At 58.8% G+C, this 112726-nt stretch overlaps 5 protein-coding genes across 5 annotated transcripts; 3 read left to right on the forward strand and 2 right to left on the reverse strand.

The window, feature by feature from the left end:
* Positions 1-3787: 3787 nt before the first annotated feature.
* Positions 3788-37418, reverse strand: NPEPPS (aminopeptidase puromycin sensitive). The gene is given in 25 exon segments (XM_050330735.1): positions 3788-4342; positions 6263-6310; positions 6399-6554; positions 6871-6978; positions 7403-7459; positions 7852-7994; positions 8596-8815; positions 9749-9883; positions 10803-10942; positions 11087-11150; positions 11718-11827; positions 12600-12660; positions 12946-13050; positions 13710-13874; positions 15709-15823; positions 17150-17183; positions 17289-17385; positions 18274-18474; positions 19417-19524; positions 20374-20495; positions 21411-21488; positions 28587-28671; positions 37288-37313; positions 37316-37360; positions 37363-37418. Coding segments are annotated over 25 exon segments (2622 nt in total). The 5' UTR covers positions 37409-37418; the 3' UTR covers positions 3788-4189.
* A 4971-nt stretch (positions 37419-42389) lies between these two features.
* On the forward strand, positions 42390-46025 carry MRPL45 (mitochondrial ribosomal protein L45). Its single transcript, XM_050330802.1, has 8 exons — positions 42390-42490; positions 42657-42858; positions 43000-43117; positions 43278-43376; positions 43858-43906; positions 44275-44424; positions 44971-45144; positions 45613-46025. Exons 1-8 carry the CDS (start codon positions 42434-42436, stop codon positions 45670-45672), a joined length of 909 nt encoding a protein of 302 aa, XP_050186759.1. The 5' UTR covers positions 42390-42433; the 3' UTR covers positions 45673-46025.
* A 1393-nt stretch (positions 46026-47418) lies between these two features.
* Positions 47419-58221, reverse strand: GPR179 (G protein-coupled receptor 179). The gene is made up of 12 exons (XM_050330803.1): positions 57380-58221; positions 56461-56569; positions 55514-55616; positions 54912-55114; positions 54692-54745; positions 54237-54346; positions 53926-54164; positions 53663-53801; positions 53370-53475; positions 52702-52848; positions 49569-52415; positions 47419-49403 (listed from the first exon to the last, which is right to left on the reverse strand). The coding sequence occupies exons 1-12, from the start codon at positions 58219-58221 to the stop codon at positions 47583-47585; spliced, it is 6720 nt and encodes a 2239-aa protein (XP_050186760.1). The 3' UTR covers positions 47419-47582.
* A 1412-nt stretch (positions 58222-59633) lies between these two features.
* Positions 59634-75710, forward strand: SOCS7 (suppressor of cytokine signaling 7). Its single transcript, XM_050330806.1, is given in 12 exon segments — positions 59634-59850; positions 59853-59972; positions 59975-60431; positions 63744-63808; positions 65785-65889; positions 66535-66636; positions 67196-67323; positions 67969-68137; positions 68944-69072; positions 70227-70362; positions 70588-70742; positions 71141-75710. Coding segments are annotated over 11 exon segments (1749 nt in total). The 3' UTR covers positions 70709-70742; positions 71141-75710.
* Positions 75711-83938: 8228 nt separating this feature from the next.
* On the forward strand, positions 83939-110601 carry ARHGAP23 (Rho GTPase activating protein 23). Its single transcript, XM_050330770.1, is given in 25 exon segments — positions 83939-84043; positions 96197-96376; positions 98531-98555; positions 99321-99413; positions 99763-99841; positions 100085-100139; positions 100833-102270; positions 102576-102731; positions 102855-102966; positions 103068-103125; positions 103243-103380; positions 103479-103778; positions 105036-105097; positions 105426-105553; positions 105696-105814; positions 105902-106057; positions 106609-106687; positions 107063-107136; positions 107258-107347; positions 107458-107583; positions 107719-107760; positions 107868-107961; positions 109399-109430; positions 109548-110138; positions 110141-110601. Coding segments are annotated over 25 exon segments (4701 nt in total). The 5' UTR covers positions 83939-83992; the 3' UTR covers positions 110564-110601.
* The last annotated feature ends 2125 nt before the right edge of the window (positions 110602-112726 follow it).

Genomic DNA, 112726 nt, shown 5'->3' on the forward strand with positions numbered 1-112726 from the left:
AAGGGCCGGGCTGAGGGATGCCCTGGGACAGGCAGCGCTGCGGGCGCGGGAGCGCCGCGCTCAAACCCCATCAATCATCCCCGGCTCCACGGGTGTTTTGGTTTCCCGGGAAAGGGACGTGCTCCAGAAACGGGATCCGATGGAATGCGGGCATCGCTGCGGGGGGAAATGGGGCCAGGAGGGGATGATCCCTGAGAGAGGCAGGGCTAGATGGGATATTGGGAATAAATCCTTCCCTGGGAGGGCGGGGAAGTGGTTGTCCTGCTGCCATCACTGTTCTCCACAAATCCCTGACAGGATGGGGAAGCCAGGTGAGAATCGGGCTCTGCTCCCAGGGAAGGAGGGACAGGATGAGAGGAAACGGCCTCAAGCTGTGCCAGAGGGAAAAATTGGATATCAGGGAAAAATTCTTTATGGAAAGCGTTGTAAAGCACTGCAAAGGGCTGCCCAGGGCAGTGGTGGAGTCCCCATCCCTGGAAGTGTTCAAAAACTTCACAGCAGTGCTGGTGAAAGGTTGGACTTGATGACCTTGGAGGGCTTTTCCAACCTTAACAATTCCATGATCCCACGATCTTGTTCTTGCAATGTCTCATCTGCACCTGTCCCAGCAGCTCCAGCTGGAAAAACAAAGCTGGGATGTGTGGAAGGTGGCTGGGGCTGCATCCACGGAATGGAGTTGTCTTCACCCATTCCCTGGTGATTGGAGACCTCTGGGATAAGAGACTGATGGAGCACAGGATCCAGAGGCAGGGAGAGGAGGAGAGGGGGCTGCTCCTGGTAAATCCGCACTGGGAAGAGCTGGAAACAGCTCTGGGAACATCAGGGGCTCTGAAGGCCAATCCCTGCTCACAGCCTGGCACAGGGAGCAGCACGTTATCCAGCCTGAAGGGATGGAATTCTCGTGGCTGCTCTGGATCAGAGGGATTCACTGAGCAGCTTTTGGGGTGAAATCAGGTGAAATTCACTCTCCTGCAGCTTTTTCCAGAGGGGAAAAGGAGCAAAGAGGGGGGAATGGAGGAGCCTCACAGAGCTGGAGTTGCTGAACACCAGGACACAGCCCTGCAGTGCCAAGCAGGAGGGATTCCCTCAGGGAACTGCTTCCCAGGAAAAGCAGGGAGAGAGAAAAAATTAAAGAACTCAGTACAAATCTGGCCTTGGCAGCAAGGAAAGCCCCCAAACTCCAGTGTAAATGAGGACAAGGAGCCTGTGCAGTCACCTCCCCCAGGCTGGAGCTGGAAACTGGAGCTGGATGCAGCTTTTCTCCTCATTCCCATAAATGGAATACTGAGCATCCCCGTTAGAGGTTTGTATCCTCTCCTGCTTCCATAAACCGACTGCAGGAACTGGGAGAGAAGAGCTGAGGAGCTGCTGGCTGCAGACACGGGGGGATGCTGGCACGTGGCAGGGCTGGGACATGAGCTGGGTGATGAGGTTTCCCCTTCCTGAGGCTGCTCAGCTTCCTCAGAAAATCCTGCACAGATTCCAAGGTGCTGGGACTGCCTGGGATTTTGGATATATCCCGAGCTTGGGGGTCAGTGGGATCCTCTGAGTGGATCAGAGTTTAGGAATCCAAACAGAGCTCATTTACACCAACTGGAAGGACACAGGGACCAGGTGTGGCCCTTCCTCTGCAGGAATAAAACATCACAGGCTGTTTAAAGCTCAACATGCCCAGAATTATGGAATGGTTTAGGTGGGAAGGGCCCTTAAAGCCCATCCAGTGCCATCCCCTGCTATGGGCAGGGACACTTTCCACTATCCCAGGTTGCTCCAAGCCCATCCAGCCTGGCCTTGGACACTTCCAGGGATGGAGCAGCCACAGCTCCTCTCATTAACAACCACCTGAGCCCCATCCCATCCCTCACCCACAACTACTCCCACTCCTCTTCTCCTGCCCCTCTCCTGGAGCATCACTTTCTCTCCAATGGCCAAAGTAAAGAACAAACAGGAGATTTGCTGTGAGGTGGACAAAGCCCAGAGTTACTCCCACGAAGGCCTGAGCTGCTCTCAGTGCCTGCCCAGGAGCCCCAGCCCAGCCAGTCTGCTGGGCCCATTCAGTTTGCTCAGCGAGCACGAGCGAGTTGTTTGTGTGCCCTCCCTGCAGCGCTGGCCTGGCCCTGGCACTGTGTGAGTGCAAACAGGAGCAGCCCCAGCTGGCAGCCACAGGGCCCCCGGTGTCAGACACCCCAGCTCTGCAGGTTATTTTGTCAGTGTGCAGGGAGCAGAAGGGAAAGCAGCTTAGTGTGCTGAAAGGGCAGTGCTGACGGCAGGGAAACACGGGGTAGGGATGGGACTCGGGGCCAGCAGAATTCCTGGGCCGGGCCCTTTTCCCCAGGGATACCAACCAGGGTGATGCTGGGCCAGAGGCTCTGTGGCTGCTCCTGAAGTTCTGTTCCTGGGGTGTTTCCCTGCCCTGGAGCAGCAGCACTTGCAGGATGCCGTTCCCAACCTTTCAGGAGTTCAATATAAATTTGGTGGATGGTGCTGTTCCCTCTCCCCCCAGCTTTTCAGGATTTAATACAAATTTGCTCACTAACAATTAACTTGCCCTTTCCTTTACCTTCCAAACCCCGTCCTGGTCAGTTCTTTAGTGCTTTCTATTTAGATTATACAGGCTCTACTCACAGTCTGTGCTCCCCAGGACCTACCACTGATGGCCCAGGAGGACTGGGGGTTCCTTGAGGCTGTAAATGACACCTTGGCCACTGTCCCCTCCCAGCTTGGGGTCCTTGGAGGCTTTGAAGAGAACACAAGATGAGGACGTGAATTCCACATTGACATTTTTATTAACGCCAACTGTTTTTAAATCTTTTTTTTTTAATCTTTTTTTTTTTTTTAATCTCCTTTGTAACCTTTTTTTTTTTTTTTTTTCCTGGTTTTTTCTTTTTTAAACAATAGCACAAAAAATGTTTCAGGGAAGCAGTCTGACAGTTAGTCTGATGACCTTCCGAAATACAGTTAAAGCCACACCAAATACGAATTCCTGTTAAAGAAAAATAATAAAAGGGGGAGGGAAAAATACGGAACTCCAACCTTTGCACTGTTAGAGGGTGTTGTGGCTGGTTAGTACCACGCTGCCTTGGGAGGGGATGATGGCACACAGCTTGGACTTCATCATCATCATCATCACGCCAGTCAGCACTAATTTAAGGCTTCTTAATTACCATCAACATCACAGAAAGGAACGGAAAGCTACGGCCAAGGAGGAGATGGGAGCAGCTGGATCCTTTGGAAAAGCAGTGGTGGCTGGGCCAGGAGAGCCCAGCCCAGCCCCACAGCCATCTCCTCACCTGCATGCACGGGGAGGGGGCGGTTCTGAACTGAAAATCTGAATTCAGGAGCCTTTCTCTTCTCGAGTGTGGCTGGGAAAGGGCTTTGCTCCCAATCCCCTTCTCTCTGCGAAGGAACATCAGCGGGTGGAACCCGGGAGGGGGACGGAGGAGCAACAGAACAGGTTTGTTTTTGCTGAAAGGTAACACAAAGGGGAGGGAACCTACTATCCATGGGGTGGGGGGGTTTGCAGGAACATCTCCCCAAAACCCTGCCCTTGGGGTGATGCACAGACTATGTTATAGCACTACCTGCCTTCCCCAGTGACCTGTTCCACACCAGCTGAGGCTTTCACCCCTTCCTGCCCCAGCCTCTCCACTGACCTAGAAACCACTGGTTTCCTTTTCTTTATTTTTTGGGGGGTGGGGGAGGGCATAAAAAACAGAACATCTGTCAATAAGAGTGTCAGGAGGGGGGTGGGGGGTGTTAAATATTTTAACCACTGACAAGGCTTGAGGAAGTTTCACAGTTTTGTTATGCTCTATTTTATTACTATCATATTTACAGATTTCTTTCGGGTGTTTGTTTTTTGTTTTGTTTTCTCTCCTCTCTCTTTTCGCTGGATTGCTGATCATTTTAACACAGGATTATTTTTTTTTCCTTTTTTTTTTTTTTTTCCCAAATCTGGAGTGTGAGCAGGAACCGGTTAAAACTCTACATTCACGGTCCAATCCCCAGTCTGAGGGCTGAGAAAAAAAAAAAAAGAAAAGAAAAAAAAAAAAAAGAAAAAGAAAAGGTACTCCAAATTCTTGGCATTCCGGAGGGGTGGCTCGACCCTGTGCCCCCCAACCCGGGGGAGGGGGGCAGGACCGCGGTGGTGGTGGTGGTGGGTGGCACCTGGGGGGTGGGGATGGGGGGCTCACACGGTGGCCGGGGGGCCCCTGCGCTGGGCCAGGAAGTGGTGGATGTTGTCGGCGTCGCGCTTGAGCCAGGCGGCGTTGAGCAGGATGTTCTCGCAGCACTGCTGCACCGTGCGCTCCGCCGACGGCGCGGGGTGGCTCTCGAAGAACGCCTGGGGAGGGAGCACAGCGGCAGCACCCGCCGTGGGGACTGGGCTCTGGACACTCACAGAGCCACAGGATCCACCGGGCTTGGAAAACACCTCCCAGAGTGCCGAGTCCAGCCCCTGCTCCAACCCCTCCCTGGCACTGGTGCCACACCCGGGCTCCTCTTGAGCACCTCCAGGGATCGGTGACTCCACCGCCTCCCTGGGCAGCCCATTCCAAAGCCCAATCGCCCTTCCTGTGAAGAACTTCTTCCTAATGCCCACCCTAAACCTCCCCTGTGCCCACCCTAAACCACCCCTTTGCCCTCTTGTCCTACTGCCTGGGAGAAGAGCCTGACCCCCACCTGGCTCCCCCTCCTGTCAGGAGGTTACTGAAATATTAACAAGAACAATTAATAAGTGCTGGCAGTTATTTAGTGGTTTGGAGTTACTATTTACAAACTGAACTGAGCACCCAGAACTGCCCCCAGCACTCGAGGTGAGGCCGCACCGGCACCGCCTGAACAGCTGGCTGAGTTTGCAGGAGGTACAATCCCAAACAGGGCAGTGGGAACAGCAAAACCCCCCCATTCCTGCGCTGAAGGAAAGCCACAGTGGCTTTTCCATGAGCCAGCCCCCTCCTGCCCTGCCCTGTCCTTGCTGCAGGGACAGGACGTGGCTCTGAGGGGCCGGATCCAGCCCCACAGGCAGCAGGTCCGGCGGGTATTTCGGGACAAGGAGACACGGGGGAAGCCTAAGGCCACTGTGCACAAGCATTTGTGCTGGGATCAGGTTTCCCAGAGCTCCTCCCAGGCCTCTTTGCAAGCTGTGCAATGACCTCCAAAGGCCCAGCAGCACTCGGGAGTTTTGCTGGATGGTCTCACGTTTCCTCCTCCAGCACCAACACCATCGATCCCCCGCCAGCAGCTGAGGCTGGAGGAGCTTCCCCTGAGGCTGCTGTGACTTTGCATTTTCCCATCAGCCAAAGGAGAGGGAGCTGGCACAGCCAGGAGCCATCCCTGCCTCCATCCAAGCAGCTTTTCCCAGGATTTGGCAGACCACCTCACACTAACGTGGCCACAAGGTGACACGGAGGCTCAGCCACCCGAAGGGCTCTGCTCAAAGCTCGGTGTGCTGGCTCAGGGAGCTCTCCTGGAGAGGAGCTGGGATTTACTTAGGGATGACTTTTCTGGTAGATGTTTTGGAAAGTGTCTTTAAATAAAAAAAACACTGTAGTGCAAGATTTCTCTGTAAAAACACTTGAGCTATTAAATCTTTTCTCAAATTACTAGACGGTAAAAAGGGCAGAGTGAGCTCATGGCTCAGCTGATCTTTGGAATAAGGATTCCTCCTGAGCATTTTCCTACCAGGAAAGTGATAACTAAGGGCCAGGTTTTTTAGGTTTCTTCCTCCAAGAAGTCATTCTTGCAAAAGAATAAACCATCAGGCCCACACCTCTTCCCAAAACTCCACTGAGACAAGGGGGTGTAACAAAGTCCCATCACCTCGAGCCCCCAGCTCAAGACAGAGCCTGCCAAGGCACTGATCTGCCTGGGCCAAAGCCTTATCCTTGGGCACAGCACAGAAAACCTGGAGCAGAGGGTGGAACCGAGCCAATTCCTGCCAGGAATTCCCGCTGGCTGTCACCCCAGGGAGCCCCAAAGGTGCCCTGTCAGTCTGGGGAGGACTGTGCTGGATTTTACCAAAGCCCAAAAGAAGGAAAGAGAAATCACTGGAAGTGCACATGACTTGGCAAATGCTGATTGAAGGAGCTCCAGTGGTATTTTATCCAACCCAAAGCAGTGCAACTCAGGGGCAGAACCAGGCAGAGCCACAGCCCCACCACAGAATCCAGGTGGAAACTCCTGGCTCTCCCTCAGCACTCACAGGCACTCACAGGGCTTGTCACAGATTAATTAATCACTTCCCTAATTAAAAGGTTCTTACCTTCACTTCTGCAGCCATTTTATCATTTGCAAATCCATCCACTGTGAGCTGAAGGGAAAAAGAACAGCGTGAGCCACAGGGGAGCCTCCAGCACTTCCCACAGCACAGCCTGGGGCTGGCTTGGCCTCACACGTACCTTTATTAGTCTGGATATTAAGAATCCACCTTGGTATCGATTATAAAGTTCCTCCCAATTGTCCCTTACAAATTTCCAAGCAGCTTTCCTGCCCTGCTTGCTGCCTCCAGCGACTCCTCCAATCACTGACACCGTGTCCTGGGGACGTACCTCTTCCTGGGGATGGAGAAACAGGAAAGTTCCACACTGCTCCAAAAATCCAGCACGCTGCCTTTGTGCATTTCTGCACCCAGGCTGTCAATAAAAGCTTTTCTTTTTACCCCAAAGATTTAATCAGTCAATTAAAAAAACCCAAATTCCCTAAAAAAAAAATTGAAGATACAATTCAAAGACTTAATAATTAAGATTTCTCCTGTTTTAACCCATTTTAGGTAGGAGTTACACAATACCCTGAAGGAATATCCCAATATTAGGATTATTATTATAATTACTGTGATTATCCTCCTATCCAGCAGCTTTCCCAAGAACTTACTGAAAGTGCAAAGGTGAGAACTTTTTGAATCAGTTCTGGCTGAGAGATGGCTCCGAGAACACGTTCAATTCTGTTCTTCTCCTCCTGCATGTCTGCCTGCTTGTGGAGCTTCAGGGCCAAAGGGAAGGGTTGTTAAAATATAAAACAAAAAAGGCTGACTTCTCACCTAATGACCTCACTGGGTATGGCAGAGCTGCTAATTAATCCTCCAGCCCAATATGTGACAAATTGGCCTGGCTGGTGACTCACCCTGCAGTTATTCCCCCACCACAGACTCATCCCGTGTCCAGGAGCACAAATTAAATTCGTAATTAACTGATTTGCATCGCTGTTCATACAAAGGTCAACTAGTTTAGAAGGTCAAGTGTTCCTCCAGCAGGGAGGAAGAATCCCAAAAGGAGAGCTGGGACACTCCACTAGGTGGCAACTCCACAGCAGGCAGGGAGCAGGGACCGAGCCTGGGGTGGATAAACTACATCCCAGAGGAGCTTTTGGGGTGAAATGTTGCATTTCAGAGTGAGGGGGAGCCCACCTTCAGCATGGTGTCCAAAGTAGAGCTGTCTCCGTGCTTCAACACCGTCACATAGACCTGGGACAGAGCAAAACACACCAGGGAATGCCCTCAGAATTCCCAGAAACCTGACAGTTTGGGCATGTTTGGGATAGAATTCCCCAGCACTGACCCCCTGAGTGTTCTCAGACAGGACTGTAGAGATGTTTCAACTCCTTCACCTCCTCCCTCAATCCCAGTGTAATTTTGGCAGTTCCAAGCCCAGCCAAGCACTGGGATGGCAAACACAGGGACATTTCACCCTCCCCAGGACCGTTCCTTGGGAAGCTGATCCGAGCTGTGGACTGACCCAAAGCTCCCACCCCTCATCCCAGAGCAGCTGGTCCCACACCTCCCCCTGCTTCCCTCTGGTGCCCTATTTCTGGGAGTGGGGACGGTGTTTTGGGGCACCAGGGTGTGCAGGAACCTACAGGACTCCTCAGGTCAGCTGACAGGATGTGTTTTCCTTCCACGTGGTCCTTGAAGCGGCGCCGGGCCTCTTCCAACGTTGCCTTGTGCCCGGCTTTTCCCAGTTTTCCCAAGACCAGACCCCTCAGGAGGGCGTCCAGGTGACCTAAGAGTGAGGAGGAGGGAAAAAATGTAATTATTGGGAGGCACAGTTGTGCCCAGGCCTTTTCTCCCTCTCCTTGGTGGGGAATACATTGATTTTTTTTTTCCACAGCAAGAGGGTCAGGAGAAGAAAATTCCAGCCCAAACACAACTTGTGAGTCTGAAACCTGAGTTAAGTCAGGAATTTTAACCATTTTACCTACACCAGGGCTGACCAGGACATGCACATACATGGCTTTCCACCCTTGCAATCCCAGAATTTCTAGAGAATTTCTACCAGGTACAGAAAGGTTTTAACTTGTGCATAAACAGAAGACTCTTTTGAGGGGGTTCTGTGTCTGGTTTTAAGTATAAAAACACCCCTTGAGTGCCTCCTTTTCCTCCCTTCTCTCCCCTTTCCCAAATTCCTGATGGCTCGTTTATAGAGTTTTCCAAAATCATTACTGGCTTTCCCAGCAGAAATTTCCCCCAAAGTCTCGAATTATTGACACTAAATTTCCAAACCCAGCACTGGATTTCACAACAGAATTTCCCCCCAGAATCCTGACTCATGGCCACAGGAGTTTTGCAGAGCCCCCCCAGGATCCAGAGCAGAAGTTTCCTACCCTCTCCAGGTTTGGGGTCCCATCCCAGTCTCTCCCCTATGGGGGAGAAGACGTCTTTCACGAACACCTGGATCTCCTCGTGGAAGTCTGTGTGGGACAGGAGGGTGGAGAGGATGCCCAGGTTACAGCTCAGGTCACTCCACACGGTGTAATTGGGCTCGTTCACAAAAGCCTCCATGACTTTGAGAACCTCTACAGTGCTAATGATTCCAGCTCGGGCCTGGCAGGGGAGAAACACACGGAGTCATCTCATCTGCAGACAGAATGAAGGCACTGAGCAGCTCACTGCTTGATTTATTTATTGCTTGTCACTTATTTATTGTTTTATTTATTGTTTTTACACCCAGGCCAGCCCCTTTACACCCAGCAATTAAAGATCATTTTCCAAACAAACATGCAAGGAGATGAAGTGACTTCCCAGACCTGCAGCAGTGCTGGCAAGGAAAACCCAACCCCTGGAGTTATTCTGAGCCCACACCCACCAAAACCTTATTTGAACCAAAACCTGCAAAGATTTAGAGATTTAATCTCTGCTTTTTTGTTAAACTGGGAGTATGACAAAGCCGGTTTTGCCTCCCATGGATTGGTACGAGCACAGCACTGCCAGGAAAATTGGGATTAATTCCTTCCCAGCATCAGGAGATCAACAGCTCCAGGCACAGAAAAATCACACCTACAGTATATCCAACCAAATAATTCTGATTTGTCTTCATCTGGAACCAGCTCACTCTGATTTTTGTCAGTCTGGGACCAGACCAGTAATTTATGGTACTGGAAAGATCAGCAGTAACATTTCTAAGAAATAAATAGCAGCATTTATAATAAATAACCTGGTTTACAATAAATAATATCTATACTATCTAATACTATTGATGGTAATATTTATCATTATTTATTAGAAATATCACAGTTGATGATAATATTTATCACCAATAGTGATATTTCTAATAAATAATATTTCTAATAAATAAATTTTTCTAATAATAATTCTAACAAATATTTCTAATAAATAACATTTCTAACAAATAATCTTGATAATAAATATTAATAATAATCATAAATAAAAATAATCACGTGCACCAACCCCAAAGGCATTTTGCCTGTAAAAATTGCCTAAAACCCCCTCAATTTTTGCAGTTTTTATCAGACTTACCAGAGAGAAGAGATCATTCTGCAGGCCCAGCCTGTCCACAGGGGGTAGGGAGAGGTCTTTGATGGCTGGGATTAAACTCTCCAGCATGTCCGGGCTGTACTGGGTGCGGTAAAACCCCACCGTGCCCAGGTTGAGCTGCAAAGGACCAAAAACCAGCCCAAAATTACAAGGAGGGAATGAATCAGGTGATGCTTTTTCATGGTTTGGACCACTGGAAATGTCTCCAGGCTTTGCAGGTCACACAAGTGAATTGTTACCATTTAAATGAAAAATAAAAAACATGATAAGGGAAGGGAAAAAAAAAATCAAGATTCCAAAGGAGAAAAGGACTGGGAGAGAAGAGGGAGCTCCCCCAGCAGTTCCTACAAGAGGCCCAGCCACTGCTGCCTTCCAGTTTTTAAATTCTCTCTCAGGTTTTAAACACCCTCTGTTTTTAAATTCTCTCCCATTTTTAAGTTTGTCTCTCAGATTTTCAATTCTCTTCCAGTTTTTGAACTGTTTTTTTTAAGATCGGCCTTCAGTTTTTAAACTGCCCTTTTAAAATTCCCTCTGTTTCTGAATTCCTTCCCAGTTTCTAAATTCCTTCCCAGTTTTTAAATCCCCTCCCAGGTTTTAAACCCCCTCTGGCTCCAGCAGAGCTCAGCAGTGGCTTTTTCTCACTTGCACATTGGCCTGGCAGTGGCCACCAGAAATCCTTCCCACTAAGGAAAGATAAACAGGACTATTTTTGCTCAGGATGGACTTGAATTAAACTCTGGTTGCCCTGGGAGACCAAAAAAGCCACCACATCTCCACTCCAAAGCTGCCTCTAATTGCCCAGGCTTGGATTCCTAAAAAGTCCCAGTTTACATTGTCTGGAGTAGTTTTGGAAGGGAAAAGGAAGTTCCAGAGAGGAGCCAAAAATCCAACAGCAGCACAGAGAGGCCCCTCCAGAAGAAACACAAGAGTCCAAGGGGAAGGAATAAAAGAAAAAAAGGGGGGAAATGAAATGCAAGGGAACATTCCAGTGGCTCCAAACTCACCCCCAGCCGTGCTCTCCCTCCCAAGGACTCACCTTCACCCACTGGTCTGCTTTGGTGTCTTTCAAAACCACAGTGAGCTCTGGTTTGTCCATCAGGATCTGCATTTTGGCACAGGTGGGGTCATCACTTGTGCAAATACTTATGGGCACCATCCACATGGGGAAATCCTCCCCTGGAAGGAGGAAGGGTGGAAAGGAAGGAGGAAAAACACACAACAGTGAGAAACAAGCTGTTCAAAGAGGCCCCAGCTGCAGGTTCAGCACTGGCTGCTTCAGTGCAGGAGCAGCAGGGATTGCTCTGTTCCTGCTCATCTTACCAGTATATGGTCCACTGGCACAGAATTTCTTCTGGACTAACTTCAACACTCTGTCATCTTCTTGCTGAAGAGAAAAAGGGAAGAAAAAGAGAGAAAGGAATGAGTAGAATGTCTAATGTCAGCTTCTGTTAGCACTGGGTGTGCCCTCTACTTAACGGGGTAACTTGGATCCTCCTCCAGAAACAGGACCCACCTGAGGATTCACCCCAAAGCACAAATCCCTGCTCCTGTCAGAACACACATGCCCTGATTCCCACCTGAATTTGTTCCCAGTGATCCTCCCTCACCCTGCAACCTTGTGGAATAAGCATAACTGAAGTGGAATGAGAAGCAGGATGAGCTAAGGCAGAGCCTCCCTCCCTCAGCACATGTTTCACACACACAGAGCAACCTCCAACATCACCAGCTCCAGGGATCCAGGGAGTTCCTGGGACAACCCCCCATGGATTTGGAGCAGATTCCTCCAGGGAGCTGCACCTCCCTCCCTTCAGAGCCAGAACTGTCGCCACACAAAGCAAGCCCTGCCCTGATCAGAGAGGGTGTTGAGATCAGTGCATGCCCTAAATCCAACCCTAAACCACAGCCCACGGCAGAGCTGCCGCTCTGGGGTGACCCCAAAGGTTGGATTTACCTGCTCAGCTTCCACGTAAATGAGTGGGAATCCCATTTGTTTGGTCCACGTGTTCATCACAGCAGCAATGGGTTTGCCACTGGCTTTTTCCAGGCTTTCCCAGAGATCCTCTGCAGGAGAAAGGTCTGGCTCAGGACTCCCAGAGTCTGGGTGGGTCAGGATTTATTAAGGGCACAGATAGGGGAGGGCGGGCTCTTACTCCAGTTTATCTTTATGCTTTGGGTCGTGTTTGTATTGAATTGTAACACAGGAGAGGCAAGAAAAAGGAAATAGTTTAAACCACTCATGGGGGAGAGAGGGGACAAACAGCTTCTTTACTACTAAAAAATGAAGCAATCAGTACACACACCGTGAAAAAATACCTTAAAAATAACATTAACTATTCAAACAGCACCACCTTTTCCTTTAGCTTTTTTATATATTATGTCAAAATTGCTGAGCAAACACCACAGGCTGACAGAGCCTGATGTTCCACTTCCACATTTCTGCCTGATCCACAGAAAGGTTTAAGCAAAGAACGTGCTGGGGGGACGTTGGACAAGACTTTGACCTGTTTAGCCACACACACGATCAATAACTGCAGAAGGAAGCTTGCAAAAGACTCACTTGGCAGAGCACAGGCTCTGTTTCCAAATTCCATGACTGTGCAAAGGTGGTGAAGGGTAAACCAGCCCTTTCACGTCACCTCAGCCACTCAGAAGAGCCCTGGGGATGCTGAACCCTGGCCGTGCAGGGGCATGAAACTGGAAACAAGCCAGTTATTTCCTGGCATTTCAGCTATCTCAGGTGGAAAAATAGCTGTTTAAAGATTCATCCCCTCAGCACTGCAGGGCTGGATCCAGAAATCCCTTTCTTCCCCGGGCCCACAGTGACCCCAGTTACCTGTGGCAGCGTTTTTCTGCTGGAACTTGGTCAGGTACAAATTCATGCCTTTCCTGAAATCCTGGGAACACACAAGGGGACGTGTCATGGCACCTCCCTCTGTGCTGTGCTGATGCCCAGCAATCAGCCAGGGAATCCCACAGTCAGTGCTACACCTGCAGTTCCTTCCATATCCCCCCCCCTTATCTCATTTCTCGTGGGTTAATTCAAACAAACTGGGAGGATTTTTCAAAACACAGAATACCCAGATTAAAAATGTTGTTGTTATTAAAACCCAGCATTTTTAAACTGCAAAAAAAAGATCTGAAGACCCCCCAGGTGGCTCTTCCAGCCCAAGCCCCTTTACCTCGTCCCCGATGTAGTCGTGCAGCATCCGGATCACAGAGGCTCCCTTGCTGTAGGAAATGGCATCAAAGATTTCATCCACCTCGGAGGGGTGGCCCACACTGACCTGTGGGGGACAGGAGAACTCCCATGAGAGGGATTGCAGCTGCCAAAACACTGAATTCTGCTTGTTGTAGTGTCTGGGAGGTGGCTTTTCTCCCGAGGAAGGCACGTGCACATCCAGCACGGGATTGCCTCTGATCTCTGCACCCTGGTAATTAAACTGACCCAGATATGGCTGGCTTGAGAAGTTAAACACACTTTTAAGTCAGGTTTTGGTGTTTAACCTAATAGATTTGGGGTTCTTCCTCCAATCCTTTGGTTCAACACTTCCCCAAAACAACAAAACCAGTGGAAATCGTTCAGTCCAGGGACAGTGAACACAACGCAGGGTGTAAAATCACTCTAAAATGACTTGCTGCACAAAGCAAGGTCATTTCCCAACATTTACTGCATCAAACACTTCTTGTGCCACCAGAACACTTGATCTCTAGGAATTAGAAGGGAGTTTTCTTTGTGCAGTAGAAGGAGAAGGAAAGGAGAAGGGAAGGAGAGGAAACCCCCCCCTCCGGTGTAACCACAACTCCAGAGTTCCCTCTGTGGCAGGAATGACTACAAAGTTCCCTTTTTAATTACCAGGAAAGTCTTGCCCACAGAAATAAAAAAATAAAAAAGGCTAATAAAAAAGAGGGACACAAGCAGGGGGAGGGGGGAAGCAGGACTCACCTCAATGGGGTGGCTGTTGTCTAAGGCATCGAGCTCCTGGGCCCGTGTGTAGTCAGCAGACACGAACTGGGTCCAGATGTCGTACTCTGGGAAGCAGTGATCCACACACAGGTACTCAATCCACGAGGCAAAGCCCTCATTCAGCCACAGGTGGGTCCACCATTCCTGGGAGGGTGAAAGGAAGGCCAGAATTCCGTCAAGCAGCGATCAGTTCGTAGCAAGAAAATGAAGTTTGCAGGTTTAACTTGGCGAGAGGCGTCGCTTGTGAGCGCAAATTCACCTCCACAAAGAATCATCGGGGCAAGAGGAGCCACCAGCACCCAACAGCTGCCCTCCCACTGAGATTTAGGAACTCTGCATGGAGGAGAAATTCCCAGAGCCTGGACTAGAGGTCAGAGCAGAGCCATGGAACAGCCTGGAGCTGCAGGGCCAGAGGGCAGCACAGCTGAGGGGACACAGCGGGGTCTCTGCCCCAAACCGTGGCACACTCAGCTGGTTTAGGAGTGTTTGGGGGTTTTTTTCCCCTTTCATAAATTCAGAAAAACCTGGAATCCTCAGGAAATATTCTAAATCATGAAGATTCACCTGAAGGCTGGTGAACAGTTCCAAAAGTTGGTCCTGGTCAGCCAAAAGTGGGATTTGTGTTTTGTTTTGGTTTTTTTTTAGGGTAAGAATGGGACAGTGACATTTTAAAATTCTGCCTTCCACTTGAATATTAGCATTTAATATTAGTAGTTCATATCTGAGTGAAGTAGGGAAGGTAAGGAAAAGGGCTGTGGATACTGAGGAAGGAAACACCCTTTTCCACCTGGAATTCTTCTTATTTATCAGAAAAAATCTGGGATACTGTGCTGGCCAGAAGTGGCAAAGCAAAGCAGAGATGCTGCTGAGGATTTCTGCTCAGTGCCTGTCATTAGAGAGGAGGGAAAGCTGATTCTCTTGGAATGAACTAACACTGGAATGCCTTTTCCTATTTCAGAGCTGCATCACAGAAGAGAAGATGTTAATAACCAGCAGGAGAAAGCTCTTACAGAAAACTTTGGAAGAGCTAGAGGTTCAAAAGGAAAAGAAAGAGCTGATTTAATGTAAATTTTAGAGGGTTTTGGGAACTTTCTCACTCTTTTTGCCCCCAGCTCTCGACAGGTTTGTGGTCAGTAATGGAGTGTGAGCATTTGCTGGCATCCCCCAGTGTGTCACAGGATGCTGGCTCTCCCTGCTTCCAGCTGTTCAGCTACACTAAAAGCTAAAAATACACCCCCTCACTGCTGCTTTTCCCTGCAAACACTGCTGCTCTCACGTGGAAGCTGCCCCAACCAGGAATGGGCAGAGCTGCCCCCGTGGGCCTGGAGAAAAGTCTCCCAAACTCTGCTTTTTCATTAATATTAAATTTACTACTAAAATTCATATTTACACTGGGTTTTTTTCCCCCCTCCATCCACTCACAGTTTAAACAGTGAAGATTTAGGGCTCCAAACCTCGAATTTTTTTCACCCAACACTAATTTCTTACAACACAAGAGCCTGTGAAATATTTGGATTGGAGCATCTGTCTGCAGGGACTGGGGAAAAGGAATGTCAGATCCAATTCCCAGAGGGAGCTGAAGCCTTTTGTTCCCAGCAGAAGCTCTGACAGGTTTGCTTTTAGCACTAAATGGAATTTCTTTACAGATTTTCACTCTTGCTGCCTCCTCTGTGGTTTCACCCCCACTAAAATGAGGTAAATTCCAAACCATTCAGGCACTGGCTCCAAATTTATCCCAAGGAATTCCACAGGAGTTACTCCTGAGCAACTCTTCAGCTCCAGGGCTGGGAGGATTTGCAGTGAGCTGGGACTACTTGGGATAAAGCCTGACAGGTGGATCATTCCCACCCCAAAGGAAAACACTGGAACGCTGCAAAATCTTGCTGAATTCTAAGCAGGACCACACCCAAACAACCCCAGGTTCATCCACTGGAAAAGACCTGGGAATTTAGGAATAAAGTGGTAACAGAGCACATACCATGGTCACAAGGTTTCCAAACCACTGGTGAGCGAGTTCATGGCCCACAACCAGAGCCACCCACTGGCGAGATGAAGAGCAGGAGTTTTTGGGGTCAATGAGCAGAGCTGTCTCCCTGTGGTGGAGAAAGAGAGGGAACTGAGCAGGGGGTGGGACGAGCCCAGGGGGAAGAACACAGTCAAGAGTAGGTTAAATCACCTAAATAAGCTAAAAAGTGATCAGCACAACTGGAAAAAAATTTAAAAAAACATCAAAAAAACCACCCCAAAAGCTACTTCAGTGTAGACATTTGGGAAGTTCCACAGCTCTTGGAATGCTTTGGAGCAGGAATTCCTTATGGCATGCAAGAAGACAAGTGGAAAAAGCCAAGCAGGAGTAAAAGTTCATCCTTTATTTATCAGCCAGCTCACCTACATAATCTAAGAAGCTCAGCTGCAGGAGGGCTGCACAGCCCTCCCTGCCTCCTCCCTCATCCCCAAAGGAATCCTGGCTCTTCCAAGATGGCTCACACAAGGTTCTCCACTTGTGCTCCCTGAACCAGGCACAAACCTTCCCCTGGCAACCCCCTGCCACCAGCAGGGCTTGGGGGGGCTGTTAAAAACCCCTGGAATGCTGTAATTCCAGGGAAAACACCTCAGCCGGTGCCTCCCAGAGGGATGGAGCCAACCCAAACTCAGCTAAGAGGGGGGAAAATTAACAGCACCTTCAAGAAAAGCTTCCAAAAATCCCCTCATCCAGGATAAATACACGTTTTGGTTTGTTTTGTTTTTCCACAGGGAGTAAAATATCAGATTTCATCAGAAATGCAATGAGAAGACAAATGGATTTGAAACCTGGGCTCAAATTTCTGTGTGGATTTTTAAGGCCAAATCAAAAGCTGAGCAGAAGGAATTGAAACTATTTCAGGATTTCAGGTCCAAAGCTTACAGGTTGTTCCAAAATGCAGGGAAATGGTTGTGACAACGAGCACAGAAAATGGAATAATATCAAGCCAGAGCACAAAAGCTTGACCAGAAGGAGGGAAAAAAATTGAAAAAAATCCAACTGAAAAGGAAGGCAAGTTAATATTCTTGATTTGCTCCTCTCCACATAGTTACTCTGTGCTTGTTAAATTTACCAAGGTAAAATAAGAAACTCTCCCAGCTGTCTCAAGTGAGTTTTACAGGGAAAAAAAGGGGCCAGGAAAGTTTTCCTGCAGAACAGGCAGTGCTGCCAGACACTCAAAAACCTCACACCCTTGGACAGCACCTGCAAGAGCTGATTTTTGCCTTCCTAAGCTGTTCAGTGCCACCAAAATGACCCAAACTGAAGCAAGGATTGAAGGTATTTACTCTTGTCTCATTTGGGGTGACACCCAGTAATTACAGCTCCCTAAAACTAATCCAGTTATTCCAAGAATTAGTGAACAAAGAGGGGGAAAGACAGTATTTTAACAGCATACCTATAAGTAACAAGGCCCCAGTTCTCCATGGCACCTTTATAAAATAAATACAAAGGTTTATTGATATTGATACACACCTCTTCCTAAACGTTTAAAATTCAAATTAAATACAGTTCATCAATAAAGTGAGTTACTTTACCAGCAGCAAAGTCTGCAATAGCTATGAGATCAATTTTAGGAAGAGGGTAAGGAACATTGAAGTAGTCCTTATAAAAAGGCAGAGTTTTAGCAGCAACCTGTAAGAAATAAGAGGAGAAATGTCCTGTTAACTTGGAACAACTTGAGAATTTCTGAAAGCAGCACAAAGATTTCTTCCAGAAGCCCCACTCCCAGCTCCCAGAGCACAATGGTTTGGAAGACTCTCCGTGCCTGTTTTCTCCCAGGCTGTTGCCACCCTCCAGGACTTCTCATCATCTTCGGGCCCAAGTCGACATCAGAGAACCAGAACCTCATCAGAACTTCATCAGAACTTCATCAGAGAATCAGCAAGTCAGAACTAAGTCAGTTGAGTTAAACCATGTGTTTTGGTCATTAGAGGCGTTGGTTTAGTGCACAATTGAAATCCTCTTCAATAGCAAGCTCAGTGTTTTTGAGCCACCAAAGCAAATCAGAACTGAGTTAAACCTCATGTTTTGGTGACTGTAACTGTTGGCTTGTCCACAGCTGAAATTCTGGTTAACATCAAACTCCTTTCCCTTCGAGCCATTAAAGCAAATCAGAACTGAATAAAACCTATGTCCTGGTGACTACAGACAATGATTTGCCCACAGCTGAAATTCTGTTTAATATCGTCGAGTTCAAGTTTTTTGAGTCATTAAAGCAAATCACAACTGAGTTAAAACCTGTGTTGTGGTCATGACAGACATTGGTCCACAACTGAAATTCTGTTTGATATCAAGCTCAAGCTCTCAATCTCTTCAAGCCATCAAAGCAAATCAGAAGTGAGTCAAACCCCGTGTTCTGGTCGCTGCAGACACTGGTGTGCCCACAGCTGAGATCCCGTTAACACGGAGCTCAGCCTCTTCAAGCCACTAAAAACACCCACAAACCCCGGGGATTTGGCTGCCAGACCAGAGGACAGGCACGCCCAGGGATCCCTGCGGGACCCCAGAGAGCTCATTTACCTCCAGCGCAAACTTTCCTTGCTCGGCCTTGCCCACGGGCGTGTAGACCCGCACCAGGACGCCGTCCTGCGACCGCGCCTCCACGAAGTCGTACTCGCCCACCACGAAGGCCACCAGGTACGTGGACATCACGGGGGTCCTGGCGAACTTCACCTCCACCAGGTTCTCGTCGTCCGGGTAGGGCTTCCTGTCCACCACGTTCTTGGGAGATGAGGGGGGAGAGCCCGTCAGCGTTTTGGGGAAGTGCAAGCGGGGTTACACAACACGGCCCGCCCTCGTGAGCCACGCGGGGGCAGGGGGGGCAAGGGTTAAAGGGCAGGCCACGGGGTTACTGTTGTTATTATTATTATTACTATTCCACAGGTATTAAAATGCCCTGTCCAACCTGGAGATATTACATATAACTTCTGTTTATAATATATGAGTTGTATTCCGTTATTTCCAAAGCGTCTGTCCTTCAAAACCAGCACCGCTCCCATCCCAGGGAGGCTCCAGCTTTAATTGAAACACAAACCTTGGCTTGAAACAGAAACCCCATGGTCAAGGCCAGGCCAGACTTTACAGGTAACTCTCAATGTTAGGAGTAAAAACCCAAAAATAAAAGTCTGTTTTTAAACTGACTCTTCTCCAGCACACATAAAAATATGTGCAGGCAGCAAACTAAAAATGCCCATTTTGTGACAGAGGTACTTCTGCTTCCACATCTTATCCCAGTTCTGGACAGAAATCCTCCAGAGCAGAAAACTCACTGATTTATCTCAAGTGCTTCTGGGTAACACACAAAGGGCTTTTCCCCAGTCACTCTTAATCAACCAGCACGTGGCCTGACATATGCCAAGATTTATTATTTATTATATATATTATTTAGATATATTATTTTATATATTTTTTACATATATCATAAATACCTTTTTTTTTTTTTTTTTAAAACCACCAGGTTTGTCCAACCTGTTCAGGTTTTGTGCATCTGACACCAATTATCACCCTGTTTCAAAGCTCTCTGCATTTATTGCTCCCTAGCAGTAGCAAGACAGCCTGTATTCCTAACTCTGTTGCCAGGACACGTTATTAATTATCGATTAAGCAGCTGGTGCTATCACAGCTTTATTTAAAACACTGTTTATTTGCACATCAAGGACTCACCATATTTGACAAAGCTACTCTGTCTTTAGGAACCACCAAAGAAATATCAAATGTTGCCTTAATAGCAGGTTCATCCCAGCAAGGGAAAGCTCTGCGAGCATCAGTAGCCTGAAAAGAGAGCATTAAATAAATAAATCATGGGAGATTGTGGCAGCAAAACACACAAATTCAGCTTATTTTACAGCGAGAAGCGGGTGAATCACGGTGTGGTCTCCTCACTGACACTCCTGACCTCTGCATTACAGCATTTTATTCTTATTTCACCCTCGGCTTGAAAAAATAAAAGCAGCTGAAAAGGCCTCTGTGCTCTGATGGAATTGTACAGTCTGAGGAAAATTTAGCAGAGTCATGAGAGGAGCAAAGCTCAGTCATGTGAAAGCTCCGAGGGCACCCAGGCGTTCACAGGCCCTGCACACACGACCACCTATTTACGCTCCCTCCAGCCGCTCCCCAAACGCTCTGCCGTGGCAGGGAGGCACTGCCTGCTTTATGTGAGCAGCAGAGGAGCGTGCAGGGGCAATATGGGATCAAACCCTGCCATTTTGGCCAGGGTTTATGTAACAGGAGGGGCCGTGGCGGGCGTTTGGGATGGCAGGGAGAGGCCGAGATCAAGGCACAGCGTCCTGCTAAGGGAGGATTAAAGTGCCCCACAAAAGAAGGTTTGACAGAGGTAGCTGAGCACCTCTGAACCACGAGCTGCTCCTGAACGCTGCATGCACAGGATGCATCCCACACCAGCACCATCCCTGCCCGGGGAATCATCCCGAATTTCCTCACCTGGAGGCCGCAACGTGGAGGTTGATTTTTAGTGTTACCCACACCGGGAGCAAGAAGTACAACAAAATCACAGGGGTTTTTGAAATTCACCCAGAGGGGAGAGATGAAGGTAGGAAATAAACAGTGTCTTTGCCTCTCCCAAGCATAAATCCTACTGAAAAGCAGCAGTGCAGGCCGTACCTCGAACTGAGTGACAGCAGCGTAGCGGGTGTCTCCGGTGGGGGTGGTGTATTTACTCCGGTAAAAACCCTTCATTTTATCATTCAGCTCCCCTACAAAGTCTATCTTTAGTGTCCCTGTCCCTGCAACACAAACAGAGGGGGTTGTTGGTACTTGATTGTGCCAAACAGAGCACGGATTGGGTCTGGACCTCCGGGCCCCTTCAGCTCCTCTCCATCCCTCCTGTGCCTCCCACAAACCCTCCACTGACCCCAAACAAACTCCAGAAGAGCCAAGCCAGGCTCTCCATAGGTTTCTAGGATTGACCAGAGCCTGCTGAAGGGCTCATTCCCAACTTCTAAACACAAAGCACAACCAGGAGAGACCAACCTTAAGCCATTCCCAAAGTCTGATCCTCTAATCCTCACTTTAAAGTTGGCACAAATATAGGATGTAAGTAATGATGGCATCCTGTGGAATCCACTACAAAGCCAGGATGGGGCTGTGGCAGTGCTCAAGCTCATAAGTCAATTAGTCTCAGGATTTATTCTGCCCTTGATGTCTCAGTGCAAAAGGGGAAACCTGAGCCTGCCCAGAGCAGCAGCCAAGATCCCATAACACCAAACATTCCTGCTTGATCATCCCAGAATTTCCTATTTGTATTTCTCCAGATGAAATAAAACTGCTTTATTTAAACTGAAGAGCTGTTTCAGTCCAGGGGCTCCTCAGAGCAAGGAGCTGTAGCAGTTTCAGAAGAATCGACGGTGAGGAAAATCCTGCAGTAATTCCAGGAGCTCAGGAGGAATGACAGGAACAGCTCCTGCCTCCCAAGAGCAGGGAAATAATCAGAGCCACCCCAGGTGTTGGAAGCAAACATCACCATCAGTGACACGACATCTCCCAGTGCAGAGGCTCCCCCAGGGACCTGTGGTGGGCAGACCCCACACCCACCCTTGGGACCCTCAGGGAGGGCAGAGCTGTCCCATTCCAGCTTTTCCAAGTGCAAACCCCTCAAAGGCAGAGCTGAAGGCAGCAGGAAGCAGGGGAATAGCTCCTACCTTTCTGCAGGGTACTGGGAAAGGAGAGAGTAACCTTTTCATCCTCGTTTTGGTAGTTGAACCCCGTGGCGTGAACCTCTGGAACAGAAAACATTTCCTTGGTCAGAGGGAGCCCCAGAGAGGGTTTTGTACTCAGGAACATTTAGATTAGAATAATAAAACATTTAAAATTCACTGAATCAGCTGAACCCAACGTGCTGCAGCTACTGAGCAAATCAACAGAGATTCTGAATAATCCATAATTCAATGTGAGGAAGCAAAGGAACACCCTCATGCTCAGAATTCCAGGGCAGGGAAAGCTTCTGCCAAGCCCAGGAATGAAAGCTGAGCTGATAAATGATAAACCTGCAGTAAGAACAGTATCTGGACACCAGGAATGCTGGAAACAGCTGCCACAATCCTGACAAATGGTGAATTAGTGCACCAAAATTCCCCTCAATATTAAACACTTCCATCAGTGCAGCAGGACTCCTAATAATTATCCCAAACAAGATGCTTAGGATTTATTTACCCCATTTGTGGCTCTCACTTTGAAAAGCACATTAATCTCCACAGCAGGAGGTGGGGGGTTGCTTGGATTTAACCACAGAGAAAAACACAATGTTGGTTTTATTTAAAAAGTGGCTTGAGAAGCAGAGCCCACCTTGGAGCTGCTGTCCTGCTCAGCAAAGGTATCCCAAATCCCCCCCAAAATGAAGCAGTTTGGTATTTATACAGCACTGGAACTATCTGTGGATGCAAACATCCAAACTATGAGGCCAAGCTGGAGAGACAGGGGGAGGGAATCTCCACAGGAATCAGTGTCCTGAAGCTCCACAGAGCCAGGAGAGAGCACCTGGCATTGTTCCCTCCTTCCTACTTCAGGCCCCACTTTCTGCCTCCAACATGGTGTGGATCTATGATCCTTCAGCCAAAAAACCTGGAGCAGCTCCACAGGACCTCACTGTGCAAGTTCTGCTCCCTGTGTCATTCAACCACTGCAAAAACCCGGGAGAAATTGTCTGTAAGAACCTTAAATCTGCTCCAAAGCAAGTGAGAAATGTTTTCTGCAGCACCATCCTCCACTGCTGAACTCGGACACAACAACAACGCTTCTCCTCCTAAAAGGAAAACTTGCCACTCAACCAACTTCCTGAAGGACAAAGCTGCTTTGCAACAGCAATTTCAGCCACAAAAGGACTTGTTTTCCACACTCAGGTATCACTGCAAGCATCCAGGTGTTGGGTTTCAGCCTCAGCACACTCCAGGGTGTTCAGCTGAGCTGCTCCACGAGTGACAAAAGGAACTGGAAACCTGCTTTTATTGTTCTAAAATTTCAAGTGTGATTTCAGCCTGAACCCCCTGCTCACAGAGCACATCAGTGCAGGAACTGCATGAATGAATTACCCTTAAGTACAGGTTTCACAGAGCTCTGCTCAGGGTTCAATCTGACTCAACCACTGTGCTGGGCTGGGACACAGAAAGGCTCAAACCACACAGAAAGAGCTGCAAAACATACAGTGCAGAAACAAATGCAGGGGAAAACAATCCTTCCCAGGGTCAAGCAGAAGAACTTCAGCCTCCTGATCCGCGCTGAGGAGTTCCAAGATTTTGAAAATCAATTGTAGGAGGGATGAGATGGAGCACTGAAAGCAGAATCCAGGCCGAGGACACCCAACTGCCAGCAAGCAGTGGGAGAAGAGCACCACAAAGAAGGGTCTGCCTTTTCCTCTTCTCACTCTGGGGGTACTGAGGCAGCAAATAAGAGCTGGAGGAAGATTTTCAGAACAGTCCTGATGGACAGGGTGTTAATCTGAATTAACAGCAGCAGAGAGGAGCTGGCGGTTGCTGACTCCATCCTTCAGATCCCAGGAATTTTGACCCCGAGTCCACCAGACAACAAACCTGTTGTTCTGCAGCAGCATGTGGGTGCCCTGGGTCAGAGGGAAGGGCTGGCTGGGTTCCTGCTGGGAAGCTGTCAGCCTGGAGGGATCCTGCTGCTGCTGGACAAGCTGCAGGTTGTGGTCAGAGGGTGAGTGAACACCTGAGAGAGGCTGGATAAGGATCAGCTCAGGAATGCAGCAACACTTCCCCCTCCCCGTGGATTTTAAAAGGACCACAGCAAACCATAAACATTTTTTTTTTTTTATCTTTTTACAACAATCTGATACCGGAGACAAACACCAGCAGGGCTTCAGGAGCAGAGTTCCAGCCTCCTGAAACTGAGGAGAGCAGAGGAATGTGTGTTATGTGCAGCTTCTGCCAAAGGTTGACAATGGATATCAAGTTTCCCCCTCCTCCTCTCCCAAATGTGAAGTGCTCTTAAGTGTGTTTGAATTTGCAGATCTGCTGCTTTATGAGCTTTTTAACCTGTACCAGGAAGGACAGAGCTGAACATCACCAGGGTCAGAAGATGAAGACCTTCAGGGTTTTCTAACTCCAAGCAGCTCCTCACATATCAAATCCCAAAGCAACAGAACATAAATGAAAGATTCAAAGCTGCATTTTTGTTGTTGTTGTTTAAACTGACTCCTCAGTGCCAATAATTTAATCCAGAGCAAAAGAACCATGGAAAACCATCAACAATACTTTTTGTTCGAGTTTAAGAGGACTGCTTCTAACAAAGATGTGATTGCAGTGAAGGGTTGTGTGAATTCCTACCAGTGGAATACAAAAGCTCCTGAAGAGAACAACCCAGTTTTGGCAGCCTACAAGCTTTGGAGAGTTTGGCACTGCAAGGTTGCAAGTTAATCACTAGCACATTAGTACACAGTCTGGGCTGAGCTGCATGAGAAAATCAAAAGCTGTTGCTCCATGTTTGTTTTTTTTTGGGGGGGGGGGATTAAAAAAATTAAAATTAATTAAAAAAAAAAAAAAGCCTAAAAAATTGCATCCCAGAACTTGGAGCACTGCACTTCAAATTCTACACCAGCTTTTGGAATAAATGACAGGCCTGCCACAGAGCACTCCCTGCAGCTGCACAGTAACCAGGGGGACCCATGGATTAATGATCCCCATTCCTGTGCTCTGCCACTTCCACACGTGGCTCCCAGCCAAGGGCTTTAAGCAAAGTCAGATCTGGACTCTAAACCAAGACAAGAGATGGAATTTTTTCAAGTGGCCCTCGATCCACGGCATGGAGAAGTCCCAGGCAGTTAAGGTGTGGTGGCTTTAATGAACCTGCACTGCCAGGGCAGCTGCAGGGGCTGGGAGCACTCTGGCTTCTCTCTTGCAAATTAAACCATTCACTCAAACCAGCCCTGTGCTGACCCAGCATTCCCTGTCCTGCAATTCCCAGAACTCTAACGCTTCCTCGCCCTTTCCATGAGATTCAAACCGTAAAATCCTAAAACGTTCAGGAATATTCCCATGCATCAGATGTTCCCAGGCCAAGGCAGCCCAGCCCTCCTTAAAAACCTGCATTAAGTGCTCTCCAGGGAAAAAGGGATGAAGGGGAGCTTTTCCTACAACAAACAAACATTCACCACCTGGTTTAAACAACTCCAGACTGCACCAGGCAGCAACTGCAGTCGGGTTTGCCACCTGACCCCAGGTGGGAGTTCACATTCCCATTCCTTCCCTTCCACTGGAATTCACTCACAGGGAGCAGGAAGGTGATCTGCCTGGGAGCTGCCTCTTGGTGTTCCCCTCATAGGGGCAGCTTCCTGATCCACTTGGCTGCTCAGCAGGGCCAGCAGGAATGCCAGGGGAAGGGAGGGGAGCAGGGACAGGCACTGCTCAGACCCACCATTGCTCAGCTCTCCATGAGTACTAGTTTGGGGGTTTTTTTTTAAACACCAGCTCTGGTGTAACCAGCACCCTGCAGCGGGAAGGGAAAGGCCAAAATAATGAGTTCTGGTTTTAAAGCCTCTTAAAGGTTGAAGTACAACCCAAAGTTGTACTTTGGGTTATTATTCCTGCTAAACAAACATCAGCCCTGCTGCCTGGGATTTCCTACGTGGAGCTGCCAACTGCTCCCCCTCCAAGCACCTCTAAAACTGAAAAGCTGCTTTAGATCACCCCCCCACAAGAACCTAAAGAGATTCCAAGCCAAAGACAACCAAACTCAGTCCCTCCATCACAATTTCACAGCTGCCTGAAGGGAGAGATTCGCAGGAAGCTCCAACTCCTTCGCATTCAGCGAGTCTGAAACTCAATCCCTTCAAACTCAACTTGCTTGGGAATGTCTCTGCAGTTCCTCATTCAGCTGAGCCAAGCCAGCCATCTGGCCACAGGCAGTGCAGCACGTGCACACCTAAAAGCCAAAGATGCACCAGAAATGCTAAAAAACAGCTTTTGGACAAAAAAAAACCCATGAAAAACCAAGCCAATCCAAATGACTCCTTAGAATCAGTGGGAGGAGTGGCTCCAGCAACGGAAAACTCGGTGTTTGGAGCAGCTTTGTTCCATTACAGAATTCCTGGCACACTCAGAGCAAATCCACAACCCCCACTTAGCAAATCTCTGCACCAGTTTGATGATGAAACAGGATTTTTTCCTGCTCCCAAGTCCTGAGTAATCAATCCCCTCCCTGGTCTGCCACTGGCTGTCGCTCGATGGGGGATTACGCAGCAAAATTCTTTACTCTGACTTTAAAGCTGCAGATCCTCCCTCAGCTTCCCGACAAATATTGGGCAATAATCTGATTTCCCTGCAAATCTGCATTAAAATTCCAAAGGCCAAGTCCTACCCTCTGCTGTATCCATCTTTGAAGGGTGAATAGGGGGACAAGGAGCCCACTCTGGATTAGCAAGAATTACTAGGAAAGTAACCAACTGTTCTGCACAAAAATCAACTGAGCACCTCCTGAAACAAAGGACAGGGATCTTTCTCCCACAGCTGCTTTTTGGGACAGAACCACACTTGAAAGGAGATAACTGACTGATTATCTTTTATCTTTTCTCACACTGCAGACAAGGCTGAGACAAATTCTCCCCCAGTGAGACACAGAACCGAGAGGTAACAATTCTCCACTAGAGAAGAATTTTAAAGGAGATTTGAAGAAGAGCTTTAATGGAGAAAAGCCCCCTAACTTCTCCCTCCTTTTCACACACATTCTCCAGGCAGCTGGCAGCAGGCTCACCTAAGGGATCCAATCCCAAGGAAGGGGCTGATATTTCTGTGGCTTCCCTGGACTGCATTTCACCCTGGGTTTTTGAGAGCAGTTATACAATTACCATCCCAAAGCTGGGCACAATAGGAGCATTAGTGAGACTGACTCGAGCTGTATCAACAGGTGCCAGCGGACACTGAGCCAATTCCATGCAGTTTTCCTTCCCAAGCCATTGCACTGCTTGGCACCTTCCCAACCCCAGGGCCAGGTTTTAACCCCGTGAAGCCCGAGGATAATTACAGTGACCCTGCAGCAAAGCTACACCTGGAGCATTAATGGTACCACGGCTTGGGAGGGCCAGAGTGCTGCACTCAAACTCCTGGGTGTCCTGGGGGCTATCCAGAAAAAAACCACAGAATGAAGGAATTTAAGCCACACAAACTCTCAATTCCAGCACCCTTTGGTTTAAGTCTCTGTTTGGGCCTGTGCTCTGCTTTACTACTACTACTGGTTATGTCCTCGTTCCTCAGGATGAGGAACAGCTCCAGGAGTGCTTGGCAACACTCTGCTCCCAACCAGCTCCGTGTGAAAGGCACTGGAGAGCCAGGGAACAACCTGGAGCACATAGGGAACAGCTCTCCAGTCCCTCCCTGTGGGAATGGGGTGGCCCAGCTCCAGGCTCCTCAGTCACTGCCTTCCCTCTGGCTGTGGCGGCACTTCCTGCGCTGAGCTCGGCTTTTCCAAACACACCCTCCTCCAGCGCTGCTTCCTCGGGCCATTTCCTCAGCCCTGCTGCACCCAAACAGCCCTCTGGCTGCTCTGATATTACAGCAAAAATAACAGGAGAAGAACCCATCTAAATGCAAAGACTCGCTGCAGATACTCCCCTTAGAATCCCAGGGTGGTTTGGGCTGGAAGGGACCTTAAAGCCCATCCATGGGCAGGGACTCCTTCCACGGACCAGGTTGCTCCAAGCCCTGTCCAACCTGGCCACTTGCCACGTCCAAATCCATCAGCCATGGGATAACATCACTGCAACAGAACTGGAATTATCCCTACAAAATCCACCCCAGAAATCCACGTTTCTCTTCCTCTTTAAGTGCCCAAACACAGCCCTTCTCTCCAACTTGCATAAACTTTGAACCCAACCAAAGGAACACCTTCCTCCTCTCCCTCATCAAGATCATTCCACCAATCCACAGCCTTGGTAAACCACAACAAAGTGCTCCGTGACATCATTGCGGAGTTTTCCTTGTGGAAAGGGACATTTTCCCTGTGGAAAGGGAAGCTCTGCAGAGCCCTTTGTTCTCTGGAGGGCTTCAGAAACCACTGGACCAAAGAGCTACTGGGCTTGAAAAAGCAAATGCTCCAGGAAAAAAAAACAGGAAAGCTTTGATCACTGTTAGACCATCACTGTTTCATGGAGCTTATTTTGCACACCTCCTTCATTTCATGCTTCAACTGCTCAAACCCTTTTTGTCCTCAAAATATAATTGGGGAAGTCAAGGACTACAACTGAGTGTTACCAACAGGCACTGCTGCTTCCATTTCCCCAGGAACTTCCAGCCTCCCCTGGGCTGGATCCCAATCCTTGTCTCCTCCACACAACCACCTTTTCCCCTGTTGTCCTACACTCAGAACATCCTGCTAAGTGACAATTAAGTGTCTCCTGTACTTTCCAAATCCTTCCCCATGGGTATTTCCTAGTGCAGGGCGTCATCTACTGTCAATATTCCCAAATCCACAGGTACAGATTCTCACACACTTACCCAATATGAAGATAAATAATAGCGTCAAACCAGCCCAACGTCCTTTGCCCACAACCCTCAGGCACAGCGGAGCAGAACAAATGTCTCTGGCTTATTCCCCATCGTGGAACACTTTGTTTAATAAATACTGCTAAAGGTTTACACTTTCTGACAAACACAACTCCCAGTGCATCTCCCCAGCTCCTGCAGTGGTGTCTCCCATCAAGGCTTCGTGGAAGCTCGAGGGAACTTCTTTACCACCCCGCAAATGGCAGCAGGGAAAGTGAACGTGGAAGTGAGATAAGGGGTTCTGAGCTTATCAAACCTTATGTAATTAGGGAATCAGAGCTGTTGGCAGCAGCTCCCGGAACACCGGGAACGGATCCTCGTCCCTACCTTCGTCCCCTTCCGGCGCGTAGGAAGCCGTGATGATGTCGATGTCGGCGCAGTTCATCACGATTTGGTTGGTTGCATTTTTCACCTGGAAGAGAAATTCCGTGAGCAGCAGGAAGAAGAGTTCCCAGAGGAAGGCATCCCCCACTCCCACCCATCCCAGGAGCCCTCCAGGAAGCGCCTGAGGTGGGGTTTGGTGGCTGGGAGTGCTGAGGAGCACTCGGGAGGGGACACGAGCGCCCGATCCATGTTCAGCCATGCCAGGCCTACTTATCACGACGTAAATTATTGAAGGGAACGAACTGCCGGGGAAAAACGGGTCTGAGAGCCTGACAATAGAGCCCTTGTACACGCCTGGGAGTCCAAGAGCAATAAAAAATGGATGGAGAGCCCGTCAGCCTCCTCTGGAGATGATCTGTGGGAGACCAGAGCAAAACCCTGGGGCGGGAGATGAGCAGAAACACAACCTCTGTGGGTGCTCGACACTGTGAGCACTTCCGAGGTTAAAAACATCCGCCAGGAGATTCTCCTTCCCGTTTTCCTGCGAGCTTCCCTCCTGCCAGCTCTTGGCTCCACACGCTCTGCTTTATTTACCAAGTGCCAGCTCCCGGCGTAGGAATAAACTGTGGGGCTGTGCCAGCTTTCTGTTTGAATGCAGAGGAATTCAAATTAAATATGAATTAATTACAAAGGGGTAAAATATTTGGGAGTTAAAGTGGGAATTATTTAGAAACTGATGGCTGAAACCACTAGAATGATCACAGTGGATGGAGCTGGGGAGCCTGATAGCCCTGGATATGATTTCAAGCAGTTTTTTAAATAAAGGAATAAAAATTCCTGTGACAGCCAACCAGATTTAACATGGGCATGAAGAAACTGCTTCCTACCCCGGAAGGAAGCCGGCTCCTCAGAGCACAGGGACTTCAAACCTTTTCTTTTTCTTCACTGTTATAACCTTAAAATGCCCATTAACACCCAGATCCATCATTCCAGGTATCCATGCCTGAACAGGGCAGGAAACAACTGGAACTGCCCCCAGCTCTGGGGTCCCAGCACAGCAGGGACATGGAGTGAATCCAGGGGAGACAACATCCAGAGGGATGGAGCAGCTCTGCTGGGACGAAAGGCTGGGAAAATTGGGATTGTTCAGCCTGGAGAAGAGAAGCTTTGGGGAGACCTGACTGTGGCCTTGCAGGGCCTGAAGGGAACTTACAGGAAAGGGGGAGAGAAACTATTTACGAGGGTCTGGAGTGACAGGACAAGGGGGAATGGCTTCCCACTGCCAGAGGGCAGGGTTAGATGGGATATTGGGAAGAAATCCTTCCCTATGAGGGTAGGGACGCCCTGGCACAGGTTGCCCAGAGAAGCTGTGGCTGCCCCATCCCTGGAAGAGTCCAAGGCCAGGTTGGACAGGGCTTGGAGCAACCTGATCTAATGGAGGGTGTTCCTGCATGGAACTGGATGGTCCCAAAGGTCCCTTCCAGCCCAAAGCACTCCAGGATTCTCCTGGCAGTGGGAGGTGGTTCCCTGGGCCGGGAGCTGCTCTGCCCATGTGGAAATGCTCCGTGTGCCCAGCCCAGCTCACCTCACTGGCACCCCCATGGAAACAGCTCTGGGCCATGTACAGCCACAATAAAAAGCTCAGGTGGCCCAGGTGAGGCAGACACTTCTGCCCCTGCCATCAGGGCCCGGGATCTGGGCGAGGAGGAGCCGGAAGCAGATATCCCGTGCGGAGCTGCTCTGCCCAGGAACGGCCCCTTAGTCATCTGGGACATAAAAACCAGATTCCAGTCTAGTCACTGATAAGGAGGCTGAAGAAATTTAAATGTGTAACTTAACAGGTGTTCCCACATCCATCTGTGAGGCAAAGGGCTCCCACCAGCTCTTCCAGGGAGATCCAACCCCACACACCAACCTGACCAGGAGATCCTTTCTAACCTGACACCAACCTTGCTCCTGAAGGAAACCCCTCTGGCTCATTCCCAGCCACGGAATTGTTTGATTTCCTAAATAAAGGTTTAAAGGTGTAATTATTAGCGCATCATTCCAAGCCCTGCTAGTCGGGTCACGTTGCCTCTTTATGGAATTAAAGCCAAGCCAGTTTTACCCAATAAACCCAACCTGGTTCTGAACACAAAGCACAAAATGAGCAACTGCAACAGCTCAGGTGACAGGGAGTAGATCTGATTCTTCTAGCAAAGATTTATAACCTGAAATCTTATTTTTTTTTCCATCTCTGTGCCCACAAAACCGAACAACTGCAACGCTCCCTCAAGCACAGAATGGGAGCCCAACAGTTTTTATCACAACATTAGGATTTGGGGTTTTTCAAGGTCCTCTAAAACACAGAAAAATCAGAATGAGAAAAGCTTTTTATAAATGTCTAGAGACCTTCATTCAATCTATAAATCCAAATCTCTCTGGATTCGGAGTTCAAGATGCATTAAGAGCTGTCCAAATTGCAGACAATGTGGGTTTAACAATAGGCTTGATCTTTAAAAAACAGCCTCTTCCGAGGACACAACTTTCAGTGGAGCACTGTGCCTGCAAAATAAGAAAGTTTAAGTTTAAGCAGAGGCAATTCAGGGGCTCCTTGGAAAGAAAAATCACCTCTTTTTAGATTTTTTTTTTTCTAACTTCCTACCAATATCAAGCCAGTTTTACACAAGTGCAACAACCAGGAAACACCTAAAGGGACCAAAGGAACCAGCAGGCTAAAAAAACACCACTGTTTATCCTCCACCTCCCAAAAAACCACGGGTGAAATCCATGGTGCAGGCAGGAATTCTGACAGTGGGGTGCCCAGCACCTTCTGAGGCTCCCAGAATTTAGTTCAAAGGGGAAAATGAGTTCTCCTGTTGCCACACAGGCTCCAGCACGAGCCTCCTCCCTCTGATCCACTAAGGCCCTGAAGTACAGACACACCTGCGAGAACAAAAACAGGACCAGAACCCGCCCAACATACTTAACTTATGACCATCTGATGTCACAAGAACCTCCAGCTTTAAGGACTGCAGACACCAGGGACAGCCTGGAAATGAATCCGTGGGTTTTGCTGGAAGTGATACCTCAAAACTGCTTTTCTGCCCATTCCTGCCAATGGCACGTTCCAGACAGATATCCTGCCCATAGAGGGATTTTCGTGGATGAAATCGTATCAAAGGGCAAAAAAAAAGGATCTTTCTGCATTAGGAATAAGCAATTAGCCAGGTGAACCTGTGGGACTGTCACCCTGCTTCACCTTGCTCTGGAGTTATAATCAGTGTGCTCTTCAGCAAGGAGAGGTTAATCAAGGCAAAAGCAAGATCCAAATGCCCACAACGAGCAGTTCTGCACAGGGCTGAAAAATCAGATCAACCAAGGGGAATAGCTGAAATAAAGGAATATAAACCTCTGGCTTTCGATGAAACTCTAGCAAATTAATCAGAATTCCAGGACTTGTTGAGATCAGCCATACCTAGACACCACGGAGAAGGAAAATCCCACCCAACAGGAGGTAACAGCTCAAGTTCCCCCCCAAAGTTTTCCAAGGTAACACCATTTGACGGCAGAAGAGCTAAAAATGTTGATTCTTTGGCTCTGCCAAACAGGACTCGAAGAGTTTCATCCGAGTAGGAAAAGGGTTTGATGGAAAAACCTTCTTGGGACATCAGGAACAAGGACCTGAATGGCTACAGTGGAATGCCAGCCTACCTGAAACACAGGATGAGGTGCATCCAAAGAGACCTCCCACAGCCAAAACTAATTCTCCAGAGCCATAAATACGACAGATAATTCAAATCTTCTGACACAGCCCCACAGCCCTCTTCTAAAAGCAGCATTGTAACAAGCATGTGTGTTTTTAGCAATTTACTCTCTAAAAATAGACTACTAAAATTACCTCAGTTGTGTTCTAGGGTGTATCTGTTCAAGAATTCAAACCTGAGAGAAGAGATTTATTAATCTGCATCTCCAGCAAATTTCTGGGAGCCAAGGGGTAAAATTAGCAACGCCAGGACTGATTGGCCCGCTGGAGAAATTCCCCTCATTCCAAAGAGCATCCAGCCCCTGTGTGGCTCTCACACGTGGTGCAGAGGTGTCAAATTCACACAGCCAAGTCAATCCCTTTGTGCATGAGCACTGCAACCTCCCAGCCTTAGGAATTACAGGGCTGGAAGAGCCCTTCTGAGGGGGGGAGAAAGGCAAGACACCCCTAATTTTGAGCTTGTGGCACAGGGAGAGCCCTGAGGTGTTGGCTTTGAAGCACCAGGTTTGAATACTCAGTACCTTTAACTCTTAAAAGCAGGTTTCATTTCGCTTGCTGGAAGTGCAAATTCAGGTTTAATTTCCACTTGCTGGAAATGCAAATTCAGGTTTAATTTCATGTGCTTGAAATGCAAGTTACAACACAGGATAACACAACCATGTATTATTTATCCTGGACAACTTCCCCTCTCCCCAGGAGACACTGAGCACAAATACTACACCCATCAAGTTTCATTTTTCAAGGATTACACACAAAGAGTGTCACAATTAATCTTTAACTGGCATCCAGCAGGATCAGACTATACATTCCTTAGGCTGGTACACACTGCATAATTAACCTATAAAAAGCAACAGATACAGGTTAAACATTGCTAAATATACCTTAAGATATGTTAAAGGGACTGCAAGAGAGATTTTAAAGAGCTCTGTACCTCGAGTTGTAAATTCTTTACAGATAAGTTGCTCTGCAACCACGAAACACCTCAGAGTAGTTTCCAACAAGAGAAGTGAATCACCCCTCGACACTCTCCAGAGGAAGGGAGTTTATTCCCAAGGAAATACCAGGAAGTTGGAAGACAAGTGTGCACCCTTCTGGAACTCTGCCCTCCGTGCCAGGCAGGTGATTTGCTAAGAACTCGACTTTAAGAGATTAAAACCTTCGGGAGGCAGCTGTTTTGTTTCTGCTGCTGGTTACTCATGTTTGTGGTGCTGCAGAACACAAGGGCCACACATCCCCTCTTTGTTCCAGCCCTCCCAGGAGCCAAAAGCAGAGTGGAAAAAAAAAAACCCAAGAAGTCGACCTGCCCTGAGTAAGGCGAGTGCCCCGCGCTGATAACCAGGCCCCTGGAACGGCTCAATCTCACACCAACAGATGAATAAAGCAAATGAACTATTTCCACCCAGAAAAAACCTTCATTGTGCCCATTCAGAACCATCCCCACGCCCTCGACAAATCAAGTTTAAGTGCTCCAAGATGACACGACCGGCAGAACAATCACAGGAGCGTGAGCAGGCCCCAGATCCGCTACTGACTCTCCCACAGCTGGGATGGGAGACCCTTGTGAAATAGTTCATCTGAGGATTTTGGGGGGTTTTCAGCTGTGATCAATGGGAATTATGTACTGTCAGTTTATGTAGTTGTTACACAACTCTACAGGCCTCCAGAAAATATTCATATGAGCACTAATTATATTATTTAAAAATCTCGAATAACCAGACGAGATTTAATAGATGGGTCACCAGATACTTCACAAGCACAGCTCCAAAAGGCTACAGAATTAAACTGTCAAAGAGACAGACTTCAGTCTCACTCCTTTAGCCAGAAACAAGCAATCCTGGACAGAAGGCCAGTTCCTAACCTGGCCACCAGAAGCGCCACAATAAACCACAAACAGGTATCACTCCCTTTTAAGGCCTTGAAATCAACCTGGTCACTGCTGCCACTGAATCACCCCCCTCAGCCTTTGGACCATAAAAGGCTTTATCCTCTGCAGATTACCTGGAGTTGCCATAGAAGTGTAACATTTATTACTGGGGCCCAAAGACAGAATGCTTTAAGTTATTTATAGGTGCTAAAGCCACCACAAGTGTCCTGCCCCAAAGCCAAGGCTGGAGTTTGTTTAGGGCTCGAGTTGAAAGACCAAAATTCTACACAGAGGGTTGTAAATCCTATTACTGGTGTGAGTAAGAGTGATCAAGTGTTTACTTGTAATGCCTTGACTAAACATCACAGCCTGCACTAATTCCACTTTGCTCTTAAAGATGCAAAACAGCAGAGCAAACAAATGACATTTGACACGAGAAATGAGAAGTTTTCCTGTTCTGGGGGGGATTAATCTGGTGTCAAAGTGTGAGAACTCACCCCATGGGGCAGAAAGCATCTCTGGTTTAAGTCCTTGATGTGGATTATTGCTTGTCCAGCCATTATCAAAGTGGAATGGAGCTGAGGGGCTGGTCATTATTGACTGGCTACAGGAAAACAACAGCTGGATCTTCGAGAGGAAGCAGCACACGCATTTCCCTACCCAAAATCTGGAAAATTCAAAGTCTGTGGCTTGGCACAGAATCCCTTTTGCCTCAGTGAACACACAGTGATGCCAAGGTCTGCTGAAAACAGGACATCCCTGGTGAGCTCCCCTCCACCTCAGCACAAGGTGCAGGCAGAGAGGGCCAACAGGTCCCTCACTGGAGCAGTTTGACCCCCAAAGCACACAGATGTGTTTTTGTTTCCTAGACTCAAGCCCAGCTCAATTGGAACACGCTCACAGTCACTATTTTTTGTTCCCAGCACAGAAAGCATCCTGCCCATGCAGCACTGTGGCTGAGCTGGTTGTTCTTCTCCCCATTAAGGTGCAGAACGGTTGCCCTCTGGTTTTCTGGAATGGGCCTTCCCTGTGCTTCGCAGCCACAGCAAACCTCCCCAGGGAGACTTCCAGCCTGAGACAGGCAGGTGAACGCTCTGCCCTCATCCACCTTCCTGCCCTCCCTTCCAGGCAGCTGGGAGTGGCCTGGTGATTCCCTGGTTGAGGGTGTTAAAAGTTATCCAAAATAAAGATACATAGTTAAATCTGTGTTAAAAGCCTCGCCCTCTGGGTTTTTTCATCCTCCTTCCTGCGCGAACACCAGGATGGGAAAAAGGAGGTTGTGTTTTCTTTTTTTACAACCTGGAACCTGTCAGCTCCCTGTTGTTCCTCCAGACACGCCCTCGGCGTGGGGGGTGCAGGATTTCCCACTGCCAGGTGTATCCACTGCTCCAGGAATTCCCTGAGCAACCCCCCCCGTGCAGCAAACAACATTAAAAACACCTCCACAGCACCAAAACCTGCAAAGCAGCCACCAGTGCCAGAGGAAGCCTCCGAGGGCTGGCTCTCCCTGGATCCCAGCGCAGATCCCAGGGCTGCTGTTCAACACTCCTCTCCTCGGCGGCAACGCTGGCTTAAAAAGCCACACTGCTCCCCTCCCCCCGAAGTGTTATTTTTAACCTGGATGATTTCAGTGATCCCATTTACAGCCCCACAGCTGTAACAGCACTGAGGAGCAGCACCTAGGGTGCGGAGACAGGAATAGGTGGCCGGGATTAAGGCGGAAGAGATTGGGAATTTCTCGGGCTGGCGTTTTCAAACCGAGCCCCGCAAAGGCTGGAAACCAAAGCCTGGGCTAGAACCAGACCTACGAGGAGATTTACGTTTTCAGTATTTCTGTCACATGACACAAACTTACTCATCTCTGCTCGGGTTCCTCCAGGTCCCCGAAGTCACAAGATTCCCCATCATCCCCTGCCTTTCCCCCTTTCCAGGGAGAGTCACTCGCTCTCCTCTCTCTACCTGTGCTTCACATTCGGCAGGTTTACTGCCTTACTGTACTCATTGCCTCGTTTTAAAACGAGGTTTAACCACCTCCTCGGACCAGGATTTGAATCTGCTCCCATCTCAGGTTTAAAGAATCTCCCTCAAACGTTTTTAAGCTCCCTGTGCAACCCCCTCATTTTCAAGGAAAGGAGAAAACAACCCAGTTATCCCTTACAGTTCTGCACCCATTTCAAGTCACAGGGAAAGACAGGAAGGCAAATCTGGGTGGCAGAGCAGCCTTAGAATGACTGGGAGACTTCAAGGATTTCATCAAACCGATGAAACAAATTTCTGGCTTTGAAGCACGAGCACACAGGGAAGGTCTCTGCCTTTCAGAGAAGGCTGAAAGCTCAGTGTTTTAGGTCTGCAACCCCCTCCCCGGCGCTCTCCCAGCCTCTCCACCACACCGAGGCCTACCCTTACCGTGCCACACCGGGCACTTCTCCTTTCGCCGCATAAATTAGGCTTTTTCCAGCAAAATCCCGAGCCATCCGAGCGCCTGGATGGAGCTGCGGGCAGCTGGCCGGGGGCTGAGCACGGGAGCGAGGTGGGGAACAGGGGGGGCGCTCCCCATGGATCTGGGGGGGCTCTCCGACGGGTCTGGGGGGATCCCGGGCAGGCAGATCCCGGCGCTCCCAGCCGCTCCGGGGTTATCCCACATCCCGGGCTGTGCCGGGAGGAGCTGCCCGGGGGGACCTGCGGGGGCCGCAGCGGGGCTGGGCGGGGCCCCCCCCCGGGTTTGGGGGGGGCTCGGGAGGGTTTTGGGGGGTCTTCAGAGGGTTTTATCCATCCCCAGTGAATGGAAAAGGAGGGCGGGGACAGCCCCGAGGGGCCTCCCTGCACCTGCCCGCCAGGCCCCGGGGCCGAGGGAAGGGGTAGGGGGCTCGGGGGGTCCCTCGGGGACCGCGTGAGGAGGGGGCGACGGGGGCCCTGGAGTGGGGGACGGGACCCCTGAGAGCCTGGGGTCCCCTGCGGGTGCTGGGGGGGTGAAGGGACCCCTAAGGGGGGCGGGCTGAGGGATCCCTTGTGGGGATGAAGGGACCCGGGGGCGAAGGACCCCGGGGGCCGGGAGGAGGAGGATGAGGATGGGGACTGGGGAAGGGAGGCCTCACCTGCACGGCGGCCTCCAGCTTTCCTCGAAGGTGAAGTCGATGAGGTCCGGCTTGAGGCAGAGCCCATAGTTGAGGGGGACACGTCGGCGGGCAGCCGCTCGAACGGCCGCTTCTCCGGCATGGCGGGAGCGCGGGGGTGTGGGGCTGGGCCCCGGCAGGGCGGCGGCGGCGGCGGCGGCGCGGGGAGGGGACGGGGAGGAGAGGGCAGAGGAGGAGGAGGAGGGGTGGGGAGGGGGAGGAAGAACGGCGGGGCGGGAAGGGCGACGCGGCGGCACACGGAGAGAGAGCGAGCGAGCGAGAGAAGAGCGGGAAGGGAGGAGCGGCGGGAGCGGAGGAGGAGGATGATGATGATGATGATGAAGAAGAAGAGGAGGATGAGGAGGAGCGGGAGGAGGAGGAGGAGGAGGAGGAGGAGGGAGGAGGCGGGGGCGGGCGCGCGCTCCCGGCACGAGGCGGCCCCGGTGTGAGGGAAGGGGGCGGGGGAGGGGGCGGGAGGCGCGTGCGCGTGCGCGCGGCGGCGCCACGCGGCCGCGCACGTAGCGCGCGCGGCGGGGGCGGGCGGAGAGCGGCGGGGCCCGAGCGCGTTGCGTAAGAGGCGGGAGAAGGGCGGGAGTGCGCGTGCGCAGAGACGCGCCCCCGTTTGGACACGCCCACCCCGCAGTGGACACGCCTCCCCTTGAGGGCACGCCCATCCCCGTCTGGCCACGCCCCCTGCCCCCTCAGGCCCTCATGGCGATGGGGAAGGGAGAGGGGGGCGATGGGGGGTTCTGGTGCTCACCCCTTAATGGGGGTCCTGGTGCTCACCCCTTAATGGGGGTCCTGATGCTCACCCCCTTAATGGGAGTCCTGGTGCTCACCCCTTAATGGGGGTTCTGGTGCTCACCCGTTAATGGGGGTCCTGGTGCTCACCCCTTAATGAGGGTCCTGGTGCTCACCCCTTAATGGGGGTCCTGGTGCTCACCCCTTAATGAGGGTCCTGGTGCTCACCCCTTAATGGGGGTTCTGGTGCTCACCCCTTAATGGGAGTCCTGGTGCTCACCCCTTAATGGGGGTCCTGGTGCTCACCCCCTTAACTGGGAGTCCTGGTGCTCACCTCTTAATGGGGGTCCTGGTGCTCACCCCCTTAATGGGGGTCCTGGTGCTCACCTCCTTAATGGGGGTCCTGGTGCTCACCCCCTTAATGGGGGTCCTGGTGCTCACCCCCTTAATGGGGGTCCTGGTGCTCACCCCTTAATGGGGGTCCTGGTGCTCGCCCCTTAATGGGGGTCCTGGTGCTCACCCCCTTAATATGGGAGTTCTGGTGCTCACGGGTCCGGGAATGGCACAGTGCACCCTATTAACGGGCAGTCCCAGTGCTCTCCCCGTTAATGGGGGGTCCTGGTGCTCGTGGATCCAAGGGGGTGGCCCGGTGCACCTCATTAACCGGGGGTCCCCGTGTCACAGCTTTCCCCGCACCCCACTTTTCGGGGTCACAGCCCAGCCCTGCTCTGGATTTCGGATCAAGGAACTCATGCTCTGGCTCCATGTGGCATTAAACATGGATCTGATTAATCTCCCAAAAGCGAGTGTGCCATGGCTTTGGGGGTGCCACAAACTCCTGTTTGAAGGAGGAAGCGCAGCTGGCGGAGGCTGGAAATCGCTCCTTGCCTTCCACCACTGGAAACTGGGATCGATCTTTTTTTTTATTCTTCCCCCTGCACCCCCCCAAAAAAAAATAATTCCTCAAGGGAGGGAGCAGGGATTCACTGAGACCTGGAGGAGCCAGCGGCACGAACTGGGGCAGGGAGAAAGTACAGACAGCTCTCAGCACATCGTTACACAAACCGAGCGCTGCCGAGCCCGGGTTCATCTGGGGCTGCTGCGGGGCTGCATTGTGCTGCACAGCCCCGGGGAGGGAAAGGGAGACAAGGGAACAGCTGGAAACAGCTGGAGCGGCGCGGGGGGCTGGGGCAGCTGCCGCCCTCCTCCATCCCCACACCTCCCAGCGCCCCAGCAGGACACACGGACACGGGCACGGGCACACTGTGGGACGTGGGGCCTGGGAGGGGACACCGGTGCTGGCACCCGGCCAGGGGGATGTTCCATGGCTGGTTTTGGAAGTGAACCCCAGCTGGATGCTGGAGAGAAAGTCCTGTCTCCTCCCTCACTTTCCATCAGGGGTTTGCAGCCAGGATGGATGGGACGGGGCTCGGCCCGGCCGTGCCACGCTGGGGACACCCCGAGGCCACCACGAATGGCCGGAGGGACGAAGCCCAGCCGTGCCACAGTCGTGCTGAGGGATTTTGCCAGCCCCAGAACCCTCTCCATTGGCTGCTCTGGCACAGCTCTGGCCACGGGCAGAGCCACGCTGAGGTCAGGGGCAGGATAAACCTATTCCTGGAGCAGAGCTGCTTGGCACCGCGGCGGGGAAGCGCAGGGGATTGTCTCCTCTGAGCTTTAATTCCCATCCCCGGTGGCCACGGGGTCACTGGGTGCTCTCCTGGCACGTGAGGGGGCTTAGTGGCCCAGTGGCCACAGGCCTTGTGCTCAGCAAAGGGCCCCGGGCACTTTCTGTGGCTGCTGGAGGTACTGCCAGATGACAGATGCTGCTGTCAGCAAGAATCCAGAGAGAAAGAGGGAAGGAAGACTGAGGCTCCATGGAGAGAGCCAAGGAGAAGCCGCCTCCCCCTCCACCGTGTCCTGACCAAACCGGGTCCTCCTGCAGCTCCAGACCTGGCAGGGCCTGGGGACAAACAGGGTGGAAGGCAGGAGCTGTAATTACCCCACGGCCACCGACCCCTGTCAGTGCTCCCTTCCAACCAGGGCAAAAAAAGGGGAAGAAAGGAAAAAGAAAATTCCCTAGGGAGGCTTTTCTTTTCTTCTCTCTTTTGCTGGAGTGTTGGCCGTCCCTGGTCGCTGCCCGGAGCAGGAGCAGCTGGAGGGCACCGGCTAATCCTGCCACGCAGGTCTGGGCCGGAGGAGGCTTAGGGCTGGAATCTCTGGTATTTGGGAGCACGGGGACAGCAGTGCAGCAAAGTGGCTCTCTCTGGGGGCCTCTTGCTCTGTGGGACATTCCCAGGGGGTTGGGAGGTGTTTCTGCCTGGATTCTCCCTCTCCCTGCGTGGCTGTGTGTGTGTGTGAGGCTCTTCCTGTCACCTCCTGCCTCGCCAGGTACCTGGGACGAGTTGCACAAGGATGGATGGATGGAGGTAAATGTGGCCAAGGCCCTGTCTGGAGGTGGCAGGGACAGCTCAGAGTCCCGATCCCAGCCCTGATCCCGCTCTCCCAGGGGACAAATCCCTTGCAGAGTGGTGGCTGTGGGCTGGGGGCACCATCAAGTGGCATCCCTAGAGGGTGAGGTCCATCCCAAACTGCAGGCAGGGATTCTCCCAGACCGTGCTCTTCAATGGATGCGGCTCCGTGGGGGTTCCAGAGCCCTGAAACGCTGCCCACAGAGGTGGAACCGGCTGGGATGGCACCACAGGGCAGCTCTGCAGCCGGGAGAGCCGGAAGGGCTGGGAAAATCCAGCCCCACGAGTCCCGAGCCGTGGGAAAGCACCAGGGCCGTGGGGCACCAGTGACTCAGCCCCTTTTGCTGCAGGACTGGCCCCACAGCCCCGGGGCTTCATCCCTGTTATCCAGAGGGTAAACCAGGCCCAGTTTTCCCACCGTGGCCCAGCAGGGAGCATCCCCCCCCTCTCCTGTTTTTGACCCTCGCAGGAGCATCACTCCGAATTTTGGGATGCAGATGCGATCCCCGCTGCCCCCGCGGGTGCCCAGCCCCCTCCCTCACCTCCCCCCGGCCCGGCCGCTCCCGGCTCATCCCGCGGCACAGATAACAGCGTGGGCCGGGATCAACGGTCTGGGGCGCAGCGGGGCCGTCACTACACATTAACCAGCTGTCCGATGGAGCAACGCGGCCCCGGAGCCAAGATCAACAGTCCCCAAAGCAAACTGGGAGCGGGGCCAGGCGGAGCTGGAGCCTCCCGATGAGCACCCCAGGCCCCCCCCGGGCTTCACACCCCACACCCCCCGTGCTGGGGCCGCCCGTGGCTCTGCAAGGATGGGCCGTGGGCGGGTGATGAGCATCCCCAGGGTGTCCCTGCGGCTCCCAGGGATGGAATTTCGAGGGGAGAGGGTGTGGGATACGTTGGTTTGTGTTAGGGCGTGGGTGCTGTGCCCACGGGGACAATTTGGAGGGTCCCCTGCCCCCTGAGCCCCTCTCCACCAGCAGCAGCATCCTGGGAATGCTGAATCCCAGAGGTCTGGGCTGTCCTAGGGTCATTAGGACAGAGGCCTAACACGAGACCCTCTCCACCACCAGCATCCCGGGGCTGCTGCATCCCAGTGCTCTGCGCTGTCCCAGGGTCATTTGGATGGACCCCAGCCCCTGAGCCCCCCTCCACCGGCAGCATCCTGGGGGTGCTGCATGCTGGGCTGCCCCAGGGAGCTTTGGAGGGATCCTTCCCCCTGAGCATCCCCCGCCTTGCCCACAGCCCCCAGAAACGCTGCAGCCCGACATGCCCTGGGGTCATTCAGAGGGACCCCTGCCCCCGAGCCCCCCCTCCACCACCATCCCCAGGGGCTGCTGTGGCGGGAGACTCCAAAATGATCGGGTACCAACCCCTGAGCTGCTGGAGGGGGGGGCTGCAGAGTTTGGGGGGGCTCTGGGGGAACTCTGCATGTCTGGGGGGGTGTCTCTGTAGGTCTTGGGAGTGGCTCTGCGTGTCTGGGGGGGGCTCTGCGGGTCTGGGGAAGGTACTGCGGGTCCGGGGTGGGTGGTCCTACACCCGCAGCACCCCCCGCCGTGGGGCAGGGTGGGGGTCCTGGGTGGGGGATCACCCTTTTTCGGTCTCCAGCCCACCCCCGCACTGCGCCAGGCACGAGGGGGGTTCACCCCCCCCACCCCGCACGGGCGAGGGGGCGGAGCTTCCCTTGGCCCCGCCCCCCTCGGGAAGCTCCGCAGCCGATGGAATTTTCCACTCGCCCTCCCGCGCGCGCGCCCGCGTGCTCGCGCCGGCCCCTCCCCCTCCCGCGCGCGACACCCCCCCCGCATTGGCCACGCCCACAGAGCGGGCAAAGACCCCGCCCTCCCCGGCACAAACCACGCCCACCCGCATCGGGTCCGGCTCCTCCACCTTCCCGGCAGCCCCCGCGGCGGGACAAGATGGCGGCCGCCATGGCGGCGGGGCTGGGCCTGAGGGCGCCGCGGCTCCTGGGGCAGGTCGGGCTCTGGGGGAGCGCGGTGAGGGGCTGCGGGGTATTCAGGAGACCGTGGGATGAGGAATACGGGGCACTCAGGGGCGAGGGAGTGCGCGGAGGGGCGCGGGACAGGTGGTGTGTGCTCGCGCCTGGGAGGTGTCAATCGAGGTGTTGGTTCCCTCCCTTAGGCTGCGGGGTCCGTGCTGCGCCTCGCAGCGGCTCCGTCCTGCCTCGTTGTCCCGGTGAGAACGAGGAAGAAGAAGAAGAGTTATGCGGTGCCCGAGTGGGCCCAGGAGCTGACCCCCGAGGAGAAGATGAGGCGGCTCAGGTCCTCGGCGCCCATATTTCCAGACGAACACATAGAACGGACCTTCTACTTGGCTTGCACAGGTGGGGCCAAAAAGTACGAGTTGGCATGTGAATCATCCAGTTCCACGCAGGGACACCTTCCACTAGCCCAGGTTGCTCCAGGCCCCGTCCAGCCTGGCCTTGGACACTTGGTGATGATTTGATCTTTCCTCCCTCTCCCAGGTGATATCATAGATCCATACGTCCCTCCCGAGGGCGATGCCCGCCTGTCCACCCTGTCCAAGGAGGGGCTGAGGCAGAAGATGGATAAGCTGAAGCAGACAGCGGCCTCCAAGCTGGCGTGAGTGCCTCCTCGTTCACTAATTAGCTTAATTCTGGGCTGCAGGAGCTGTGCTGGGTCTGTCTCTGTGAGATGCTGGGGGGGTTGAGAGCCTGCCATCACCCAAAACACCTGGGACAGCTCCAACCTGTTCCTTTCCTTCCTTTCCCTGTCCATCCAGCCTGCGGAAGATCAAAGATCACGACCCGGATTTCAGCACTAAGACCTTCCCGGAGAAGGCTCAGGAGATATTTATCGAAGCTCACAATTCCCTGGCAAAGTAAGGCCCTCCCCTGACTCATGTGGGTGTTGTAAGGCCTGCTGAGATGCTCTGCTTTTCATGGAATCCTGGAAAGATGGAGTGGTTTAGGTTGGGAGGGACCTTAAATTCATCCAATTCCGTCCTCCTTAGGATTAGAAAGACAAGGAGGGATTCCCAGGTCCCTCTTCCCCCCTTTCAAACCATTCCATCATTCCATAAAATGACACTCCACTGGCTGGCTCTGCTTTCCAGTAGCAGATTTCAAACCTGCCTCTCTCTTGGTTCCAGCTCCAAACAATCAATAAAACATTTAGGTCAGAACTGGCTCCCCCCTTCCTGTGCCCTTTCCCTGGAGTTGTGTCAGTCCAGCCCACGTTCCTGTCCTCGTTCCAGTTCACTTCTCTGTTTTCCCAGGAGCCTGTGTGCCTCCTGGCAAGGCAGGGATTTGGGGGGAAGCCTCTTTGTGGTGCTCAGGTAACGGGCTGTGTTTCCTTTGCAGTTTCAACAAGCAGAAACTTCACTCGCTGGTGACCGAGCGCTGCTACCCCGTGAGTGTCTGCCTGCAGAACACTGTGGAATCCTGGAATATCCTCAGTGGGAAGGGACCCACAGGGATCAAAGTCCAACCCCTGGCCCTGCACAGACACCCCAACAATCCCACCCTGTCCCTCAGAGCGTTGTCCAAACCCTCCTGGAGCTCTGACAGCCTTGGGACCGTGACCAAACCCTGGGGAGCCTGTTCAGTGCCCACCACCCTCTGGGGGAAGAACCTTTCCCAAAATCCAGTCCAAACTTCCCCTAACACAGCTCCAGCCATTCCCTGGTCCTGTCACTGCTCACAGAGAGCAGAGGTCAGATGCAGCACTTTGCCTGTGTTCCGAGTCGAGCTGGTGCTGCTTGTTTCTGCCCCTTGCAGGAGATGGTCCGTGGGAACAGGTACAAGACCATCAGGTGGAGCTTTGTGGAGTCCCTGGAGCCCCCCAGGGTGGTCCACGTTCGCTGTGACAGCGTCATGAACAGGGGCAACCTGTACGGGCAGGTGACAGTGAGGATGCACACGCGGCAGGTACCGCCCCGAGCCCCCGCCCTCCTCGGAACCAGGGCGTGGGACGGGCTGGGAGGACCTTGGGGATCGTCCAGTTCCACCCAGGAACACCTTCCTCTGTCCCAGCTTGCTGCAACCTGGCCCTGGACACTTCCAGGGCTGGGGCAGCCACAGCTTCTCCAGGGGTTCCATCCCAGCCCCTCCCCACCCTCCCAGGGAAGAATCCCTTCCCAGTATCCAATATCAGTCTCCCCTTTTTAGTTTAGAGCCACTGCCCCTTGTCCTGCCTCTCCAGGCCCTTGTGAATTGTCTCTCTCCTGGGAGGCCACAGTGAGGTCACTGCAAAGCCTTCTCACCTCCAGGCCCAACAGTCCCAATTCCCTCAGCCTTTCCACGCAGGAGGTGCTCCATCCCTCTGATCACTGGATGGCCCCAGCCCAGCACAGGGAATCCCACGCTGGGTTGGCAGGACCTTAAAAGCCCACGCAGTGCCACCCACACCTTCCAGTGGCCCAGGTTGCTCCAAGCCCTGTCCAAGCCGGGTTTTTTTTGGGGCTGTTTTTGCAGATTTTGGCCATCTACGACCGCTTTGGGCGGCTCATGTACGGCGGGGAGCAGGTGCCCAAGGATGTCCTGGAGTATGTGGTGTTTGAGAGGTACCTGGTGAACCCCTACAGCTCGTGGAGGATGCACGGCAAGATCGTTCCCGAGTGGGCCCCTCCGAAGGATCCCATCGTCAAGGTAATCCCGCCAGGGAGAGGCACCAGCCTGGCTGGGAAATGCAGATTCCCGGTTAAACAGGGGTAAAGACGAGGCTGAGCCCCCTGGAAGGGGAGGGTGGAGGGTTGGTCCACGAGCAGAGCTGTTTAACTGTCACAGAGGTGTCACCTGGAGCACCTGGAACAGGAGCCTGAGGGCAGGTGGGGGGGAATTCGGGAATTGGTTCTCCCTGTGCCTGACCTGGCCAAGCGCTGCAGGGGCTCTGTCTCCCTGTGGGACTAAAAACAGCTCCTAGAGAGGAAGGAGATGAGAATTCCAGTGTGGTGCAAGGCCTGTCATCCCACCCCATCCACCCTCTGTGTTTTCCCTGTGCTCCCTCCATCCAGACCCCTCTTTCCAGAACCCTCTGCTCCCCTTCCCTCCCCTCTGCAAGGTGGAGCAGATCAGAGCTGCTCTGTCTCCTGCTGATTCTGTTCCTTGCTCCTCCAGACGGTGATGATTCCTGGCCCAGCCCTGGACCCCTCCCAGGAGTATGAAGAAGTGAAGTAGGACGTTCTGGAACGTTGGATGTGGCTGTGCCTGCCCTGGGAGCAGCCAACGAACAAAGTGGCTTCAGAAATGGCCTCCAGTCACCCCACAGTTGTCCTTAGAGGAGCGAGAGGGGCCTGGGAGAGGGATTTGAATGGGCCCTGAGAAGGGCTTTACCCTGTCCAAGGACTTTGTGTGCTGCAGCTTCACCCTCCCTGTGCTTGTCCTCAGGACCATTCTCTGTCCTGGACTTCCATTGTGAGCGCCCTTGGCTCTTGGAGAGCCCTTGGAAATGTGTCCAGACATGGGATATTTGTCACTTCCATGGGAAGTGTCACAGACCTGCTGCTCATTCATTAAAACCTCCACCAGTAGCTGTTGGCACATTGTTTTCCCGTTCCCCCTCCCTTTTCCTACCGATTCCCAACCTCCTTTAAAACAAAACAGGGAAAAGCAGCAAGAACCTTTCCCCAGGCTGGGGGTTTGGTGCCTGGGACAGAGCTCGTGGCTGCTGTGCTGGCACTGGGGGACTGGCACCATCCTGTGGACACAGAGACACTTGCATCAGGCTCTGGATTTACAGGATGGCTTGGGAAAACACATCCCCAGAGGTTGCCTTTCTCCAGGGCTGGGAATAAACCTTGTCCCTGCCCTGCTCTGCTCAGCCAGGTCCCTCACAGAGCCAACTGCTCGCTGGTCACAAAGCGTTTTCTTCTTCATCCCTGTCTTGCTTTTTAACTCAGCCATTTCCAGAGCACTTTTGTTTCATCCCTGAGAGTCCAGGGCATTTTTATTCCTGCCTTGAAAGAGATTTTGCAGAACTGTTAAAAACAAAAAAAAAAGAGCTGTGGCTCGTTCTGCTCGCAGCGTTTTTGGCCTTTTTTTTGTGAATGATGTTCTTTTGGAAGGGCAGAACATCATCCCTCTGCTGTGTCGGGAGAGGAGCCAGCAATGGAATCCCTTTCATGTCTTTTGGAAGCCAGAGGGGTGTCACAATCTGTCTGTTCCTGAAAGAACTTTCTAAATGGAGCCTCTGCCTCCGCCTCGCTCAGGAGCTGAGGAGGCACCCGGGGCTCTGGAGTGTGGGAGCTGAGCCAGCAGCAAAAATAACTCCCTGTGAGCTGCTGGCTGTGTGAGCTGGGACAGGTGGGGGTGTGACTCCTCTGCCCAGACCTGCTCAAGGGTGAGAGAGCTGGGATTGTCCAGCCTGGAAAAGGGAAACTGCAGGGTGAGCTAATTGTGACCCGAAGGAGCTCCAGGAAAGAGGGAGGGTTCAGAAGGGCCAGGACAGGGGGGATGGCATCACAACCACAGGGTTAGGTGGGATGGTGGGAAGGAATTCTTGCCTGGGAGGGTGGGGAGGGGCTGGGATGGATGTCCCAGAGAAGCTGTGGCTGCCCATCCCTGGAAGTGTCCAAGGCCAGGTTGGATGGGGCTTGGAGCAGCCTGGGATAGTGGGAGGTGTCCCTGCCCATGGCAGGGGGTGAAAGGAGATGGTCTTCAAGACCCCTTCCCACCCAAACCATTCTGGGATTCTGTGAGGTTCTCCAGCTCTGGCTCTGAATGAAAAGGGTAGTTTTTTGTGGAAAATATCTGGCTTTTTGGGGAGAGTGGCCTTTCCATGGCCTTTCCTTCCAGTCGAGCTGTGTGTGGCCCCCCAACTCCCCCTGCAGCTAAACCACTCCATGCCTGGGTTCCCTCCACAGCCCCTTCCTGGGGGATCCCCCAGCTCTTCCCCACCCTCACAAAGGAGCCTCTCAGTGCACACCCTGTAACAACACCCTTTATTTACTGTATTTACACACCCTCACATTTACACGTCCTTACACAGCACAGACCCCCAGCATGGGGGCTCTGCGGGTGGGAGCAGCCTCCAGCCCCAGCCTTTCCCTCCCTGAAAGCCACATCTGCACTGGGATCTGGGGATGGAGCTACTGCTGGTCCCAGGGGCACACGTGGGGCTGGGTTTCCCTCTCACCCCCCTCTCCATCCCAGGGGCTCCCCCTGGCTCTGCCCTGGCCGTGCTGGGTCGGGGTGGGATCCACACTCTCCTCCTCCCAGGGACACACCTGGGAGGTTTTCCTCGTGTCTGTGCTGGGCTTGGGAGGGGCTGATGGAGCCTCTTCTGCTTCCCAGGGACAAACCTCAGCCAGGCCAGTGCCAGGGCTGGAGCTGCTGCCCACCCCTGGGGGCTGGATGCCGGGCAGGAGGCGGCACAGGGGCTTGTGCTTGGCCTCCCCATCAGAGCTGCCCTTGGATTTTTGCAGCAGGACTGTTGGAGACCCAACACTGGCTCCTGCCACCGGCTTTGGCTTTCCCATCCCAGGGTGGGATGTTCTGTCAGCTCCCTGTGGATGCACACCTGCTTTGGAGCTTTCCTTCTCTGACCCCGTGGGCTCTGCTGCTTCCCAGGGGCAGATTTCAGATTTCCTGCTCTCTGTGCTGTCGGACTTCTTGGATGGCTCCTTCTCCATCCCAGTTTTCAGGGAGGGATCCTCTGTGTCCATGCTCTCCCAGGGACAGATTTCTGCTCTGTCACTGGATTTGGACTCCTGATCCTCCCAAGGATAGATCTCTGCCTTCAGGCTCTCCATGCTCTGGGATTTCTTTGCAGGCTCTGTGCTCCCAGGGCGGGATTTGGCAGGAGGTTGCTCCATGTCCATGCTCTCCCAGGGACAGATGGACTCTCGGTCTCTGCTTCCCTTCTCCACTGGTTTGGAGGTGGCCACTTCTTTTGGTGGGACTCTGCCCTTCCCTGGAGCTGCCCCTCTCTCCTTCTGAGGTTCAGCCCCTTCCCAGGGACAGATTTCAGCTTTGTCACTGGATTTGGGCTCCTGGGCCTCCCAAGGACAGATCTCTGCCTTCAGGCTCTCCGTGCTCTGGGATTTCTTTGAAGGTGATTTGGGCAGTGCTGTGCTCCCAGGGTGGGGTTTGGATGGAATGTGCTCTGTGTCTCTGCTCTCCCAGGGACAGATTTCTGCTCTGTCACTGGATTTGGACTCCTGATCCTCCCAAGGACAGATCTCTGCCTTCAGGCTCTCCTTGCTCTGGGATTTCTTTGCAGCCTCTGCGCTCCCTGCACGGGGTTTGGATGGAATCTGCTCTGTGTCCGTGCTCTCCCAGGGACAGATTTCAGCTTTGTCACTGGATTTGGGCTCCTGGGCCTCCCAAGGACAGATCTCTGCTTTCAGGCTCTCCGTGCTCTGGGATTTCTTTGAAGGCTCTGTGCTCCCAGGGTGGGGTTTGGCCGGGATCTGCTCCATGTCCATGCTCTCCCAGGGACAGATGGACTCATGGTCTCTGCTCCCCTTCTCCACTGGTTTGGAGGTGGCCACTTCTTTTGATGGGACTCTGCCCTTCCCTGGAGCTGCCCCTCTCTCCAGCTGAGGTTCAGCCCCGTCCCAGGGACAGATTTCTGCTCTGTCACTGGATTTGACCTCCCAAGGACAGATCTCTGCCTTCAGGCTCTCCGTGCTCTGGGATTTCCCTGAAGGTGACTTGGCCAGCCCTGTGCCCACAACACTGGATGTTCCCGAGGGTTCCTGTGTGCCCAGGCTCTCCCAGGGACACACAGCCTCCCTGTCACTGCTGCCCTTCCCTGGGGGTCTGTCCAGGCTGGCCAGCGCTGCCTGGCGCGTGATGCGCTTGTCCCCCCTGGAGCCCTCCTGGGAAACCTGCTTTGCCTTTGGCTGCTGGCAGGGAGGTTCAGCCCCTTCCCAGGGACAGATTTCTGCTTTGTCACTGGATTTGGGCTCCTGAGCCTCCCAAGGACAGATCTCTGCCTTCAGGCTTTCCTTGCTCTGGGATTTCTTTGCAGCCTCTGCGCTCCCTGCACGGGGTTTGGATGGAATCTGCTCCATGTCCGTGCTCTCCCAGGGACAGATTTCTGCTCTGTCACTGGATTTGGACTCCTGTGCCTCCCAAGGACAGATCTCTGCCTTCAGGCTCTCTGTGCTCTGGGATTTCTTTGCAGGTTCTGTGCTCCCAGGGTGGGGTTTGGCCGGGGTCTGCTCCATGTCCATGCTCTCCCAGGGACAGATGGACTCTCGGTCTCTGCTTCCCTTCTCCAATGGTTTGGAGGCTTCTTTTGGTGGGACTCTGTCCTTCCCTGGAGCTGCCTCATTCTCCAGCTGAGGTTCAGCCCCTTCCCAAGGACAGATTTCTGCTCTGTCACTGGATTTGGACTCCTGATCCTCCCAAGGACAGATCTCTGCCTCCAGGCTCTCCATGCTCTGGGATTTCTTTGCAGCCTCTGTGCTCCCAGGGTGGGGTTTGGCTGGGGTCTGCTCCGTGTCCAGGCTCTCCCAGGGACAGATCTCCTCCTTTATGCTCTCCATACTCCGGGATTTCTTGGACTCGGCTTTTTCCAGGCTTTTCCTGAGGAGCTCTGTGAAGATCCCGGTGTCCCTGCGCTGTGCCTGCCGCCCACCCCTCTCTGCCAGCTTTGCTTTGCTGTCTTCCACTCCTCTGGATCCTGGTTTGCCTTCCCTTTTGGAGGTGTCCTGCCTCAATGCCTCCTTCCCTGCTGGAGCTGCAGCCTCTTCCCAGGGGCAGATTTCTGTTTTAGGATGTGGCTCATCCTCCACTTCCCACGGACAGATGGTGGCCTTTTTGCTGTCCACGGACCCAGCTTGCTGGGATGAGGGTTTGGGCACAGCTGGGAGCCCCATCCCAGGCTGCTCCTCACCTTCTCCAGATTTGGGGGATCCCTGCTGCCCTCTCCCTTTGCCTGCAGCCAGAGCTGCCTCTCCCACTCCCCCTGGGGCTGCTGCCTGTGGGGAAATCCCACTTTTCCCTTGGGAGATGTCACCATCACCTGACTTAGCTGCGTTGGACGAGGCTGTTCCCCTTTCCCAAGGGCAAACTTCAGCACCCCCGTCAGCTCCCACTGCCTCCCAGGGACACACCGAGACCCGGGAGCTCCTCCAGGGCACTTCTGGAGTCCCGGAGCTCCCGGGAGCAGCTCTGGGGGGAGGTTCCCCAGTGCCAGCCCAGTCCTCCCGCGAAGCAACGGCCTCTTGGCGCAGCAGGGCTGCCCTTCCTGCTGGGATTCCAAGGGATCCCGGGGGAAAAACCTCAGCCCCCGGCTTCTCCCTGGCCTCTCTCTGCACGCTGGTGGTGGAGGGCTGGGGGCTGCTTGGGGTGGGCTTTGCAGGTGGCTGCTCCTTCTCCTGGGTGTGGTCCTGGGGCTGGATGGGCCTGCTGGTCCCCTGGAGCCCTTTGGCTGTTCCTTCCTCCAGTGTGACTGCAGGAGCATCCTTCCCTGGATCCACTGCAGGAACATCCTTTCCTGAATCCACCCCAGGAGCCCCATCCCCTTCCTGGGGCTCCACCTCTGTTTTCCCACTGGGCTGCTCGGCCACTTCGTCCCCACCTGCTGTCCCTGGAGCCAGACTGTCCCAGTGTCCTCCTGTCCCGCTGTCCCCCCAGCCCGTGGCTTCCCCGGGGGTGGCAGCGTTGTTGTTGTGCTGGCAGGGGACCGTGTGCCCACGGGTGAGGGGCTGGGGCCTCTGCCTGCCCCCCTCGGCGCTTGGGGCAGGCAGGGACACGGCCAAGGCCCCTGCCAGGATGGGCTTCTCCCTCCTGCTGCTCCCCCTCTTCCTGAAGCTCCCCTCGCTCTCCCTCTTCCCCCTGAGGCTGCCCTTGCCCCTGGAGCGGTTCAGGGCTTTGATGGCGAGGCCCAGAGTCCGGAAGGTCCTCGCAGGGCGCGGCCTGGGCTCGGGGTCGGTGGGCTCGGTGTCACCGGGGGTCCCCGAGTCTGCTGCCTCGGCGGATTTTTGTTTCCTGCTCAGGATCTCGTCCTGGATCATCTCCCAGGGACAGACCTGTGCTGAGAAGGGGGGTGGGGTCAGCAGACCCATGGGGGATGACGCGTGTCCCGGCTCCCCCGCCGGTGCCGGGGGGTCCCGTGGTGGCTCCGCCGGCTCCAGGGGGTCCCCAGCTGGCCCCGAGCGCCTCCCCAGGCTCTCGTAGCGGACGGGGGGCGCGGGGGGCGTTTTCCTCACGGCCACCCGCACCTTCCTGGGCGGGCGGGCGCCGTCGATGCTGACGCTCTTGACGGGCGCGTAGGTGACGCGTTTCTGCACCTTGGCATCGCCCGGGGGGGACGCGTCCCCCTGGGAGCAGCTCTTGGCGGGCACTTTGGCCCTCCCGGTGTCCCTGGGGGGCGCGTGGCCTGGGGGGTGCCGCGAGGCCGGGGCTGAGAGGTGCCTGCTGCTGTGCCACCCCTCCCGGGCGGCCCTGCTGGCGGCCAGCAGGGCCTCCTCCCGCGCCCCGGTGACAACGCTGTGCGACTTCTGCAGGGGGGGCGCCCGGGCCGGGAGCCTCTGCCAGTGCCCCGACAGGTTCTGGGCGCTGGCCGACTTGCACACCAGCGGGGCGGCGTCCAGCGAGTCGCTGTCGGATTGCTCCAGGGTCACCTCCGTCGCCGGCGAGGGCTCCTCGGCGGGGAGGGTGCTGGGGGTGGGCGGCCCTCGGGGGGGCCCCTCGGAGCTGCGGGACTGGCGCAGGGCGGAGGGGCGGCGCCGGGACCCCTCGTCCCGCGCCCTGGTCCTGGCGGAGGAGCCACGGCGGCCCAGGGTGCTGCCCCGGTCCCCGGCGCTGCTCCGGCGGGACGAGGCCTCGGCCAGGTCGGCCCCGCGGCGCAGGATGGAGCGGGCGAGGCTGCGGCGGGAGCTGCGCTTCCTGGGCAGGTGGGGGTTGTTGGCCGCCATTCCCCACGTCTTGTGCACCTCCAGCTGCCGGTAGAGCTTCTTCAGCTCCTCCTGCGCCGGGCGCGGCAGAGAGAGGGGAGAGAGGAGGGCACGTAAAGCGGGGGGCTGGAAAAGAACCCCCCAAAACCGCCCAGGCCACCCCCAAACTCCCCCTCCCCCCGCGCTGTCCGACCCCTCCAGCCCAGGTCACACAGAGGGTTTGCCCACCCGGGGAGGGTCCCCCTGCACCCCCTTTCTCCCCGCCCTCCCCTCTGCTTTGCATCAGGAAAAGATTGCGAAAGGCACCTCTTACTCTGTGCAACCAGCGTCAAAAGAAGGTCCTGAGTGTGCCACCCACCCGAATGTCATCGGGGTCGAGACTGTGCTCGCTCCAGGCGGACGCGATGCTGCTGTTCATGCAGGAGCCCGAGCGCCGCATGTCCAGCTCGTCCTCGTACACCTCGGCCGTGATCTCCTCCCGCAGCGGAGAGCCCGTGTGCAGGAACTGGAGGGGCAGGAGAGGGCACTCACTGAGGGGTCCCTGCGGTGCCAGGGGACCCCAGCCCCAGCCCCCAGAGTCCCCGGGCTGAGCACTGGAGTCACGGAGTTACTGAGGTTGGAAAAGCCCTCTAAAATCGAGTCCAACCGTTAACCCACGTCACGGCTAAACCGTGTCCCCCAGTGCCACATCCATGGGGTTTTGAGCGCTTCCAGGGATGGTGATTTCACCACCTTCCTGGGCAGCCCATTCCAAGGCTTTATTACCCTTTCTATTAAGAAATTTCCCCCCTAAATCCGAGCCAAACCTCCCCGTGGTGCCACTTGAGGCCATTTCCTCTTGTCCTGTCCCTGTTCCCTGGGAGCAGAGCCCGACCCCCTGCCGGCTCCCCACTCCTGTCAGGGAGTTGCAGAGCCAGAAGGTCCCCCTGAGCCTCCTTTTCTCCAGGCTGAGCGCCCCCAGCTCCCTCAGCTGCTCCTGCTGCTCCAGCCCCTTCCCAGTTCCGTTCCCTTCCCAGGACACAGTACCTTGGGGATGAAGAGCAGGGCCAGGGTCATGGTGATGGTGCCGTGGGTGTGAGCAAAGAAGAGGAGCAGAGTCCAGTCAGGATGCAGGGAAGGGATGATGAGGAACCTGGAAAGGGGCGAGAAGGGCAGCACCAGATCCCACCAAGGCACCCACAGCCCCTTCTCTTCACCCCCAGACCCCACAGCTTCCCCCGCCCAGGGATCCACAGTTCCCACCCCAGCTGGGGGCGGTTCCTGAGCATCTCCAGGGATGGGAATTGCCATTCCCAGCCCCTCCCGGCCCCGTGCCCTACCTGACCACGTGGAAGGCAGCAGAGATCATGAGCTCGTTGTGGAGGGCGATGCCCATGTAGCGGGGCTCGTGGAAGGCGGAGGGCACGGCACGGGTGGCGTAGCACAGGAAGCTGCCCCACAGCAGGAACAGCATCTCGGCTGTGGGGCAGAGCAGGGAGTGACGCTGAGCACCTGGCCCTGGCACCCTGCTGCCCTCAGCGTGTTCTGGGGGGCACCCATGGGTGCTGCCGCCCCACCAGGATCCCTCTGGGGGTGGTCTCACCGATGACCATCATGTAGTCCCAGCAGTCGTGGCCGCAGATGTAGAAGTGGAGCCCGTGGGTGGTCTGGGTGCGGATCACCAGCGGGATGTTCCTGTTGACGTTCTCCAGCATCCCGATGGTCCAGGCCGCCAGGAACCACAGCACCAGGAGCAGGATGGGCGCCAGCATCTTCAGCACCCGCCCGCTCGACACGTAGGGCGCCCGCTGGGCCGAGCGGGACAGGAACACCTTCAGCACCCTGGGGGGGGGGCACAGGGGTGAGCCCCCTGCCCTCCCTGCTGGGGGCGTCCCGAGCCCCCGCCCTGGGTACCTGTACAGCTTGAGGGTGATGGTGCCGTAGACGGTGGCGAAGCCGAGCATCCGCACCCAGCGCAGGACGATGCAGCGGAAGATGCTCGGCTTGAAGTACAGGATGAACACCTGGAGCGGCGGGAGACCGGGATCAGGGATGGGCTCGGGATGGATCTCGCCTCCAGAGCCTCGGAAATCACCTGCTTTCAATCCAGCCCCCCCCTCCCCTTGACCCTGCAGTCTCCACCTCAGCTCGTGAGGGAGGGAGAGGGGATTTGGGCAGGGATTAATTCCCGCAGCCAGCAGGAGAAAAGGGATTTGGTTTTCTGAGAAGGTTCATACCGCAGCCCCCAGGGACCATGCCAGCAAAATTAACAATTAGGTGGAGCCGTGCCCGTGCCCTGCTTGGGGCAGTTCCATCCTGTGAACTCCATCCCAGAGGTTTCCAGCTCCAGAGAACAGCTGGATACTCACGGGGAAGTAGAGGAGGAGGGATCCAAAGAGGATGGTCTCCAGCAGGATAATTCCCTGACGCCCGGATCCTCTGCAGGGACAGAGGTGTGAGGGTGCAGCCGGAGCCTCGGCTGGTGTCCAGAGGGGATGGAGCCAGGGCAGGAGGATCCCCCCTCCCCGGGACCGCAGGGTCTGGGCTGGGAGGGGAGCGGGGCAGGGGGTGACAGCCGAGGGGGAGGACTTGGGGACACCTTGCCTTGCTCCGCCTGAAGTGGTAGGAGATGAGCATGCTGAGGAAGATGGCCAGCATGCAGCAGGTCTGGCACGACAGCACGGCCGCCCGCAGCACCGGGTCCTCCTGGATCAGGCACGGCCTGTCATCCTCGCAGGTGGCACAGCCCGGGCGGCAGGGCCAGCACGCCAGGCGGGACCCCCCGTCCGACCCTGGGGACAGAGAGAGGGCAGGGTGGGATCACTGCACCCAGGGGGATCACTGCATCCAGGGGGAATCACTGCACCCAGGGGGAATCACTGCACCCAGGGGGGATCACTGCATCCAGGGGGATCACTGCACCCAGGGGGATCACTGCACCCAGGGTGGGATCACTGCACCCAGGGGGATCACTGCACCCAGGGTGGGATCACTGCACCCAGGGGGATCACTGCACCCAGGGGGAATCCCCTCATGCAGGTGGAATCACCGCATCCCCAGGGCTTGGTGGCACTTCCCGTGCCAGGGCACACGTTCTGGCTTCCCAAAGCCCCCCAGCCCTGGATCCCACTGCTGTATCCGTGGGTAAAACTGGGTGAAACGGGGTCCCCAGGGCCGGGCACGGCACCCACCTGCCCAGGCACCGCTGGCCACTCCACCAGCCCCGTAAAAGCCCGGCTTGCACTGGCACAGGTACCTCCCGAGGACGAAGCCACGGCTCTCCTGGGGGACACACTGAAGGAGACAGGCTGAGACACTCAGGAGGGCAGGGGTTTGTCCTCCACCCCGTGTGCTCCCCCCATCCCCGCATTGCCCCCCACCCCAGGGGCTCCATCAGCTCCCAGCTCACGGCTACCTGACCCCACACCATCCTCCCCCACGCTCAGGAGGAATCAGTGGTTAAACATTTCAGAATTAAAAGCCAGAGCTTGGCCCCAAATCCCTCCCTAAAACCTAAATGGACACCTAATGCAGCCGAGCGCCCTAATCCTGCCCAGCCGTGACGGCAGTGCCAGGCCAGGCACTGCTCCCTAATCCCCCCCCCGGCGCATCCCGCCCCGAACGGGCTGCACTGGCGGCCCTGCTGGGCATTGTTGTTTGCTGGAGGGATGCCCAGCACTGAGCCCGGCCCTCCGGAGGGCACCGCTGGCAGGAAACAGCGGCTGCTGACGCCTTTCCCACGTGGGGACAGTTTTTGGCCGCTGGGGTTGGGACTCCAAGGCTGGGGGGACGTGGGGTTTGCCCTGGCTGGGGGAGCCCTGAAATGCTCGGGCATCACCGGCTCAGCCGGCAGAGGGGATGGGGGAGCTGGGGGGATGTGCCCACGGGCTGGCAGCCCCCGTGCCCGCCGTGCCCGGGCAGGCAGCAGCCGGGTCACCCGCCGCGGCTGGCGGTGGGGAGGGAAGATTTGCACAATAAACCCCTCGCCGCGGTGTGAGAGCAGCTGAACGAAGCAGATGGATCGGCCGGGAGAGGATAAAGCTCAGCCCGGAGGGAGGGACGCGGGGCAGCCCGGGGGTGGTTGGGTGTGGGGATGCCCCAGCGCTGCCCAGGGGTGCGGGGATGGGGCGGGGGGTACCTGGGTGCTGTTGAGGTCACAGTGATGTGTGTCCGAGAACCAGCCCGGCCCGCTGGCGCACTGGTCGATGGCCACGTCCCGCAGCTCCACGTCCACCCGCACCACACCCCTGTGCAGAGGGGTGGGCTCAGCCCCGGGGGTTGTGTGGGCCCACCCTGTGCCCCCCACCCAGCGTGGCTGTGCCCCACCGCTGTCTCTGGGATGGGCACAGCGGGGCTGGGGCTGGTGCAGGGATTGAGGGGGGGGGCAGTGAGGTGTCAGCGATGTCCCCAGACCCCCAGACAGGGATGTTCCCCCTCGAGCCGTGTCTGGAGAGGCTGGAGCTGGAGCTGGAGCAGGGGCAGCAGCTCCTGCGTGTGAATTCTGCCTCTCAGAAGGGGCTTTAATGCAACCGGTTGGGAAATAGAGGCTATTGGGGTGGGTCCCTGTGGGATTAACCCTCTTCCCTGGGTTCTCCCAAGAGGACACGGCTTCCCCCTTGGAAATGGGGCTATGTCCCTTCTCTGGGACTAATCCCAGCTGCTCTCCCTCCTCTCCCCATCACCTCCCTCCGTGGCTCCTCACACAGTGGGTGCTGGGGTGAAGCAGGGACCCCCCCAGCCCGGGGACACCCCCACTTCCCAGGAGGGGTCCCAGCCTGGCTCACCCACCCCCAGCACGGCCGTGACAGGGGGGTCTGGGGGTGGCAGTGCAAGGTGGGCATCACAGGGGGGAACCGAGGGAGGGCAGAGGTCACCTCCGTGCCCGGGGATGTGCAAGCACACACGTGCAGTGCTCACACACACCCCGAGGGACACAGGCAGGGTGCTGGCACACCCCGGGGTGACACCTCCAGCTTCCCCCCCCTCCAACACACACACGGGACACCCCCCAGCCCTCTTAACAACCTCCCCCTCCAGCCTCTCCGGGCTCCACTTACTTGAACTCGGGGCTGAGGTCCGGCTTGAGCCCGTAGAAGGCGGAGGAGAGCGTGACCGCCCAGGCGGGCAGGAATCTGCCGTCCCGGCACTCCAGGAATGGCGGCGACCACCTCACGTGGCCCGGGTCCCCCACGTAGCTGTCCCCCCGCTGCCACTTGGGGGTCTCCATGCTGCGCAGGTCGTTGCTGAGCACACGCTTGCGGAGCTGGGGGGTCCGCTGGGACTTGAGGGTGTTGAACCACTCGTTGTCCCAGCTGAGGTTGCCCAGGCTGGGGGCGGAGGCCGACACGTCCTGCAGCAGGATCTGCCCGTCCCCCTTGGTGGCCTGGAGCATCAGCCGGGGCTTGGGGGCCAGCGGGTGCGCGTCGAGGGCCAGCACCGCCCGGCGCACCCACGGGTGCCCCTCGGCCAGGCTGCGGACCAGCGCCTGGTACCACTCCACGTCCTCGGCCACGCTGGCCTCGCGGATGTCGTTGGTCTGGAAGAGCATGTTGAGGAAGTTGGCGGTGTGTGCCAGCGCCTCGGGGGCGGCCCGGAGGGCGGCTCGCAGGGCCGGGGGGGGCCCCGGGCCGGGGGGTCCCGCCGCGACCCCCCCGCTGCAGTTGGCCCGGGCCAGGCGCTGGGCATCGCCCGTCCGCAGGAACGCCAGCGCTGCCGCCGAGCCCTCGGCGTCCCCCGGCGCTCCCGGCTCCAGCGTGGGCGCCCACGAGGACGAGGCGCCCGGCGACCACCCTGCCGGCCGCGGGGGTCTCTCCTGCGGGCGCTGCCCCGCCGTGAGCACCGTGACGTGGAGCAGCACCGCGTGGACGCCCCAGAGCAGCGGCCAGCGGCGCGGCCCCATGGCTGGGGCTCAGCGGAGCCCCCCGTCCCCCGGCGGCCCCCCCGGCCGGCCCGGGGGGCGCATGGCCGGCAGGGACCCCCGCGCTGCCCGGAGCCGGCCCCGCGCTCTGCCGCCCGTTCTCCTCCCTCGGCGATGCCGGAGCAGACGTCACCGGCTCCAAACCGTGTTCAGCGGCTGGCGCTGCCCTGAGCCCCCCCCGCCCGCCCCCCCGCTCCCGCTCGGGCCGCAGCGCTGCCCGGAGCCCCTCGCCCCGGGGGGACCCTGCGCCGAGCCCCCGGGGGGACCCCCGCACCCCGGCCCTCGGGCTGGCCGTGATGCAAGAGCATCCTGATGGGAAGCCATGGCAACGGGAAGGGGAATTTTCCTGCCGGTATCCCGCGGCCCCTCGGCAGCCGGGGGGAGCAGGGCGACCGCGGGGTCCCCAGATGGTCCGGGGAGCCAATCCCACAGAGCTCGCACACAACCCCCCCGGCCATGGGATGGGAACGAGGGGGTGTCACCCACGCGGGATGTCCCTGTGGGGCTGCAGGGGTGGGTGCGGGATTGGGGTGGGCACGAGCAGGGTCTGAAGCTCACCCTCCAAGGGTGATGCCCTGGGTCCCGCGCAGCACTGCCGGGGCTACACAGGGGAAACTGAGGCACGGGAGATGCTCAGCTTACCCCCCTCACCCCGACCTGAAGCACCACCTTTTCACCAGCCCCGGGCAGGTGTAGAGAGCGCTGGACCTCATTCCCGCTCCTCCGGTGGGGCGACAAACGGGGCAAGAGCCGTGAAGGAGCCGTGCAGGGCTCGCAGTGTGAAGGTGACGATGCCTGTGCCTCAGTTTCCCCTGCAGCTGTACCGGGGTGGGGACTGAGTCCCCTGGGTCGCGAACAGACTTCGTCTCCAGGTGTCCCCGCTGCGCCCCCCGATCCCTCCCTCCGTGCCCCCCAACCCGGTCAGTGGGTGCAGGCGCTCGGAGCCGGTGCCGCCCGCGGGTGTCGGGGCCGCCCGTGGGTGCGGGGGCTCGCTGCAGGTCCCCGTTCATGGGTGTGGGACGGTCGGTGGGTGCGAGGGCTCGGAGCGCATCCCGGCGCTTGGAAGGGGGTCCCGATGCTCGGAGCGCATCCCGGCGCTCCCACCGCATCCCCATGGCCCCTCCACGTGCACACGGCGGGCTCGGGGCCGGGAGCGGGGTGGGTGCGCGGCATCCCCGCACCGGGGCGTGCCCAGCACGGCCGGGAGAGGCGGTCCCGGGCGCGGGGGGCGCGGCCAGCGGCGGAAGCGCCGGGGCGGAGCGGGGGCCGCGGCGGCGGCGCGGGGCGGGGGCTCCGCGGCCGTGCGAGGGCGGCGGCGGCGGCGGCCGGGGCCGGTGCATGTCCCGGTGCCCGTCCCGGTGCCGGTGCCCGCGGGCCATGCGGCGGCCGTAGCCATGCAGCGCGACGGGGATGCGGCGGCGGCGGCGGCGGCCGCGGCCTCGTACCGGGTGCTCAGCCGGCTGCTGGGCTATGGCTCCGGGCCGGAGGCGGGCGCGGCAGGCGGCGCCGGTGCCGGTGCCGGCGCGGCGGGCGCGGTGCCCGGCGCGGGCGGGCGGCTGTCGGTGCCGGGGGGGCCGCGGCCGCAGCTGATGGTTTTCCGCAACGCGGCGGCCGAGGGCGGCCCGGCGAGGACGGCGGCCCGGCGGCGGCGGCAGGGGGTCCCGGGGGCGGCGGGGCCGAGCTGTGCCCGCGGCACCGCTGCGCGCTGGAGCCCAAGGCGGCGGCGGGCTGGGGGCGGCGCAGGGGGGGCTGGAGCTGCAGCTGGCGGCGCTGGGGCTGCGGCCGCCGCCGGGGCTGGGGGCCAAGGGGGCGGCGGGACTCCCCTGCCCGTGCCTGGGGCCGCCCGCCGGCGAGGAGACCAGCGATGCGCTGCTGGTGCTGGAGGCGCTGGAGCCCGACGAGGCGGGCAGCGGCTCCGAGGAGGAGCCGGGGTCCCCCGGGCGCGGGGCCGCCCGCAGAGCAGCCCCCGGTCCCGCACCGCAGCCCGCAGCCCCCGCGGGCACCGCCACCGGCCCCGGGACCGGCCCCGGCGGCAGGAAGGGCTCGCTCAGGATCCGCCTCAGCCGCCTCTTCCGCACCAAGAGCTGCAGCGGGGGCTCGGCCGCCGGGGATGCCGCCAGCGCCGCCGCCACCTCGGCCGGGAGCCTCACCGATGTGTGCGGGGCCCGCGGACGGGAGCAGGAGACGGGCAGGTACGGGGGGCACCGGCACTGCGGGGGAAGGCTGGGGGGATGGCACGGCTCCTGGGGTCGGGGGTGATGGGGAGCCGGGGCTGTGATGCCTCGCTGGAGGGTGACACAAGGCACCGGCTCCGAGCTGGGATTCGGCCTCTCGGGGAAGTGCCGAGGCCTCGTTGCTCGCACGAGCACGGCTGGAGCCCTGGAGGGGCTGGTGGAGCAGGGATACGCTGCTCCAGCCCTGCATCTGCAGTGGGGATGCTGGAGAAACATCTGGGAGCAGGACCAGGACAAGGGCTTGGAGCATCAGTTCTGTGAGGAGTGGCTGGGGGAGCTGGGGGGGCTCAGCCTGGAGAAAAGGAGGCTCAGGGGGGACCTTGTGGCTCTGCAACTCCCTGACAGGAGTGGGGAGTCAGGTGGGAGTCAGGCTCTGCTCCCAGGGAACAAGGGACAGGACAAAAAACAAGTGGATGGGACACGGTTTAGTGGCTGTGGTGGGATTTGGTCACAAATTGGTCACAAATTTGGTCACAAAGACTTGGTGATCTTGGAGGGCTTTTCCAGCCTTCATTATTCCATGACTGATGAGGTGATGGGTGGCTTGTGGGAGCCACTGGAGCCCTGGGATGCTGCAGGTGCCAGGGAAGCGCTGTCCCCTCTGGTGAGACTGTGCTGGATCCAAGGGACTGGAGTTCCCTCTCACTTCCCACGTCCTGCAGGGTGATTTCCTGAGGCTCTGGTGGCTCCGGGGTGGTGGGTGCTGCCCTGGGGCCTCTGCTCTCCCTCCTGGCTGCTCCCAGGACATGGCAGGAGGAATAATGGGCAGCCAGAGTTTGGCTGGGATGGAGGGACAAATCCTGGGATGTACTGTGGGACCCCCACATGTCCCCCTTGTTCCTCATCCCTGTTCCATCAGCCTCATGTTCCAGCTGCTCTGTACCCGTTGGCAAGGCTGCTGTGCTCCAGAAACCACTTTCCATAACATTCCCAGCAGCAGAACTGCAATCCCTCCCAGAGGAGGCTGGGAGAGCCTGCCCAGGTCTGGGCAGCAGCCTGGGAGCAGCCTGGGATAATTGGATGGACTCAGTGTTGCAGCACAGCCCTCTCCCTGCAGGGCTCATTATCCTCCCGTAGGGATTTTGGGGTGTGTTCCCTCCTCCTGCAGCCAAGGAGCTGCTGGGGGACGAGCAGGAAGCTTTTCTCCAGGCTGGAGGTGCTGACCTGACCTGGGGTCAGGCGTGACCTGCAGCCCTGGCGTGTGGTGACAGCCCCGAAGGCAGCCAGGGGAGGCCCAAATAACCTCGAATGAGCTCCCCTTTGAAGCAGAGGGTGGGTTGGGAGGTGGCAGCTCCCAGCCCTGCAGCTGGGCAGGAGCTGAGTCCTTTCTGGAGCTCCTGTGCCCCCGAGGAGCCTCCCCTGGCACGTGGGGTGTTGGAGCAGCTTTAGACAGTTCCCCACAAGTGACTAAATGGGCCTCAAATGAGGTGCCTGTAATGACATAATGTTTGCTAATGCGCTTGTGGTTAATTGGAGGAGTCCTGGGACCTCCCAGTGCTGGGATCAGGTGGTGGAGAGCTGGGAGGGAGGCCTGGGAGCAGAGAAAGACCTGGGAATGGCTGCCTGGATCTTCTCTTGGTCAGGGAGCTGGGTGGTCACTTCACTGGTCACTTCTCATGCAGCTCCTTGCACTAATTAGACATTTTTTAGCAGAGGTTACTTCAAGGTGCCTGATGCAGCAACTCTTGTGGTTCAGAGAGGACTCTGCCCCTCCCAGTTCCAGGAATGCCCTCCTGGTGATGAGGGTGGGTTATTAATGATAATAACCCAATGGAGATACCAACGTGTGACCCCCTCACCCAGGGCCTGGGAGTTGGGATTTAAAGGTTATAGGAGTGAAACTGCCTATTTTGGGGTGGAATTTGTACAGCAGAGGAGGTTGGAGGGAAGGGGGCAGGGTTGGGCACAGGCTCAGGCAGCTGCCACCAGGTTGGTACCCAAATTTATCAGTTGGTTGTGCTGGTGACCCTAAAATCCTGATTTTTGTGGAGTTCCAGGCATTTCCCAGATTTGTGTGTGTGGAACTGGGATCCTGGAGAACACGAGGAAAGGAGGAGTGTGGAATAGGTTGTTTTGGTGGAGAGTGGAGTTGGGAAGTGGAAGATTTGGTCCATGGGAATCGTTTCTTGCTCTCTCCCTGTTGCTGATGAAATGGGAAATCTCAGAAATCGATGCTGTGAAATCTTGGCATGAAATGGAGCTGTTTTGGTAACAGGAAAATGCTCCTTTCTGGCTGCTTTGGTGGGTGGGAGCTCTAGAGCTGTTACTGTATTTTAGAGTTGGTTGATATTAGTCCAGAAGTGTAATTTTGTGTGTGGATGATAATTGGTGAGTTGAGGGAGGAGAGGGAGGAAAAAAAATCTCAACCTCAAATAGGTGTGAGAGGCTTGAAATCAAAACATTTCCACATGTTTTAATGGGGTTTTATAGAGAATCCTGAAATCATTTAGGTTGGGAAAGACTTTTTGGTTCATTGAGTCCGACCATTAACTCAGCTCTGCCAGGGTGATCATGAGAGCTCTCAGGATTTTTATTTGTGAACAGACAGCATTAAAAGTGGGAATTAAAGTAATATGTCTGGACACAAAGAGGAGAAGTTTACTCACCCCGGCCCTGGATTCACGCTGTGGGAGTTCCATGCTCCGTGCCTCAGTTTTCCAGTGTTTCCTCTGCCTGGATGTGGATAAATCCCTTTAACATTCAGCAGGAAAGGTGCTGGAAGGAGTGGGGAGAGCACAGCATTGCTATAAAACCACTTGGGAAGGAACTCCGTGGGATTGCTGGTATCCCTGGGCCTCACCAGGGGGGTGTTTTTAGCTGCTTCCATCTCTTTTGGGGATCTCTGGGTTTAGCTCCCCTCCACCTGCATTTTGGGGAGCTGGTGTCCTGCACAGGCTGGCTCCAGGCACAACCCCACACTGCTCAGGGCCCCAACCTGTTTGGCCGAGGGATTTGGCAATGCCCGAGCCAGGGGAGCAGCGTGAGGTCTGTTGTGAAACAGCTCCCTGGCTCTGGCTGCTGCACTTGCTTGGGGTTTTCTTTCCAAAGACTTCATTAATTACCTGCTTGGGGATTTGCTGGGTGGCAGGACAGGGTCCCAGCTCCCCTGGACCTGCCCTGCTTAGGCCAAAGCTCTGGGAGCGGGGTGAGCACGTGGGGCTGGGCTGGGCTGGAGGGCGAGATCCTCCTGGGCTCAGAAGGGCAAAGGGTGTTTTCTTCTGCTGCTGGGTCATCTCTGCTCACCCCCTTTTTTTTTCTTATTCCCAATAGGAAACACAGACTGACAAGAACTCAAAGTGCCTTTTCCCCGGTTGTGTTCAGCCCCCTCTTCACAGGTGAGGAGTTGTGGAAGGTCCATGCCAGTCTGGGGTTTCATTTTTGCTGTGAGAATGAGGAATATTAATTCCATGAGATCCCAAATCAGGATCTCTGCGGTGTCCCCTCTGTCCTGCTTGGCCTTAGACCCAAAAAGAAGGGTCTGAGACCGAGGAGAGGGTTCTGAGACCAAGCCCTGCTTCCCGCCTGGACCTCACACCAAGGTCAGCACCTCTTCTCCGTCACAGTTTTGGGAATCAAAACCTTTTTGGGGATCTCTGCCACCTCCTTCTGCGTGTTCTGCCCCCTCTCCCCGTGTCCTGCTGCTCTGTGACCTTCCCCTTTCTGCTGCTGGGGGAAGTTGGGTTGGTTTGTGGACGGTGTGAGGGGGAAATCCTGCTCTGCTGGAGCCTGGGAGCTCTGGAGCTGAGAAACCTCTCAGTCAAAACAGTCCTGGCCACAGGGCTTGGGGAGAATCCCCGAGGAACTTGGGAGAATCCCACCTCAGGACCTGGAATTGAAGGTCACAAGTGAGTGTTTGTCAGCTGCGTGGGGAGTGGAAGTGGCCTGGGAGGAAGGTCAGAGTCAAAGTAAATTCCTGCTGAGGGTCTTGTTTTTTTTTGTGGAGAGTTCTGATAAATCCCAGTGAAAACTGGAACTGGTTGAACCTTCAGAGAGTTGACCTTCCGGGCAGAGCAGTGGTCTGGTTTCCCAGAAAGCAGTGCCTGGAAGGTTCTGAGCTGCTCCTGCAGGAGCAGAGTCACCCGGGGGTGATTCAGCTGTGGCAGTGCCTGGTCCCTTCCTTGGTCCCATTTCCCTTCATCTGGTGCCTCTCACGTGACTGGAGCGGATTCCTCTGTGTCATGTGCAAATTTATTAAGCAAATTAAGGCTGGTGAAAGCAAAAAGCTGCCTGTGCTGCTCTGTCAGCTGCTGCTGGGGAAGTTCTGAAGGGAAAAGAAAAAAACCCCAAACCCATAATTCTGTGTGCTGGTGAAATGTGTGCATGGAGCTGCTTTTCCTCACAAGAACCCGCAGAGGAAGACCTGGAGGTGACAAGCTCTTGCTTTAAATTTGGGAGGTTGGTTTCATTGGTTATTAGTTCATCAATGGGGTAAGTGGCAGTGCCCTCCCTGGGAGCTTTTCCTGCACAGAAAGACCACGGGGGTGTCTCCAGAGCGAATATCTGGATTTTAATTGCTTTTGGTTTGTGGTGGCTCCTCCAGCCTCACACCACTGAGCTCCTGGTTTGTGTAAGGACTGGTTTTAGGGGATTTTTCTGAGCCAAAGTGGGACAGAATTCAAATGCCTGGGGGGAAAAAAACCCACTATCCCTGTTTTTTACCCTTTGGGATTTAGGTGCTGGTGTTGAGGCCGATGCTTTGACCTCGATTGGATTTGGTGTTTTCATTCCTCTCCATGATTTTAGCCTAATTTTCAGCTTTCCCTGTTGTGAGTTAGGTTGGTTTTGAAGAGCTCTTCTGGTTTTAAGAGCCTTTTTGTGTCCTTACTCTCCCCAGGTAGCATCCTGGGCCCGGAGCCTTTAGGCTTTGGGGAATCCCACTTATTTAATGCATTTAATTTAAAAGCCTGTCCAGCTCCTTCTTATTAATTTTAAGAACATTTTTATGGCCTTTGGGGCAAAAGGTGTTTGTTTTTGTTCGGTCATTTGAGGCAAACTCAGAGGGGTGTGACCGGAGTGCTGTGGCAGCAGGTGCCACCCTGGCTGTGGGATCGTGTCCCCCACGCTGATGGGCTCTGCTTTTATGGGAATTCTGTGCTGGAAAGGGCCTCTTGGAGCCTCCTGGTGCTGTGCTTGGGTGGGGTTCAGGCCCAGGTCCAGTGTCAGTGGCTCAACCTGACCTTGGGGAAGGGGTGGTTGGGAATCACAACCAGGAGATTCCGCTTGGAGACAACTGATGGGACCATTTCCCAAACCCTGGGGAGGCTCCTGCCCCTTCTCCCCAGCTCTGACGGTGTTCTCCACACCCCTGCAGGTGAGACGGTGTCACTGGTGGACGTGGACATTTCCCAGCGAGGACTGAGCTCCCCTCACCCTCCAACTCCTCCCCCTCCGCCCCGGAGGAGCCTCAGCCTGCTCGGTACCGTCCTGGGGGGCACCCTGGGTGGGCTGGGAGCGTGGGATCCGTGGGGCAGCATCCTCAGGGCCCCCTGACCCCTGTGCCACACCTGCTCTCCCTTCCCTTGGCCGAGGATTCGTTGGAAGCTTCGGATTTCCCTTGGATCGGGCAGGAGGGGAGGGGGAGGTTGGGACAGTGAGGTGGGAGGGAGGGAACGTGCTGGTTTTGTAGCATTTCCCCTCCCTGCCCATCAGCCAGTGAGGCTGGATCCCTTCTGTGGTGTCCAGGTGGTGCAAGTGGAGGCTCCTGCAGCAGGAACCTGGCTGGGATGCTCCTCATCCTCCTCTGGAGGAGCTTCCTCTGGGCAGGAGCAGCTTGGGGTGGGTGAGGTCAGCAGCTGTCCTGTGTGCTGGGGCTGAGATCTCCTGAAACTGCCTCTTTTTCTCTTTCTGGAGAAGGGATTCCTCTCCCCTGGGGACGTGTGTGTGTGTGCAGGGCCCCGAGCTGGTGTGAAGCCACGCTCAGAAGCCAGAGGAGGATGGAGAGCTGCCAGGGGGAAGCTCCATCTTCCCTTCTCCGGGCAGTGCTGGATTCCTGGCTCGCTCCTGTCACACACTCGCTGTCTCTCCTGCTCTCTGAACCTCTCTTGCCTCTGTTCTCTCCTAGATGATATCAGTGGGACGCTGCCTCCATCTGTCCTAGTGGGTCCAATGGGCTCTTCCCTGCAGTCTTTCCCTCTGCCTCCGCCTCCTCCGCCCCACGCCCCAGGTCAGCTGAGCTTTACCCAGGCTCTGGCTTTTCCCTGCAGGAATCTGCACTCTGGGGGGGTTTCTTGCTCCACTTTGAGGGGCTCGTGGGCCTGCAGGCAGTGCCGTGGCCAGGCTCTGTTCCCGTGGCTCTCCTCGCCCTCCGTGGTTCTGCTGGAGCTCAGGATTGAGCTTTGTCCTCAGTTCAGCCTCTGGTCCCTCCGGGGTTCAGCCCACCCCGATAAGGAGGGTCAGCAATGCCATGGGAGCAGAATTCCAGGCAGGAACCCCAGCCTGTGACAGCCCCCCCTCCCCACACACACACACAGAGTTTTCCTGAGGGATTCCCCCTTTTGCTTTCGCTTTCCTTGGGACCCAGAGGGCTTTCCCTGCCCCTTTTCCAGGCTGTGTGTGTGTGTGTCCATTCCTCCCACTCCTCCTCTGTGGGCCAGAGTAAAGAGCAGGTGAAGGCACAGGGAAGGATTCCCAGCCTGTCCTCCTCTGGAGCTGTGTGGGGGCTGGGATCCGTGGGGGATCCCCCCGTGGGTGATGATGGCCCTGGGTTGTTTCTCCCTGTGCAGACGCCTTTCCCAGGATCGTCCCGGTGCGGCCCCCGGAGGGGGTGGCCCAGCCCACCCCACACCTGCAGTGCCCCCTCTCCCGCCCCGACTCCAGCAGCTTCGCCGCCAGCCTGAGGGAGCTGGAGAAGGTAAAGGGGCTCCTGGGACGTTGTGGGGGAACAGCCAGCAGGGGAAAATCACACAGTCAAGGTTTGATTTTGGGGGTTGATCGCCCCCTGCGTGGACTTGGGAGCACAGGATTAGGGCAGGGGTGGGAAAGACCCTCCTGCCCTTCCCCCAGCGAGGGGGTTGGTGTGCCCTGCCAGGGTGTGGGACAAGAGGGAACATCCTGGAGTTGCAGCAGGAGGGGCTTAGAGGGGATAGTGTGGAACAGGCACTGGAACAGGCTGCTCAGGGCAGTGGGGGAATTGCCATCCCTGGGGGGGAGCTGTGTGGATGTGGGTTAGGGGTGGCCTGGGCAGTGCTGGGGCAAGGATTGGGCTCGGTGATCCCAGGGGTCTTTTCCGGCCTCAATTATCCCATGATTCTCTGGGTCCAGGAAAGCATTTTGGTGTGTGTGTGTGTGGGGGGGGGGTGTCGTGGTCCTGTCTGTCCCTTCCCTGCCTTTGGGGTGGGATGGGATGGGATGGGATGGGATGGGATGGGACTCCCGGGGGGATGCAAGGCCCTTCCATTCAGGAACGTAGCAGCCAGGAGCAAGCTGTGCAGTGTCTGGTTGCTGACAAATCCCCCTTGCCAGCGTGTTCTGACCCTCTGACCGCCTCTGTCCCCAGTGTGGGTGGTACTGGGGCCCCATGAACTGGGAGGATGCCGAGATGAAGCTGAAGGGGAAACCTGACGGGTCCTTCCTGGTGCGGGACAGCTCCGACCCCCGGTACATCCTGAGCCTGAGCTTCAGGTCCCAGGGCATCACCCACCACACCAGGATGGAGCACTACAGAGGTGAGAATGGGGGGGTGCAGGGACCCCCACCTTGACCTCAGGGTTTGGGCTCAGTCTTGGAGACCTTCTTTTAACCCAAAGCGTTCCACGAGTCCGGGATTTTGGTGCGAGGAGGGGGTTGCCTGGTTGCAGGGACTGGTCTGGCTCGGAGGTTTGACCCACTTGGAGCTCTGTGACCTGCTTGGGGGCTGCTGGCCCCGTGTCCCCATCTCCAGTTTCACCCTGGGCCACCTGGAGCCCGGGGCGGGCGTCGTGTCGGGTGACAGGGACACCCCTGGCCTGTGTATTGTGACCCTGCCCCTACTTAACAGTCCCTTTAATTAAGGTGCTTGGGAGCAGCTGGCAGGGGACAAGGAGCTCGTGGTGGAACGTGATCCCCTGGCACAGCCATGGGGCTGGGGAGAAAGGGGGCCTTCAGCACCCTGGGTGTTGGAGGTTTAAACACCCTGGAAATTCCCCTGGGAATGCTGTGGGGTGGGTGGGACTTCTGCAGATTGGGGTGTATTTGCTTTGAAGTTGAAGCTGTTCACAAGTTCAGGGAGATGTGACAGCGTGGCCACTGGCACCCAGAGGTGGCCACAGGCCACCTCTGGATGCCAGTGGCCACGCTGTCACATCTCTGTGTGGATCCCCAGCCCTTGCAGAGTGCTGGTCCCTTAGTGCCCCACCCCAGCTCTGAGAAGCTGACCTGGGACATTCACCTGGGTTTTGGGAGCTCCAGGCCCGTCCCCAAACGTCCCCTCTTGCCCCCAACCAGCTCTACCAGGGGGGAAGTGCCAACCTCCCTCTGCTCTCTCTCTCTGCAGGGACCTTCAGCCTGTGGTGCCACCCCAAGTTCGAGGACCGCTGCCAGTCCGTGGTGGAGTTCATCAAGAGGGCCATCATGCACTCCAAAAACGGGAAGTTCCTCTACTTCCTGCGCTCCAGGGTCCCAGGTGAGCCCCCTCACGGCCTGAGGAGCAGATCTCCACTCCTGAGGTGGGAGGAAGAAGGAGAATTCCCAAACCTCCCCCCTCTCTCCAGGAGTTTGGGATCAAGATGTACCACCTCCCCGCTGGCAAGTGCCCCAAGCCTGGGAGCTGCTTTACCCCCAACCAGGCAATTATTTGGCTGCTAAAACCCCCTCCCCTTTTCCTTCCCTCCCCTCCAGTCTCAAACTGCTCCATGCTTTGTGGCTTCCCAGTTTTCCCAGGCTGAGTTTTCCTCCACCTGGGGCTGTGGGTTTGATTTAGAAAAATACCATTGAAAAAAAAAGAAAATATCCCCCTCAAACAGTGCTGGGCACCTGCTGAGGTGCCCTTTGCTGCTGGATCCTGCACTTTCCCGGATCCAGTGCTGGCTTTGGAGACCCTTGATACAAACCAAGTCTCGAGGTGATGCCTGATCCGTAGTGGGAGCATATTTGGGATCTCCCCAGTGAGCTCCTTAGGGCTGTTTTCCTGCTGGAGCAGTGACCTGCTGCTGGGAGGGAGGGGTTTTGGAGGGAGGGGTTTTGGAGGAGGGGGCTCTTCCAGCTGGCAGGGCCCATGTGGAGCTCGGGCTGTGTCCCTGTGGCTGCTGGCCGAGCTCCCAGAGGCTCATTCCCCTTTTTTTTTTTTCCTGCTGGTGGGAGAATAAGAGGGGGCAGGATCCAGCCTTCAATGCCTCGCTGTTCCTTGCTCCTTCCAAAGCTGGCTCCCAGCTTCCTGAGCTGCCTGGAGCAGTTTGGAGCCCGTCTCAGTGTGAAGAGCCTTCCCTTTTCTCCTCTCACTGCAGTGCCCTGGGGGACAGGCCAGCAGGAGGGGGTTAGAGTGGAACTGCCTTGGAATCCCCTTGCAAAGACAGACAGAACCCCATGCTGGGAGTGAGCCCAGCTCCCAGAGACCCTTCCCGGTGCTCCTCCGACCTCTGGGGCCTGTGGGCTTTGTTGTTATCCCCAATTTTGGGGGAGGGGGGAGCTTTTGGGGCATGGGAGGTTGTTCCCTGCCATTCCATGATCCCGCGATCCCGTGTGGAACCCGGACTAGAGGGGAGCTCAGCTTTTCCCTGGGGGATCAGGAGCTCTTCCTCATCTCCGGCACTGCCTTTTTTTTTTTCCTCCCCCCCAAAGGTCTCCCCCCAACGCCCGTGCAGCTCCTGTATCCCGTCTCCAGGTTCAGCAACGTCAAGTCCCTTCAGCACCTTTGCCGCTTCCGGATCCGGCAGCTGGTCCGGATCGACCACATTCCCGAGCTCCCGCTGCCCAAGTGAGTCCCGGGGATGGGGCCCTTTGGATTCCCGGGCAGTGGGAAGGGCAGGGCCCGGGGAGGGAATGACTGCCTCCCCCAGCCTGGGGACAGCAGGATGAGTGTCCTGTGGGATGTGGGGGATGCCTGTGGGAATTCTGGCTCTGGGGAGGGGCTCTGGCTGTGCCATGGGGAGGTTGGAGGGGTCGTGGCTCGGGGATGAGGCTCTTCCCGCTGCTTTTCCAGGCCCCTGATCTCCTACATCCGCAAGTTCTACTACTACGACCCGCAGGAGGAGGTTTACCTGTCCCTGAAGGAGGCCCAGCTCATCTCCAAACAGACCCAGGAGCCGGAATCCTCCACGTAGCGGAGCTGCCTCGCCCGTGCTCCCGGCACTGATGGTATGGGAATGCTGCTGGCACCCATCCCTCGGGATCAGAGCCCCAATCCCACTGTGCCCCCGGACTGCAAACCCACAGAACCCTCCCAGGGCTGTTCACTCCAGGGTCTGCCACCATTCCCAAGCTTTCCCTGGGGAGGGAAGCGAGACTTCATGGTCTCCTACCATTCCCAGTTTTTCTTGGAGAGGGGAACAAGGCTTCCTGGCCTTTTACCCTTGGGAAAGAGAACAAGGCTTTCCCTGGGGAGGGGAACAAGGTTTCATTGTCTTCTACCATTCCCAGCTTTCCCTGGGAAGGGGAACAAGCCTCCAGGTTGTTCCCACCGCAGCCTGTGCTCCCTCCCGGGGCCAGATCCATCCTGCAGGTGGCTGATCCCTCTCCCCTCTCTTTCCCCCCAGGAATTTGGTTGTTGCCATCCCGCAGCCCGAGCCAGGCCGTGGTGGGAAGGAGCCCCCCACTCACCTGCTGCTGGGGGGGCCACTCCTGCTCTGCAGCTCTTTTGTACAGAGAAGAGGGGCCAAGATTCCCAAGAAGCCCAGCAGAGCAGGATCCAGAGCCTTGGCTCCTGGGAAAAGGCGTCTTGGAGGCAGCCGAGCCCGGCCCCGGCCTCCTGGCAGAACAAGGAATGTCATGGCACTATTTACAAGTTTGGGACAGTTGGTTTTTTTATTTTATTTTATTTTTTGATGTCGTTCAGTCTTTGGTTTTCAGCATGAGAAGTGACTGCGTGGTGGCCCTGCCTTGGAAAACCTCCAGGTGGGCAGGGCTGGAGGGAGGAGGGGACACTCTCTGGAAGATCCATCTGCTCCAAGGGCATCGTGGGCAAAGACTGCCCTTTGGTCCCCACGGAGAGGGGGATGCAGCTGGAGGCACCCTGAACCAGGAGGATTCACAGCTCCGGGAAATAACCTCTGGGAAGCTGGAATAACCTCTGGAGCTCTGGGCAGCTCAGCTCCCCCTGCTTCCCGGGATTTGGGAGCCGAGCCCAGCCTTGGGAAGCTGAGCTTTGCAGCTGGATTTGCGGGACGGTGCCGTGGGAGGTTGGACCCGAGGAAGGAGGAGTGGGCGAGCCACGGGGATGCCGTGGATCCCGAGGGAAGGGTTGGTGCCGCTCCCCTGAGGAAGCGCCATTCCCTGAGCAAACACTGGAAGAGCCCCCTGAAGCCCCCCGGGAAGTGGAAGGAAGGTGGAGAAGCTGGAACTGTTGGAGCTGTGTGTGGACCAAAGGTACTTCCTGCAGAGCCATGGGATGTGTCACTCCAGCCCCTCTCTGGCCGATTCCAGAAGCTGGGAATGAAGTGGCTCCCTTTGGAGCTGCGAAGGGTCCTGAGGAGCAGCTGCTGGGGTGACTCAGAGCAAGGAGCAGATCCCTGAGGATTCTCTGGAGCAGCATCTGATCTCTGGGAGCTCCCTTCTCTCCCTGGGACATCCGTGGATCCACGGCAAAGCCAGGAGAGATGGTGGCTCTTTCCATGGTTTTGGGCACAAATAACCCCCTTCCCCCTTCAAATCCTGGTCTGCTGCTTCAGCCACTGAACAGGAACTTCTTGGTGGGGTTCCAAGTGATGCTGGGAATTCTGGAGGAGCCTCTTCATCCCTGTATTTAGAGGAGCAAATTCCCGCGCTCTCAATCCAGGGAATCGCTCCGTCCTGCCAGGATCCAGGTGGGTGCCCTGTGAGTGCCCTGTGAGCTGCCAGGACCTCGGGCTCTCCCTGCAGGATTGATCCACGTCCCTGAATTCGGCAGGATTCATGCTGGGTTTTCAGGCAGGCTGGAAACGCTGCCCCCAAGGTGCTACAAACCCTGCCCTCCCCCTCCTGCCCTTCCCCTCCGGCCTGGGAGGAAAACCGAGCTCTGCAAAGAGAGGATTTGGCTTCCAGATGAAACTGAGCTTCCAAATCCACAGAAATACCTCATGGGACGCTGCTCCATCCTGACTGTGCCCAAGAGCCAGGCCTGGAGGGTCCGTGCCCGGTGTGTCCTGCCAGGCTTCTCCCAAAAATGGACCCTGGGAGCAGGATCCGTGGCATGGCTGGTGTGTGTGGATCAGGGAGGGATGGTGGGATGCACGGAACAGGGAAGCTGGGAGTCTCCCCTGCCCAAGCTGGGAAGAAGCTCATCCTCCCTGCAGCATGGCAGTGACAGCATTCCCACTCCTTCCTTCCCTGCTCTGGGATGGAGAGGTGCAGGCTGGGTTTGGGAAGGGGGAAGGAGCTGCCCTGGAGGGCAGAGCAGGGAAAGGTGGTGCTGGAGGGGCACTGGGAGTGGGTGCTGGGCTTGTTTTGGGGTGAAAACGCACAACCCTGGTGGGTCAGGAGAGATTTCCTGCAGCCCCCCATCCCTGTGTCCCCCCCAGAGCTCCTCCTGAGGGAGGAGGAGGTGGTTCCACTCCTTTCAGAGCCGTTGAAGCAGCCAGACTTCAGGGACAATACTTGAATTCCATGTTTCTGGTCGGCTGTTGGTGTCCATGCAGGATTTATCCCAACAGCCTGGTGGTGCTCCTGCTGTTACCTGAACCCTGAGCACGGCAGGGTGGGGGCAGCTCTTCCCAAATTCGGGCCAGCAGGAAGGTTTTGGGTCTGAAATGACATAGGAGATGTGCTGGGAGGTGTTGGATAGGGGATGGGGGGTGGGGGTGGGATAGGGATGAGACCCCTCCCGAGGATCCATGGAGGTGGCAGATGCTCCTCAGCATTCCCAGGGCTCTGCTCCTCCTCTCCTTGCTCCGAGCCAGGCAGGAAAGCTGGAGCAGGTCAGTGCCAGCCCCAGCCTGGCTGAGATCCCAAGGTTAACTGTAGTTAAGAGCCTTCTCCTGAAATCCATGGAAAATAAAGCTGTTCCTGCACCTGGAGGTGTGAGGGGAGCGAGGGATTTGATCCGTGGGTGGGGCTGGGAATGAGCCAGAGGTTCTGATCTGGGGCTGGAAGTGAGGGGTGAGCTCTGTGGACGTGGGGAACATCTCCAAGGGCTGCCTGGGCCCTGCCTTCCCAGTCAATCCCAGTTTGGGGAATGGCCCCCCTGGTGCTGTATCATCCCACCTGGAATGTCCTGCAGGCTGGCTCTGGAGGCTGCTCCCATCCTGCTGATCTGGGGACAAATATTCTTTATCTCCACCTCTGTCCAACCTTGAATCTGTGCAGGGGTGGTGCTGGTCCTGCTCCCTCCGTCAGGGACCGGAGCCGGATGAGCTGGGAAATGGACCATAAAAACCACCAGAGCACGGAAAGTGGCCCTGGAAAAGCTCCTTTCTGTGCTTTTCCAGCTGGAAGGGGACAGCCCTCAGCCCTGTGCTGCTCCTGCTCAGGTTCCCCCTCCTCTCCCAACACCTCCCTGTTTCAAGGGAGGGAATGACCTTCCAGCGAGAAACTGGGATAAACCAGGGGAAGTCCATGGGAGTTTCCAGCTCAGCATCCACCTCCTTGGGGCCAAAAATGGGGAAAAAAGGGTGGAAAAATTCATCCCTGGCTTGAGGTGGGTTGAGCTTTGCAGCTGGATTTGCAGGGTGGCCCCATATGGGAACCAACCTGGGCTGTTCCTGTGGTTGGGAATGGATGGATTTGGGAACTCCAGGTGTGGTGTTGCCACATCTGGCCAGATTTTAATCCCTTAAATGCATTTTTTAAACCCTGAAAGCGGTTTTAAGAGTGACCTGTGGGGCTGTGCTGCAGGTGATGTTTGGGGCTCAAGTCCAGGGAGTGTTTTGGGGAGAAAACCTCTGAAAAGTAGGATTTGCTGAAGGAAGGGCCTTCCTGCTTCCAGGGGGAAGGGAACTGGCTGTTTTCCTTCATTCCTTGCAGTTAAAATGTGTCCTTGGGATGATTTTACCCTTCAAATTGACCATCAGGGCTGAGGGCTTGGGGGGGGGACCTGGATACCTTCCCACTCCCCTTGGCTTTTGGGGATGGAGGGATTTATCCACCTTCCCAAGCCCTCCTTGTTTTTTGGGGATACAGGGATTTATCCACCTTTCCAAACCCTCTTTGGCTCTTTGGGGACAGAGGGATTTATCCACTTTTCCAACCTCTCTGGCTTTGGGAGTGGAGGGATTCATCCACACTGTCCCAGCAGCCCCTCACTCCTCATCCAGAGTCTTCCAGGTGAGATGGGGCAGGCGGGAACCCCCTTCCCAAAACATCCCTTGGGATCGGGGGGGGCTCCTGGCAGCGCTGCCTCCAACTGTGCCTCCAGCTGAACAAGCACAACTGGTGCCCAGTAACACACTGGGCAGCTCCCAGTGCTCCCCACACCCCATCCAGGGCTTCACTCCAAAAAACAAAAAAAAATATATGGCTTACACTGGATCCAGCCTTGCCTTTAGAGAAGGAATGAGCAGATTTTGGCAGCTCCAAGGGCAGGACCTCACCAGGACTGTGGAACCACCCTTGGGTAGAACAACAACAACAAAAAATGCAGCTTTGCTTAATTTTATCTTTATTTTCCCCCCCTCCCCTTTTTAATTTTATTTTTAATTTTTTTGTTTTGTTTTGGTGTGTGCTTAATTTATTAAAAATAGTTGCTGTATAATTTATTTTCGTAAACTATATTAAAAAGTTACTAAATGGTTTTAAAAAAAAAAAAAAAAGAAAACCAAACAGACTTGCAGGCCAATCTTTCAGATAAAAAAAAAAAAAAGTAAAAAAAAAAAAAAAAGAGAGAGAGAAAAGAAAAATAACATTTTTTGATATAAACCACACATGCACTTTTGGGTGTGTTTGGTTATTTTTGGGGGCGGGGAGGGGGGGGCCTGGCTGTACCTGTGGGTTTGTCTGTATATATTGTATTAATAGGCATGTTTGGCCTCTCGTGGGGGATGGTAGTAACTGCTGCAGGTCCTTTTGGGGGGAAGCTGGTGTGGAATTCCTGGATTTGGGGGATTTTTGGGGTGTTTTCTTTTTCCTGAGTGGTCAGTGAGGGAGAGCTGACTCGGTGTTTGTAACTCATTTCTAGCGTCGTTTTGACTGATGGGTTTGGGGTTTTTTTGGGGGGGTTTTGTTTGGGGTTTTAATTTTGGAATTTTATTTTTGGCTGGGGGGGGGAGTGGGAAGAGAGAGGGGTTTGAAATAAAAGAATTGGAAATTGTTGGGTGTTTGATGTGTGGTGGATCCTGAGCCAGTGACCCCCCCCTCTCCCCACCCCAGGGTCCCCTTTGGGACATCCCAGTGCCCCAGGTTCTGGAGGCCTTTCCTGGGGTGCTTCTGGTGCCCAGAAATATGTTGGGGGGAGCTCTGTGTGCTCTCAGTGCCCCCCAAAATTCAGGGGGAGCCGTGGGGTGGCCCCCCTGGGCTGCTCCCAGTGCCCAGAAAGAAAGTGGGGTGCTCCCAGTGCCGGCATTCCCGAGGGATGGGATGAGGACCCAAGGGCTGGAGACGCCCAGATCCACCCACCGCCCCCCAAGATCCCCCCTCCCCGCCCCCAAAATCCTGCACGGCGGCGCTTTGAACGCCCCCGAGTTTGGCAGATCAAAGGCAGCGGAGCGACAGAATGGGGCTGGGGAGGGGCTGCCAGCCCTGGGGAGCCTTCATCCCTCCTCCTCCTCTTCCCTCTCCATCCCTCCTCCTCCTCCTCTTCCCTCTCCATCCCTGGGGCGGCCGGGAGCTTTCGGGGTTGGCACGGGGGGGCTGTCCCTGTGTGTCTCCCCCCCCCCGTGGGGACAGTCCCCGGGTCAGGGCTCTGTGCGGGGACAAAGGCGCCTTTGACAGGGCCAGACGGACACTCCAGGCGGGATCCGACATCTGGAGCCTCCCCTTGGATTTTTTTTTTTTCCTCGGCTGGTGGGAGCCGAAATGAAGCGGGGCCTGCCCCCCCCAGCCAGCACCCCACGGGTGGGATGCTCGGGTGGGAGAGGGGAGCGGGGCGGGTTCGGGGTTCTCCCAGCGCCGCGTGGCAGGAGCTGCGGGCACAGGGGGTGCTGCACCCCGGGATGAGCCCCGGACGAGGAGGGGGCCCTGGGGAGCGGCGTGCCCGGGGGCAGGGCCGGGGCACCCCCTCGCTGCCCCCCGCAACCCCATAAAGCCGCTTTGTCCGCCCGCCTCCGGGCGGCCCTGGAAGAGCCCCAACATGGCTGCGCCGCGCTGCAGCTTATTTTTAACATCTCATTAGCATCAGAAAAGCAGCAAATTTCCCCCCGGCCCCCGCGAGGTTCAGAGCCCCTGGACAAAAGCCGCTTTCTTCCCGCTCCGGCTTCCCCCAACCCCAACCCCCGGGGATGCTGCTGCACCGTGAGGCCCTCGGGACCCCCAGCTGCACCCCCAGCCCTGATGGGTCCCCACGGGGTGCAGGGAGGTGGGGGGATACAGGGGTGTCTCCAGATGATGCCCACCCTGTGCCAGCCCCGAGCCTGGAAGGGATCCCAGCCAGAACCAGCCTTTGGGGTGTCCCCACAGCACTGCCCATCCCCAAATCCCATCCCTGGGCAGCTGAGCCACGAGGCTGGACTGAGCCAGAGGTGCCCCAGCCCCCCAGTTTGGGGCTGCATCTTGCTGAGGGGTCGGGGTGGGTGTTTGGCTCATCCTCATCCCTGCTCATCCCGGTGTGGGAACGAGGGACACTGAGGCACAGGCTGGAAGTGTGCAGGGAAACTGAGGCAGAGCACAGGGCCATCCCAAGGAAGCCGAGGCCGAGTGTGGGGCCATTCCCAGGGATCCGAGGGCAGGCCCAGGGCCGGGTGCCCCTGGCCAAGGCACGCCGGGCGCTGGCAGTGCCCCAGGGGTCACCGGGCCACGCTGGGCTGGCACCAGCACTGCTCCAAGCTAATATTTACCCAGGCTGGAGGGCTTGGCTGCTGCCATGGGAAAGGCTGTGGCCGGGCCAGGGGCCACGAACCCGCTGCCTGCAGGGGGGCAGCCGGTGCCACCCTGACCCTGGGCACAGCCACTGCCCCTGGAGCTGGAGCCTCCTGGAGAAGGGAAATGGGTGAGGGGATGGATGGAGGGTGGGGGGTGTGGATAGACAGGCAGATGGGTAAGGGTTGGGGGGACAGGGGATGGAGGGATGGAGGGAGGGATGGGGAGCTGGAGGGGCAGAGGATGTGTGGATGGGCAGGAGAAAGGAAGCATGAATGGGGGTGGATGGAAAGATGGAGGATGGAGGGATGGATGGATGAAGGGATGAGAAGGGGTGGAAAGACGGAGGGATGGAAGGAGGATCTGGAGTGGAACTGGGTGCGAGGGGCAGTTGGGATGGGATGCAGGGCTGGGATGCAGGGATGGAGAGACAGGGAAGGACGGAGGGAGGATGGAGGGATGAAGGAGGAGGGAAGGAGCGGGATCAGGACGGCGGGGTCCCGGGGGTCGGGCGGAGGGCAGGGCGGCGGCGGGGTCCGGGTGGGGCCGGGAGCCTCCGCTGCCGCCGCTCACATGACGCCGCTCCCGGGATGCGCCGGGCGGCGCCGGGCGTGGGCGGCGGCGGCGAGAGGCGGCGGCAGCGGGGCCGCACCGGCTCCGCCACCGGCACCGCCACCGACCCATGGCCCGCGGCCGGACCGCCGCGCCCGCGCCCTGAGCGGCCCCATGGAGCAGGTAGGAGCGGGAGAGGGATCGGGGATTAGAACCGGGACCGCCGCGGCGGGACGGGACGGGTCCAGCACCCACGGGCGCGGCGCCGTTCCGGGGGTCTGAGGCTACCGGGGCACCCCCTCGGGACTTCACCTGCTGCCGGGGAGACCCCACTTGCCAGCCCTGCGCTCCCCACCTGCTGCTTTTTGCCTTCCCGCGTCCCCACCCACCTTCCCCAGGGCCCCACCATCACCCCCCGGCCCCTCCGGGCTTCCCACCTGCTGGCCCGGCATCACCTGTGTCCCACCGCGGCACCACCCACCCGGCACGCCCGGCATCACCCACGGGCTGCCCCCAGATCGCCCACCTGGGACCCCCCCAGCCTCGCCCATGTGCTCCACCCAGCCCAGGTGGCCGGGGGGACGCGGTCCCTGCTCTGCCACAGGTTTCTGTCACAGCCCGGGGTGGGTCTCACCCCACCTGCTGGGAGCAGCCTGGCTTGGGGAAGGGCTTTCTGCTCGGGGAAGGGGCTGGAGCCGCCGTGGAGTGTCTGCTGTGGGGTGTGGAAAAACCTCGTGGGGTGGGGGGTTGTTCCCTCTGTCTCTCCCATCCCATCATTCACCAGCCGGCGCCGTCCTGGTCGCTGTGCCACGGTGTCCCTCCCTGGTGCCCATCCGGGGCTGGGGTGCTCTTGGTCCCCCGTTCCGTGGCTCCGCGTGGACAAGAGGGTCCCTGGGGTGGAGATTCTCCCCCTCTGAGCATTCCCTCCCCTCCTCAGCTGAGGGGTCCAGCTCCCTCCCTGCAGCCCCTCGGGCTCTGCCTCGTGTTTCCCCCCTCCCGCCCCATCCCTCCGGCTCACCCCAGGTCTGAGAGCAGGATTTGATGCCTCGGGGGTACCCCCCAACCCTCGACCCTCCCCGGGGCAGGGGCAGCCCCGGGGACCGGGGCAGAGCCACCACGTTGGGCACGACACGTCCCCAGCTCCCAGCGAGCTCTGGCTGCACGTTGGGGGCCGCGTGCTGCAAAATCCTCCCCTCCCGACCCGACCCGGGAAGGGCCCGCGGCCGGGAGAGGCAGCACGGGGGGGGTCGGTCACAGCCTGGGGGGGCCACAGAGGTGGGTGAGCACCCACCATCACCAGCCCCACGGGACCCCCGGGATGTCACCCGCCCCACCGGAGCGGTGAAGCCACCGCGGGGGCTGCACGTGGTGCACTGAAACACCCTCGGGTCCAGCATCCCCCGGGGGCTGCGACTGTCCGGAGACCACCCCCTCTCGCCCACCTGCTGTACCTCAGGGCTCCAGCTTGCCCGCTGGAAAAAAAAAAAAAAAAAAAAAAGCCCTCTCCCACATCCAGCTGCAATGCAGAGGAGCTCCCGAGCCGCCCGCACGCCTTCCCTGCCGCCCTGATTGGCGGCGACGCCTTTGGAAGGGGCCGTGGTAATTTTAGGCCGGGAGCGGCAGCAGGTTGGCATGTGCCTGCCGGCACCGGGCAGGGCTGGGAGGGCCCGGCAGCGCTGCCCGACCCCCCTCCCGCCTCCCTCCACCGGCACCCACAGCCCACGGCAGGCGGGGATGATGCTCGGAGCGAGGGGTCCCCAGGGCACCCCGATTCCCAGCGGGATCCCAGCCCCTCCCTGATGTGGGATGAGCACGTAAGTCCTGGCGGCCCCCCCCACGCAGCGCTGCCCTGCTTTGCGCTGCCTCGCTCGCGGGATTCCTCGCCCCTCGCGGCGCGGATCCCCCCGGCCTGGCTGTTGTTTATCCCGACGGACCCGCCGGCGGGCAGGGAAGGAGGGGTTGGGGCCGTAACCCTCCCGTCTCGCCGCCGGCTCAAAATGGCTTCGTGGCGCGGTGGCTGCCAGGAGGGAGCGCCTGCCCGGAGCCGGGAGGGTGCTGAGAGCCCGGGGGGCGCCCCCCGTGGGACCCCACCCCAGTGGGGCACCCACGCCGCCCCCGTGGGCAGCGCTCCGGCCTCGGGCAGCGTTGGCCTCGCGGTGCTGCCGCCGTGCCCTGCCCCGCTGCCCCCCCTTTACCCCCCCCTCCCGGCTCCGGCGCCCCACTTTTGCTTTTCTTCGTTTTAATTCCCGGGATTAGGCTAAAACCCATCCTCGCGGCTGGATTCCCCCCCGGCTCCCTTTGTCTGCGGCGAAGGCGGCTCCGCAGGGAGCGGCAGCCCCCGGGGCGGGCGGGGGGCTGGTGCTCCCCCAGATCCGCGGCTCCGGCTGCCGGGATTTGGGACGGGGAGGGGGTTGAGGTGTGGTGGATCTGCTCGGCTGAGCCGGGCAGGGTGGGCAGCGGGGCGGGCGGCTGCCTTGGCAGCAGGATGGTTGTTTTCGGGTGGATGGTCAAGGAATGGGGTGTGGGCGAGCCGCGGTGGCAGCTCCGGGCTCGGGGACGCCCTACCAGGTGTGTGCTGTCCCTCCCTGCACGTGGGGACAGAGGAGTGGGGTGTCCCCGGGGGGGCTGTGACAGGATCTTGGGGCTGGGGTGGGGCTGGGGGAGACAAAGAGGGTTGGGAGCGGGGAGGGAGCGTCAGCTGGCTGGGGGCATGGTGGCATCCAGCTCCATGGGAACCCCCGTGGGGAAGCTGCCCAGGAGCAGGGATGGGGGCTGGGGGTCCCCACTGAGTCCCCCCAGCTGTGCACCCCAGGACAAGGCTCATCCCTTGCTGGGATCCTTCTCCCCGACCTCCTGGGAGGGTCCATCCCTGTCTGTGCCTCACACAGGGAGGGTGTTGGGGCCACTGGGGCCTGTTCAGGTCCTGCCACCTCCCCTAGTTGTGTCACCTCCCCAGTGGCACTGGGGACACCACGAGGGGACCCAGGAGTCCTGGGATCCATGGCCAGGTCCTACCATCAGTGGCTTCTCCCCCAGGATCCTGCCAGGCCCAGGGGCTGCCGGGGGCTACAGGCAGGACATGGCCACGTGTCCCCTCGTGGGGGACACAGCAGGAGGGACCCCCAGCAGTGGTGCTGCCCAGGGGAGAGTAGGAGCTGGGGGAGGTCTCTGCTCCTTCCCGAAGGACTGTCCGCTGGGAAAGGATGGATTGTTGGTTGGATTGACCCTTGGTACCAAACCCAGCAGGAGGGGACGTTTCCTGGGATGGGCAGTGCTGCGTGGCTGGGCAGGCAGAGGGCAGCCGTCCGGCACATCCCAGCTGGCACATCCCAGGGACTTGGAGCTCCTCCACTCCCCCATGGGCAGAAGGTGGCCCTTGCAGGGGGGCTGGGGACAGAGGGGACCCGCCGTGGGGCCTGGGGGTGCTGAGCGTGGGCAGAGGGTGCTGGAACTGGGGTGAGGGCGTCCAACTGCGTCACCACAGGGAGGAAACGTCCCGTCACTCACATCCGACTGTTTGTTCCCTCCAGCTGCTGGGACACTTCCCAAGGCCGGGCAGGGGACAGGGGTGGTGGCAGCGATCCCGTGGGTCCCCTCAGGTGCTGGCACACACAGGTTTCCAGAGGGCCAATCCCTCCATCCCACCCCTTGGGTACTGGGTGTGCTGTACCCCGGGGTGGCTGTTCTGCCACCACCCCCATCCCTGTCCTCATCCCTGGTTGTCCCCTGCCCATCCTTCTCCTCGTTTCTGGATGTCCTTTGCCTGGCCTGGTCCCTGCGTTTCCCTGTCCATTGCTGCCTGTCCCTACCCGTCCCTGCACGTCCCTTGCCTGCTCCTGTTCCTGGGTGTCCCCCGCCCATCCCGCTCTGGGATGGCAAACTGCAGGAGCTGCCACCCAGGCAGGACATTCCCGTGAGCGGGATCAGCCCCCTGCGGCCTCTTTCCAGCCCCGAATTCCCGGTACTTCCGCAGCAGCCGCCGGCAGCTCGGTCATTTATTTGTTCTGGTGGTGCCGAGGTTTCTCCGGGCGCCCGAGGAAGTCGTTGTTGACACAGACTTTCTTAATTGTGTCACGGAAAACTGCGCTTGGCAGCGGGGGTGTCCCGGGCCGGCATTCCCGGGAACGCAGAGTGGCATGGGCTGGCACCCCTGGGGCTGTGGGGGCAAACCTGGGGGTGCAGGCAGGGAAACAGCTGCCCAGGAGGGACTCGGAGAGTGGGTTGGGGCTGGCACCGGCACTGGGACATCGTGTTGATGTGCCGGAGCCCTTGGCACCATCCCAGCTCTGCGCCGTGTCCCCGGCATTGCCCGGCACGAGGGGAATGCTGCGTCCCCCTGGCACCCTCCGTGTGCCCTGGGGTGCTCCGAGGGTTTATTCCAGCCCCCACTGTGCATCCCTTTGCCCCACACACCTTCTGCCACCAAAGAGCCTTTGAGGTGCCGTTTGCACCCTGAGATTCGGGTGTGGGACTGAATTTTCTCCGTGGTCACTCGGTGGTGGTTTTGGGATGCTCCGCTGCAGCCGAGCAGCCTGAGCCAGGCCAGGCCCTGCAGGCTGTCCCCTTGCCAGCTATCCCCATCCTGGCTGTCCCTGTCCTGGCTGTCCCCATCCCTCTGTCTGCCAGGCCACGCTCCATCCGTCCATCCTGCTGTTTCCCGTCCTTGCTGTTTCCTTTCCCTGTGGGTCTGTGTCAGCCTTTGTCCCTCCGTCAGCCCCAACCCCGGGTGTTTCCGTCCCCACCTCTGCCTGTGCCAGTCCCCGTCACTGCTGTCCCTCTGTCCTGGTGTTTCCTGGCTGTGTGTCCTTCTGTGCTTCTCCTGCATCGCCTGGCCTTGGCCTCGCCCTGCCTGTCCAGCTGTCCCTGTCCTGCTGTCCTGTCATCCCTCTGTCCACTCCCTCTGTGCCTGTCCTGCTCAGTTCTGCTCATGGTCCCTGTCCCTCTGTTCTGGTTTAAATGGTCCTGGGTGTCCCCTGCCCATCCCTGGGTGTCCCGTGTCCATCCCTGTCCTGGTTTTTGGATGTCCCTTGCCTGATTCTGGTTCCTGGCTGTTTGTTGCCTGTCCCTGGGTGTCCCATCCCCATCCTTGTCCTGGTCACTGGGTGTCCCCTGTCCCTCCTGGTTCCTGAATGTCCCATGCTTGGTCCTGGTCCCTGAGTATTCTGTCCCTGTCCCAGTCCCTGGGTGTCCCTCGCCTGACCCTTTTTCTGTGTGTTTCCTGCCCATCCCCGGGTGTCCCATCCCTGTCCCTGGATGTCCCTTGCCTGGTCCTGTTCCTGGGTATCCCCTTCTCATTCCCGGATGTCCCATCCCGGTCCCTGATTATCCCTTGCCTGGTTCTTTTCCCAGGCGTCCTCAACCCATCCTCGGGTGTCCCGTTCCTCTCCCGGTCCCTGTGTGTCCCACCCCGGTCCTTGGGTGTCCCCCACCCATTCCTGCATGTCCCTTCCCCGGTCCTGTTCCCGGGAGTCCCCAGCCCATCCCGGTCGCGGTGTCCCCCTCCCGTGCCTGCTCTGGTTGTCGCGGTGCCAGCTCGGTGCCGGTCCGCGCTGTCGCGATGCCGATGCCGGTGCCGGTTCCCGTCCCCGCCCCGGTGCCCGCGGCCGGTCCCTCCCGCCGGGCGGGCCGTTCGAGCCGCCCCGCGCCCCGCCCGCCGCCGCGGGCGCCCGGAGGAGGCGGAGCCGCGACCGGGGCCGGGGCGGCCGCCGGCCCAGCCCGAGCCGAGCCCAGCAGAGCCGAGCCCAGCCGGACCGCACCGCACCGCACCGCACCGCGCGGGGCCGCGCCGGGCCGAACGCAGCGGGAGCGGAGCGCGCGGGGCCGGACCCGCAGCGCATCGCCCCGCACCGGAGCGCGCCGAGCCGAGCCGTGCGGAGCCGGGCCGGGCCGAGCCGAGCCCGCCCGCCCGCACCCCGATGAATGGGATCGCCTTCTGCCTGGTCGGGATCCCGCCGCCCGCCCCCGCGGTGAGCGGCACTGGGCACACTGGGGGAGAACTGGGGAAGCGGGGGGCTCGGGGCAGTGGGGACTGGGAGGGACTGGGAGCGGCGCCGGGGGATGCTGGGTGGACTCGGGGAGGCTGTAGGCTCGGGAAGTAGGGGTTGGGGAGGAAATGGGAGATACTGGGTGTAGGTTTGGGAGAGCAGGGATTTAGGGAGCTGGGAGAGATGCTGGGGGGGATGTGGAGCAGGGACTGGGAGTGCTGGGTATGGCGCCGAGGTCTGGCAGTGGGGCTGGGTGTTGGGTGATGCCCTGACCCCTCAGGGCTCACCCTGGGGTGAGATTGGGACTGGGGCAGAGCCAGTGCCCTGGAACTGGGCTGTGGGTCAGGGCCAGTGGGACCGGGGGGTCCAACACCACAGGTGGTGGTGGCCGTGGTGGCCTGTCCCCAGTGCCCAGCCACAGTGGTGTCGTGGCAGGATGGAGGGTCTGTGGCGCCTGGATCTGGCCTTGGAGCTGAGGGTGAGACCCCAGGGCTGGGCTGCCCCTTCCCAGGATGAGACCCACAGACACCCACGCATTTCCTCCGAAACTCCCGGCTGGGCTGTCTCCTTGTGGTTCCGGCTGATCCATCCCTTCCAGCTCCCAGCACCGGGCAGGCAGCAACTCCCCAGCATGCCAGACAGCCCCTCGAGGTCAGATCTAGCCCCCCTGGTATTTGCTGACCCGTGGCATGGGCATTGGCATCTCCTGGTACTGCTGGACTGGAGGGCACCGGGGCGATTCCCGTCTCCTTGTGGTGCCAAGGAAGGCCATCCCAGCTGCTGGCTAAATCCCCATTTCCTGCCCATTTTATGCCAAATCCTGGCAAGCCCTTGGGGTGGGGATGGGGACGGCACCAGGGGACCTGGGGTGGGGGTCCAGTGGCCGGAGGGGGACCGTGGTAACGCCTGGGCGGGGATGCGGCTGCGGTGAGGGACTGGCACAACGCCTGCTAATTTGAGCAGAGGTTGCACGTCCTCGCCCCAGAGCTGAATTTGGCCTCTGTTCCTCAGTTCCTGGTTTTTTGAACTCGGCTTCCTCGGCCCCGGCCATGGGGCTAATAACCGGCCTCAAAGGATTAATTGGGGTGTGCGAAATGGCTCAGAGATGAGGAGCTGCTCGTCGAGCGGCTGAGCATTAATCATGGTTTCTCCTCAGATTCCTCCCTGCTTACTCTGTACCGCTGAGCAGTGGCTCTTGGGTTTTCTTGGGGGGGGGTTGAGCCTAGAAATCTGCCCTCCTGCTGCATTTTGGGGCGAAATGTGCCCTCTGGGGTGGGCGGCACCCAGAGCGAGACCCAAGTCGCTTGGGGTGCTGAGTGACTCTGGGGGGGTTATTTGACCACCACATCTGGGGAGGATGGTGGGGAGGAAGGCGCTTTGCAGTCCTCCAGTGAGGATTTAGTGCTGTGTAAGCAGAAATCCTGCCCAGCAGCCGCCCCTGGGGCTGCGTGGCAGGGGCCGTGTCCCACTGTCCCCAAACCTTCGTCCGGTGCCTTCTGCCCTCACCCCCTCGTGGCTCTCGCCCCTGTCCCCCGTTTACTGGCCCTGCTCAACAAATTGAGTTTCTTAACGCCTTTTTTTTTCTCCTTTCTTTCTGAACCCTGAACTTGAAAGACAGGAAAAGCCTGTGCTCGGGGCTGCTGCCGCAATCCCGCCTCGCAAGCGCGAAACCTGGCACCGGCGCCGGGCTGGGGCACGCAGCTGATGCCACCCCGGGGTCCCGCTGGCCACCTGGGGGGTTTGGGGGAGTTTTGGAGGGGGTTTTGGAGCACTCCAGCCTCTGTGGTTTAACCTTGACGTGTGTCATGTGCTTTGCCCGCCCGGCACCTCTGGCACCCGTCACTCGCGCCGCGGGGGGACTGATGGGTGATGTGTGATCCTAAACCCCCCCGGGGCTGGCAGCGCTGCCTGGCACCATCATCCAGCATCAGCTGCCAAGGAGCCACTGCTGGGCATTATTTAGGGCTTGGGGACCCTGGGTTTGGGGACCACGGCCCAGGGGGACAGCTCTGGGTTGGGGTCAGAGTGTGGGTGCTGCTGGGGTGCAGGGGGGTGCTGCAAGAGCAGCTCTTGGGGTGCTCTGAGACCGAGCCAGGGGCCTTCCCTGGGTTCATACAGAGCCACTCGCTGGGAGAAAACACAGAGGGATGGGCGGGGGGGCCATGCTGGGAAGCTGCCGAGCCCCGGGATGGCCTTTTATTCTCATTAAAGAGGGAAAAAAAAAGGATTAGGTTTCAAGTTGGTGCCGTCCCATTAATAAACCAAGTTTGTCTTCAGCAGGCAGCAAGACCTGATTTAAAAAGGAGTGGAGATAGATGACCTATTTTAAGCTCTCAAGTTGGAAAATATCGACCTGGCCGCCTGTGGCCCGCGAGCGGCGGGGCCGGCCGTGCGAGCCGCGCCGTGCCCGTGCCTCCCGCTCCCAAAACCCGGCTTTCCAGGAGCCAGCCCGGCTTGGGGATGCCCCGAGTTGCGAGGCAGGGTGGCTGCCTCGAACCTGCCGCCGACCTCCTGCCCACGGCTGGCTCCTTTTCCGCGGCTGCTTCTCCCCAGGGTTTCATTAAGCCAGCCCTAATTGCCGGCCCGGCCATGCCGGGCACACCTTCGTGTTGCAAGACCCGCCCGCCGGGGAATCGGCCCCTTTCCTGCCAGGGTGGGTCTCCCTGGGGTCCACAGGCCTCAGGCAGAGAGCTGGTTTCTTGGGGTGGCAGGATGCTGGGATGTGGGGTCAGCCCCATTCCCGAGCCGCGCTGGGGAAATGGGAGCTGGAGGGTGAAGATGGAGCAGGGCTCTCCTTAGGGAAGGGGGGCTGAGTCACCACAAAGTGGCCCAAATGAGGCACCGGTGACCGTGGGGACCAGCCTGCTCTTGCCCAGGGATGAGACCCAGTGGAGTCCCCTGTCCTTTGCTTCCTTAAGAGCCTGCTGCAGCAGGAAGGAGCCTGGCACACCAGGAGCAATCCCAGCGTAGGGAATAGGTCCCTGCCACAGCCCTGAGTGCTGGCACAGCCCCGGGGGGCCGTGTCCCCCCACAGTGGGCAGCCAGGCAGGTCTGGGGGCTCTGCAGCCCCCCCTGCTCTTCCACCACCGGTGGCACCCCCAGACCTGTCACCACACAGGCCGGGGTGTCCCCCCCGCCGTCCCCCCAGGGCAACAGTGGGTCTGTTGATGGGGCCGAGCGCGTGGGGCGGCCCCGGGGCGGGTGGGACGGGGCCCGGTGGCTCTGGGGGACAATCGGGCCATTGTGGCACATAGTGGGCTCTTTCTGTGCCGCGCCGGGCGGGGGCCGGGCTGCGGTGCCAGCGCTTTCGGGGCGAGCCGCGGTCCCCAGCGGGGCTGGCGGTGACTGGTGTGGCCCCAGTGGCAGGACACTGCTGTCCCCGGGCAGGGAGGTGCCGGAGGGGAGGTGGGATGGACGTTTGGCCGGTGGATGAGTGTGGGCAGTGGGGAAATGCCGGGCTGATCTCGGGGAAGCGCTGCTGGGCGTCGGTGCCGGGGTGCTGTGGGAGCGTGGTGTCCCCAGAGCCGTGTCCCCAAAGCTGCCTCCTCCCCGTGCTGTGGCTGGAGGGAGGCTCAGGACCCGCCTTGGCTCTTTATTTTCACCGCCCAGAGGGATGTGGGATTTGGCATTCCCGTGCGTCCCCCCATCCCGGCGTTACCCGCCCTCCCCAGCCCTCAGGAGCTCCAAGGGGGTCCCCAACATGGGTGGGGGGTGTGCCCCCAGCCCGGGCCCCCCGGCCTTGAGCGGGGCAGAGGCTGGAAGGAGCAGGCAGCCTTGCCCTGACCTCCCCGGGTAGGATTTTCCGCCGGGGAGAAGCGGGAGCGGAGCGCAAGGTGCCTCTCGGAGCCGCCGCAGGAAATGGCTCATTGTTAGCCCAGCTGAAAAAAAAGAGACCCAAAAAATTGCAATAATGAGGCCAGCTTCTATTTGAGGGTTTCCATGGGAAAAACAGGAAACGGAATCCTGTTACTTTTCTAGGGCCCGCTGCCGATAACGCCGTTTTTAGGACGGGGCAGAGAATGAGGAGGAGGAGCTGGGGATGAAGGCAGCACCAGCATGGCCTTGTTGGTTCCACATCCTCATGGGCTGGGAGATAAACTCCTCCTCGGTGTGGCTCTGAGTTTCCCAACCTGTCTGGCATGGGGGCCTTCGGGAGCGTTCCCACTGAGCTCAGACCTGTTGTGTCTCCGGTGTTTATCCCCCTTGTCCCTGCCTTGGAGCAGCTCTCCCTGCTGGCACTGGGTGTTAAGGATAATCCCTGTGGGCTGGGGACCCTGGAGAGCCAGGGCAGGGGCGTGGAGGGACCACAGGGCTTCACACAGCGTTGGTGAGACAGGGAGCTGCTGCATTAACGGGGTGCAGTGTCCCCCAGAGCGCCTCTGGCTGGCCTGGGATGTGGCCCTGGGGAGCTGTGAGCATCTGTGGGTCCTTCCCCAGTGGGTGTCACTGCTCTGGGGCTGGAGGTGCTGTGGTGGGATTCAGGAGGGCCAGGATGGAGCCGTGCCCTGCCCTGGGTTTGTGACATGAGTGGATTTGTTTTGTGAGTGGAGGTTCCATGTGCTCGCACTCACTTGGGTGCGGTGGCATCAGCCTGAGTCGTGGTCACCAGCGGGGCTGTGAACAAGGCAATCCAACAATCCTGACCCAGGAATCCTGCCAGGGATACCAGCAGTGATGGGGACCAGCACAGGCAGAGCCACGTGGCCAGAGAGCCACAGTGGGCACCAGGGCTGGCAGGGAGAGGTCAGGAAAGGGGATGAGTCTCTCTGGCCACATTCCCAAATTTCTCTCTGTGTGGCAAGAAGGAACCCCCTGACTGGGGTGAGCCAGAGCCCTCTGGAACTGCTGCTTTGAGACGTGTCAGGAGGGAGATCCAGTGGAGCTGGGGCTGGTGTCCCGGTGTGGGGACTGCCAGGAGGGACCTTGGTTTGGCCACGGGAGCCACGTGGGACTGATGAGGAGTCTGAGTCCCTGAAGGAGATGATGGGTCTGAGTCCGTGAAGGAGATGCTGTCAAGATAAAAGTTTGCCTTGGGAAGGAACCAGGCGATTTCCTTCCCCGCGTTAACACCCAAAGCGCAGCGGGAGGAATGTCTGAGATGCTTTGTGGCTCCTCTGCTCCACTTCTCCTTGGCTCTGGTGTCACCTGGGCAGTGTCACTCCCCTCCTGGCTGCTTCGGGTGCTGGGAATGCGGGGGTGTGTCCTTGGCTGGGCCGGGGGCTCTGGCGTGGGGTGGGATTTGGCAGTGCCCATCCAGCTGCTGGATCTCCCATGGGACCCTCGAGCCCCTGCCTGAGCTGTGGGTGCCAGGGGCTGTTCCCAGTTTCCCTGTGAGGTCTGTGGGGCTTGTGGGGGCCCAGCAGTGCTGGGAAGGGCTCAGGGGGTGCTGCCTTGTGAGGCCATGGGAAAAGAGGCTGTTGGGAAATCTTGGTGGGTACTCGGAGCAAACCCTGCTGGCATCAGCAGAAAGCCATTCCCAGGATTCCCACCCTCCCCATGGGTGTTGCATCCATCCTGGATGAGTCCCTGCCCAGGCTGGGACATGGCTCAGAGGTTTCCTGGGGGTGCACTTGGGGTTCTGTCTCCATCACTGAGGTGTTCCTCCCTCCTGTTCCCAGTGCTGCTGCTCCCACGTGGGACGTGCATCCACTCCCCAGGGCTCCCAGCCTGCCTTCCTCCCATTCCCAGGGGGATACAGCTGTGTGGGGGCATCCCGGGGGGCAGGGACATCCCAGTGGGCACAGGAGCATGTGCTGGCTGTGTGCCTGCCAACGAGCACACCCCCAAATCCCCGCTGAGCTGCAAAGCTCCTCAGCCCTGGTTTGAGTTAAAGAGAATTAAAGTGCTTTCTCCTGTGGGTCTGTAATCCCAGAGGCTGGGGCAGGGCCAGCAGGCCCGGATGCTCCTGGTGTGGTCACCTGGGTGCTGCCCCCTGTTCTCCTGCCACCTCATCCCCCAGGTCAGGTCCTGCTGCCAGAGCATCCCCAGCCTGCCCAGGGTGCCTGGTGGGTACAGACAGCCCCTGCCTGCAGGGGAGCATCAATCTTGGCTCTTTTTGGGGGTGCTGCCTCCCCAAATGCTGCCTGGGACCGAGAGGTGTGGGTGGGACCCCCGTCTGCCCTTCCCCACTGCAGGTGGGACCCAGCAACAGCTTTGCCATATAAGGGCTGGAAATCGGTTATTGTCTCACCAGGGCTTTCTCCTCCTCAAAAATCCTATTAAAACCTCATTTTTCTGACCCTAATCTCAGCTGGCTGTTCGGGAGGGATTAGTGTTTGCCCCCACCCGGCCCCGCTGGATCCAGGCTGGAGGAGCCTCCTTCCCGCAGGGTTCCCAGCCCAGCACCAAGAGCTGCCTGTCCCTGTCCCTCTGTCCCTGTCCCTCTGTCCTTGTCCCTGTCCGAAGGGTGACGTTATCCTCGCTGTGTGCCAGGGCCAGTGATGGCCCTGCTGGCAGAGACCCGCAGCTGCAGCTGGCGGAGGCAGGACATGTCCCCAGCTGGGACCACTGGCTCCATCCTGGGAGTGTCACCAGGATCTGAGCAGGGTGGGAGAGCTCCAGGAGCAGCAGGTGTGGGATGGAGGGGGTAGCATTGGCATAAAATATGGAGATCCACCCCCCCAAAAAAGGCATGTTTTAGAGCAGGACATGCCCCATATGGAACCACTGGTTCCATCCTGGCATGTCACCAGGATCAGAGCAGAGTGGGAGAGCTCCAGGAACAGTAAGTGTGGGACAGGGAGATGGGAGACCCACCCCAACACAGGCAGGTGTGGGAGCAGAACATATCCCTAGCTGGAACCCCTGGCTCCATCCTGGGAGTGTCACCAGGATCAGAGCAGAGTGGGAGAGCTCCGGGAGCAGCAGGTGTGGGATGGGGGGGTGGCATTGGTGTAAAACATGGACACCCCAATACAGTCAGGCAGGAGGGACAGGGGGCTGCCTTCACACAGCCCCTCCATGCCTCAGTTTCCCTTCATGGAGGCGATGATGGCAGGGGTCTCTGCAGCCTGCCCTGTCCGTGTGTCCTGGTCCGTGTGTCCCCTGCCCGCGCGTGTCCCGGCGTGCCGGCAGCGGGGCCGGTGCATGCCGGGAGCGCTGCCTTCCCCCTTTGCTCCTGTTTGGCTGCGTATTTAGGACACTCCTGTGCAAAACACAAGTATTTTGGAAGGCGTCCAGGCAGCGCTCGCATTCCTCGGGGTGGAATCTGCCCCCGCGAACGCCGCCTGACCTTTCCCGCTTTGGGCTGCGGGAACAATCCCGGGGCCCGTCCTACCCTCCTGCGCCCACCCCAGGGGTTGGGGACCCCCTCCCCACAACCCCCCAGGCTGCCTGGGCGCTGCAGAGTGGAGGTGGCAGGATGGGACCTGCTGCCTCCAGTGCTGCTCCAGGGTGGATCCAGCCCACCACACCGGGCCCCTTTGCCCCCTTTCAGCTGGAGAGTGAAGCCCCCCCGGGCACTGCTCGCACTCACAGCCCCGTCTGGTTGCTCCGGCCGGGCAGCTCTGCGTGCTGGGACCTGCCAGCTGCCTGTCCCCAGGCTGGGGCGAGGGCACAGGACTGTCCCCGGGGTGGCTCTGGCGGGAGACCCCTGGCACAGGCATCGGGGGACATCAGGGCGGAGCTGATGGCAGGATTTGGCTCCCATTTTTCCCAGTCCCGGTTTCTCCCCAAGCTGCTGGTGTGGAGGCCCCGGGAGGGTGCCATGGGTGTGCTGGGGGTGTGCAGATGGGGACACAGCTACCACCAAGCCCAGGGGGGCTCAGGGTGGGCGCTGGGGCTGTTTTGAGGCAGGGCTGTGGCACCTTGGCCAGGGTGGGCACCGGGGACCAAAGCATTGCCAGCAGCCAGGGGGTTCGGGTGTCACTGCACCCCGGGACTGTCCCCTCGCTGGTGGCATCGCTCCGGTGGGCTGGGGGCTGAGGAGGGCCGAGCAGAGGAGGGGGTGAGACACACCAGGGGGTGTCTGGCCCCCAGGCTGCGGGCTGCAATGCCAGCAATGCCCGGCATTTCCCCGGCGTGGCCGCACGTGCCTCTCCTCGGCCTCCAGCACGGCAGGAATGCGGCGCGGGACCCCCTCGTGCGGGGACAGGGACAGGCAGTGCGGGGGGAGCCGGGGCAGGGGGACACTGCCCACCCCCAGCCCCAACCCGGGTGTCTGTGGGTGCCAGGCTCACCGAGGGGCTGCTGTTTTCCTCATTCCTCCCCAGATTTTGGCTGTCCTGGTGGAGAGCGGGGGGCACAGAGAGGGGGTGTGGGGTGGGCTGGGGAAGGGGGATTTGTCCCCTTGGAGCAGAACCAGTGGGGAGGGTGGTTGGTTGTCCCTTGTGTCCTCAGTATTGACTGGGGAGCCTGGATCAAACCGTGGGGGCTGGTGGCTCTGTGCCAGAGGGGACAACAGGGACCTGCGGCCCTGGGTGTCCCCAAAATGGGAGATGGGGCTGTGGGGGGACTCTTGGTTCAGCTCCTGGTGGGAAGTGTCCTTGCAGCCACTGCTCTTGGCCGCAGGCTCTGAGCAGAGGGGGCTGGGGGACTGTGTCACTCTCTGGGGGATATTTTTGGCTGTTTTGGTCTCCAGGGGGCTCTTTGGGTCCCTGGGGTGCTGCACCAGCAGAGCCTGGGGCAGGACATGTGTCCCTGCTGCCTGGACTCTGCTGGATGGTGGGGACAGAGAGGGGACCCGGAGTGTCTGAGAGCCCCCACTGGCTCCCCCCTCACAGAAGCTGGTGGTGACAGGGAGGGGACACACTGCACCCCCAGGCTGTCCCTCTCCTTGTCCCCGGCATCGCCCGGTGCCCTGCGGAGAGGAAGGAAGGAAGGGGCCGGGAGGAGGGAGAGGAGGAAGCGGGGAGGGTGGGATGCTGCCCGGGGTGATGGAGGAAGAAGGGGGTGGATTAAAAAAAAAAAAGGAGAAAAAAAAGGAAAAAAAATGTAAAAAAAAAAAAGGGAAAGTCCTGGCAAAGTGACACTGCAGGCAGTGCGGGCGAGGGGGCTGGGGGCGGGGGGCTGGCTGGGGGCGGTGGGCTGGGCACTGATCCCTGCCAGCAGCTGAAGCCCCAGCCCGCCAGCCCGGGCGGGACGTGTGGCTGGTTCATCCCTCCATCCCCTCCCTCCCTTCACGCATCCATCCCACCCTCCATCCATCCGGCAGGCTGGGGGGGTGGCTGGGTGGGGGCTGCCTTGCTGGGTTGGGTTGTGAGCGGGCGGTGATGCGAGTGTGAGAGCAGCACCGCCGGGCTGGCAGCTCCGCACAGCGCCCGCACCACCCACCCAGGGGGGCTGCCGTGAACCCATGGGGTGCTGAGCACCGGCTGAGAGCCCCCCCGGCCGGGATGGTGGAGGAGAGCATGACCGGAGGGGCGCGGCGGGCACTGCGGGGTCCCTGCCGCCCCCGCCAGCCCCCAGCCCCAAGCGGCTGTGGAGCGTGGAGCGCTGCGGGAGGGGCTGGCGCCTGGAGCGCCCCGTCGGGGTGGATTGCAGCCTGCCCGAGCCCCGCTGCATCTGGCTGAGCAGCCTCCGCCGACACGCGGCCGCCCCCGACCCCCGCCCGCCCCCAGCCCCCCGGCCCGGCCGCGGGGGCAGAACCGACAAGGGCCGCCGGGTGAGAACCGTGAGCAGGGGGTCGCGCCTGGTTTGGGGTGGGGAGGGCCTTGAAGGGATGGGGGGGTCCCACAGGGTTGGGTGGGGTGTGCCCGGGGGATGTCACAGCTCCCAGGCTGTGGTGTGTCCCCTTCGTCCCCTCCTGTGCTGGGGTGGGGATGGGGGTCCAGGCTCCCGCTCGGGAAGGTGTTTTACTTCTGACGCCCAGCTCGCCACTGGGAGGGGGGATGGATCCTGCCCCCCTCCACGGGGTGCAGGGAAAACACTCCTTTGTTCTGCAGGAGTGGGACACTGGTGGGAATTACCTGTCCCGTCCTGTCCCCACCGGGGTGGGGAGATGACAGGGGGTACAGGGGCCTGGTGACACCTCTGCTGGGGGGTAACGGACCTCGTGGGAATTAGGGTGACTTGGGTGGGGGTGTCTGGGTGTCACAGCCACTGGCACAAGCTGTGCCAAAGATCAAGGGGTTCCTCCCCATCCCTGCAGCCCTCATGGGCAGGGGCCTGGGAGAACTGGGATAAGGAGGAGGAGGGCGCAGCTGGTGGTATCACAGCAGAAACCACCAGGATGAGGTTAAATAAAGCCAAAAATCTGGGAGGAGGGAGAGGGCTCTGAGGACAAATGGCTGAGGTGACAAATTGGGGGCTGGGAACAGGAGCATCTGCAGGGCCGTGAGCCAGCATGGGGGAGTATCCAAACCCACAGCTGGGGGGGCTTTGTAGCCCGAAAATCTTCAAATCACGATGGGAGAGGAGGGAAACTGAGGCACAGCGGGCGGGACGGTCCCTGGCCAGGGGCCACCACATCTGGGGGACGATGTTAGCGTGTCACGGGCGCGCCGGAGCCGCGTCCACGGCCCTGACACCGGGGACAACGCCGCCGTCCCCGCGGGCCGGTGCCGCCGTCGGTGTCTCCGAGCATCCTGCCCTCTCCCCCAAGGCCTGTCTGTGCCGGTTAAAATCAGCGGGGCACATTCAGCTGTCAGCTTAAAAATAATCCTGCGAGCCGGCGGCCGGCACAATGGAGGGCGCAGATGGGCCCGGGCGCCGCCGGGATGCTCCGGCCCCGCGGCCGAGGGACGGGGGTCCCACGGGGCGCCTGTTGCCATCTGGGGTTGGGTTTTCCGTTGGGATCGAGCGGTGCAAGGGCGAGGGGCAGGTGCTTGGGGCTTGTGGGGGGCTTTGCTGCCTGTGGGGTGTTGGCAGTGGGGTTTTTCCGGTCGTCACAGGGTTTGGGGTGTTTTCTCTGTGTTTTGGGGTGTTTGTGGGGTGTGGGAGCACCCAAAGTGGTTGTACCCTCCCTCCCAGGTTGTGCAGCTGTGGTGGAGTGGGTGGGAGGCAGGTGGTCACCCCAGGGACCCCATCCCAGGACGGGACCCCCATTCCCACCGAGGGCTCCGTGTGGGACGTGCTGGGCAGGGGGCACAGCCTGGCCCTGCTGAGCTGCCATCAGATCTCCCCACCGGCAGCGAAAAGGCCCACTCAGCACAGGCACAGACAAAGGCTTTTTGTGCCTTGTCCCTTTGTGTCCCTTGTCCCTGTCCCCTCCCCGCTCCCCCATCCATCGCTTCCACCCAGACAGCCCCTGAATTTTAACACCCTCGTCCCGGGATGGGCTCATTCCAACTGCTGTAGCAGGGAAGGAACTGGCACTCGGGCAGGATCCCGGTGGATCCGCTGCTCTGCCTGTCCCTCCAGCTCCCAGGTTGCCAGTTTCTCCTGTTTTAGCAGAGCTGGGTGCTCCCAGGGCATCAGGCAGTGCCCTCTCCTCCCCTTGGCCACGGAGCTGCTCCCACTCCAGCTGGGCTGGCGGATGTGCAGCCAGATGTGCAGCCAGATGTGCAGCACAGGGAGCAGTGCCATCCCTCACTGGGGCTGTGCTAAACCCTCCTGGGCTCAGCCAGGGTGTTGGGGCTCCTGGATGCCTCTCCCAGCTCCCTGCCTCGGTGCCAGGAGGGATGCTGTGGTTGCTCCAGCTCCACCACAACCCCATTCCCCCTCCCAGCGCTGGCACTGGGAGCTGTGGGATGGAGCCACATCCCCTTTGGCCCCATCTGCTGCTCTGGGCAGTGTCCCTTGCCAGGTCCCAACACGGTGCCAGGTCCCTGCTCCGGCTCGGGAAGCATCCATCACTCATCCCACCACCTCCCGGATGGCTCTTCCCAGCTTGCCCAAGGTTATTGCCACGGTGTCATCAGAAGGGACCTTTTGTCCCCAGGTCCCCCATCCATCCGCCCCCGTCTCTCCTCCTGGGTCCCATCCAGACCCCCAGGCACAGCTCATTTCTTTTTATTTCCTTTCCATTCATCTTCTTCCCAAAGGTCCCACGCCAGGAGTCAGGGGGGGATACGCTGCTGGGGGTGGGCTGTGAGGGCTGTAATTTACTGCTGGAGGGCTGGGAATAGGGATGGGGGGGTGTCTTAGGAGTGGAGCAGCCTTTTGGACAGAGCTCACAGTGGTGGGCACGTGGGGGGCTGGACCTGTACCCCCCATATACCCCAGAAGTGACATCTTGTCCTTGTCCCCCCCTCACAGCCGACGCCGGGCCGGAGAGATGGAGCCTCCCCGAACGCCAACGCACCCCCAGAGGGGGGGTCCTTCCCCTGGGTGGGCCCCAAGACGGTGGTGCTGCGGAAGAGCCCCCAGGGCGGGTTTGGCTTCACCCTCCGCCACTTCATCGTGTACCCCCCGGAGTCGGCCGTGCACTCGGCCAAGGTAGGGCTGGGAGCTGGGGGGGCTCTGGGGGCCGTGGGGACCCCTGGGAATGCTGGAATGGGGCTGTGGTTGGATACAGGAGGCTTGCATTTGGGCTGAGGGTAGGCAGGCAGGGGCTGGGAGATGAACAACGAACCGTCCATCACCGGCTTTGTTGGGGTTCCTGGAGCTACCCCCACCCACGGATGTCCCTGGAATGGAGGAACCCATGGAGCTACTGGGAGATTTGGGAGTGAGCAGCTCCTCTGGAGACACCCCAGAGCCTTTTGGGATGGGACACGGCTGTTTGTGGGAACAGAGAGAATCCCTCGGCCCCGAACGAACGATGGCTCTGAAATCCCTGGGAACGGCAGGAAAAGGCACTTCAGAGCCCTCAAGACCAGCAAGGGCTAGTGGATTTTTGGCTCCCCATCTCCTGGCTGTTGGTGGGAGCCTTCCAACTGGATCTGCCCCGGGATCTGTGTCCAGCTGCATCCGGACCCTCTCCAGGAGCTGCCTTTTTGTGGGACACAGCACTGGACTGACCCTCCTGCACCCCCTGAACCACCGAGAAGCCTCAATCCAGGCAGCACCTTTTCCCCCCGGGATGGAGGGATCCCATGAAAAACCACCCAGCAGCTTCCAGCCTGGATGGAGCCCTCTGCACCCGAAGGGACGAGCCAGCTCCAGTCTCCTGGAATTTGGAATCCCCCTCTCGCCCTGATTTCTGCCACAGCACTTTTGTGTGGATGAAGGGAGAAGAGTCTGCGAGCCAAGTGATCCGTCACTGCTCCAACCTGGATGGACCTGGACGCTCCCATCACCCCTGGAGCTTCAGAGCTGCCCCAGGGCTCCGTCTGCCCCACGGGCTGGCGTTGGCAGACAGGGAACTGCAGTGGGAAGTGAGTCACAGGGTGGGGAGAACCGACCCGCCGGAATCCCCGCTCGGCATCCTGCTCCGTCACAGAGCTTTTCCCAGGCTCCTCGTGTTCTGCTTCCCCAAATCCTTCCTGCCCCCGGGAACACGGGCCTGCCCCGTCTCCGGCAGCGTCACCCCACGGTTCTGTCGTGGGAATGGCCTGGAGCTCCTCCAAACCGACCCACTCACTCCCGCCTCTCCGAAGGATCCTCCAGGAGCCAGGGATTGATCCTGCCCCGCTGGGCACCTGGGCCGAGCCCTGCCAGGGCGACCGCGTGGGAAGGAGCCGGATCAGCGCCGGGGGCTGGGGATGCTCCTGGAAGGAGGCTGGGAATAGCTGGGAATAGCTGCCGGCCGCGGAGCCGGCGGGGCAGGGCGCGGCGGGGCTGGCTCAGCACCCGCGGGGGCCCGGCAGCCGGCCAGGTCCGGGGGCTGAGTTTCGGTGGGTTGACTCAGCAGGGAGGAGGGTGACGGGCCCCGGGCCTGGGAGTGCGGCTGCTGGGATGCCCCGGGGGCTGGGAAGGGCTCTGGGGTGCCACGGGGCGAGGAGGGGCAGGGAGGGGGTGAGCCCGTGCCTCCAGGGGCTCTCGGTGGCCCCACGGTCCTGCCCTGACACCGTGGCAGCAGTTCCTGTGTGCTGAGACCATGGAATGTGGCTGTTCCTTCCCACCCTGCGAGGGGCACCCAGGGTGATGCCTCCAGCCCTCTCCTCCTTGCTGGAAATGTCCCCCTGTTACACTAGGAAGGACACTGGGCCCTTCCCAGCACCCTGGGGGCACTTGGTGCCCTGGGGACATTAGTCTGTGTCCCCACTGGCTGGGAGCTGGGGCCAGACCAGTGTCTCCCCCAGAGATGAAAGGATCTGGCACTGGTGGAGTGAAAATTCCCATTCCAGGTGCCCACTGCAGCCCTGGGCAGTGGGAGGCTGAAGAAATGGGGAGGGTCCCTCCCCTGGGACCGCACTGTGGGGGTTCAGACTCTCCCTGACCAGGCTTGGTGGCCCGGGTGAAGGGTGAGATGCCACCCTGGGGCCTCTTTCCCACTCCCCTGCCCCAAAACCGGCCCCTTTGCTGTCAGCTGGGTGCAGGGGGCTCCCTTAGATCCCACTCCCCGCCGGGGCCGCGCGGGCGGCCGGATCCGGTGTCAGGAGGTAATTTTAGCTGGGGGCGGCGGAGGCCAGAGGGACCCTCCCAACCCCCTATCACCGCTGCCCGAGGCCTCACCACCAAATCAATGCTTTTCTCTTTCCTTGGCAGGAGGAGGAGAATGGGAACCGAGCAGGTGAGTGCTGGCACTGCCACGGGGACCCCTGGGGTGGGCGCAGGGCACGGGGGGCACGTGGCTGTTGAGGGCCACAGTGGGCATTGCTGTCGCTGCCACTGTCACCACAGCCCTAAATTTCAGCTGGAGGTGAAGTGACACAGTGCTTTGGTGGCACTTTGGTGGCACGCTGTGCCCTAGATGGGCTCGGTGTCCCCAAAACCCCTCGGGAGGTTTGTTGGACATCACGCCCTGGGGGAAGGGGGGTCTGCCCACAGCGGGAGGGCTGCGGCGTGGCCAGCGCTGGCCCCCGCTGAGCACGGGGTGTTTGGGGACAGGGACACGGCCCTGCTGAGCTCCTGGAGGCTCCTGGTGACGTGAGTGAATGTGAAGGTGTCAGAACGGATCGGCGCTGGCGCGGTGACGCGGCACCGGGGCCGCGCTCCCCGGGGAACCGGTGCGGGCAGCGGTGCCAGACCCGGCACCCAGCGCCCAGCAGGGCTGGGGGGCTCTGGCCTCGCTCTCCGGGTGGTCCCAGGTGGATTTGGAATCCCCTGTGGGCTCCATGCCCACCCGCCCACCCAGCACCCGATGGCTTTTGGTCCTTCAGAGGGGACTGGGAGCAGCCCTGCCTGGGGGTGATGGGGACCAGGAGCTGCCCCAAGTGTTGGGTTTCACCCTGGGCAGGGATGGGGGAGGTGAGGAGGTGACCACAGGGGGCCAAATGTGCCCTTTGCCATGGTGTGACCCTGACTCTGTTCCTGATCCTCTGTCCCCACGGAGCAGGTGCCCCCCGGAGCCGCCTGGAGCCCATGGACACCATCTTCGTGAAGAACGTGCGGGAGGATGGGCCGGCCCACCAGGCCGGGCTGCGAACGGGTGAGTGGGGACACGGGGCTGGAGATGGCTCCAGGCTGCTCCTGCATCCACAGGAGGCTCCACCTCCTCTGCCAGGGACTTCCTTGCTGGTTTGACTCTTTTTCTTGCATTCCTTCTTCTTTCTCCCCCTTCTCTCTGCTCCCTGTGAGTGCTCTGCTCTCTTGCTCTGCTCAGAGCAGCGCAGGGTTCCCCGTTAGGGGGTTAGGCTGGTTTTGGGGTCCCCACGGCTCCTCCTGCCACGTTGGACCTGGCAAAACCCCCTGTTCAAACCCTGCTGTGAGTGACTGTGGGGACATCCAGGTGCCACCACTGGCTTGTGGTGACACTGTGCCCTGCTGGGGCTCTGCAGGTGACCGGCTGGTCAAGGTGAATGGGGAGAGCATCATCGGGAAAACCTACTCGCAGGTCATCGCGCTGATCCAGAACAGGTGAGTTGCCTTCCTGCGGATGGGAGGTGACGGGATGGGGACACGTCAGGGCAGGCACTGTCCCCCTGGCTGTCACTGGGGTGACAGGAGCCCTGAGGCAGCGTTGCTGCAGGGAAACAGGGACAGGCAGTGACGAGCTGTCACCGTCACGTGGCGATGGGGACGCTCGTCTCGTGGGGCTGAGATTGGGGGCAGGTGGGGACCGACCCCGTCCAGCCTGACCCCTCTGTCCCCTCTCCCCAGTGATGATGTGCTGGAGCTCTCCATCATGCCCAAGGATGAGGACATCCTCCAGCTGGTGAGTTTACCGGGGACGCCTGGGGACCCTTGGGGACAGGGCTCCACCAGCATTCCTGGGAGGATCAGTGAGTGCAGGGATGGAGGTACCAGGGGTCCAGGGCAGGAACATGGAGGATATGGCCCCTGTTTTTTGGGGGCATCCTCAGGCATAGCTGGAGGAAGAGTTGCTCTGGGTCTCAGGGTCTGACTTATCCTTGGAGCACCCCAGGTGACTCTGCTGTTTGTGAGCTGGGATCTGGGGGTGACAGTGACCCTGCAGGGTGCCCTGAGCTGAGGGGTGTGGGGGCGCAAGTCCTGGTGCTCCTCTGGTCCTGTCTTGGGTATTAAGTGACACCACTGCTTGTCCCCAGCCTGGGGGTTCCATTTGGGGGGTCTTATAGCCCTGGCAAGGGGGGGGATCTCCCATGTGCACCTGCCCCAGGCTCTGGGAATCCCCCATGGAGTCAGAGGTGCCTGTGAAATGTGAGATGGGCGAGCTGGGCTGGACATGCCGGGGTATTTTAGGAAGGAGGGGAGGGGAGAACGGAAGGGCTGGGGTTGGTGCTGGAGGGGGGACCCCATGGGAAAGCAGGACCAGGGCGGTAGGAGCCAGGCTGGCACAGCTCGGCTAGGGAGGAGCAGAGATCATCCCTACAGCGGGAATGGGGGATTGTGACCCCGTCCCCCACCCTCACCCTCTGTCCCCCCACAGGCATATTCCCAGGACGCCTACCTGAAGGGCAACGAGCCGTACTCCGGCGGGGCGCAGAGCATCCCTGAGCCCCCTCCCATCTGCTACCCACGGAAGACGTACCCCTTCCAGGCACGGGGTGCTGAGCCCGCCCCGGGCCAGCCGCCAGATCCCCGCGCCCACCGCCCCTCTGCCACGGGCCCCTCGCCCCCGCTCGGCCCCCGGAGCGACACCGGTGGCAGCCCCGCACATCGCCCCGAGGATCCGCAGCCTGGGGGTCCCGCCCCGCGCCCCCTCGGTCCCCACGGGCACCCCGGATCCTTCTCCCGCCCCGGCTGCCCCGGCAGCGCCGCACCCTCCTTGCCCGACCGCTACGGGATGCCCCCCGCCAGCCCCTCCTGCTACGCGGTCCCCAAGCACCTCCCGGAGCACCGGACTCACTGCGGCTTCAAGGAGGGTGTCGGGGGGCTGTCGGGGGCCGGGCGGCCCCCCCGGGACACGGCCCAGCGCCCTCCCGGGCGCCAGGAGTGCCAGCAGGCTCTGTCGCGCTGGTTCTGCAGCCAGGAGCCGCGGCGCAGCACCTCGGAGGAGCGCCGGCACGGCCTGCCCCGCTACCGCAGCGTGTCCCAGGACCGCCTGGGGGGCTCGGCGGGCGCGGCCCACCGGGGGTGGCCCCACAGCGCCTCGCACGACACCCTGCTGCAGCCCACCCGCGAGGGCTGGGCCCCCCGCGCCCGCTCCGACCACGCCCTGGGCAGGTACGGGCGCTCCATGGAGGCGCTGGAGCCCGGAGCGCTGCTCCCACCGCACCTCGACCGCGCCGCCTGGCAGCCCGAGCGGCTGTGCCGGGCTGCCCTGAGCGCAGGGCAGCCCATCCCGCACGGCTCCTTCGCACCTCCCTCCTCCGCCCCGGCCTCCTCCTCGCGGGAGCCAGCGCCGGTGCAGAAGCACCCGTCACAACCCAACCTGCAGAGCGTGGACGACTCGGGGTACATCGGCTACCGCAGCTACAGCCCGTCCTTCCAGCGGCGCACAGGGCTGCTGCACGCCCTGTCCTTCCGCGACCCCGCCTTCGGGGGGCTGCCCACCTTCAGCATCGCCCAGCGGGCGGTGGCCCCGCTCATGGACAGCATGGTCACCGCCGTGCCACCACCCACCGGCCCCACGGCGGGCCCCGCCGCGCCCCGGGAGCAGCGGCCGGAAGGCGGCCGAGCGCCCGAGCAGCCGGAGGAGCGCAGGGAGGAGGTGGTTCTGCGGCAGAAGCCGCCCACGGGGCGCAAGATGCCGCCGCCGCTGCGGCAGATGAACTTTGTCTTCCCCGAGGGGGTGAAGGAGACGGACATTTGCGAGCCCTCGGCCCCCGGGGGCAAAGGGGAGAGGCCGGTGGCCGAGCGGCTGGGCCGGCGCGTGGCTCCCTTGGCAGCCCCCGAGGACTCCCTGGCGTCCATCCCCTTCATTGGTGAGTCCCAAACAGGTCTGGAGGAGCCACAGGTCTGTCCTGCCCTTCCCTGAGCTTGCTCCCAGGGAGGGCTCTCTGGGCTGGATGGGAAGGGAAGGGGTGGAGCAGGGTTGGGGGGTGCAGCGTTGCCATGGGTAAGGGTCTGGGTGCACCGGCAGCTCCTGGCTTTGCCGTGGGTGGGAGGGTGTCCCCCCAGCCCAACCCAGACACCTACAAACCCACCACGGGGCAGAAGTGCTGAGGGGTCCTGGCAGGGACATCCCCTGCCCCAACACCCCCTACAACACTTCCCACTTCCCTTGCAGATGAACCCACCAGCCCCAGCATCGACCTGAAGGCCAAGCACGTCCCGGCCTCCTCGGTGGTCTCCAGTGCCATGAACTCGGCGCCTGCCGTTGCTACCAGCCCCTCATCACCCACCTTCGCCTTTGCCCTGTCCCGGCACTATTCCCAGGACTGCAGTAAGTGCTGGGTGGGGGGAGAACCATCCTGGGGGCTGTGGGGGGAGTAGCCCCCCACCCTAGAGCTCTGTCCTGTGCCCCCTGGGCTGACCAGGGTGGGCTTTGCCCCCCTCCCCATGGCAGGCAGCATCAAGGCCGGCCGCCGCTCGTCCTACCTCCTGGCCATCACCACCGAGCGCTCCAAGTCCTGCGACGACGGTCTGAACGCATTTCGGGACGAGGGCAAGATCCTAAGGTAGGGCTGGACCCCCCCCGCCACCTTCCCAGTCCCACCACCACCCCCCAGCTGCCATCCTCTCCCCACTGTCCCGCTGACGGGGGCTGCTCTCCCCCCAGGAGGATGCCCAGCCGGGTCCCCAGCCTCCGCATGCTGAGGAGCTTCTTCACCGATGGGGTGAGTTGTGCTGGGGGATCCTGGGGGGAGCCCCTAAAGAAGGGTTTGCCTGGCCGGGTGCTGGCGGAGCAGGGGGTGTGGATGGCGTCCCAGCGCCTCCCTGCTGTCCCCCCGCAGTCCCTGGACAGCCTCGGCACGTCCGAAGACGCCCGTTCCAAACGGCACTCAACCTCCGACCTCTCGGACGTCCCGTTCAGCGCCGTGAGGAAGGAGGGCTGGCTCCACTGCAAGCAGATCCTCACCAAAAAGGGGAAGGTAGGCGGGGGCCCCCCCGGAGCCCGGCGGCCGCGCGGGGGGGACGCTCCCCGCCGCGAGCAGCCCTGAGGTGCGCGCCCCGTCCCTTCTCCCCGCAGAAGGTCGGTGGAGGTATCCGGCAGTGGAAGCGCGTCTTCGCCGTGCTGCGCACCCACTCGCTGTACCTGTGCAAGGACAGGCGGGAGGCGGTGACCTGCGCCCCGGCCCCAGGTGAGGAGGAGCCGCCGATCAGCATCCAAGCGTGCCTGGTGGACATCTCCTACAGCGAGACCAAGAGGAAGCACGTCTTCCGCCTGACGACCGCTGACTTCTGTGAATATCTCTTTCAGGCAGAGGATCGGGAAGACATGCTGGCCTGGATCAAAGTCATCAGGGAGAACAGCAAGGCTGAGGGCGAGGTGAGAGCCACATGGGGCTCCCGGCTGCCTCTGGCTCTCCCGGCACTAACCGCCTCGGCTCTCTCCGGCTCTTTGCCTTGTGCTGCTTCCCCAGGCCACGGCCAGGCCCGTGCCGCGCTCCCAGGGGGGCGTGGGGGCTTGCGGGCGCCGCGGCGTTCCAAGAAGAGCGTGGCCCCGTGGCCTCGGCCAGGGCGGGGTGCGCGGGGTGCTCGGCGGAGGTGCCGTGGCTCTCCGTGTGTTCCGGGCAGGGTCGGCGTCGGATCTGCCGCTGGTGTTTTGTTGTTTGAGTTTGGGAGAGGAGCGTGTGTGGCTCTTCCCTGGTGTGTTGTGGCTCTACCCTGGTGGGTTGTGACTGTGCCTTGGTGTGCCATGGTTCTGCCCTGGTGTGCCATGTCTCTGCCATGGTGTGTCGTGTCTCCTTTCATGGAGACAGGTCTGGGCGCGGTGCCCACGCGGTGCTGCCGGAGCTGGCGCCGGGTCCAGGCTGAGCCCTGGCTGTGCAGCCGTGGGCTGTTCAAGGTGTTGCTCGGCTGTGAGGTGGGGAGCACTGTCCCCAGTGGGCCGTGGGCTCTGGTAGAGGATCGGCAGGGATGGCTGTGCCAGCGCTGGGCTGGTTTGTGCCAGTGCTAGACTGGTTGTGTGCCGTGCCCTGCGGGGCTATGACGGCTCGGTTTGGTGTCGGTGGTTGTGAAGGGCTGTGACAGGCTCCGGCGCCGCGGGGCGCGTTGAGCTCGGAGCAGTCTCTGGTTCTCGGTGGCACAGCCCTGCACCGGAGGGTGCCGTGGGCTCGGCGGGGGCGGCGGTGCTGGCGCTGCCGGGTTGGAACACGCGGAGCCGTCTGGGCAAACACCGGAGCTGTGGTGCCTCTGGGCAGGGCCAGGATCCCGCAGGGATGGATCCGTGCCTGTGGATGCCGCGTGGAGCAGTGGGTGTGCCTGGCGCAGGTCGATGGAGGTGTTTGTGTGCCACAGGGGGACAGGCGTGTCCCCAAGCCTCTGTTAGTGACATGGACACGTGGCACAGAGTGACGGACACTGCAGTGGGGTGGCGAGCACTGGAGGCTGTTCTGGGGCAGCGGGGACCCAGTACTGCCCTTCCTGCTCCTGCCTGGCCGTTCTGGGGCAGCAGGGACCCAGTGCTGCCCTTCCTGCTCCTGCCTGGCCCCAGATGGTGCCTGGCAGAGCGTGGACTTGCCCGGGGTCTCCGGCGGACGCGTTGCTCAAGCTCTCCCTTCCCCTCTTCTCTCTGCCTCCCCAGGACCCTGGTTTTGCAAGCCAAGCACTTATCAACAAGAAGTTAAACGACTACCGGAAAGTGAGGTACGGACCGGGGCGGTGGGCACCGAGACCCCCGGGGCTTTGGTCACCTCAGTTTGGCAGTGACGGAGCAAATCCAGCGGCTCCCAGGATTGGGGCAGTGATGGAAGTGCCGCCCGCGCCCGGCTTGGCTCCGGGAGCCGCGGGGTCCTGCTCGGCCGAGGTGGCACCTGGCAAAGTTGAGAAGGGTTGAAGCAGCTGGGTGCTCCCCAGGGGTCTCCGTAGGATGCCAGGAAGCCTGGGAGTGATGCCAGCGTTTTACCGGGAGGTTTTGTGCCGGGCTGGTGCCCCGTGGCCCTGCCCCACCTGAGCCCCCCCGCTCTCCCCGCAGCCCCGCGGGCACCAAGCCCGACTCCTCACCCAAGGGCCCTCGTGGGCTGGGGATCCGAGCAGAGTTCCTGAAGCAGACGGGAACCAGCGCGCCCCGGTCCCCCCGGCAGGACGCGGCTGTCACAAAAGGTGTGTGATGGGAGGAGGCTTCGTGAGGGGGCGGTGTCTCCCCCTGGCACTGCCATGGTGCTCATCCCTGTGGGGCAGCAGGGATGCTCTTCCCACCCATCCCAGCTCATCAGCAAGTGACCCGGTGGGTTTTCCTCCCCAGATGAGAGCAGCTCCCAGAAAGCCCCGTGGGGCATCAACATCATGAAGAAGAACAAGAAATCTGCCCCGCGCGCCTTCGGCGTGAGGCTGGAGGAGTGCCAGCCTGCCTCGGACAACAAGGTACAGCCAGGACAGCACAGCCATCCCCTGGTGTCCCTGCACCCCTCTGGCACTCTGGCACCCCGTGACCCCTCCCTGTCCCAGCAGAACGTGCCCCTGATCGTGGAAGCCTGCTGCAAGGTGGTGGAGGACCGGGGGCTGGAGTACATGGGGATCTACCGCGTGCCCGGCAACAACGCGGTGGTGTCCAGCCTGCAGGAGCAGCTCAACAAGGGAGCCACTGAGATCAACCTGCAGGACGAGGTGAGGGCAGGGCGGATCCCCTTCCTGCTCCCCATCCCTATCCTCATGAGTCTGGAATGCTCTCCTGGCTGCTGTCCTGATGTATGGCTTTGTCACTATCCCTGTCTCCATCATCATCCCTGTCCTCATCATCATCCCTCTCCTCATCATCATCCCTGTCCCCATCATCATCCTTGTCCCCATCATCCCTGTTTCTATCATCGTCCTTGTACCCATTATCCCTGTTTCCATCATCATCCCTGTTTACATCCCCATCCCCATCGCTGTGACCTTCCCTGGAGTGGCAGGGCCGCCTAGTGGTCGGTGACAGCACTGTAGGTGACATCCTGGGGACATCTTTGTCCCCTTGCCTCTCACCATGCCACTGCAGTGGCACAGGGCTGTGGCTGCAGGGTGGGGACAGCTGTCGTGCTGTCCCCCCATCCTCACAGCCATGGTGGCTCTGGCTGGCATTCCCCTCGGTGTGGGTGGCCTGGAACACCCCTGGTTTGGGGACTTCCTCCCGCTGGCCCCTGGTGACGCCTCTGAGCAGCCTCTTCTCTCCCCCGCAGCGGTGGCAGGACCTGAACGTCATCAGCAGCCTGTTGAAATCCTTCTTCCGAAAGCTTCCCGAGCCCCTGTTCACGGACGGTGAGTCCCTGCAGCCCCACCCTGCCTGACCCCGGGCCACCGGAGCCCCCCGAGTGGCCACCGGTGCCCCTGTGCCAATGGCTGGCACCAGGCAGCCCCAGAGCCTGTGCCACGCATCCTTGTGTCAGGGACAGGTCCCCAGACCCAGAGTGAGCCAGTGCCCACCCGAGGGGGGGGCACAGACCCTCCCTCACTGAGGCCCCTGGGCCAACCCTTGTCCTTGTCCCTCCTCGCCCTTCAGTGCCCTATCCCAGGGGGATCAGCACGCAGCCCCTTCCCCAGGGTCTCCAGTTGGTTCATCCTGGGCTCCCCAGCTCTGGGAGGATGTCCTCTCCCCTCCACCCAGTTCTGACCCCCTCCATGTCCCACTTTCAGATAAATACAACGACTTTATCGAAGCCAACCGGATAGAAGATGCCAGCGAGAGGATGAGGACGCTGCGGAAGCTGGTAGGGGTGTGGAGCATGGGCTGAGGGAGGGGCACAGCCCTGGAGACCCTGCTTGGGGTCTGGCATGAGTGGGAGGGGTGATGGGGGGTGAGCAGAGGGGTGACCCAGTGCCTCCCCTCAGATCCGGGACCTGCCAGGTCACTACTACGAGACGCTCAAGTTCCTGGTGGGTCACCTGAAAACCATCGCTGACCACTCGGAGAAGAACAAGGTACCAGACCCCAAACCCTGGCAACCTCCTGAGCCCCCTGCCCCACCCTGAGCCTCCCCCCCCACTCCAGCTCAGGTTGAGCTGCAGCACTGACCTGGCTCTGGCTGCAGATGGAGCCCAGGAACCTGGCGCTGGTGTTCGGCCCCACGCTGGTCCGGACGTCCGAGGACAACATGACCGACATGGTGACGCACATGCCCGACCGCTACAAGATCGTGGAGACCCTCATCCAGCACGTGAGTGGCACCAGCGGGAGGGTGGGCACCGGTGTGGCTGGAGGAGGGGGGTGATCAGCACCCCAGGCACGGGGATGGGGCTCCCTGGCCCTGCTCCTGGCCGGGCTGTAACCCCTGTCCCGTCTCTCCCCACAGTCAGACTGGTTCTTCAGTGACAAGGAGGACAAGGGCGAGAAGGTGAGCGCTGTCCCCTCTGGGGGGTTTCACTGTGGGGCAGGGGGGGCACAGAGCCTTGGGTGGCTGTTGGCAGCCCCCCCTGACCGCTGTCCCTGCCCCCCTGGCAGACCCCCGTGGACGAGAAGGAGGCTCAGTCCGTGCCCAACATCGAGTACCTGCTCCCCAACATCGGCAGGACCGCGGCGCCCGGCGATGCCGCAGGTGAGCAGCTGTGTCCGTGACACCGGCCCCTGTGGTCCTGGCACTGGGGTGCCCCTCTGGATTCTCTGTCCCCCCCGTGCCCACACCTCCGGGCAAACCCACACATGGCAAACCCGTCTGTGCTGGAGCGGGACATCCCGGCACCCTCCTCACTGGAAAATGGGAACAACCTCCCTGGGGATGCCAGTCGAGCCCCCTCCCTGCCCTCTCCCATCACCCTTCTCTCTGGTGGCTGCTCCTCATCCCTCCATGGCACCCCAGCAGCGCCCACCCTGCAGGACCCCCGCCCATGCCCACGCTGCCAACCCCGACACCGGGAGACTTGGATGTTCGACTGATTTCTTACGTTCTTTCCTTGAACTTCTCTGTGCTGTCCTCTTCCTCCTCCTCCTCCTCTTCCTCCTCCAGCGGACCTCCTGGAGAGCTAGAGCGGGTACAGTTTGATCCTGGGTGCATTGCTCCTGCACTAACCCCTCGGGTGACCACGAGAGAGCGGGAGCAGGGTGGGCAGAGGGAGGGGAGGGGGCCCTGTCCTGCCTGGCCACTGTCCCCAGGGTCCCCAGCACCAGGAGGGGCTGCTGAGCCTCTGGGGAGCCCCAAATCCTTTAACCCTGTTATCCCACATCGTGTGCCGGTGCTCATGGTGGCATCCCTGGCAGGGCTGGGGGCTGGGTGTCATGGGACACTCAAATCTCTGGGATAGGGGGGTCCCAAAGCCCCGGGGAGGGTCAGCACCCCCTTTCTGCCTCCCCCTCTCTCGTTGTCAGCAGCTGTTTAACCCCATCCCAGGCATGTGGGGCGGGAGAGGGTGTCTGTGTCTTGTCCTTGTCCTTCACACCACGGCAGCACTGCCAGGGCTGCCTGTCACCCTCCTGTCCCCTCTCACCCCCTAACCCCCAGGGGAGCCGGGACAACCTCATGGCCTGTCCCAGCCCTCTCCAGCACAGCCCATTCCAGACCCTGCTCCAAGGCTGGATGTGCTATGGAGCCACCTCCCCATGCTCCGTCCTGGTGACACAGCAGTGGCAGTGCCCTGTCCCTGTCCCCACCCTGTGCCCCACGGCCCTGGGAGGGTTGGGGTCCTGGCTGTATTTCCCGACTCTGTGTGCCTCTGTGTGCCCCCCTTATCCCCACTCCTCACCTTGGGTTTCTGCAGTGGGTGAGCAATGCCAGGGACCCCCAGAGTCCCCTCACATCCTCCTGGCACCTCCTGTACCCGCTGGCACACAAACCTGCTCTGCCCCCTGCCAGGCTGGTGTGACAGCCCCGGCACGTCCCCATCCTGGCCTGGGGGAACAGAGCAGCATCTGTGACAGCCCCAGCATGTCCCCATCCCGGTCTGGGGGAATGGAGCAGCATCCCCAGCCCCCCAGCCCCCTCCCCAGCACACCCCCACCCTGGCACCTCCCTAACCCCCCTCTCCCCTCTGCTTTCCAGGCTCGACCCGCAGCGGCTCCGCCAAACCGAAGGTGAGGGGGGTCCTGGGCTGGGGCTGGCGGGAAGGGGGACAAACACAGTGGTGAGGACACTGAGCCTGTCCCCGTCCCTGTCCCCGCCGTCCCTCACCGCGGTGTCCCCGTTCCCAGGGCACGTGGCCGTCGCGCAAGGCGCCGCCGCACCGGGAGCTCCTCGCCATCCCCTTCGTGTCGGCCGCCGCCCGCAAGAGGAAGAAGAGGAGAGAGGCCGAGGGCGTCGGGAGCAGCACTGACGACGACGCGGAGCGCAGGGACACGCCGGGCCGGGACCAGGAGCACGAGGGACCCGGCAAAGCCCCCCGCGGCACCAGCACCGAGCCGGCCGCCCCCGGCCCGGCCAGGCTGGAGCGGGAGAGCTCCATGGATCCCGCGGCGGGATCCGGCTCCGAGCCGGCACCGGACGCCCGCTCCATCGTGTCCGGCTACTCCACGCTGTCCACCATGGACCGCAGCCTGTGCTCAGAGGTGCAGTCGGTGGCCGGGAGCCGCGGGGAGGAGGCGGACGACGAGCGGAGCGAGCTCAGCCACATGGAGACGGACACGGAGAGCCGGGAAGGTGCCCGAGCCCGGCCGGGGCAGGCCGGGGGGGCCGGTGACGAGGACAAGGGTCCCCTGGGCCGCCCCTCCTTCAACTCCCACCGCCTGATCCAGTGTGACACGCTGGCCCGCAGGAAGCTGGGCCGGCCGCAGCCCATTGGGGAGCCCCCGGCGCCCGCCGGGGAGGAGCAGGGCTGGGCCCCCCCGGGCGGCCCTCGCTGCGGGAGCAGCTCCGGCAGCACCTGCGGGGCTCGACCGACGACATGGGGGTCCTGGGGGTCCGGCTGCGCCGAGCCCACTCCCCCGAGACCCGGCGCAAGAAGAGCAGCTGGCGCCGGCACACGGTGGTGGTGCCCGGCGGCCTCAAAGACCTCAACTTCAACGAGTGGAAGGAGCCGCGGGGGCTGGAGGGGTCACCGGGCCCCTGCCACGACAAGGACTCGGGGCTCAGCAGCCTGGAGTCCACCAAAGCCCGGCCCCCGGCGCCCGCCCCGGCACAGCCTGGCACCGCCAGGGAGGGGACGGGCACCAAGAGCCCCCCGGGCAGCCCCGGCCCCCCGGCCCCCCTGCGCTTCCCTCAGTGTCTCTGACCCTCCCGGCTCCCCCAGCCAGTGTTTAATTTAAGGACTCGCCCTTGTTCCTGTATTTAATTGTGCTCTGGACAGGCTGCTGTTATTTAACAGGTCTTGGGGGATGTGGTGGGTGGGACAAAAAGCCGCCTTGTCCCCTGTGCTTTGAGGGGGGTCCTGCGGAGCTCCCATCCCGTGGTCCCGCCGTGGTCCCACTGCACGGCTCCCCAGCCCCCCGGGCAGTGCCAGGAGGGGTGTGGGGGTCACGGGGACTGTCCCCACCGCGGGCAGTGGTGGCCCTGCTGTCCCGGCCGCGGCAGCGCGAAGTGCGGGCGCTTCCCTGGGCGCTGCGGCTGCTCCTCTGGGGACTGCCCTGTGCTGGGGACCCTGGTGCCAGAGACCCCTGTGCTGGGGGCCCTGGGGGGAGCTTGGTGGCCTCAGTGCCACAGACCCCTGCTCTGGGGACCCCGGGGACCTCAGCACTGTCGCCCTGTTTTGGGGCGCTCCGTGTGGGGCACTGTCACTCTCTTTGGGGCACTCTGTGTGGCTGAGCCCTTGGCACGACTGGGGGGGTCCCCACGGTCTGGGGGGTCTGCACTGGGAGCGGGTGTGAGGGGCTGGCACTGAGGGACACCCTGGGGACACACACACTGCCATGCTTTACCCCCCCATGGTCCCGGGGTGTGACCCAGCCCCCTCCCACCCTGCTCCCCTTCCTGCCCCCCAGGCCAGAAGCACTTTAGGAAGGGGGGGCTCAGGGGGGGCTGCAGGGACCCCCAGCCCGGCCGAGGGGGCACACAGGTTGCCACCGGCCCAGTGGCCGCGTGTCCCATCCCTGTCCCCTCCGTGTCGTTCTCATACGTTATGCAAATATTTGCTGTAAAGTTTGTTGGGTTTTTTTTTTTGTTTGTTTGTTTGATTGTTTCTTTTATTTTTTCTTTCCCCTCCACCCCTGTAAATATGGTCTCTGCCCGTGTAACATATTCCAAAGGATTTATAAGGATTTTTTAAGAAGTTTTGCTCGGCGGAAAGGCCAGCCCCGACCAGAGGGGGACGTGCTGGACCAGTGGTGACTTTTTAAACCCTCCTGCATGTCCCCCTCCCCCTTGCCGGCGTGTTGTGTTGTCCCCGTTAGCCGCGGCGCCGGGATATGCAAAACTGCAAAAAAACCCACAAACCCACCCAAAAAAACCCCAAAATCCCCCTGCTTTGCCCCCCCCCTCCAGTCCTGGTCTATATATTGGAAATAAACTGGTTATTCAAGGTGGTGGTTATTGCTGTTATTGCCTATTGTGTTTGGGGGGGGGTCTGTGTGGGGACCCCCATGTCTTTGTGCTGTGGGTCCTGGAGCGCTGGCAGCATCCAGGGGAGGTTTATCATGGAAGGGTTTGTCCATGGGAGGATTTATCCCGCTTTTCTGTGAGCCTGGGAGAAGGAAATGGACCCCTATGCCCACTGACAGCCCCAAGGGATGGGGGACCAGGGTGGTCTCAGAGTTGGGGATGTCCCACCCCATCCACCCCACCATGAGACAAAAATTCCCAACCTGGGGAAGGCTTTGGGAGGTGTGGAAAAAAACCAGAGAGAGAGAGAGAGAAAAAAAAAAAAAAAGTAATTTTATTAAAGCCAGACACTCTGATAGAAAAGAAAAGTATTAAAGGGAAAAGGAAAATAAAAAGCAACCCTTTGTCATGGGATTTGCAATTACAATGGTCACGTTGTGCACAGAACTACCCATGGCATCCACAGCGACACGGGGTGGGGGGACAAGGGGGGCACAAGGAGAGGGGCACAGGGGGGTCCAGACCCCCAATTGCCCCCTCCTCACCCCCCACCTCCACCCTGTCCAAGGCCTTTTTTTCCTTTTTTTTTCCTTTTTTTTTTTTCTTTTTATTCCTTTATCCATCCTTTTTTTTTTTCCCCCTATTTTTCTTTTAAAACAGTTCACGAGAAAATTCATGCGAAGAGACACACGAGACGTCGTAGAAACCCCAAAACAGCCTCTAAAGAGAATCAGGAACTCTTTTTTTTTTTTTTTTCTTCTTTTTCTTATATATATATATATTTTTTTTTTTTCCCCTTTTCAGAGTCGTAGCCTTTTTTAAACAACATCCAGACGAGTAAAGCGGGGTGCTCATGCAGCGGGCGCCTCCGACACATGCAGGCAGCGCTTGGTTCTTTTTG

The sequence above is a fragment of the Myiozetetes cayanensis genome, unplaced genomic scaffold (genome assembly GCF_022539395.1).
Source record: "Myiozetetes cayanensis isolate MyiCay16 unplaced genomic scaffold, myiCay2020 scf44, whole genome shotgun sequence".
Lineage (NCBI taxonomy): Eukaryota > Metazoa > Chordata > Aves > Passeriformes > Tyrannidae > Myiozetetes > Myiozetetes cayanensis.

Excerpts from the sequence above, each read along its gene's own strand:
- GPR179 (XM_050330803.1), bottom strand. The coding sequence starts at position 58,221 with ATGGGGCCGCGCCGCTGGCCGCTGCTCTGGGGCGTCCACGCGGTGCTG. Across the intron at positions 54,746-54,911 it reads GCAAGGCAAGGTGTCCCCAA|GGAATTATCCTGCTGGAGAC; the intron begins GTCCTCCCCCTC and ends TCCGGGCGTCAG. Across the intron at positions 54,347-54,691 it reads CCCTCCTCCTCTACTTCCCC|GTGTTCATCCTGTACTTCAA; the intron begins GTGAGTATCCAG and ends CCGCCGCTCCAG.
- MRPL45 (XM_050330802.1), top strand. The coding sequence starts at position 42,434 with ATGGCGGCCGCCATGGCGGCGGGGCTGGGCCTGAGGGCGCCGCGGCTC. Across the intron at positions 43,118-43,277 it reads ACAGCGGCCTCCAAGCTGGC|CCTGCGGAAGATCAAAGATC; the intron begins GTGAGTGCCTCC and ends CTGTCCATCCAG. Across the intron at positions 44,425-44,970 it reads TGAGGATGCACACGCGGCAG|ATTTTGGCCATCTACGACCG; the intron begins GTACCGCCCCGA and ends CTGTTTTTGCAG.